This window comes from Phyllostomus discolor, chromosome 1, assembly GCF_004126475.2.
Source record: "Phyllostomus discolor isolate MPI-MPIP mPhyDis1 chromosome 1, mPhyDis1.pri.v3, whole genome shotgun sequence".
In the NCBI taxonomy this organism is placed as follows: domain Eukaryota; kingdom Metazoa; phylum Chordata; class Mammalia; order Chiroptera; family Phyllostomidae; genus Phyllostomus; species Phyllostomus discolor.
In genome coordinates, this window is record NC_040903.2 from 43,782,478 (window position 1) to 43,923,998 (window position 141,521).

At 38.8% G+C, this 141,521-nt stretch overlaps 3 protein-coding genes across 19 annotated transcripts; 2 read left to right on the top strand and 1 right to left on the bottom strand.

Annotated features, from left to right (window-relative positions):
- Nucleotides 1-3,471: 3,471 nt before the first annotated feature.
- Nucleotides 3,472-5,265, top strand: UTP3 (UTP3 small subunit processome component). The gene has a single exon (XM_028507584.2). It carries the CDS (start codon nucleotides 3,782-3,784, stop codon nucleotides 5,195-5,197), a length of 1,416 nt encoding a protein of 471 aa, XP_028363385.1. The 5' UTR covers nucleotides 3,472-3,781; the 3' UTR covers nucleotides 5,198-5,265.
- Nucleotides 5,266-13,004: 7,739 nt separating this feature from the next.
- On the top strand, nucleotides 13,005-84,944 carry RUFY3 (RUN and FYVE domain containing 3). 15 transcript variants are annotated; one of them, XR_004902205.1, is made up of 20 exons: nucleotides 13,005-13,594; nucleotides 40,267-40,320; nucleotides 55,391-55,564; nucleotides 56,398-56,515; nucleotides 57,355-57,456; nucleotides 60,124-60,247; nucleotides 61,428-61,489; nucleotides 62,671-62,736; nucleotides 64,115-64,184; nucleotides 67,350-67,442; nucleotides 69,222-69,305; nucleotides 71,053-71,220; nucleotides 71,731-71,828; nucleotides 75,913-76,032; nucleotides 77,064-77,163; nucleotides 78,772-78,836; nucleotides 81,088-81,115; nucleotides 82,093-82,161; nucleotides 83,526-83,775; nucleotides 83,852-84,944. XR_004902205.1 is itself a non-coding variant. In XM_036021728.1 (19 exons), the coding sequence occupies exons 1-19, from the start codon at nucleotides 13,246-13,248 to the stop codon at nucleotides 83,667-83,669; spliced, it is 2,088 nt and encodes a 695-aa protein (XP_035877621.1). In that variant the 5' UTR covers nucleotides 13,005-13,245; the 3' UTR covers nucleotides 83,670-84,944. The 15 variants fall into 15 exon arrangements, 10 of the variants coding, with proteins under 10 accessions (XP_035877621.1, XP_035877631.1, XP_028361514.1 ...); XM_036021728.1 differs by having other exon boundaries at nucleotides 83,526-84,944; XR_004902216.1 differs by lacking the exon at nucleotides 78,772-78,836 and having other exon boundaries at nucleotides 13,008-13,594.
- Nucleotides 84,945-92,377: 7,433 nt separating this feature from the next.
- On the bottom strand, nucleotides 92,378-105,883 carry GRSF1 (G-rich RNA sequence binding factor 1). 3 transcript variants are annotated; one of them, XM_036021776.1, is made up of 10 exons: nucleotides 105,438-105,883; nucleotides 102,697-102,853; nucleotides 101,478-101,633; nucleotides 100,942-101,085; nucleotides 99,969-100,104; nucleotides 97,723-97,904; nucleotides 96,835-96,956; nucleotides 95,326-95,461; nucleotides 94,917-94,992; nucleotides 92,378-93,728 (listed from the first exon to the last, which is right to left on the bottom strand). In XM_036021776.1, exons 1-9 carry the CDS (start codon nucleotides 105,789-105,791, stop codon nucleotides 94,943-94,945), a joined length of 1,437 nt encoding a protein of 478 aa, XP_035877669.1. In that variant the 5' UTR covers nucleotides 105,792-105,883; the 3' UTR covers nucleotides 92,378-93,728; nucleotides 94,917-94,942. The 3 variants fall into 3 exon arrangements, with proteins under 3 accessions (XP_035877669.1, XP_028361962.1, XP_028361964.1); XM_028506161.2 differs by having other exon boundaries at nucleotides 94,904-94,992; XM_028506163.1 differs by lacking the exon at nucleotides 105,438-105,883 and adding an exon at nucleotides 105,170-105,299.
- Nucleotides 105,884-141,521: the final 35,638 nt, after the last annotated feature.

Here is a 141,521-nt window from a genome sequence, read left to right on the forward strand (position 1 = left end):
AGGGACTAGAAATGAGATGATGTATTGAGCTAATATTTGAAAGTAAGTATAATACAACAGTTGGCTACAGTGCAGTATGGATTCTGAAGCCCTGTCTGGATTCAAATCTAGTTCTACCAGTTACTAGCCTTATTATCTCCTTTAAAACCCAAATGCCTCAGTTTCCTAGGTTAGAGATTATTATAGTACCTTCCTCATAGAGTTGGATGTCAAGAGCTTATAACAGTACCTAGTACAAACTGCTTTCATTGTTAGCTTTTATTACTATTATTGCTGCATGGTACAGGAAGAATTTGAGATCATTTTAGCTAATCTGGTGGTAGAGTACCTTCAACACCCAGAACTCATGCCCAGAAGAAAGGATGCTAATATAACCTAATGTGTAGGTGGCAAACACTAGGCCCATGGACTGAATCCAGCCCTCTACCTTGTTTCATCCAGCCTGGCACCTTGTTTCTACCCGGCAGCAGCGCTGAGCTGTCACTTAACTGTTAAGGAGTAGTTACATTTATATACTCCTAAAATTACATTTGGACCTTTGAAGGCAACTGTGAGGCTGATGTGGCCCCTGGTGAAAATGAGTTTGACACCCAGGGGTCTAGTGTGTCATTCACAAACCCCCAACTTCTCCTAAAGAGCTTAAAGGAAGGCAAAAGGGTTTTTGTTAAAAAAAAAAAAAAAGAAGAAGAAGAAGAAGAAGAAAAAAAAAAGTTGGCCCTTATTATGTGTAGCTTGCTAACTCCTAAGGCAGTATAATAATACAATAAAGATTGAAGTTCATAAATTATAGTTGCCACAAATATAATAGTTAAGTGCCAAATGTTATTTAATACCTGTTCATTTTCTCTGTGGACTTGGTGTTTTCTTTTTGATTGGCATAGGTGTACGATAAAGCTATTAATGTCTCTCCAGTAATACAAATTTTTAAGGAAAAAAAATTTCACCTAAGTGGCATTAAGATTAATTTGTAAAAGATTAGTTTGTGGAAGCCACTGGAATTAAACAACTGACTTTAACTGTTCTTTATCAAAAAGATCTGAGAATATTAGAACATAACAGTCTCTGAATATAATATTGGTTATTGCAACTCTATTCTAAATAGAAAATGTAATGTATAGTATAAAGTAAATATTAGAGCAATGTGATTATTTTCATTAAAAATATCCCAAATAACTTTCTAGCTTCTCTTTAATAACATACACATATGGTCCTGAAATATGACTAAATTTTCAAATAATCTGCAATAAAAATCAAAAGAAAAATTGGAATTTGTTTTATGTACCTAAATAAAACTTAATGTTTAGACATAATGAAAATTCAATACTACATTAAAGCAAGGATATAATTACGGTTCCAGTTTAGATGCAACATTGTGTAAGCAATATTTCTAGAGTAACAATCCAGAGATGATCTCCCACAGCATTGGGCTTACATCACACACTGCCTTGTATTTTCATAATCTGCATGTATGTCTTTCCACCTGATTAAAAGCTCCTAGAGAAAAAAAGACTGTGGCCAATTCTCCTTTGGATCTACTATGGCATATAGCATTCTGCTAAAGTTAGTAAACAGTGGATAGTTGTTGAATGACAAAAATCTATTATTTACATTCAAAAGTGAATTCTGTGCTTGCCATCAAAACATAGGATTTTTATTCATAAAATTACATATTTAAAAATCTTGTAAAGATTTTCAAGTTTATAAGTTACTTCAAAATATCACTTTTCTAAAAATATGTTATTTTTCTTAAGCTAAGAACACATACTTTCTGCAAAGAAACTGTATGTCACTATTACTTTTAGCAACATATCAAAAGTTCAGCTTCCAACACCTATGTTCGAAAGTATCAAAATACTGAGCCTATCATATGTAAAGTCTGAAAATTTAAACCTTGAATTTTTCTAAGATTATAGGGCTGTCCTTTCATACTTCTAGCCCTAGCAATATTTCTAAAGACAAGGTTAACTACTTTTTTCCTTATCACCACCCTCTTCCTCACAAACTTTAATCTGTGCTCTTGGTTTCTTTCATCCATCCAGCAAAATATACCCTCTGGGAAAGATCTGAAACCAATTCACACCTAAGACCCAAAGGACTGGTAACAGCTGAGTGTGAAAGCCTGGTGTGGGAGCCCTGTCTCTGGTTTCTGTGCCAGATTTTCTAATATAATCTCCATAAGTCTGTTTCCACATGTTGAAAGTAATAATGTGATGCTGGTATTGATGATCCCTAAAATCCATTCCAGTTCAGGTTACCTTCTTTAGGGAAGTTTGTAGCCTAATGCATCATTCATTCACTCTGTTTTATGTAGCACCTGAGACAGGTAATCAAATACTGTAATTTCAATACTTACTCATTAAATAAACCTTTTTTTGGATGCTTACTCTGTGTCAGACACTGTACTGGGTGCTTGCAGTATCAGTGTTTGTAGAGATCTACTAGGTAATGTAGAAGAACTGAGGAAAACACAATTAAGGGAGTTGAGACCAAAGAGGTGATGCTTACACTTTCTCTTCAATACAGCAGAAATTTCCCAATGTTTGGTGAAGTACTAAACCCTGTTTAAATGAGGATGGCGTCTATAAAAAAAGCGATGTAAAAGGCATGTTGAGCGTTTTCAGTAGCCTGGGTAACACAGGACTAGGGTTCACAGCAGTTAACTCCTTTTATAATTTGGCATATGCGGCATGATTACTTGATTAAAGCCTGTCCGCCGCTAGACCATAAGTTGCACGAGTACGGGGACAACGCCTGCTTTTGCCCACCATTGTTTTCCCATGGCCTAAAACGCTGCCTCGTGCTTAATGTTTAAGAATCAGTAAGTTAAGGGTACGTGATTGAATTAAAATGTGTCATTTCCAAAGCACGTGGAAGAGTGAAACTTCTCCACTAAAAGGAAGAGAAATCACGGTGTCTTCTACAGCTAAACTGAGATGCTAGGCAAGTCATATCCTACAGCAGGGCTCTGTCTCCCCGTAGTTACCCCTCCGAGACTCAAATCCCCGAGGAGTCAACGAGCTCTGAGCGCGGGCAGTCGGAGGTCTTCTAACCACGGTCCCGAAGCCCGGCCTCCGCTCACGCCCCGAGCCGAAGACAGGATCCTCCAGTCCTGCAGCGCCAGTGGCGCCCCCAGGCAATGGTGCTCGGAAATGTATTTGCACGTGGCGGAGAGAAAAGCAACCCGATTAACTTCCAGACCGGTGAACGGAAAAGATAATATAATTTCGGTAAACCAGGAAATCTTTTACACCTGAACTTAGCTCGTATTCGGAGATGCCCGGTACATGCGCAGTACAGCTGCGCCGGGTACCACCCTAGGCGTAGCCCCGGGTACCACCCTAGGCGTAGAGGCAGAGCGCCCTCTACTGGTCCCGACGACCTCCCCTCCCGGTTCCGTCACTGCGTCTGGCCCCCGCCCATTCAGGCTCGCGAGATCAGAGGTGTTCCTACGGGGCTCTACGGAACTAAACTTCCTATACATGCTGTTCCTACACGGAAAGATTTTAATTCACCCGACTAGATTGTTATCAAAGGGCAAGCGAAAAGGGAGGTGCTCGTAACTTGACCAGGCTGCGGGACCGAGCGGAAGTTCCGGTTCACCCGCTACACGGAGAGCATTCTGGGAGCCGGAAGGCGGATCTCCTACGGTCTACCGCCGCGCCGGCAGACTCGCGTGGTACGAGAGCGCGTGGTTGGCGTGTTGCTGGAGCGCGGGACGCGTGCACGGAGATTAGGAGTGGCCGAAAGCCTGTCCTCGGTGTAGAATCTGAGACCGCGAGCTATGGTGGGGAGATCCCGGCGGCGCGGAGCGGCCAAGTGGGCAGCTGTGCGGGCCAAGGCAGATCGCGGCCCAACGGACGAAAAGGAGGACGATTTAGAATTGCCGCCCTCACCAGGGGACTCCAGCTACTACCAAGATAAGGTAGATGATTTCCATGAGGCCCGTTCTCGAGCCGCCTTGGCTAAGGGCTGGAGCGAAGTAGAGAGTGGGGACGAGGAGGAGGATGGCGATGAGGAGGAGGAGGTGCTAGCCCTAGATATTGCTGATGAGGACGATGAGGATGGAGAGAGTGGCGGGGCTGAGGAGGATGATGATGGTGGGAGCTCCGTGCAGAGTGAGGCTGAGGCCTCTGTGGACCCCAGTTTGTCGTGGGGTCAAAGGAAAAAACTTTATTATGACACGGACTATGGGTCCAAGTCCCGAGGCCGGCAGAGTCAACAAGAAGTAGAGGAGGTGGAAAGAGAGGAGGAGGAGGAGGCACAGCTCATTCAGCGGCGGCTAGCCCAAGCCCTGCAAGAGGATGACTTTGGGGTTACCTGGGTGGAGGCCTTTGCAAAACCTCAGGCGCCTCAGGTAGATGAGTCTGAGACACGGGTTGTGAAGGACTTGGCAAAGGTTTCGGTGAAAGAGAAGCTAAAGATGCTGAGGAAGGAATCACCAGAGCTCTTGGAGCTGATTGAAGACTTGAAAGTTAAGTTGACAGAGGTGAAAGATGAACTGGAGCCATTGTTGCAATTGGTGGAGCAAGGGATCATTCCACCTGGAAAAGGAAGTCGATACCTGATGACCAAATACAACCTCTATTTGAACTACTGCTCCAACATCAGTTTTTATTTGATCCTGAAAGCTAGGAGAGTCCCTGCACACGGACATCCTGTTATAGAAAGGCTTGTTACCTACCGAACTTTGATCAACAAGCTGTCAGTTGTGGATCAGAAACTGTCCTCTGAAATTCGTCATCTACTCACATTTAAGGATGATACTGGAAAGACAAAACTAACTCCAAAAGCAAAATCCACCAAGGCCAAACCAATATCTGTTTCAGAGGCTGCCGCTGCCGTTACAGATCTTTCTGATGATTCCAATTTTGATGAAGCTGCACTGAAATACTCTAAAGAAACAGAAGACAGGCAAAAGTTGAAGAGAAAGAAAGAAGAAAATAGTACTGAAGAACAGGCCCTTGAAGATAAAAATGCAAAGAGAGCCATTACCTATCAGATTGCTAAAAATAGGGGACTTACACCTAGGAGAAAGAAGATTGATCGCAATCCCAGAGTGAAACACCGGGAAAAGTTCAGAAGAGCCAAAATTCGCAGAAGAGGCCAGGTTCGTGAAGTTCGCAGAGAGGAGCAACGTTATAGTGGTGAAATATCTGGAATTCGTGCAGGAGTTAAAAAGAGCATTAAGCTTAAGTAAACTTTTTGCTTTAAGTTTTGTGTTTTTTGCAAGTTCTGGATCAATAAATTTTCATTTTAAGTAGTGAAGTTATTGTATTAATATACCACCTAATCTTAAATTTTAAGTAATCTGCTCAGTAGGGAAATTAATTTGGGTTATTGATCAATTTATTTGTCCTTTAATTTTTATTAAGGTCATACTAAGAACTGTGGGAGGAATATGCAGGTGCTTGGGAAAAGAGATGGTGTTGAAAAAAGTTTTCCAGAATCTTGTCAAGTAGTAGCCTAGGAAAATTTCACAGCTAGTTGTGGAACAACAGTCAGAATACTTGTACAGTTTTTCTCAGAAACTGAAGTGAACGCACCTTTGGCAATCATTCGTAAAATAGCCTATAAAATATTTCTGACATATTATTTCATTTACCTAAGTATAACTCTTGAGCAGAACACTTGTTAATAAATAGGTTTAATGTTAAGAATTTTGCACATTGAAAAAAAGAATTTTGTACATTGTGTGTGGTAAAGAGTGAAGAGGAACTATGAGTAAGGAAAGATATTCCTTAATTACATTAATTATGATATTTTCTAATAGTCCTTAATGTGGTAAATAGGTAAAAATTCCATTTCCCCTTCTGTACTGGTGACATGTCATGGGTGCCATTTCTACACTCCATTTGCTGAAAATTTGGTATGATTACTCCTTAGGTAAGTGCCAACTTCAAATGGTAACAGACATTTTTCTAAGTTGCTCTGGTATTTACAGTAGGAGAGAGATACTGAGATGGTGAACTTAAAAATATTTAGGATGATGCCAGGGAAGAAATTGAGAGGACTGGTAAAGGAAAGCACAAAAGGTGGCTTAACTATGTCACTGTTTTTCATTAATTATTGTGCTAGCTGTTGAAGATGGAGAGATGATTAGTGGTTAATATTTACTAAATACTTTCCATGTACCAGATATATATCACCTCATTTAATCTTTGCAGTAACCTTGTGAGCTTGTACTGTTATATCAAGATGTTAGGGTGCTGAAATTTGTGAAGGTGAAGTTTTTAAAGGACATCTTGAGATTTGGGTCCAAGCCAGCTTAATTTGAGCCTTTACTCTCTTAACCTCTGGCTTGTATCTGCCTCCTCAGAGTAGCACACATGTCAAATAAGTTTATCTTTTGTTTTCTTATAAATAAAAGAGGTAGATTGGAAGTAAAATTAACATTTAATGAATGCTAAAGTACACTTTGTACTTATTTCCTTTTCACAACAGTTCTTATGTGGTAAATTCTATTACATAGTTATGGAGATGAGGAAAATGACAAAGAAGTTAAGTAACTTCTCAAGGTTATTTAGCTATTCATCCCAGCCAGCCTGGCTTCAGAGCCCTGTCCTTGTTGGTATCACATAAAAAGTGTAGATTTTAAAGTTAACTTACTAGGGTGGTTTTGAATTAATTACTGGATCTCTGACTCATTTTCTTCATCTGTATAGTACAATTATTATACTTACCTTGAAGAGGTAAAACAGTGGTTAAGAGCTGTGGGATCATAGAAAATACGTGTGTGTGTGTGTGTGTGTGTGTGTGTGTGTCTGCCTGCCTCTTCTCCCCATTCCTCACACAAGGATCCTAAAACCCTTATCAATTCCTAAGTGATTAGAACACTTGGGAGCATCTTCTGTTCCAATGAGGTTACTTTGGATGGGCTTCTGAATGGCTCCAGGATGGGGCCTGGTCACCAGAAAGACCAAGCTATGGTTAGAAACTTGGAATTTTCAGTCTCATTCTCCAGAAAGGGAAGAGGGGATGGAAATGGAGTTAATGATTGATTATACGTTCGTTAGAAGTCTCCATAAAAATCCCAATAGTGTGGGGTTCAGGGAGCTTCCATGTTGGTGAACATATCCAGTACTGGGAAGGTGATGTACCCCAGTTCCACGGGGACAGAAGCTCATGTGCTCGGGACCCTCCCAGACTTCATCCTATGCTTCATCCCACTGTTCATCTGTAACCCTTATGTCCTTTTACTAAACTGGTAAATGCGATTCCGTAAGTTCTGTAAGCAAATCAAGTGTTAAGATATGTTTTACACTTTACCTACTGTATTTTCTCATGTCAAAGTTTTTAACGTTACTTTAGCTATGTATTCCAGATATGTTATCTTTTTTAGAGACATTGATTTGTTCTTCCACTTATTTATGCATTCACTGGTTGCTTCTGTGTGCCCTGATCCAGGGTGGAACTTGCAATCTTGGCATATCAGGACCCATTCTAACAAACAGCTACCCAGCTAAGCTCCAGATATGCTTTCTTGACTCAGCTATTCATTTTTGAAAAAAAGAAAACAATGATTTTCTTTTACATTTGCCTTCAAAGTGAAGCTTTAAATACAGTAAACTTGAAGAATCAACATTTTTAAACTACAAAACAAAAAAAAAAAGGAAGAAACTAATAAACAATGTCTGCTTTAAGAGAAACCAGAGAGGGTAGCAATTAGGAATTTGATCGCTCAAGCCAGGCTGAGTTTAAATCCCAGTTTCATCACTTAATGGTGTGTCTTGGATCTACTTAACCTTTCTGTGTCCAAATTTCCTCACATTGAATAATACCAGATTGTTATAGCCATTTAAAAGTTAAACCATGTAACATAAATTTAGAACAGCACCTGGCAGGTAGTTAAGTAGTATTAGTTGCTATTAGTCCATTAGAGAAAAAAACTAATTTACTCCACTTAAAAGCATTAATTTTCTCCTTGGTTTTATCATAATGGTTCTTAGACCAGAATGTTAAGGATCAGTTGGTAAGTTTAGAATGTAGATTCTGTTTTAACTGGGCCAATGTCTACTAAGAGATCTGTATTTTTAACAGGTAACTCAGATGATGCTGACCCAGGTGGTCTATAGAACACATTTTGGGAAACACTGCTGTGGGCACACTGATTTTTAGGTTTCTCTTTAGTGACAGAGACTATGAATGAAATTACAAGAATGAAAAATGATGCGATACCATGGGACTACAAAAACCTTGAGGGTAGCCCCAGAAGAATCTGTTGAAAGCAATGGATCTTCACCCCCACCCCCACCAGAAGAATAACATAAGCCTAATCACAACATTCTACATACCACATCAGTGGGTTCCTAGACTCTGAAGCCAGGAGTCCTTGGACCTCCATAGGAAAACTTATACTAGGGGACTGTTCTTTTCATACTCTTAAGCATTGCTTTATATGGCCTGTGTTAACATATACTAGGAGATCTTACCATGGGTGGGAGAGGGGATTATTCAAAGTAAGTTGATAACGGAATTTGATCAGCATCTAGAATTTTTTAGTATTTATTAAGTGAGCTCTACTAGACATACATTTCTAATCACACCATGTTTGAACATAAACAAAAAGGCATGTTAAGGCCACATAAGTTTATTAAAATTCATATTCAGTTAAATTTTTTTGAGTCACTTCTATTTTGGGTTCCTGATGGACACAGAATCAAAGAATTTTGATAGGACTTTAGAATGGGATTTTTAATAAAAACGTGGAAAGGGGAGTTGCCAAATTACTAGAGGAATAAATTGGTTGTACGTTGTAAAAAGGGTAAGCTCAAAAGATGCCAGCTCTGGAAGGATACACATTGGTATAAGAGATAAACACAGTACAGTCAGAGCCATTTACTGCATACCAGCTCCAAGTCCTTTGGAATAACACAGGCAAGAAAAGATGAAGATTTCAATTAGAGCAGAGAGCACAAATTAAAAAGAGTTTTGAGAGAAATTTAGAAGAGAATTGGAAAAGTGCATGAGACGGAAACAGTTACAGGTCAGCAAAAGCAAACAACCAAAGAGGTCTAGCAACACTATTAGGTTAAAACTAAATAGACACAAAATATGATAAGCTCCCTTAGGGTAGGAATTCTATTCCACAGTATACACAACATAACTTTGCTGTTAGCATGCCTTCATAAGAAAGATAAACAGTCCCTCGATATGTTTATTTCCTACTAAAACTGAACATTCATGATAAACTACTTGCAAGTACAGAAGAGTAGAAAAATACAACCATATTTCTACCACCCAAAGAAAACTGTCATTGTTTGATCTAGACTAAATACATTGCTTAAGATAAAAGATACTTATTGAGAGTGCATTGTTGCATTAAGAGTGGTGTTTATATTTCTTAGTATTACAGCCCCTGGCTAGGTGGTTCAGTTGGTTGGAGTGTGGTCCCGTACATCACAAGGTTGCAGGTTCAATCCCCAGTCAGGGCACATACCTACATTGTGGGTTCCATCCTTGGTCTGGATGCATGTGGGAGGCAATTGTCCATCTCTGGCTCAAATCAATAAGCATATCCTCAGGTGAGGATTTTTTAAAGTGATTATTATAGATACAGTAAACAGAGAGGAGGTACTTTTGTAATAAATGTTTTGGGAAAATAAATAACAATCATCAAAACTAGTAACAGCAATCAAAACCTAGTAATGCAAAAGGAAAGAATGATAGAATCTGGGAAAAAAGCTTTTCAGCAGGCTCTCCCTCAGGAAGCACACATGCCTTTCCCTTTTCTTCTTTCCCCACAAGGTGCATCTCCTAAACTCTAAGGGTCCTCAGGAGACTTGCAACCAGGGGAGTGATGAACAGCGGCAGCTCATCGCAGGCTAGCCCCCTGAACCTGTCTCCCGGACCCCTTTTCTCTGACTTCTCAGTGAGCTAAAGCAGCCCCACCTAGGCTCATTTCTTTCCTATAACATTATTTTAGAGAACTGAAGCAGCCCGGGCTAGGCTCTTTGCTGTTGCTTCTATCCTAAGTCCTTCCTTGTTTCATTGTCCCCAGCTTTAATATTTTAAAAAGAGAGACACACGGAGAGCTTTTTTACACCTCAGCTTTATATTAACTAATTAGTACAAATAAATTGCTGCATTTATTAGAGTGAGAAGTTTAACATGAAGAATTACATTGTTTTCAAATAAGACTTTTCCCAAGTACCACACAATGAAAAACAAATGGCTCACGAAAGCCATTTTAGAATCACAATAAACCTATGTACTATACTGAGAAAGAATATCAACATTTCCAAGTGCTATCTTTTCTTTGACTGCAGTTCTAAGAAGCTTATGCTAAATGTACACCCATGACATTGATCTCTAAGTTTTGTAATATATTCTCAACGTCCATCCTTAAAATCACCAAAGGGTTTCAAAAAACCAAACTTGGACAAATAAAAATAAAATGTGGATAAAGCAGAAAAACAGCCCTTTATATAACAAGATAGAGCTTGATTCTTACAATGGCTTGGATTTTTGTTGCTCTGCATTTTCAAGAAACCAACATGTTTAGGCTTATTTTTATAATCTTGGCTTCTCTAAATATGTGTAGCTACCAAACCAAGCCTTTACGTCACTAGGGGTTATGCAGAGCTGGGATTATATTATTGATCCAAAAGCTGAAAGCATAAGAAACTAGGGACTTGGAGTACCACCCACCTTTAAAGAAAATGCTCATAAATAGCATTCCCTGTAAAATTTAAAGGACTCATATTTCAGCTGATTTTCTATATTCGTTACACTGCCACTTAATTAATGACACAAAGCATAGAGTTTTTAAGTAGAGAGGCATAAAAAACCCTAGTACCCTGCAAAATTCCACAGCCTGTCAATGTTTCAAATACCTACAAGTATCTCAGTAACTAGAAAGGAGAAAGCAATTCAGGCTAGATAGCATTTCATACTTTGTTAACTTGATGACTCCCTTGGCTGCTTATTGGCCTTTCTCAAGAGTGATTTGTGAGGGCTCTGCTCTTTTCTTCTACCTACAATGGCATTAAGTGTACATTGTCAAATTATTTACTGAAACATTGCAAAAGATCTCTGTGAAGGAACTTGACAAGAATATAATGATACTTTGAAATTTCTACATGTAAAAACAGGGTAAAAGATCCAGTTAAGGATGGGTGATAAAACCATATAATGCAGGGTTGGGTGGCTGGGTGAAAAACGTGAAAGGATTAAGAAGTACAAATTGGCAGTTACAAAATAGTCAAGGGGGTGTAAATTAAGACATACTGAATATAGTTAGTAATATTGTAATTATGTAGTGTGTCAGGTGGGTCTAGACTTATGGGTGATCATCACCTTGTAAGTTATATAAATGTCTAATTGTGTTGTACACCTTAATAATATTGAATGTCAACTGTAAAGAAATCTTTTTTAATTATAAAGAAAATTGATGCAGACAACAAGCTTTTAGAACAAGTTGTGGATTTGTGTCAGGTTGTAATAACTAAAACCTGTCTTCACCTATCGTTATGTCTGGAGGCTAAAATAAGGTTGAACATTTCTGTGCAAAAAAGAAAAATAACATCTAGAATCTCTTCATTTTTCTCTTCAAGTTATGATAAAATTTGCAACTCCTTAAAGGCTAATACATTTTTTATATCTAGACTCTCACCATCACCAAGACATATAGAAAGCCCCACAAAACTTTCAAAATTTTAAGGAACTGATGAAAAGGGTTTTCTTTTCTCAACTGAGTTTGTTCTTAAGTAATATGCTGCTTTGCCAAAATAATAAAATATAGCTAACAATTATTTTACCCTATGCCAGACTCTGTTTTAAAGGCTTTACTTATATTTCTTACTTAACCCTAACAATATTCCTATGAATAAGTAATATAAACATTTTTACAGAAGAGGAATCTAGGCTCAGATGACAACTTACTCAAGTGGGCAGTAACTCTGGGATCTACAAGTTAGAATATCACAGTGAAAAGCTACTAAGAAATTTTCTGACTGCTTCAAGTTAGCTTCTTGTAAACATCTTTTAAATTTCGTCTTGTTTAAAAGATTTGGTGAATGATAGTGTGGTAATTCCAAGAGTGATTTTCAGAGAATAACAATTAAGTTTACTTTTTTTTTCTTTTGAAAGAGAAGTAACTTCTACAGGAGGAAAGACAAACCAGAGTAAGAGGGAAAAGCAGGTGGGCAAAATGTTACACAACAGTGATTTTTAATTATGCGTCAACATGGATTTCATGCCAGCATTTTACAACCTGAACACAAAGCCAGTGGGCTGGGAAATACGAGAGCACATTCATGGAATCCAGCATAAAGATTAATGATAGTAACTAGAAATGGTCTTTATTAGAGAAAGAATGTTTACTTATGGGAATTACTGGATTGGCGATTATTGATTCAAATAGTCAAAATAAAGCAACAACGGCCAATTACTAGCGAGGCGGTATGAAAGTGAAAACTGTCGACCTGTAATAGATGCTTGTCATATAAATTCTAAGCTGTTCGGTTTAAAATGCACTCATGCGCACCCGGAACACCGGAAACCAGGGAGTGAAAGTCAAAGCAAATTCAAGGTTTCCATACAGTGCACATGTCAGGGAACAAAAGAGGTGGTGAAACGGAGACACCGCCTCTGGTTTCTCACACAAAAAGCTCCTGAATCAAAACAATGAATCCACGTTTAAAATTCTAGTATGTGAAAGGCAAACGGTACAGTTTAATGCCAGGGGGTGGGAAGAGATTCCTTTTTAAAATTAGCTTTCGCCCCATCTTCAAACCCTGATCTTAGTTCCTCCGCGCTACCGATGAAGTTAGGCAGTTACACACAAAAAACGCCTCTAGGTATTTCGTTAAGGCTCCCACCATTCAAGCCCCGGGGAGCAAACAGCTGACCGCTCGGAAGGGCCGTGCAGGGGGCAGCTGAGGACGAGGCACAGCCCGGCCGTCTCTTCTCCCGGGTCGCCAGGGACAGACGCGTTGCGGGTGGGGAGCGGGAAGTGGGAAGAGACACCGCCCCCTAGGGGAGCCGTGCCGCAGGCTGGGGGCCGGGGCGGGAGGGGCATCGGGAGGAGGCGGCCGGTAAGGAGGCCGCGCCGTCGGGCGGGGCTGTCGCTTCAGCTGGGTCGGACCCCGGCGAAGCGGGCTGTGGACGGAGTGGAGGAGTCCAGACAGTGGCCAAGGAGAAAGGTGGCGGCGGGACGAACGGGACGGAGCAGCGACTCCCCATCGTGACTCTGCTGCCCTGCCCAGGCCCGGGAGCGAGTCGAAGGCGACGTAGGAAAGAGCGAGCATGGCTGAGACCTCACTGCCGCCCACCGCCGGCGCGGAAAGTTACAGCGAGGAGCCGGCGAGGGGCGGGGAGCAGCCGCTGGAGCAGCCGCGCCACGCTGCGACCGGGGACTCGGACCCAGAGGGCGGGGCGGGGCCGCTGCTGGCCTCCCCCGGTGGACAGTCGGAGCCGGACTCGCCGGTGGCCGCCCCCTTCTTTCTGCTCTACCCGGGAGATGGAGGTGCCGGCTTCGCAGCGCGTCCACCGCCGCAGCAGCAACAGCGTGCCTGGAGGACCCCGCCGTCGCCAGGCTCCCCGCTGCCGTTCCTGCTGCTGAGCTATCCGGGCGGCGGCGGCGGCGGCAAGCACCGTGAGTGGCGGCGGGGAAGGGCCGGCCCGGGTCCGCGGAGCCCCGCCCTCCACTGGGTCTCCGGAGCGGGGCGCCGGGCGGGCGGGGAGGCTGGGGCTCTGGAGACGCTCCTGTCCCGGAGCGTTGGGGGCGGCCGTGGTCCGGGCGTTAGATTATTACCTCCGAGTCTCTCCAGGCCTCGGACTCCCGCCAGACGCGCCCTCCCCTTCTTTCCTAAGCCGGGCGCTCATTCTCGGCTGACACTCACGTGCTCGCCGGGTAGCAGACCCTGTCCTGACCTGTGATCCTCCCCCGAAGAACTGGAGGAGGGGGCGGCGCCCGAACCCCCGACAGCCCCGCCGGCCCGCCTTCTGCGGGCTCCAGGCGCCTTGGCAGCCAAGTAGGTGTGGCTCCTTGCTCCGCTGCCCGGGCGGCCTCAGCAGTGCCAGTAAATTTTTTACTAGCGTTCGCTCCACACCGTTAAAGAGTACAGATTCGTCCACCGGAATGGGAAAAGAAATCAAGAACGGTGCTCGAGATGTCGAGAACCGATTGGGGGACAGGGGAGCTTTGGAAGGGAACCTCCCAGGATTATATCGTTGGGCTGGAAGAGGCCTCTACCTTTTTAAAACCACAGCCACAGGAGCCCTCTGAATTCAGCTGGTCCCACTTCGTGTGTGCTTTTTTAGTCAACAAATGTTTACTGCTACTTGTAATGAGCGGGGCCCTAGAGTAGGCATTTGTGTATAGAAGACTCTGGAAGGAGTGTTAAATCTGATTTAAAAGACCAGATCTTACACTGTGAAAATGTGACTGAAAATACAAGGCATGATATATATCAAATGCGAAATACTTTGCTATTTGAGTTCTGAAAAGGAAGAGAAATTTGCTCAGGGTGATGAGGGTCAGTCTCTCACTCTCTCACAGAACTAGGGTTTTTTGTGTTTTTGTTGTTGTTGTTGTTTTTAATAGCACCAAGGCAAACCTTTTCATTGCTCTGCACTGCCAAGAAACCCTGGCAGCCTTTTCTGCCCCCTGATCTAACGTCTAGGAGATTAACCTTAGCTGAATATTTCCTACGTGCATCGACTGTGATTGTCAGAGTTTATATTCACGTCTCTGTGAGCCAAATGTGATGCACTTTTTTCAGATGAGGAATCTGAGGATCAGTATTAAGTGATTTGTGCTAAGTACCGAGGAAGAGAAAGAATGCAATTGACCCAGATTTCTTGCCTACCAATCTCTTGCTCTTTAAGCAAACACTGCCTGTCCCAAACTGGTGGGATGGTTCCTCCTAGGTTATGGTCCAGTTAAAAGTAGTCCAGTGTCACCTTTCTTACTTTCCTTTATTACTTTCTCTTTATTTCTTTATTACTTACCTAGAAAGAGAGCTGATACTAACCATTAACGTAAGAGTCTTAGTAAAGCCATAAATTGTGAGCTGTATTGGTTGGCACTAATCTCCAAATGGGAGTATCTAATCAGGGCAGAAGTGAGTGCTTTTCATTTTGTAAGGAATCTGCTTTCTACTTTGTTCTTTAGGCACAGTCTCTTTTTTCTCCTTAAAATTTTTTGTTTCTGTGTTACCTGTTTATTAACCACATCACTGTAGAATGAAGAAGACACTCCTATCAGGTGTTTATAACTAACAGTTGTGGTACAGGGTTTGAAATAGAAGAACTTTTCAATCATTGGCTAGTGTAACTAGTAGGGATTAATCTCAATTTCAGTTCATTTTATTTGATTACTTCCTCTTATTAAGGGTTGATGCTATTTTTTAAGTATTGTTCAAAAATTGAAGCCTAAGTATGATCAAGATCATAAATGGAAGATTTAAGCTAAAGTTTCATAAATCCCTACAATAATAGCAGATGTATAGCACACTTTGTTAGCACATAAAGTTCCAATAGTTCTTCATGATCTTTATTTCTGAAATAGTTTATTGATGTGTAAGTGCTCAGAAAAATTATTGGGAAAATGTCATGTCCCACTTCCACTGTGGTTAAAGACCAGTCACTGAGGACATTTCAAATTAGTAGAAGTTCACTGATACATACGTTATTGACATACAAAATTGACTTAAAATATTTCTTGTTTTAGGCTGAGTTTTTATTTTTAACTTGTTATTTTTATATATACCTTAGAACACATGCATACTTGGAAATAGGAATACTCTGCTTATTAATAGGAATAGTTAATTGTCACTGCCCTGCAGAATCAATGCAATATTTCTTTCTATAATATACCTGGACATCAGAACCCTGGCTCTCCTGACTCCATTTGAGCAACTGAGACCTAACAGTATTTTAAAAGACTTTGCATTTCAATTACCAGGACAATACATGCACTCAGCCTAAACAATCTATAGATATTTGCCTCCTCAACACCCAATTTTTAACTCTGGCTAATGTATTTACCAAGAATGTATAATGTATAACTTTGCGAGACTATTCAGGCTGGGGCAAAAGTAGTTTACAGTTGTTCGTATAGAAAACAATACAGTAAATAATAATAATACAAGAATAAACTGTTTTGTGTACTCACAAGTGCAAACCTACAGGTCCCCCACTCTGTATATTAGGGCATTATCTTTTTATTTAAGAAATCCTAACTTCGCTCAGAGATTTCAAAGTTAACCTTTACATTTGAGTTAAAAGACACTGATGAAGATAGCAAAACTGTGTGCAGAAGAGATAGCCTGAAGTTTTCAGGCTTCATGTGTCAGTATAAAATCTTTCAGGATATAATGTCCATAAAGTATTCAGCATGCCTAAATGCAGTGTAAAAGAAGGCTTCTGATGGGCCTTGTTATGTCCCTCATTAGTCTTTGAGGGTTGGTACTCTGCTAAATTTTTGTGCATCTACCTTTTCTATCTCATAAAAGTTTTTACCATGTCATTTTTAATTGATTTATAAAAATTTCAAGTAATGCATGGATCTGTTTTCATTTTTAGATGTTTTGTAATAATAATGCATTGAGTACAAAGTGAACTTTCCTCTCTGTGGGTCCCCAATCCCCCATCACCACTATCATTTATCATCTGAGACACCACCTTTGAGTTTGGTGAGTTTTCTTTTAGAATTTTTGCATACATTCACAGACATATGCATTCATATTTAATGGGGCCATTTTCCCTTTGGTATATGACCTTCCATACCATTTTCTCATCAACTATGTAAGAAGGAACTATTGGGTTAGCCAAAAAGTTCATTTGGTTTTTTCCATAAGATGGCCCTACTAGTCCTTAGTTGTCTTTAACTTCATTTGAAACAATTTTGCTAGATTATATTGTGACAGCTGTCATATCAGCCTGCCTTTTTTAAAAAAGCTTATCAAAATTGGTGAATTTTTGTGTAGCCATTTTATATTGAAGATGGAAGAAAATACGCAACATTTTCAGCACATTATGCTTATTATTTTCAAGAAGGGTAAAAACGCAACTGAAACACAAAAAAAGATTTGTGCACTGTATGGAGAAGGTCCTGTGACTGATTGAATGTGTCAAAAGTGGTTTGCAAAGTTTTGTGCTAGAGATTACTTGCTGCACGATGCTCCACAGTCAGGTAGACCATCGAAGTTGATAGCGATCACATCAAGACATTAATTGAGAACAATCAGTGTCATACCACGTGGGAGATAGCTGACATACTCAAAATATCCAAATCAATAAAGTTATTTGAGAAAATGAAAAATATGTCTTTTATCTTACGGATAAAACCATATGAACTTTTTGGCCAACATAAAACTTGCATGCCATGGTCCAATACTTTTAGTGCCTTCCTTTGCCATCCTAACTTTAGAAGTCATTTTGTGGATGGACAGAATGGGTAAGAGATGGCTTCTCCTTGGATTACCTACAAGGTAAGAGGCACTCCTACCATCTGACAGTTCTCAGAGCTGCAGCAAACATTTATATTTAAGGCAATGCCATGTAAGTAGCCCACATCTCTGCCCTGATCTTTTCTCTCCCAATTACAGCAGTATACCAAAAAAAAAAAAAAAAAAAATAGTCCCACTCACAAAGAAGCAGCCTTCTTTCTGTATTCGTATGTGCTGTTTTGAGATGGGAGGAGGGCTAGGAGAGGAATAAAAAGAAGGGAAAAAAATCCTTAGAAAGGACTGGCAGCTTTACTATGACTACCCACTTCAAAGTCGAATATACCTAACTATGAGTGCCTTACGCAAGCCATGGAAAGTGCTGACAGTAAGGCTTCTAGAAGCATTTGACTGTTTTTCACAGAAGCACTTGAAGAATCTCTGATTTGGGGAAAGAGCTTTCTTATATATGAACCCAGGGATGAATATTTAAGGTGATAAAATTACTCTTATGTTCACAGTTTCATATACACACACAATATAAAGATATGTATATATTATGTATATATATTATTTATGTATGTATATGTATATATTCATTGATTTTAGGTTATCCTTCATAGACATTTTTATTTCTCTCTCTCATCTTCTTTCACTATTTAGTAGTACTCTAGAAAATATATTCTACCTGGAAAGCAGTTGAATACACATCGGTCAGTTCACCTGCTGATACTTTTCAAATTTTGAATTGACAAATGTACTTTATTCTGTTTCGTAAATATTGAGGCAGCTGCTTAAAACCAGGAGATGGGGGAAGAGTGTCTAACCATCAGAACCCAAAAGTTCTGAGCATTCACCTTCATGCTAGTAGTTTTTAGAGCAGTTGGATTTGTGACCTTTTTAAAGACAGCATTTTGATATTAACATAGAGAAGTGCTGCATTTACAATATTATGATTAACAAACTGTTAGCCTTCAGCTCTTTTCCAATGGTTAAGAACACAAAGAACCACTTTCTGATCCTTAAATGCTGTCAAATGGCAGCTATAAGCAAGTGCCCATGCAGAGGGACGGTGGGGGCGGGGGCGGGGGGACCCTTAGAAATTCAACTTCTTCAGACAATGTGTAATTGTGAATTAGTGACTTCTGTAGAACTGGAGGTTAGCCCTTAAGAGTACGGAAATGCAGGTGGGTATTTTCCACATACAGCTGAAATAACCAGGGACATCCTGAGCTTCTGAGGTACAGGGAACTGGGTCATGCCCCATTTCCTGCATCATGGCTAAGCAGCTTTTCTACTGCTAGCCTTCCTGATTCGGCTTTTATCACCACTGGTGTCTATCAGTTTCTCTTCTCAGCCAATCTCTCCTTTCCTTTCTGCCACTGTTCTTTTACCTACTCTTCTGGCTTGGCATTGCCAAAAAGTCAGATAACACTTATGACTGATACCTTTATCAGTCACAAGCTTCAGAATATTAAGTGTAATCTCTGAGACTTTGACTTCGTTTTGGCTGCTCCCCTCCTAATAACCATATGTTCATTCTTTATAGATAAATGTTCTTTTTTCTTATTACTGATCTTCATTCTAGATGCCATTCTAAAAGGCACTTCGTTAAATAACAAAAGTTTTATTGTAGTTAGGTAACCCAAACAATTACGAATAAAAAATGTGACTACTAAGACAATAACAGTAGTTAGTGGCTACCACTTATAGAGTATTTTTATCTGCCAGGCAGATAGCTAAAAACTTCACATGTGTTAATTTTTGTTTGATAAACAAATATTTATATAGCTCTATATGGCATTTCTTTAATTTTCTCATAGATAGCCCTGGCTGGTGTAGCTCAGTGGATTGAGCACAGGCTGCGAACCAAAGGGTTGCTGGTTGGATTCTCAGTCAGGGCACATTGTGGGCCAGGTCCCCAGTGGGGTCCACGTGAGAGGCAACCACACATTAATGTTTCTCTCCCTTTCTTTCTCTCTCCCATCCCCTCTCTTTAAATAAATACATAAAATCTTTTTTAAAAATTTCTAATAGTTAGAAGAACCAAAACATAAAACTACTGAGTTAACAATTAGTGCCGAGAAGAAAAAATGGGGAGGAGGAGGAGTCCACATAGACTTCATATAAGTGGATGGATGCAACATGGGTTTTTCATAAGAATATTTGATTCGGTGTCTCTAGCATGACTTATCTAAATTATTGTAAAACACAAGACTTATGATGGAGCAACATTGAATTTAGAAGATGATATTATGGAGATACAGACTCTGTGGTTTTAGGAAAGGTCTTCTGTCAAATTGCAGCACACAGAAGAATCACCTGGAGACCTTGTTAACACATTTCTGGCCCTATCCCCAGACGTGTGTTGTTGCTGTTGTTGTTGTTATTGCTTTGTTGTTTTTTATTGAGGAATAATTGATATATAATATATTAGTTTCAGGTATATAACATAATGATTCAATATTTGTATATATGGCAAATTTTCTTTAACTGAAACAGAATTAATTTCTATTCCTGAATAGTCTGACTCCAAAGACCATGTTCTTAATCACTGAATTCTCCCTCACCAAGGCCTCAAATAAACCAATTTGGGTAGAGGTGGCTGGGTGGGAGAGAGAGAGAGATCAGAGGAAAGATGGCAAAAGAAAGCAGTTCTGGAGATAAAAGATTAGTTATTGGCCTCGAAACATACTCACCTGACTTTCTTCCTGTCTTGCATCTTTCCCTGTATGTTTGACTTTTAACAGAAAACTATGTTAAAGAGGTACAATTTAATAAGAGAATATTCTTATAATGTAGGTTATAGGTAATAAAAAGCCTAGGCAGATAAAGACGAGAGCGTGGCAGAATAAACTAGATGAAATAATATTTCCTTGTAAACTAGTATTTTTGAAAATTCCTTAATTACAAGATTTGCTTAAAAGATAGACTTCCTCTTTATTATGGCACTATAGGTCATCTATAATCATAAATAAAAGTAGAATTGTGCTTTAATGAATTTTACAAGACATCACAACTGTTATATTTCTACCTAAACCTTATTAACATTGAAACTCCTTCCAATAGTGCAAAGTGGCTCAAGTATGAACCTTAAAATTTACTTTGGGAAGACAACAGTGCACCATAGGCATTAAAGAATTGGTTTGAAATTATGTGAAAGGAAGTGCTTTTAGAGTAGCAAAGCAGTGTATTTGAGAGGTTAAGTATTGACATGGCCATGCCCTGTACTATAGCTATATTTGAATAATTATGAAAAGTTCATAGTCTTCCTAAAACATATCAGGAGTTGGGGGCTGCTGACCAACATGGTATTCTTAGCAGAGCCCTTCTTAGTGATTGTCTGGTTCTGTACTTGTTCCACACCAAATGAACATGACACTCAGCCTGGGCCAGTGAGTGGTGTGAAGAAGGGTGGGGCCAAGGTGGAAAAGTGTGAAACCTAATCACAGGAAAGGAGAGATTGGCAGGCTGTGACAGCAGAAGGCATGTAGAAAGCAGAAGAAAGTGTCTCAGCATACTAGCTTTCAGAATACAGTTCTTACTCTAGAATCTATGTAGGAACTTCCCACAAATATTCATCTGCTTCCCTTGCCCTTTTATGAACTTAAGAAATCTGGTCACCTGATATGAATGCTGGTAAATTCTGACCCATCTCTTCTTCCTTCCTCAAAGGCCAAAAGATGCCCTAGCATACCCTTTGACCAGATCTCCTTTTTGCTGTCCTCTGTCTCAGTCTCATGAACATTCATCCTTACTGATTTTCATTTCATGTGATGATAGAGTTTCTGCTTAGTTTTTTCCAGAAGCCTGAAGGCAGAGAACTAAGGCAGAGAACTAATAATGATGATAATGCTGACATTTACTGACTGTTTACTTTGTGCTAAGCACCCTGCTAAGCATTTTACTTGCATTGTTTCATTTAACTCTGAGGTTGTTATTATCCCCATTTCATCAGAGAAGAAACAAGCTCCAAAACAAGTAATTTGCCAAGGTTACTCAGCTTCTCAGTGGTGGATCTAGGATCACTGTGGGCATTCTGATTCCAGCATCCACATGCTCTTTCAGCCTGCCTCGCTGCCTCCCACACCTGGAACCCTGTCCCAAATTAGAGGTTCCTTTCCAGGCAGCAACCCTCTAGTTCCTTTTCTATTCAGTAAAGTCCTATTTGTTAAAAAAAAATGAATGAATGAATATGAAACACACAGGTCACCAGTTTGATAGAGAAAATAGTTGTATGTAAACAACACTGAATAGCTGTGTGACAAGGACTTAGGAATTTCTAAAACACCTATAATTGCCCTTTTTTTTGGCTGTTGCCGTGTTCTTCATATGTCTAGTGGCTAGCACGTAGTAGGTGCCATATACATATTACGTGAATGATTCTGTTAGGTACAAAAGAATGCAAACTGTGTTAGAGTGACCTGTCAGTTGGAGCATAAATATAGCTTAATTTGATAGGACTTGGTGGTTTTCATGGTTAAAGTGAAACAGGAGGGTAGAAATATTCCATTTCAGGAATAAGAAGTACTTTAGAGGTACATATCTATACCAGTAAGTATTAAGACTCTAGTGATAGGTACTGTTTTAAGCAATGTGTAATGGTGTGCAAAGCAAGCAAAGCTCTTCTTCTCCTGGAGCCTACTATCTCTGTGAAGTGAGTTATCTAGTTTCATATTATAGCTGAGTAAATTAAGAGAAGATAAATTTTTCAAGATTGTTTACTAAGCTGTTGGTAGAGTGATGTATTTAAATCATTATCTACTGCCATTTAGCCTTGAAATAATCTTTATTTATTAAATAGGAATTATTTCTAGTATCCTGGTTAATTTTAACAACTAATATGATTATGCATTATAATACTCCTGGTGGTATTTGTTTTAACAAAATAATAACTCAGCTTCTCAGTTGTAATCATTTTCAAGTACTTATTACCATCCTTGGTTAATATCTACAAAGTAGTACTACTAGTCTGCCAAGTGTATAACCCTCAATTGTAGAAATATTAGTAGCATCAGAGGTTAACATAATAGATTTTTGTCTAAAAGAAGGAAGGGAGAGGGAGGGAGGACTGAAGCAAGTGAACAAACCATCATTCCATTGAATAATCTTACAATTTAACAAAACATCTGGGCTTTCCACCAGTGTCATTTGTCATTATCACGATAACTTATCAAGGAAGTCCGTTTTTGCTAATAGCAACTAGTGAAATCAGAGAAAAGGAGATGAGGTTTTTCTTAAATTTTAAAACTGTGATTCAGAAAGCTTTGGGAAACATAACTTGTGAGATTTACAAACTGATTTAATTGTATGAGGCAACAAATTTTAAGCAGCACCGTTATGTGTGGAATAGGAACTAGGTAATAGGAAATAGCTACTATAAAAGAAATTAGCGAAATGGTCTCTTCAAACCTGTTAGGAAGAATTGGCATACCTGCAAGAAATTTATTTCTGCCCTGGTGGGTGTGGCTCAGTGTGTTGAGCACTGGCCCACAAACCAAAAGGTCACAAATTCAATTCCTGATTAGGGCACATGCCTGGGTTGCAGGCCAGGCCCCCAGTTGGTGGCTCGTGAGAGGCCAGCAATTGATGTTTCTTTCCCCTCTTTCTGCCTTTCTTCCTCTCTCTAAAAATATATACATGAAATCTTAAAAAAAAAGAAAGAAAGAAATCTATTTCTGAAAAGTATCTAAATAATATAAAATGAAAAAATTAGAAATAACCCAAATGCTCACCAGCATGGAAAAGAATCAGAAAATTGTTTATACATACAATGAAATATTACCTTATAATAACCTTATAATACAGTAACAAAAGGATAAACCACAGTGGCCGCACTACAGTGCATGAGTCTTAGAAAACTCGATATTGAGTGAAAGGCTTTAGAAGGTCAGAAAGAACATGAACCCCTTTTTATGAAGTTAAAAAACTGAAGCTAGACCTGTTGTTGAGGCATCTGTGTATTCATAATAATATTTTAAGAATAAGACTATGATTTATACCACATTCAGAAATGATTGCACATAGCAAGAAAGATCTGTGCTGAGTTCTCAGTTTCTCAGAAAATGCCTACTTGCTAAAAACCTGAGCTAAATGTATAAAGGTGACTAAGTAGAATATGTGGTTTGTGAAACATTAAGCTAGAAAGTGTGAAAGCTGATAGTTGCAAAGTATAGAAGAAAACATGGACTTTGGGGCATCTACACAGAAGCCGCTTGGAGTCCCAGAACTGCTGCTCACTAACTGTGTGATCCTGGCCAGTCGCTTGGCTTAACTCTGGTTTCCTTGTATGTAAAGAGGAGATATCAGTGTCTATTTTGCCGGATTCTTGTGAGGATTTGATAGGGTATATATAAAACATTTTGTAGAAAATAGAGATTCAATAAATGATAGTTACCTTAAGTAACAGTTTTTCCACACTGTCCCTGTATAACAAGGGACATTGGTCAGAACAAATCAGTCTTTGTCTTATAAAAGTAACTGAGTAAATGTACTTTAAAAGGAATGTAACTTCTAAGTTTGAAGTGTGAATGTTGTTTGCTTTGAATCAATCATATTGTGGAAAATTTGAGCTGTGTAAGCAGCTAGAACATAGTATTATTCAGATCATCTTGGGTTTGAACTTCACATAGGCCTATTTATTTTAGTGCCACAGACTGCATACCTGCCCCTCACAACTGTTTTACAATTTTGTGTCTTTATTAACAAGGGGGATTAAATGAGAAAATAGTTCAATACATCTTATAAATAGTATATTTATGAGAAAAAAGTTCAAGGTTTGTATGTCTTACCGATGACTTAATATTACCTTTATATTCTAAGCTAATGCGTGTACTTGATAAAGACCCCCATGTAAAAACAGTACTAAGCAATATTTAGAATTATTTTATTAGTCTTCTACAAATAGTGCTTGTTTTTTTGTAGTAAATTCGTTGCTTATGGACAATGAGTAACTGTTCATCCTGAAAACTCAAGGGTGTTTACCTGCAAACAGGTATAACTAGATAGTAGAAATACAGGTTTTCCTGTCCACCCACAGTTCTTATTTCTGAAATGGCTGCTAACACCTCCTCAAACTGATAGCTCTGGCAAACTCAAGGAGAACCAGTGTGGGCAGGTTTTTCTCTCCTTGGCAAAAGGTTTAGTTGCTTTGGACTTTCCTCCATATATTTTCTAACTGAAGAAAAGGGCCTTTGGAAGGAAAGTTAACCAAGTTTCTCTGCTTATTAACCTAGATGTTCTTGTCCTGGTGTGTTGTAATCAACCTGAATCTCCTATTCAGGAGTTAGTAAATGCTTATTGGTTGGTTGGTAGAAAGATTGTTTGTCATGGTTTGTGACAGGCTGAATTGGGGTATGGGTAGACTACAGGCCATCCCAAAGGATTCAGCTTTGTTTATGTGTTTAGTGTTCTGTATTTTAAGAATGTATCAGTCATGTGTACAGAGGGCCAAGCCTGTTTGGCATTGTGGTTCCAGGAACTATATTCAGTGGCAGTTTGACTTTAAGGTTTTAGTGAGTACTTACTATGTTTTGAAGTATTGCATGGCTTAAAGTGCAACTATAAACTATCTCCTTTCAGCTTTAATGTATAACATGGAAATATGTCTAGCTAGAAAGGAATCAAACTGTAATTCAGTGTGCATGTATTAAATGAAGACTTGTGTTCAGTATTTGAATATACAAACTCTGTCTCCTCCAGAAAGTGATCTTGTCTTACTGCTTCATGCCCAATGCCTGGGTCGCTGCCTGGCAGCATGGAGTACTCTCAGTGAATATTGAATGAGTGAATGAATGAATAGTTCTGGATCTGGATGTAGGATAATTTTGGAAGAGATTGATAGAAATGAATAAACCTGTAACATTTTCTTTTCCTTAGTAACCTAATGATTTTCTTCCTGATTTTATTTTATTTTTCTTAATACATTTTATTGATTATGCTAATATAGTTGTCCCATTTCCCCCCTTCATTCCCCTCCACCCTGCACACCCTCTCCCACCCACATTCCCCCCTTTAGTTCATGTCCATGTGTCATAAGTTCTTTAGCTTCTTTAGTTTGCTGTCATTTTACTATACATGTTTTTTTAATCTTCTTTTCTTAGATAAGTCCCTTTAACAGTTCATAAAATAAGGGCTTGGTGATGATGAACTTTAACTTGACCTTATCTGAGAAGCACTTTATCTGCCCTTCCATTCTAAATGAAAGCTTTGCTGAATAGAGCATTCTTGGATGGAGGTCCTTGCCTTTCATGATTTGGAATACTTCTTTCTAGCCCCTTCTTGCTTGTAAGGTCTCTTTTGAGAAATCAGCTGACAGTCTGATGGGAACCCCTATAATTTAGATGTTGGAATGGTTAAAGATGTCCCGGAGGTTCCTAAGCCTCTCCTCATTTTTTTGATTTCTTATTTCTCCATTCTTTTCTGTGTGGTTGTTTCTTTCTTCCTTCTGGTCTACTCCATCAATTTGAGTCCCAGTTTTCTTCCCATCACTATTGGTTCCCTGTGCATTTTCCTTCATTTCACTTACCATAGCTTGTATTTCTTCATCTAATTTGCAACCAAATTCAACCAATTCTGTGAGCATCCTGATCACCAGTGCTTTGAACTGTGCATCTGATAGGTTGGCTATCTCTTGGTCGCTTAGTTGTATTTGCTGTGGAGTTTTGATCTGTTCTTCTGTTTGGGCCATTTTTTTTGGAGGGGGGGGGGGTCTTGTTGCGCCTGTTACATATGAGGGGAGGAGCCTTAGGTGTTCACCAGGGCGGGGCAACCCAGTTCCTGGGTTGTTACCTGTGTGTGGGGGCGGGGTCTGAGAGGGAACAATGGAGCTTGCTCTGCTCTCCGTTGGATTTCAGTCCCTTCCACCCCTTCCCCAAGCTAACTGGGCCTTTCTGGTGCAAATTCCCATGTGGATGGGCTTGTGTGCGTTCTAGGACCCTGTGGGTCTCTCCAACAAACTGGCCTGTGAGGCAAGGAGTCTCTCCCTGCGCCTCAACCCTCATAGGTGCTTTCAATCAGTGTCCCGAGGTTCTATTTCCCTGCACTGTGACCCTGGGTTGCCAGGTCTGTCTCACTGCCAATTTCGCAGTGGTTTATCTGTGCGTGAATGTGGGACTGCCCAGTCAGCCAGCTGCCTTGCACACAGTGCCTCGTTTCACAATCGCTACTTCGTTGGGTCTGCCAGCCGCCTGCGCACCCAGGGTTCGCCCACTGTGGTCTTGCGCCTGAGATGCCTTACGCACCTGGTGCCACCGCTTTTTGTGCTGGGACCCCTCTCTGCTCAGCTGCCCTACTCCTCCCTGCCTCCCTGTCTGGATGAATGTGTATATTTTAACTCCTTGGTTATCCGACTTCCATACAGTTCAATATTCTGTCAGATCTGGTTGTTATCTTGTTTCTAAATTGTTGCTGACCTTATTTTAGTTGTGCGGGGAGGCACAGTATGTCTACGTACACCTCCATCTTAGCCGGAAGTCTTCTTCCTGATTTTAAATATGCATATAATTATACATATGCATTCTTACATTGTACCAGCTTGCCTTCCTCTAAGTATGAAAATTCCTGTTTACCTCCAGAATCTGTGTCTTAGCATTTTTTCATTGAGATTAATCTCACATCAGGGTGAAGCATTTATGAAATGTTAATAATATTTGAGAAGAATTTTTTCTTTTAGTTTTCAGAAATTAACAAGTCAAGCTATCCCTCTAATAAGAAATCTCTAGAATGAAATAAATCACCCTGGGATATATTTCTTGAAGCTGTATGTTCTCTTTTATAACCAGACCCTTAATTAGGAAAAACAAAAACAAAAACTTGTTTTCAATAGTCCAAAATATATATTTTTTAATCTTTATCAGCCCTTATCTTTTTGTTATTTATGTAGCTCAGAAAGCAAGGTATAAATATCTCCTTGAATAATATAGATATGTGGGGGGGGGGTGAGTTGGTGGGCTGGTTTAATAGGAAAGTGTGCCTTTAGAGTGTTATGGAATGTGAGTATTTTTAAAATGTTATATAGTTTTATCTTCTGATTAGAAACAGAAAACATGCTTAATATAGAAACTTGGTAAATACAACAACATCAGTGGGGTGAAGTTGGCATTTAATCAGGAAGGATTTTACTTTTTTAACTTCAAGAGATTTTTTTTCTTGCATTTCTGTCAAGTCTACAATGTCAGGCTTTTGTATTTTGGAGAAGGAAATTACAAATGCCTGAGAGTATAATACTTAAATTGAAAATCTGCTTTAGCTTTTCTTAAAACACCACCTTTAGCAGAGTAAATAATTTTAGTAGCTAGATGTCATATATAAGGATATGAAAAGATAGAGGTAAATTACGTGCTTGTTAAATTAATCTAACTGCCTCTTTTACCATCTTTGCTGTGGAGTATTGCCCAGTGTTGTCCTCCTGATATCCAGCTCCTTTCTCCCAAAGTGAGGGGAATTGATGAGGATATGTGCATTGTGTTATGTCTGATCACAGTTTGACTAGCACAGTCTGGAAGTGGGTTGTGCGGGATGAGAGAGAGAGCAGCCTAATTGTTCTCCCTGCATCAGCAACATCTATAAAGCATCCTGGGAAATTGCTCGCCCTGCGCTCAGAGCGGCGGTCACATGAGCCTGGATTTTCAGTTCAGTTCATTAGTCAGCCATTTTGGTCACCACCCTGCTTACTGCGCACAACCAATCCTGTCAGAACTCAGCATCCCCGCTCATGAGCTGGTTCTGGAAGTGCTTTCTGCAGTTGAGGATTTCTTTTTAAGCTAAATTGAAAATATTGGGTTTTTTTTTTTTGTTCATTGTTTTTCTTTTGTATTTTCTTTTCTGCACAAAGAAGGATTTTTCACTTATACATGCAGAGGCCAGTTTTTTTGAAGCCAGCTAAGGCGGCTTCGGCTGTGCAGGATTTGAAGCCTATAGCTCAGCTGAATAAGAAGGGGGTAGGGAAGGGGAGATAAAAGGCGAGAAGCTGGGAGAAGACGAGCATCATTTTATTTTACTATGTGGTAGGAACTGTCTATGAGAAAAGATAGTAGAGAATTGCTTATCTTGAATAGTTGGTTCTTAAACCATAAGATATTTTTCCTTGTGTGTGTGTGTTTTTTAACCTCCCAACCCCTTTTCTTAAGAGCTTTGTTCCAGAGCTTTGGATTTGGGGGTTGTTGGTGAGGCGGTTTTATTTATTTTTGTTGGGTGTGTGTGTTTGTGTGTGTGTTGGGGTCCCAGCTGAGTCATCATGTCTGCTTTGACGCCTCCGACCGATATGCCAACCCCCACCACTGACAAGATCACACAGGCTGCCATGGAGACCATCTACCTTTGCAAATTCCGAGTGTCTATGGATGGAGAATGGCTCTGCCTGCGAGAGCTGGATGACATCTCACTTACGCCTGACCCAGAGCCTACCCACGAAGGTACGGTCAGACCCTGTCCTCTAGCGTCTCTCCAGCAACCTCATTGTTGTGGCAGGCTGGGGGGGTCGGGGCAGGTAGGAAGAACCCATGCATGTAAACTGTTAACAACCCTGGAAGCCTTTCCTCCTTGCCTAGCATCCAGTTCCCCTCCTCCACTTTACTGGGAGCTGAATATTTTTCCCTGCCCTCCTGAGGTACCCTTTCAAAACATGCTGCTGCTTGTCTAGAGTTCTTTGTCTTTAAGCCTCTAAAGACAACATTTGAGGTCACTTACTATATCTGATCCTAATTGATAATGAAAACTATTAATTTTGATTATATACTAAACTATTACAGAAATTACAGTGAATCTTATTAGAATGAGTTACGACAGAATGATTATAATAGTGCATGATACAGTTGAAACATTCGAGGGGTATCATATCAGGATATAATAATGTTAAACGGGCTATGATATCTAGAAAAATATTTGGTCAAACATTATTGTTTCTTTAATAATATGGATTAGTAGGTTAGATGAGAAAGCAGTTTTACATGTGGAGTCTTAAAAAAGCATGATGTCTGAAAAGGTTAAACGTGATTAATAAGGTAATCCCTACCCATGGAATCTTTTGGCCATTGCTTTTTTATAAGTTATTTATGGTAACTATGATGACCTATTTGAAATTTCTACTGTCAGTATCTTTGAGACCTTTGTGGTCTCTTGACTTGTCACTTTCTCCTAGAACCTCTCTAAATTGTGAGAGGTGTTCACAATTTAATTAATTAAGGTGTACCCCTTAATTTTAATAATAACATAAGGAAGAGAATTAATTTGACTCATAGCTCCTAATTATTTTGTTTTTATGTAGTAGTAGCCTCTTAGCTAGTGTTTGTTCTGTATCATTAAAATAATGAAGACAGAAATGCTTATACATGAGATAAATTTTTCATAAACATCTTCCTGATGTTTAGGCATATAATCTGCAAAACAGGACAGAAGGTAAATTGCACATAGCAGATTTCATTAGGAAAAAGTGATTCCTTGCCCTTGACCTTGCCTTGCAATCTTATCGTGACTCAGATTTCACCAGTGTGTCTGATAAGAATTTTACTTTCCCAATTAGACTTAGCCTTGACTAAGTATTAGAGAGGGTCAACATCACAGAATGCAAAGCAGTCTGATTTGGAGTATGTCTTTAAGGGCAACACTTAAGTAGTTTTAATTTAATAAGACTTTCTGCATATTTGAACAACTGGTTTATCAATTGGACACTTCTGGCTCCAAGTTTTAGAATGTGCACAAGAATCAGAAGACATCAGCTTCAATTCCATACAGTGGCAGTACTGTTTAAAACAAACTTTAGGGATGAGAAATACATTTTTAGCGGCTACCAAGAAGTCTTTTAGCAAATGCCTCAATTTGCATATCCCTGTCCATTTTGAAAGTCATGAAATATGAAATACTACCTTAATTGTAAAATCCAGGGTAGCAGTGTCTCAAAAATAGTTTTGAAAAATTTTAGTACTTTGAGTATATATTTGTTTTTTGAGCAAGTTTCCTATGAGTGAGCAAAAGTGAGCTATTTGGTTTATGTAAGCATTTGTAATGAAGAAACTTGTGACAAAATTTATGAAGGCTTGCAACCTAAACTCTTAAGTGACGCATCCTTTGATTAAGGAAAACAGACAAATGAGAAGTTTTAACCCCTTAGAACCAACAATAGAGGATGTGAGGAAAAGAGAAAAATGCTGATAATGAATTTTGGAATTCTGCCTTAAATTTGGCAAGAGAAGCAAGAATTTCAAATGGATAGCAATGGAAATAATAGAAGGAAGCCCAGGCCCAGGAAAGCCTCTGTAGCTTTAGTGATCTAGGAAACCAAGTGATCCTTTACAAGCCTATATTTCCTTGCTCTGCTGGCTAACTCTGGATGTGTAACCAGTCACTTGGACTCAGGAAATGTCTGTTTTAATATTAATATCAGTGACCATTGCTAGGTTTAATTCAGCTATCAGCATTTAAGTGGTGGTCACCAGGCCAGTGATAATGTGAATCTCACCTTGTTGACAACAGAGAGCACCTGGTGTCTGGACACATGGGACTATTCGTAGAATACTTCCTAGCCCATCCACAGAGGGAAAGACATCTGCACACACAAGTCCTGCAGTGGGGCCTCCTGACTTCCACAAGAGAAAGTGGGCAAAAAAGCATAGTGTACCTACTCTCTTAAAATGATAATACAGATGTAGCCTCAGAAGTAGAAGCTTTATTGTTTCCAACTTTTGTTTTCTGAAAACAGAGTTCCTGCCCAGCTTAACCCTTAAGTATATGGGAACAAAAACATTCACTTCATTATTTTAATGGTTATTGTTGGTCAAGGAGGTTATCTCTGTCTTCTTTTATATATATATATATATATATATACACACACACACACACACACACACACACAATTTCTTAAAAACCAGGAGCAAACCTTTGTAAGTAGATTTCCCCCAAAGACAAAAGCCTAGGATTGATTACACAGGAAGGCAGAAAGGCTTCATCCAGCAAAAGAGACTTGGGCTGGACCTTGTGTGATAACTAGGTGATTGCCAAGCAGATGTAGAGAGTGCATTTCAAACACTGCAAGGTCAGCTGGCGGAGCTGATAGTAAGTTAAGAGGATTAAATGAGATAATTAACGTAAAGCATCCTATAAACATTAGTTATTTGTGTAATCATTATTCATGGAGCAGTAGTTTGAAGTGCAACAGTTTAAGCCAGATTCCTAAATATATTACCATTTTAATAGATATTTCTTTTTTATATCTAACCTTCTGAAACAGTCTTAAGGTAAACATTAATAGCTTAAATTCATATTTTAGCATTGTCCTTCTTGGACTTCTATAAGTAAGAAAATAATTGGTAAAAGTAAAACTCAGTTATTAAGAAATACTTGTTTTCCTATTAACCTTCTTTTAAAGATGGGGAATCCGATAATTGAGAGGTGATGCAAGAAGATCAATTTAACAGAATAAAATATACCATTTCGTTACAAAGACAACTATAAGCTTTGAAATTACTTTTTTTGACTTAGGAAACTTCCTTCTCAAATACAGATAATAAGAGACCATGAAGAAATAAAATATTGAATAGACACATTGAGAAGAGAACCTTTGCTTACGTCTTTTCGTCTTTGACTTGAGGGTTAGAGAACTGTACGTGGTGGCTGATTTACACATGTTGTTATCGTATAGCTCTGCAGTTTTCCCCTGCCAGGTGCATTTTGTTCTAGTGTTCATTTAAGATATCTGGCACTTATATTGCAATGTATAAAGAGAGAGCTTACATGAAACATCTGTGAGTACAGTAGTACTACTGCAGTACATACAAGGAATGTGTTTTGGTCTGTCAGTTGATCAGAAATATTCATTGGGCATTCCTTGATGCAAAGTCCAGTTCTAGGGACTGAGAAAGACAGCCCTTGCCCCTGAGCTCACCATCAAGGTAAAGAGATGAAACAAAGATGTCAGAGACTGCTATGCAACGTGTGAACTACTTAGTTGCCAAAGGACAACCCTGTTTCTCAGGAACCGGGACATGGGTTCACTTTTCCCAAAGGGCAGTGTATGTGCAGATTTGGCATCAGGTTTTTTCCATTCAGCAGGGAATACATACTGATAGCATCTAAGCAAGGCAAAATCCCCTGCAGGTGAAACGAAAGGTGTTTGTTATTCAATGACTACGGGAAGTGTCTGGTGCTGAGGTAACTCCAGGGACATTTACTAATGGTACTTGCACTCATTAATATCACTGCATGCAGTATAACCCCATGCTGCCTGGGAACTGCGCATGTTTTAATGAAAAAAAGTGAACATCTCAGTGGGCATTTTGGTAGGTAGAGCCGAATGGCTGTTTACTGAGAAACCTCATAGCATGAATTCACTACAGTCTAGTGCAAGGCTTTTTTTCCTGGGATCCATGATCCTAAAAATTATATGTAAAATCTTATATCTGTGCATTTTTTTCTGGGGGAAGATCGTTAGTGTTCTTTAGAACCCCCAGAGAAAAAAAAAGTACTGCAGATTTTATCACAAAATCAGAGTATCATCCCTTCATTCAGCATATATTTTAGTAGCCACTCATGCCTTCTACGCTAGGTCCTATGGTACAGCCTAGTGAGCCAGCTGGGTCCTCTGTGTGCGCCATTCATAGTTTAGGTTGTGGCCGTTAGACACTTCCTGCCACAGATTTCTCTGTGCATTCAAACAGCACCATCACAAATGCTTGCATGAACCAAACTGCTCACTGTTCCTCACTCATAGGAATCTTGTTCAAAAAGCAAATATGTACTCAAAGTACTGAATCATTCAGAACTACTTCTGACGATGACACACTAGATTTTATAATTAAGAGAGTATTTCACATTGCATGACTTTTAAATGAATGGGAATACTTTTTAAAACAAAATATGCAAATTGAGGCATTTGCTAAATGACTTCTTGGTAGCCCTCAGAAAATATATTTTTCATCCCTCGAGGCTATTTTAAACAGTACTGTTGTATGGAATTCTAGTGATGTCTTTCAACACTTGTGCACATTTTGAAACTTACAGCCAAAGAAAGCATCCAGGTGACCAACCAGCTGTTCAAAGATGCAGAGGGTCTTAACTGATGAGTGGGGGTGAAGTTACCACTTCAAACATTTACAGTGGTGACCAAAAATCATATCTGAGGGAGCTCCAGGGAAGATTTCCAGTTGCAGCCATGTTTGAGCAAGAGCTGTCTGGGTGCTGACTGAGGGCGAGGGTCAAGGAGGTAGGAAGACAGCATTTGCAGAGAGACCCAGGTGCCCGCCACAGCCCAAAGGTCTGTAGTATGTATTTTCAGCCCCTTCCGAATTTCCTTTCCATTAAATTTTCACCTCTTTGATCACATGCTCTACTAGGGACAAAATGTTAGGGATATTCAATTTTTTTCTCTCTTCTGGGTGTGCACAATGCTAATTTTTTAAGATTAAAATCTGAAGTGTTTTAACAGGGAGTAAGTTCACTATATGTGTGCACTTATTTCTGTACTTTAATAAAATATGGATCTATTAAGTCATATAAGACTTAATAAGAATCAGTTCTCCCAATTACGAGAAAAAATAACTATTAGTCTTAATATTAAATATCAGTAACATAAATTTGTGATTGGACTTCCTGTTTTAACTTCTTTATGTGTGAACCATACCTTATCTGTTCGGTAATGAGCGTGTATTTCTTCTACTAAGACAACAATAAGTATGTAATGCTCAAATTGACATTTGAGGGTCTACAGTAAGTGGCAGAGCCAGGATTTAACCCTAGGCAGCCATGGTTCAACCCATGACATAGCACTCCTGTACCAGAATTCACTGAATACGAGTCCAACAATAGACTTTTATGTAATAAGAAGGTCTTCTTCCCAGTCTCTGGTGACATATTTCCAGCAGGTTTATACACAGTTGAACACAGAATTGGCCAGTGAGGCCCAAAAGCATGCCATTTGGGGGACCTGCGTGGCGCTTGCCATCAGTCCTTGGAGACTTTTGCTTTTAATGCACTTATTTCACTTTTCTTCTTTCCACTGATGAAGTGTGTGAAAATATTTACACAGTGGTGCAGACACTGCCAAACAGCAAAAATGGCACACTGTAGAAACTGACAGTACCTTGCGTGCTATATTCAAAATGTTCCTCAAGCAGACACAAAAAGTGATGTGAAAAACTGTTCATGGTAGCAGTAATGTTTGTGATTATGGACTGTTCGAGGTAGTAACTAAATTGAATTCTTACTCTTTAGCCAAGCATTCCTGTGCCCTTTTGGGTGATCTTGCTTCTCCAAAGTTTTTCAAACTCCTTTTCAGTATTTACCTATGCCAGCCAGCTGTTGATTCTGTACTTCACCCACACCCTGATTATTCTTGTTACTCTACTCCCTCTTGAGAGTCTTCATGCTGACGTTAAATCAGGAAGAGGAAAGAACCCTTGACACCCTTCATCCACAAGGCCTTCTTTAACAGTCCAACTCCCTCATCTCCTGAATCCTTGGGAACTCTCTGCGTCACGTGACTCAGTGCACTTGGAATCTTCTCCAGTGACATGTCTTTTAATCTATGTTGCTCCTTTTCAGAAGGCCTCACAGTGCCATGTACTATTTATGGTAGATATCCAGCACACTTTAGGTGAACTCTGTAGTGCCCCATAACCCCAGTAAATAATTCATTTTAAAAGAAAAGATTATTAGAAAACCTCCCCCTACTGCACACAACTTATGGTTTCTAGATTTTAAATGTTTCCTTTCTTTTTAATCACTTATCTCGTATTCTAGATACACTGTATCTTGTTAAGAAAACAGCAGTTTAATATAATATAATTTGTTGTTTAAAATATGCATGAATAATATTGAGTGCTGATGAAAGTATGAGAAGACTCAGATCAGGGCTCAGCTAGTAGAACATATGTTGGTATAGCCTTTTTGGAAATCGTTTTATCAGTGTGAGTCAAGAACCTTAAAAAATGACCCTAACTGGTGTGGCTCGGTGGGTTGGGTATCATCCTGCACACCAGAAGGTCACCAGTTTGATTCCCACTTAGGGCACAGTCCTGGGTTGTGGGCCAGTCTCCGAGTTTGGGGCACGTGAAAGGTAACGAATCAATGTTTCTGTCTCCCTCTTTCTCTTTTCCTTCTCCTCTCTCTAAAAATAAATAAATAAAATCCTAATTTTAAAAAACTCTTAAAAAATTTATTCCCAGTGATTGTACCAGACATCTATCCTAAGGAAATGATCAGAGAAATGGGGGAAGTTTGTGTAAATATATTTATCACATAATATTGCCATTACAATATTATGTTGTATTGTAGCAGAATCTTAAAAGCAACTTATATAGCCTACCAGGGAAATTGTTCCCATCAATTGTTCCCATAGAACATCAATACAACAAGCACTAAAAATGGTGCTGAGGAAGAGTATTTAGTGGCACAGGATAATTTTTAGAATACAGTAAGTTTTAAAAGCTGTCTCCCAAGCCACACGCACACTGTGACTATAATTTGTTATCAGCGCAGGCACACATACATACAAGTGAAGTGGAATGTACCAAAATGTAAGAAGTGATTATTCCTGGACAGGGACTGCAGGTGATTTTTATGATATTCTTTATACTTCTTTATGTCTTCCAAATATTCTACAAGAGCATACTTGTACATTAGCATAATCAGGAAAAATGCAAGTTTTTAAAAGAAAAAAGCTCTATGGAAACTGTAGGTGGACAGCCATCCGTCCCTCTGCCTCATTGACTCAGTACCTTCTGTGGCAGCGTTCCACACCCTCACGAGCAGGAGCGGTCACTTAGAGGCGGTGCCGCTACTTTACATTCGATTTCTAACATAATTTTTTAACATTTCTGGCAGACATTTGTTTTGCAGGTCATGGGCCTGTGTTTCCTGACAGCCTCACTTTGTTTTCAAAGTTTTCCAAATGCTGCATGCAGTGTACGCGGTGACCCGCAGTGTCCACACGTGGATGTAGTTGGTACGGCGCTTGATTTATTCCTTTCCCAAGAGTTCAGAAAACAAAGCCTGAGTCATCAGGAGTCCTTTTTTTTTTTTTTTTTTTTAATACAGTATCAGGTTATCCTCCGCTGTCAATCTGGCACGTCTCCTTTGTCATCTGCCCTTGGTGAGATTACTGGAACTTTTGTTGCCACCAGCCCAGTTAGCCTCCAACTTACACTGTCGAGTTCTCCGAGTTGTGATTCTGTGTGTACGAGGCAGTCTTTGTGAACTTCTTAGAGCAAGGTTGTAGCTTTTAATTCCATCTCAGACTCCCCCTGGGCAAAGTTCTTTGGACAAGGTTCATTCCTCCTTGTTCTGCTCTGGGAGTAGCCTAGCTAGACACCCTGTCAAGGTAAGTTTTACCCACCTGCCTCTGGAATTTTATAAAATCCTAAAACAGGGAAAGAAACACTAGTAGAGTGGCATTTGCACCCTAGTTCATATTTAAAACCACATAAGAGCTGCCTGGTGCCTCTGAGCAGACCTCATGTAACATGCTCTCTTTAAGATCAGCTATCTCCTCCCCACTCGAGGTCTACTTTCAGTTTTCCTACCTCCTTCAGGCTCCTGCATTGGTGTCCATTTTCATGCACTGCCATTAATCACAGTGCCTTACTGTCTTTCTATTGGTGAGCCCTTTCTGGACCTTCTTGGAATGGAGCTTTTACTTTCATCTTTAATTTGTGCCTTTCTTAACGGAGTTCACTTTAACTCTTCTTGGTTTATCAGCTTCCAACACCAGAAGGTCATCTGTCCTAAACTAATCACAGACATATTTATCCTTTTCAAAGGTGAATGCTGTACAAGATTAGATAACTACTACTCAGTGATGGAGCTCAGATTGGAATTCCAGTTGTCAGATTCCCAAGCTTGGGTGCCTGTGAGACGCAGCTGGAAAGAGAGCAAATGCTGTCATTTGAGTTACCCACAGTATCTTCTGCTCTTCAGCTGTGATTCTGAATAGTTTTGGAATTGTGATAGTGCCTCTTTTTTAGGGGAAAGTGGAGTGCAATGGGGCACGATTTTCCATTCTGCTTCTTCCAACCTCCTACTACTACACCGTGACTGCTGCAAAGTTGCTTTTGAGTACAGGGGAGTGAATATAAAATCTCTTCCCTTGCAATTTTTGCTCTTTAAACTTTTCCAGAGAACACATAAATGGATTTGATGAGCTTGAAGCAAAAGTATTGAGAAAGAGGGAAGCAAACTTGTTGCCAAAGGGCCCCTAAGTAATTATTTGTTTCTCATCATAATTAAAGATTCCCAAAATGAAGTGTTTGCGTCAGTGTGTTGACAATAATTGGGTTCTTTTGGAAATATATTTAATATTGTTATGTATGTATTTTAATGAAAACAATTTTATTTTTATAGTTATAGGAAAAATTGTAAGTGTTACAGAATACAAAAAAGTACAAGATACAAAATAGCCCTGACTGGTGTGGCTCTCTGTTAGGTGTTGTCTCACAAAGCAAAAGACACCAGTTCAATTCCCACTCAGGGCACATGCCTGGGTTGCAGGTTTAGTCCCCGGTTGGGGCATGTACAAAAGGCAAACCAATTGGTGTTTCTCTCCCTCTCTTTCTTCCTCGCTTCTCCTCTCTCTTAAATAAATAAAGTTTTTTAAGTACAAAATACAAAATAGTACAAAAATTCTAGCACCTATCTATAACCGTGATAAGATTTAGTAATCAGATTATTTTTTAATGTATGTATACACACAGAGCTTACTTACAAGCTTATATAATTTTATACATGTAAAATCATACCATACCTGTGTTGTGTGACCTGCCTTTCTTCCTGGGCATTATCTTTCCACATCAGTGAAAATAAATCTGTATCACCTCTGTGTCACCTTGCTTAATGTCTTCAGTTATTTGGATGTGACATAATGTCTTTGACTCCTTTATCACAGATGTTTAGGTGGTTTCTAAATTTGGCTACCACAGGAAGTTTTGGCACATCATTATGCTTATAGCTTGGACACTTTACCAGTTTTCATTTGTGGAAGTGAAATTTCTGGGTCAAATAGTAATGTATTTTAATCTTTATTTACATTTCCAAGCTGCCATGAACACTTTTTTTTTATTTTATTTTAAGAGCATGGTATCATGATGAACTTTCACATAGGCCACTTCTTTGCAACTCATTATTGTCTTTCACTGCTGCACTTGGTTGTGGTTTCTCACACTGTATGAAAATCTGAACTTTCCAAAGGAAACAGTTGTGGTTTCTAGGATGGTTGATTGAGCAGCTGCAAACTGATGATACTATTACATCTGTTCTTTTTTTTTTTTAACCTAGTGACAATGTCCAAAGCAGAAAAGAATGAGTTTTGCTGTTAATGTACAATGAGAAATTGTTAATGTACAATGCTAAAATTTGCTTTCTAGGCTGAAAAGACTGCTGAGATTTCTTTTCTCTTTCCTCTAGAGCTATAAAACTTAGGGTGTGTGTGTTAGAAGTACTGCATTTCATGTGAGAGTCCTATAAGGCCCTGACCTGTGGGCTGCAGCTCCCCACCCACTTTGAGGTGAATCAGCAGCATTGTCCCTTCCAGTGCAGCCACTGTGGCAAGAGGGCAAAGGGTCTACCAATGAGAGGTCCTCTTTCCTTATCCCCTCACTTCCCCTCTGTCCGTCCTCCTTAGCCTTCCAGTGTCTCTAGCCCCTGATCACTTGCCTTAAGAATCTATTTTATCTTCTCTCATCTCTCCAATACCAATCCCATTTGAATTTGTGTCATAGTTGCCTAGTTCTCCTCGGAACAGTGACTGTGAACATTTTATCTTTGTAACTTCTGTGCAAACTAACTGTATTAACAGCACTCTCATTTAGTAAACAAGTGAGACAGTAGGACAATGACAAATTCTTTTCCTAGATGATGATTCCAAAGTACCACTTCAGACCCTACGCTCGCTGCTGTGATAAATTTTTCAAAAAGGAAGGCCTACCATGAACAGCATAGCCTTTGTCCATTTTCTTGTTTTTATTATGCTTTGTCCTGAGAGTTCCTCTTTATTTTCTAAGTATTTACACATTGTGAAAGTCACACAATTTAGTGAGTTTAAGTATGAATATTGCAGTTGTGAGTAATAATAGTTTCAAAGTTATCTATCGAAGGATGAAGCTAATCCACTTTATTAAAATTTTCTATAGGTTCAGAATAGATCGTGATCTTATAGCTTTGAGATGGAAATATCTATTATATTTGTAATTTTCACGTTCTCTCCTGTCCTTTTGCCTCATATGGAATATTCCATACACAAAAACACTGAATTTATAGAGTACTATGCTTTCAATAGAATAAACATCTGTATTTATTAAATTATAAGTGATAATTTTGTCAGTCTTCAAAGCAGCATCTTTTGCTATACTTTTTTTTGAGAAGGGTGAGAAGGGAAAACTGGAGGGTAGAGGGAACTGGCAAAGGTACTTGGATTTTTCTTTGGTTATTTTAAGAAGAGTCACTAGTTTGCATCATGATACTTGTCCTGAATCTAAAAAAATATTCCACATGTATTTCAGCTTCACTGAAGTGATCAAAATAAATGTTGAATGAGATCAACATTGTATACACTTAGAATGCAAAGAGCCTAATCTTGATTTTCAGTGGGGGGGGGGAAATCTGCATTACTTTTTTATGGGATGTGAATCTTTGTTTCCTTTTATTAAGAACTTTGAAATTATTAATCTTAGCTTTGCAATATATTTAATAGAGGTGATACCTCTGCTCAGTGTCGTGTCCCTCCTTGGGTGTACTCCCTGCCCTTTTCACTGTTAATCTCTGGGTGAAATGGAAGGAATTCTGGGAATCTCCCTTTCAGTTATCCCTTTTGAAACCTTGTTTTTAATAGCACTTTTCTTTCTTGGCCTGCATGACACTTTATCTTTCTTTTCCTTTCTTTTTGCCGTTTGCAAAGACTCTTGGGAGGATTTGACAGATTTGGTGGAGCAAATGCGCGATGATACAGAAGGTGCGTGCCACACCAACATCTTTCAGCTTTTTTTCTTGCTTTCTTTTTAAAAAAATTTCCTAACCACCTTTTTATTGTTTCTCATAAGAGGGAATGTCAGCTTTAGGTTTTACTTCCCAGGGCAATAACTGGAGCAGTAAGCATATTTGCCAGATTTTTCATATAGCTACTTTATACAGGATTAGGGTTCTCAGAGTCCTGCATTTAAAATCTTCATCCGTGTGGGTTCAAGTACAGTGGCATTAATTTATATTTATATTGCTCCCTTAGAATATTTGTTAAATGACATGTTCAAAAGGAACTTTATTTCAAGATTAATATATAGTTTTTCTGTGGCTGTTTTTCATTTATATGTTGTGAAGATATAAGTTTTTATCATTCATGAAAATGTATGTACATATTTATTTTATATATACATATTTATTTTTATATGTATGTGTGTGTGTGTATTTCTGTGAATCCCACAGTGGTAATCTAAAGTATTGGTCTGGAATGCTGCACTGCTTTGTAGGTTTCCCTGACATTAGGTACCTGAAGCTTCGAATTAACTTTGAAAACTTGCACATATGTTCTGATATATGAAGGTTTCCCAAACCAATAATTGTTTCTTCTCTGACTGGCACTTAATGTTGAGGAGCTCAAGATGATTTACACATTTTAAAGTAAAAATAGAAAAGTTGAAGTTTGGCTCCACTTTGCTATATCATTTTACATTCTTGCACTTTGCCTGGGCAATTAAAGGTCGCCAGCTTCAGTGCACACCCACCCACCACTCTGCCCATTTGTCCTTTTCACCGACTGCATGAGTGCCCACGGCGGTCTCCTGCCGAGTTCCTGTGACATCCCACCCGGAGCATTTGCTCACCTTCCCCCACCCCCCTCTCCCCCGAGCCACCCTCCAGTCTAGAAGAGAGCTCCAGGAGGTGCTCCTTGACCACTGTGGCCCACATTCATTTTTCATTCACTCACGTCCCACAGAACTTGGAGCTGAAGGGTTTTTACTTGTTCTCTAATTCTTGTATGTTCATCATCCTAGTTAAAGGATAAAATCCATGAGAGCTGAGATTGTCTTAAATTTCTTGGTGTTCAAATCAGACCTGGGGTGCTCACGCCAGACAAAGCTAAAGCAGTTTTCTGTCTCCAGTGCTACCCAGTAGTTTCTTCAGCACTTTACTTTAAATGAGTAAATTATCATGAGTCTTATCTCATTTCCTATAGTGAAACTATCTTTATTACATCTTTGATTTTGCTTTTAATCTAACTAGTTATGTCTAATTCAGTGAAAAAACAAATCAGTGTTCCTTGTTGACTGACAGTTCACAAACAAGGAAAAGGAAGGAGGACATCGATTCGCTCAGTGAGTAGTGTTATTATCATGTCAGCTGCTATTATTATTTACCAGGCACCAGACAGATTTAAGGTTTCGATTTCTTTAATAGACTAGGTACTAAAGACAAATGCTACATAAAAGCCAACAAAGATATGCTCTTTTTAAGGAATTCTTCCCTATGACTCAACCCTGGTAAAATTCTATTTCTCTTTAATACAAAGTACTACTGCAAGAATCAAGCCTACTGTGAGAGTCGGCCTTTTTTTTTATTCTGTTTTTGCTGGCATTTTTGTAAATGATTATCATAGGTAAAGTAAAAAAGACAAGATGAGCTGTAACAGTGGAGCACATACAAAATCCAGAAGGTGTGAATTGTATCAATACTTTGATGATCTTAGATTACCAGTCAGGTGGTACACAGTAATGTTGGCCAGGAACCTGTTTATAGAAAAGGCTTTCTGGAATGTAGTTTTTTTAAAAAATCAGAATGGAGGAAGAGAAATGGTTTATTTGTTAACTTTGGAGTCATTTCATCCTTGTCTTTTTTTGAAACATTTTCTGCTTTTGTCTCATTTCAGTTATGTGATATGCCAGAAGTTTTCTGTATTACATAACTTTGAGTTTTTGTAAATGAGTACTTGTAGCAAGAATAAATAGGAACTATGGAGAATTACACATAACACACACGAGCAGCTCAGGGTCTAGGGAAGATACTGGTTTCAAACACTGGGAAGGCCGACAGGGCGTGTAGGCTCAGAGTGTTTCAGGGGCCCTTCACTGCCGAGCTGTTTCAGCTATTTCTTATCTGTTCTATGGATGTCATAAGAGTTGGCGTTTTAATAGATGAAGTGTTAACACTAGCTCCCAGACTCCTGAAAAAAATGCTTTTTAAAATAACAAACTCTAGGAAGTTGCAGATTTGAACTGTTAGATTTTGTTGGTTCGTTTTTTAGTTTTGGCAAGATTGAGGTTTTCCTGGTGAGCTGATTTCTTAACAGTGATGGTTGGTTTTACATTTGGTGTCTATAGCCCATGTCCATAGAACATGAGTGTCTTCGTAGGGTGATCAATTATCCTGCATCTCATCTCATTATATGCTATTAATTTGTGTGTGTGAGTTTTGAAACTCACTAGAAAATTATGAATATTAAATGAAATAACAAAAGTGTATAATTTATATTTTTAGTTTTGTTATAAATATTGAATTCCTTTCTATACATATTATAAACCTGATAAACAGATTCTGTGAATTTGCAGTTGCCCAGATTACTACCCACCTCTCTGACCACTGAAATGACTGGGACATTACTTGAATCAGGAAAATAATATAGCTGTGTGGAATATTACCTGTTCAAGATTACTTACTGGTTCGATGCACTGTTTTCTTTTGGGTCAAGATTTGATGTCCACCATCTAGAAAAATGGAAGGAACAACATATCTAAGAGATTGTCTTATTTCTAGCACTATGTCATATAGTCATTCAATAAAGGTTTATTTTAAATTAACTAAATTGGAATACTTATATTTATGGAGGACCATAATAATTTTAATAGCTAACATTTTTGTGTGTTTAGTATGCCCCAAACACACACAAAGTATTTAGATACTTAACATATTTAAACTTGTTTAATCTTTAAAACCCTATTTTATAGATGAGAAAACTAAGGCCTCCAGAGTAAGAAACTTTCCCAGTGCAATACTACTCAGCTACAAAAAAGAATGGACTATTGACACATGCAACAACCTGAATGAACCTCTAATGAATTATGCTGAGTGGAAAAAAAGCTAATTTAAGAAGTTAGATACTATATGATTCTATTTATATAGCATTTTTGAAATGACAAAACCATAGAAATGGAGAACAGATTAGTTGTTGCCAAGGGTTAGGAGAGGTTAGGGGCTGGAAGTAAGAGGGTTTAACTATAAAATGTTGATATGTGAGATCCTTGTATTGATACACACATTCTATGTCTTGACTGTAGTTTAATGTCAGTATCCTGGTCATGATGATGTACTCTAGTTTTGTAAGATATCACCCTCAAGAGAACTAGATTAAAGGGTGTATGATAGCTCTGTATTATTTCTTACAACTGCATGCGAATCTACAATTACCTGAAAATAACAAGCACAAAAGAAAGGTCGGGTAGAGAGGGAGGGAGGGAGGGAGGGAGGGAGGGAGAGAGAGAGAGAGAGAGAGAGAGAGAGAGAGAGAGAGAGAGAGACATTCACAGAGTCACACAGTTTGAGAAAACTTCAAGTTGAGTTCAAACTCCAGCAGGCTCATGCCAGAGCTTAATGCTCTTACCCACTGTACCAAAGTTTTTCAAACTTTTTTGACTGTAAAACCTATTTTTATCAAAACTCAGTACACACATAGTTAGTGTACATACATTAACAAAATGTTTCAGGAAATAATGCATGACTTTACTATGTGGAACATATGAAATCCATTTTATGCTGCACTAAGGGGTATGACCTTTTGTTCAGGACACTCCGGTGTCCTGTGCTGCCTGTCTTCAATGTATCCATTTCAGCTCTAGCTACTAACATATAAGTCATTCCTGAAATAACTGGGTTCCGTTCCCAGCCTGTAACTGTTGGAATGCTTTCCAGGCTGGGCCACTAACCCTGGGTCCACCTGTTTCCCTTTAAACCATCTCCTTTGGTGAAAGCATCTTGTCTAATGATTGCTGCTATTATCCTTATGCTAGTGATTATCCAGTCCCAAACTTTAATTTGTAATTACAACGATGTGATGAAAATTATGCTGAGTGTGCTTCCACATAAATATTCCTATCTGTATACAAAGCCAAGCTGATCTTACCCCTTATCTCCAAAGCGGTTACTCAGTTTTTTCATTTCTGTTTCCAGTCTCACAGGACAAAAACCTTGTAGTCTTGACTCCTGTTTCCATGGCAGGCCATTTTGACCTTCTTCCTCCAGATTCACTTTGCATAATCCTCTTGGACTAATCATCCTCATACAAAGTTTTAATCATACTACTTTCCTGCCCAAAACCTAATGGTTTCCATTGCCCATTTCATGAATGTACAATTCTCTCGTTTTAGAGACCTCTGTTGTCTGCCTGTAACCTCCCCATGTTTCCCAGTTCTCCCCACAAAGAACTCTTCCTTCCATTCCTACTCCCTTCACCTTGCTTTACACACCCATCCCCACCTTTTGGAGTTTTTCTTCAGTATTTCCTGTGTTTTCACATTTAGGCTCTGCCTCAAGTTCTACAACTGAAATTTATCATGTTTTTATTTATGTTACTATTGGTGTTTCATTTGGAACACACGTCTGTGATATTCCAGGAATTTAAGGGTAGAGATTATTCCTGGGTTTTGTCAGGTCTACTCTTTACCCTACTTACAAGCTAAAAAATGTTAGCCTGTTACTGTTTTCGTGTATACTGGCAAAGACACCAGACTCCTGGGTGAGAGACACAGAACTGTATTACTCATGACACGGCAAGCAGCCCGAGCCTCAGCACATTTGTGTTAGTTCCATTTGCACCAGAGTCCCACCTGGGAGACCCTGTATGGCTCCACAAGATGCTCCGCCTGCGGTAGGTAGCTGTGTTCCATCTGAGGAACACTGAGTTTGGGGAACCCACTGCTTTTGTAAGCAGCCGTAGGGAGGCCTCGTCTCTCAGGATTATCAGCTGCATAAACAACCCTGAGAAATGGCCTGAGTAAAAGAGTGGTCAGGGCCTTGTAGTGTTCATACAGCCCAGTAAACAAACACATGTAGTAGCACAAGAGGTCCATGGAAGACTGTCTCTCCCAACATTTTACAGGTGAGCTACAAAGAAAGGAGAAATGTCCCTACTATCACTCAGGGAATATGAGAGCGACAGAGAGATCTAACTATTCTAAATCAGAGTGCCAGGTCACAGTGTTGCCCCTAACATTTACATTATTTCTGTGAAATAAATTGAGCAACACAAGGAACTCTTGGATTTGTTCTTATCACCTAAATATGCTGCATTGCATCAAAACAAAGAAGATTGGCTATTGTCCTAATTTCTAAGTGTTCCCAGACACCTAGGTATTCTTCTGTAGCGTGCAATTCTTCAGGTGAAGGTAATTGAAGAAGTTTAGGAAACTTTCCCAAACTAAAATTGATATTATGATATAATGGCCAATGAAGAAAAAATCAGTGGGGTTTCATAAAGAACTCTCGGACAAGCTTGGATTATAAATGGACATCTTTTAAAGATTAATGGATACCTAAAAGAAAAATACTGTTTTTCCTCTACTACTCGCAATACTTCTGACAGTAAATGTGTGGTGTTTTTCTCTCACCAGCCAATTCTTGAACACCATTCAATTCTGGCACTATCTACCTGGGATTAGTTCAGACTCCACAGGGTATAGGCTCAATGCTATGAGACATCCCTTACTTCAGGTGCCATTCTCAAGGCCAGGTTGTCACCTGTGCTTCTGACCGACCATCTGTAAATTGGGTTTCAATGACTTACTTTGATAATGTCCTGGAACAGCTCACAGAACTAAAAGAGCATTTACTTAACAGACTACCAGCGTATTATAAAAGAATACAACTCAGGAACAACCACGTGAAACAGATACATAAGGCAAAATATGTGGGAAGAAGGGGCACTGAGCTTCGTATCACCTCCACATATTCACAAACCCAGAAGCTCTCTGAACCATTTTGGTTAGGATTTTTATGGATACTTCATTGCAGAGGCATGGTTGGTTAAACCATTGGTCACTGATGATTGAATTCAATCTCTAGCTTCTCCACCATCCCTGGAGTCGGAGGGTGGAAGCGAGGATGAAAATTCCAACCCTCTAAAGCACAAGTCTGGTTCCCTGGGCTACCCCCCCACCCCCCCCCCGTCCTTCGGGGTCTTCCAAAAATGACCTCATTAATACAAATTCAGCTTTGTCGGAAAAGAGTTTGTCATGAATAACAAAAGATGCTCCTTTTCTTTTAATTCTGGAGCAATTACAGAAACGGGACAGAAAGCAAATATAACAAGAGATGCCACTTGTCCCCCAACTCCCTCTCCCCACCCCACCCCCCATACCTCTTATCACTTAAGAAATTACTAGGGTTTAAAGAGCTCTGTTAGGAACTGGGGCAATGTATAGAGATGTACTTATGTTATTATTTCACAATACCTGACCAAGAACGAGTAAGAATATATACAGGAATGTTTGTGCAACGTTAAGTCACCAAATAAGGTTCTTCATTTCAATGCTAAGGCCAATCAGAAGAACTTTTTTTAATTATGTACAGAAATAGAAGAAAACAGCACGAGATTCTTATGGAACTCTAGCAGTTAAACCTTGACCTAAAGCAAGAGAAAGCAGAACCTCTCATATTTTTAGTTATAGAATTTTTCTCAAGCATGTGAAGTAGAGAAAAATAGCATAATGAATCCTAACACTTCCATCACCCAGCTTCAGTAATTATCAGTATTTGTCAGTATGGTTTCACCTATTACCACCCCATCTTTGTTTCTGGAATATTTTAAAGCAAGCTCCAAACATTGTCTAATTGTATTAGGTATGGTAAATAATTCAATACCACACCTAATAAAATTAATAACTTCTTAATAGTATCTAATATTCAACTCATTTTCAAAGTCTGCTTACCTCAAATACATTTGTTCATTTGTTTTATTTGAATCAGGATCCAAATAAATGTACACTTTGTGTGTGTTAAATCGGTTGTATTTTTAAGTAACAGCTTTATTGAGCTCTAATTCACATACCATAAGGGTCCTCACTTTAAGCTGTATAGTTCAGTGGTTGTTAGTGTAAGCACAGTGTTGTGCATCCATTATCGCTTTCTTATCCCAGAATATTTTCATCACTACCAAGAAACTACACGCATTAGGATTCACTCCCTGTCCCCTCTTTCAGTTCCAGCAACTACTAACCTACTTTCTGTTTCTATAGATTTGCCTATTCTGAATATTCTGTGTAAACAAAATCATTAAATATGGAGCCTTTTGTGCCTGACTTCTGTTGCTCAGCATGTTTTCGAGGTTCATCCATGTTGTGGCATGTAACTGGGGGAGGAACACACACTTTACTCAGGGTTCTTCTGGCTGGTCTAATAAATAGACATGAGACAGATTAGCAAGAGAAAATAACCAAATTTAATACATACTTAGGTATGGGAACCCCGCCTACATGAGAGAGTCAGAGGCCCCACATGCAAGAAAGGTTCAGAATAGAAACGGGGATACAGGTATGCAAGACATTCTGAGCTGGGGATGAGGTTATTCACCTTGAGGGCTTCAAAGGGTCAGTGGAGGAAGGTAAGAAGAGCAGATGTTTAGTAAATAAAAGTGCCTGGCCAGGGTGGTGGGTCTAAAATGTTGTCACTGATTATCTCAAATTTGTTTAGGTAGTTAAAGGGAGGGGCAGAGTTTCTCTTGAGTCTGCAGCTGAAGTTGGCTTTAGCTCAGAACAATCTGCATACCATAGAGGCACACTGTGGGTGACTCACTGTGGACTCCATGTATCAGTGCTTTATTCCTTGTTACTGCTAAATAATAATCCACTACACGTACCTCATTTTATAGATCATTTGGGTTGTTTTCATTTTGGCTGTTACGAATAAAGTTGCTATGAACATTCATGTATGAGTTTGATGTGAAAGTATGTTTTCATTTCTCTTGGGTATATATATACCCAAAATTGGAATTTTTGGATCATATGGTAACCATGGTTTAACCTTTTAAGGTCATGTGATTTAACCTTTTGGGAAACTGATAGACTATTTTTTCAAAAACAATTGCACCATTTTATACTTCTATCAGCAATGCACCAGGGCTCCACTTTCTCCACATTTTCATCAACACTTGTTATTTTCTGTTTTAACTTTTAATATTATTATCTCATCATAGTGGTTTTGATTTGCTTTTCCCTAATGAGCATCTTTGCATGTGCTTATTAGCCATTTGTACAGTACATCTTCTGGAGAAGTGTCTATTCAAATCCTTTGCCTGTTCTTTTTAACTGGGTTGCCTTTAATTGTTGAATTGTAAGAGTAACTTTATATATGTACTCTGGATACTGGATCTGATCATTTAAGAGTCCTAAGATTCTATCGATTACTTTTAAATGAGGATTGAGTAAAAGTTCATGATTCTCTTGTACAAATAAATGTCATCAGACTAGTTAAATGGTGTTTTATTACATGATCTTTTTAGTACTTTTAGTAATTTCCTTCACTATGAGGGACAGCTCATTTTGTGTTCAGTTTAATACTCTAAGAAATATTACAGCAAAGGTTCAAAATAGGAATTCCTGAACGTTATTTAGGAATTACTGATCTTCAGTCATTCTGAACATAGAATAAGCTTGTCTTTCTGTACCTCTCTGTTAGTTTGTCATTTTAAACCTCTTATTAATGCTGTTAGGTATTATTGGAAAAATCTCTGTATGACAACTGTTTTCTTTCTCAAATAAGTTTTGTTCTGTCAACCAGAAAATTCTGAAGACTACTGTTTTGCTACATATGAATTCTCCCCATTTTGCTAAGAATTGGGGGCAGTGTAACATACTTAATATTAACATATTAAATATAACCTACTTTTCCTTCAATTATGCATAAAAATCACGATTTCTCTGTACAAACATTAGTCATTGCACTTTGAAGAGGTAACATGGGGTCTTGGTAAGGTATTTGGTTTGCAGAACAGTGTGACTCACTCTTCCTCTTAGCTGTGACTTTGGATTCACTTCTGTCATCACTATTTAAATGAGCCACATGACTGTAAAGTTTATTAAAATTTTTTCATGTGGAAATGAGCAGTCTTGAAGAGATACAATGAAGACCCACACATTCTTGAAAGAAATTTGAATGGAAAACCAATTAATACGGTTCATTAATGTGGCTACAGTCATTTCTACAAGGTTTTTTTAGTCCACTGCCCCTGCAGTGTTCCCCACCAAGGTGATTGTCACCACTGTTCATTTAGCCACCAGAACTAGAAACATGAGTGTTATCTCCATTCTTTCTCCTTCCCTCACATCCAAGCACTCATCGGGTTTTGAAATCCTGACACTGCGCCTCTGGACCATCACTGAAAGCTAACTCCCTCTTCTCCACACAGCACCTGCCGCTCTATCTGGTCCCACTCCTTGGTATTTCTCCTCAACTGCTGCAGTAGGCCCTTACTCTCCCCTCAACACTTCGAGTTCTTGCATCCTTCTAATATGTCTTCCACAAGGCTGCTAGAAAGGCTTTTCCAAATTTCAAATCTGTGACACCTCACATCAAAATCTTTACTGACCTAAAGGTAAAATCTGCACTCCTTAAACTAGGTTCTTAGCAATTTCTGAACCTACTTCCCTAACCTCAGCCCACAGCACTAATGTGCATCACAAAACTCTGGCATTTTTTATCTTATTTTTCTTACTGTGCCATGTTTTTTCCCACTTCCGTGTCTACCTAAGCAATTCCTTCCCTCCAACTCCCTTCACAGCTCTGCTCCTGCCCCTTCCTTGCCCGATGAATTTCTGTCCTAAAGTTGAACTGAAAAGTCTCACCCTCTGTTAGTAAAATATATGGCACTTAGTGATTCCTACATATGAATTTTGTCCTCTGCTACCTCTGTGAATTACTGTATTTTTCTAGAGATTTTAGTTTACTTTGTTCGATTTTCTGGGTGTAAAATCAGATTGTGTGCAATAATAGTTGATCTACTTTTTTATAGTTTATGTGTTTCCATTTTCCTTTTTTTTTTTTTTAAAGATTTTATCTATCCATTTCTAGAGAGGGAAGGGAGGGAGAGAGAGAGAGAGGGAGAGAGAGGGAGAGAGAGAGGGAGAGAGAGAGAGAGACATCAATGTGCGGTTGCTGGGGGTTATGGCCTGCAACCCAGGAATGTACCCTGGCTGGGAATCGAACCTGGGACACTTTGGTTCCCAGCCCGCGCTCAATCCACTGAGCTACGCCAGCCAGAGCATGTGTTTCCATTTTCTTTGTCTTTGATTGCATTGTTCTGCCACCCTCAGTACAATGTTAATAGCCATGTTAATGGATAGGTTTTAATTTCCTTAAAATTCTGTAGTGTATATAAACATAAGTTTTTAAAAATCCTCATACTGAGAACTTATATATATGAGTACATACCCGCCCCTTAAATATGAATGAAAAAATAGGGGGTCGAGTCAGGTAGCTTTTTTCTATACATATTCCCATGGTGTCCTATTCATATTTTTGTTAGTGTTACTGCCATATGTTTGCAGTGCTTCTCAAACTTTTCCATGGAAACACGTCAGTGGCAGAGGCAATTGTATTGGACTTGCAGCCTGCCTGAAATGCTATGTTAATACCATGTTTCCTGGCTTAGCCTTAAAAATATATATAAAATTTACATTTGATTTCATACAGTAGGCATTAAATTTGATTTAACATAATATCATTTTAATTTACTTGTCCTGGAATAAGATTGATGTTTGTCAAAAGTGATATTTTATCCTGAAATTTCAAGTGTTCTCTGAAAGCTTCCCTGTTTTATTCTCCAGACTTCTCTATTACCCAAGTTTGATAAATAGTAAGTACTTCAGTGTCAGGGACTAGGTCTTCTATCTCTGAATTCAACATTAAATACAGTATCTAATACCCAGTATATATTCAATATTAATTGAAGAAAATGAATGAATGAATGAATGAACAAAAGTTTAGTTTTGAAATTAAGTCTTAAATGGTAACATTGTGAACATTAACATTTTAATGATTTTTTTCTTGTAGAAAAAAGTATGACTAATGATATTGTGAAATTCATGCATTTTTTAAAAAATAGTTTTCTGACTTATACAACATAAAACTTTATTTAACTTTTTATAGTTCAAAGTATAAAATTTACAGAAAAGATCACATAGGTAGCCAGTTCAATGAATTTTCACACACTCAACAATTTCACATAACTAATATGCATATCAAAAAATAGAACCCTACCAGTTTCTCAGAGGTCCCTTCATGCTCTCGTCTGGTTATTGCAGCCCTTTTTAACAGCATATAATTAGTTCCACAAAATCATTTTATTCCTTAGTACAAGTCAAGACACCAAATTAATTGAATCGAGAATTTCTTATTTTGTGACAAATTAAGTTAATGACAGTATTCATAGTTAGTAGCCAATATTACAAAATTTAAAAAATAATAATTAAAGTACTAATTATTTTCAGTAGTTTCATTTAGTACCTAACCAGGAAACATAATTAAAATTTTTGTGAAGAAGAAAAAAAATTATTTGTAATGACCATTATTCTTGTATACTATGCAACGCAAAAATGTTGGTAATATGCATTAAATTATGTTTAACTTATACTTTAATTAAATAATATTGAGCAGTAATTCTTTTGAGGTCTTATGTGTGTCAAATTACCCTGATTTTTGTTTGACTTTTTAAATATTTGTTTAGAGCAGCAGTTGTCAACAGGGAGAGAACCTGATTTTGTCTCCCTGGAGACACTACAGTATCTGGAGATCTGAAGACAATTGCGGTTGTCGTTATTGGAGCGTGCTACTGCCATCTAGTGGGTAGAGGTCCAAGTTGCTGCTAAACTTGATTCACAGAACAGCACCCTCCTCCCCAACCCTGCCTGCCCCAAAAGAAAAATTATGACCCAAAATGTTGGTAGTTCCAAGGTTAAGAGAAGTAATTTCTAAAGAATGGGTAGGTTGTTTGTGTTGGATTCAGCTTAGTTCAGATAGGGTCTAGCACCATACCAATGGAGTCCAAGGTATTAGAAATTTAATTTCCTAGGTACTAGTTCCATCTTTCTGTAGATTATGTGCCCGAGACCCCAACCAGACATCTTGAACATTTCTGCTACTGATTATGAGACAAATGAGATGAGGCAATATAGAAAAGCTAGTAGAAATCTATCGCTCCTTCTGGAAAAAATCCTAAGGCATCGTATGTTGCACATAATTCAAATGCAGCTCTCCCCAGGTGACTGGTTCTCACAAAGTTGGAGTCAGGTTATATGCTTTCACTAGCAGCGTTGGTTAATGATTTACAGGCTTGAGGTAGAGAGAATGGTTCCTCATGAGCAACCAGTTATCCAACTTCAACCGTATTGTCTTGCAGTCTGTTAGGAAGTGTTAAGTGGACAACCCAGTAGCTGCGCACAAACATTCATGCATACCCGCACACCCCTGCCCTGTTTCTTTCTCCCAGTGAGTGTGGGAGGTCAGAAACACTACCATAAATGCTGGTAACAAAGCTGGGAAGTAATATCTGATGAATTTGTACTTCACAGCTGTTATTCAGGGATAGCTTTTTGTTGTTGTTTAAATATTTCTGTGTCCCCTGTGAGCTTATTCTACTCTTGACAACTTGACCTACCCTGAGCAAAGAGAGCCACATTTGAGGCATGCCCTGAAACATTGTTGGTGTGCAAGAAAAGAATAATGGCAACATAGACCAATTCTGACTTTCATAATAAAGTATTCTCTAAAAATGTTACCATATAAAACACTACAATAAACCAAGGTTTGTATAGTTGGAGCTATAAATCTACAGTAAGCCCTTCAACATAATGGAGAAAATGAGTGTAGAATTTTGATTCTGCTCTTTTAACTGTGAAAATAGATCTAAATGAAAATACTGTGTGAAGTAAATTGCTTGGAACAATTTAAATAACCTGAGTTTTGTGTTGTGGCATGTTTATATTATGTGCGCATAGAATTATCAGTATTTTTTGTGTTCCCAAGAAAAGTAAAAATACTTCATAGATCTTCAGGCCTTTTTCAGTTCTTGTAGAAATCTGACATGTTTGATGTTTGGGAGGACGCATATCATAGTGCAGAGAGCATTAACTTTCACATCAAACCCAGGTCCACAGGCTGCTGTCTGTGAACTTTTTGGCCTTGGACCACTTAACTGTTAAGGGCCTGCTTTAGCACATGAAAAGAAGGGATACTAGTTAAATGCTAGAATCACAAGGATCAAACAAGATAACCCTGTGAACGAATGGTCAGCAGGAGGGAAGAGGAAACATTTTTTAGAGTCTTCGACTCACTTGTATGTGGACTACAGGGGTTATGAACACAGGGTTTGGAGTTGGAGAAACAGGGTCTAGACTCTGGCGTTCCCATCTGTTCCCAGCTGTGTGCAATGGCCAGCTTGCCCCTCAAGGCTCATTTTCCTTCCTTGCAAATTGGTGCCGTTGGTAACTGTCTTCTAGCACATTGTAAGGAGGATTGAGATCATAATTGTAAGAAGCAGCCCACTGTACCTGGCACATGACACACACCAGTAAATGAAGTTAATGAGTGACCAGATTGTCCTGAATTCTGTCAATAAAACATGGGTCTTAGTCCCTTTCTTTGAATAGCTTGTCTGCTTGATGAGAGGCACACATTCTATGCTAAGTCTTAAAAAATTTATGAATTAAGTTCTAATACTGCATTATACCAATAATGTTAATTATTTTGTTTAATAATGCTTTAGTTTAAATAATAATGATATTAGCATTAATACTAATACTAATAATGCAAATAGTGTATTGGAAGAAATTTTCGTCTTTTTTTCTCATTGGTTTTATTTTTTTTTTAATTTTATTTTAATAGTTGTTCAACTACAATTTTCTGTCCTTTACTCCCATCCCAGCCCACCCACTCATTCCTCCCCACCTCCCTCCCATTTCCATCCTGCCCCCTAGTTTTTGTCCATGTGTCCTTTATATTTGTTCCTGTAAAGCCTTCCCATTGTCCCCTGAAATTCCCTCCCCTCTCCCCTCTGGTCACTGTCAGGCTGTTCTCTATTTCAGTGCCTTAAGCTATATTTTATTTGTTTGTTTGTCTTGTTGTTTAGGTTCCTGTTAAAGGTGAGATCATATGGTATTTGTCTTTCACTACCTGGCTTATTTTGCTTAGCATGATGCTTGCCAGCTCCATCCATGCTGTCACAAAGGGTAGGAGCTCCTTCTTTCTTTCTGCTGTATAGAATTCCAGTAAAAATAGCCTCTTCAACAAATGGTGTTGGGAGAACTGGACAGCTACATGCAAAAAAATGAAACTTACACCATACACAAAAATAAATTCAAGGTGGATAAAAGACTTAAATATAAACCATGACACCATTAAAGTCCTAGATGAGAACATATGCAGGAAAATCTCAGATATTTCACGCAGCATCATTTTTACTGATATGTCCCCTAGAACAAGGGATATAAAGGAAACTATAAACAAATGGGATCTCATCAGAATAAAAAGCTTCTGCATGGCTAAAGAACACAATATTAAAATAAAGAGATCCAACTGTATGGGAAAACATATTTGCCAATTATAACTCATTGGTTTTATTTTTTAAAGCACTTTACAAATTGCGTAGAGAATAAGGGGGCAATGCAAGAGTGGAAGCAGACCAATGTGAAGGGTGAGGAATAGTGAGCTCTGGTGGGCGCCTGGGTTAGGGTGGTAGCAGAGGCAATGGTGAAAATATTAAATGACTATACTCAAAGCTCAGAATTTGATAAAATAATTTTTACTGTTTCTATCAAGGATAGTCCTAAGAGAAATTGACATCATTTTTATAAAACAAGTACATGGCAGAAAAGGATACACAGCTAATAGCATAATTTGGAACCCTGTCTTAATTCTTGCCAAGACAACAAGAGTTTTGCCCACCATTGCTTTTGCACCATCAAATGCAAAGGTGAACACAGAAAAATTATACTGAATTTTAAAATGCGTTCTTTTCAGTAACCAGACATGATCTTCTCCTTTGGCTGCAGATCCTAATTATCTCATGGCTAACGAACGCATGAACCTGATGAACATGGCCAAGCTGAGTATCAAGGGTTTGATCGAATCAGCCCTGAACCTGGGGAGAACTCTGGACTCAGACTACGCCCCTCTGCAGCAGTTCTTCGTAGTGATGGAGCACTGCCTGAAACATGGCCTGAAAGGTAGGCCATGGCCTCCATGTGCCGATTGTATTCAGCTGTTTCCTAACAATACAATATGTGCTCAAGAAGAAAAGCATTTTTTGTGGAGCCAAAGAATAAGAGGCTTGAATTAATATTAATTCAGTGGAGTACAACCTATATGGGTACAGGAATATGGTTGATTTAAAGGACTTTATATGGCTTAAAAAACACGGATCATTAAATGCTAGAGCCGGAAGGGCCATTACAAGTTTCTAGTCTGATCTGTGTTTTGTGTTGGATAGGTGGGAAATAGGCCTAGAATGGGCTGTGGCTTTCCCACAGTCACACAGTGAGTGGGGCAGAGAAGTGCTGGAACTCCGTTCTCCTGACTGACTCTCGCTTCCTTGCTCTTTCCACTTACCTATGAGCTTTTGAACACAGGCAGGACCTGGTCTTTTCGCCTTTGCTTCTTTTTCTTCTTCCTCCCTAATATTTGATAGCCTGTTTCTGAATTACATATTCTTTTATGTATTCTTTCCCGTTGGACTGTTACCTTCACTGACACCACACAGCTTTAAGTACTTATATTGTTAAAATGTTTTGTTACATTATAGAACTAGTCCAGAAATTCTCCTTGAGAGAGGAAGGACTGAGTCTTGGGAAGTAAGGGGTTTTTGATTTTCATAAAATGTTACATATTCTAAAAGCATGAATAATTTTAGAAATACCTGGTAATCTAGGAATGGTTCCCGGAAAAGAGCACCGAATAGATGGGAGAGGGCTGTGTGTGTGTGTGTGTGTGTGTGTGTGTGTTGAGGGCATATGTATGTTGTAAAGACTATTAAAATACTGCTTTGCTTTTATCTCCTTAGCTAAGAAAACTTTCCTTGGACAAAATAAATCCTTCTGGGGGCCTCTAGAACTGGTAGAGAAACTTGTTCCAGAAGCTGCAGAGATAACAGCAAGTGTTAAAGATCTTCCAGGACTTAAGTAAGCTTGAGATTGAATTCTGTTCTGTTTGTTAGGGAAAACATTCTTATTAACTATCCACTTGAAGAGTGAGAATAAGGCGATGGGGACCATAATAATTTATTCCATGACAATCTAAAATGCATCCTTTTGTTATGAATAGGCACTGTTTTGAGAGAACTGAAAATGTAGACTATAAAGAGAGGTATGCCTATGAGGGATAATTTTTATTATTAATCTGAGAGAAGTTGTCTTCATGTTAAAATACCAAACATTTTCTTATATTTTTAAAGTACTTATGGGAATCATTTAGTGAATTTCAAGAAATCAGATGAAGGGAGTTGGCACACTGGACTTGACTTAGGAAAAAGAACGCATTTGATGGAGTTTGAAAACCAAGATTAAAACAATTGTCACTGACACCTGGACCCTATCACAGAACTTGAGAAAGAGAACTGATCACCTTCCCAATTGGCTTCATTTTAATCAGATAGAGGTCTAAGCGGCCTGTGTCCACATTATTGTTTTTGGGGTACTTAATATGATCCACACTAAATTTATGAGGATTTACTAATACTAATTTGATGGAACATTTTCCGTTGAGCCTCCTACAGATCTTACCTTTAAATTGTTGTCTCATTCAGCAATTAATTTCTCACCAGAGCATTTGTTCCGCATACACCCTCTGGGTCTCTCTAGCCCACAGAGAATTCTTCATATAGGGCATGGTAGGAGAGGTTCTGAGGGGCACCTCAGTAAGCATGTTCTGCCAGGGGACCACTAGCAAGAATAAGTGCATCTGTCCCACTGTGATCCCTATTTCTGCTACTTTTAGTTATTTGGTTTCTGTGTTTTTGTAGGACACCAGTAGGCAGAGGAAGAGCTTGGCTTCGGTTGGCATTAATGCAAAAGAAACTTTCAGAATATATGAAAGCATTGATTAATAAAAAGGAACTTCTCAGGTATGAACATCATCTTGTTGAACTTTGTTTTTTTTCTTGCTACATTCTTTGTTATATGAGGTCAGATGATAGAAATATATCATTTTTGTAGATCAGAAACAGTTGATTCATAAAAATTTCACATAGTTCAACTGATAGCTTCTCCCAAACCTCACACACACTCAAGAAGATACGTTTTTATATTGTGTGTGCTCTCTGTTGCTATGTCATATATATGGTTCTTTGTAGGGAAGTCTAAAACTCAACACCTCCAGAAAACAGGAAAGGTTTTTGATACCTTAGCATGCACCCAGGTTCAGTAAGACAGGAAACTGGCATGTAACATTAAATTTAAATACAGCACATACAAAATTGTTTTTCTAGATGGATCATAGATACAAATGAGGAAGAGAAAACAATAAAACTTTTAGAAGAAAACACAGGAGAAAAAAATTCCTTAAACAGGATTTAAAAGTTCTACCTGAAAAGGGAAAAAAAATGGATAAATTGTCCTACATTAAAATGAAGAACTTCTGTTCACAAGTACATGTATGAGGGGAAAGCATGAATACTCCTTTCAATGAAAATACCATTTTGGAGACTTCCAGCCTAGATGGAGGCGTAGATAGACACACTGTGCCTCCTCGCACAGCCAAAAGAAGGACAACAATGATTTAAAAACAGAAAACAACCAGAACTGCCAAAAAATCAAATTGTATGAAAGTCTGACAACCAAGGAGTTAAAGAAGACACATTCATCCAGACCAGTAGGAAGGGCGGAGTCGAGCAGCCAGGGTGGAGAGGACTCACAGCAAAGCAGCGACTGGCAGACCAGGTGGTCCCCCATTCACGTGAAGATAAACCAGGCAAAACTGGGTAGCAGTAAAGACTGAGTAACCCAGGGTCCCAGAGCAGGGAAATAAAGCCTCAAACCACTGATTGAAAATACCTGTGGGGGTTGAGGTGCAGGGAGAAACTCCCAGCCTCACATGGTCCTAGAACATACACAAACCACCCACACGGGAATCAGCACCAGAAGGGCCCAATTTGCTTGTGGGAAGCAGGAGAAGTGACTGAGAGCCAGAAGAGAGCAGAGCAAGCACCATTGTTCCCTCTTTGGACCTATGCCCCACATACAATGTCACAACCCAGCAACATGGGTTGGCCCGCCCCCGGGAATACCTAAGGCTCCTCCCCTCACTATGTAACAGGAGCAACAAAACAAAACAAAAATGGCCCAAATGAAAGAACAGATCAAAGCTCCAGAAGAAATACAACTAAGCGATGAAGAGGTACCAACCTATCAGATGCATAGTTCAAAGCACTGGTGATCGGGATGCTCACAGAATTGGTTGACTTTGGTGGCAAATTATATGAAAAAATGCAGGCTACGATAAGTGAAATGAAGGAAAATGCACAGGCAACCAATAGTGATGGGAAGGAAACTGGGACTCAAATCAATGGTGTGGACCAGAAGGAAAAAAACACCAAACGAGAAAAAAAATGAAGAAACAATTCCAAAAAATCAGGAGAGGCTTAGGAACATCCAGGACATCTTTAAACATTCTGATATACAAATTATAGGGGTACCAGAAGAGGAAGGGGAAGAGCAACAAGTGGAAAAGTTATTTGAACAAATAATGAAGGAGAACTTCCCCAATCTGGCAAAGGAAATAGACTTCCAGGAAGTCCAGGAAGCTCAGAGAGCCTAAAGAAGTTGGACCTAAGAAGGAACACACCAAGGCACATCATAATTACATTAGCCAAGGTAAAAATGAAGGAGCGAATCCTAGAAGCAGCAAGAGATAAGGGGCAGTAACCTACAAAGGAGTTCCCATCAGACTGTCAGCTGATTTCTCAAAAGAGACCTTACAGGCAAGAAGGGGCTGGAAAGAAGTATTCCAAGTCATGAAAGGCAAGGACCTCCATACAAGATTGCTCTGTCCAGCAAAGCTTTCATTTAGAATGGAAGGGCAGATGAAGTGCTTCTCAGATAAGGTCAAGTTAAAGGAGTCCATCATCACCAAGCCCTTATTATATGAATTGTTAAAGGGATTTATCTAAGAAAAGATAAAAAATAGGTTTAGTAAAATGACAGCAAACTCACAATTATTAACAACCGCAGCTAAAACAAAAAGAAAAACAAACTAAGCAAACAATTAGAACAGGAACAGAACCCCAGAAATGGAGATCACATGGAGGGTTAGCAACAGGGGAATGGGAGGAGGAGAGATGGGGAAAAGGCACAGAAAATAATGGCATAGATGGTAGATAGAAAATAGACAGGGATAGGGTAAGAATAGTATGGGAAATACAGAAGCCAAAGAACTTATATGTATGACAAATGGACATGAACTAAAGGGGGGGAATGTGGGTGGGAGAGGGTGTGCAGGGTGGAGGGGAGTGAAGGGGGAAATGGGACAACTGTAATAGCATTATCAATAAAATATATTTTTAAAAAATACTATTTTGATCACTTTACTTTTATCTGGACTATTGATTATCTAGAGTATATTTATGCATCCACCATCTAAATAAAGTACCAAGCCATCCTTTTTTTAAAACTTTTGCTATTATAGATGACCATATTCAACCACGAGGCAAGCATTTTTCTTTTTGTTTTGTGATTTATATCATTAGTTCTTGAGGTTTTATTACAATAGAGCATTCCACGGATCTCTCTTACAGTGAATTCTATGAACCAAATGCCCTCATGATGGAAGAAGAAGGAGCCATAATTGCTGGTTTGTTGGTGGGACTGAATGTCATTGACGCTAATTTCTGTATGAAAGGAGAAGATTTGGACTCTCAGGTATGAGAAGGATACTCGGTTACCAAATGTGTCACTCTGAATTCTGTTATCAGAGAATTTGGATTGATTAGATTGGATCAGCCAAATTAGGGGAAATTCTTCAAGTCATAAATAGGATTTTCTTTTATTTTGATGGGAATATAAAAAATTAGTTTGTTTACCTTCCCACTTGGCTCACTTATGCATTCTGAATATTTTTCAAATTCTTATCTTGACTGTGACCCCTGTTAAAAATATTTTGTGCAGACTATAATATACATATACAGGCTAAATTATACACACAGGCTAAATAGTAATAGTCAGTATAATATGGTAGTTAAGAGTGAAGGCTCAGAAGCCAGACTGTTTAGGCTGAGATTCTGGCTTCTCTGTTTTCTACTTAGTTTCTTAATGGCTCAGATCACTTACCTGTAACCCGGGGATAAGAAATACTGTATGTGTCTCACAGTGGTATTGTGAGGAATGAAGAAGCTACTTCATGTGATGTACTTAGAACAGGGCCTGGCACGTATTCATTGCCCAATAAATAAACGTACTGCTTTCACTATGACTGTGTCTCACCCCTTCTGTATGAAATACTACAATATGTTACATTTTACTCAGGGAAAATGGAAAAGGAAATAGGATGTTTTGATGTTGATTTTTAAAAAAGAAATAATCTGAATGATGAAATAGCAATCTTAAAAAATCTAGACATGCATCAGTGAAAATTTGGAAGAATAAATACCAAAATATCACAGTGGTCATCTTCAGGGTGTTGGGATTATGGGTGTTTTATATTACTTCCTTTTGTTTACCTATATTTTCTAAAACTTCTCTAAGGGCATGTACATGGTTACTATAATTACAGTTTTAAAAGTTATTTCTAAAAGTGGATATTGGGGATCAATAGCAGAATAACTGCAATAAGCAAAAGAGAAAGAAACTTTAAATTTATATTCAGTTTTCTGTTGACCTTGTTAGTCTATCTTGTCTTCTAGTTCCATTCACTTAATCTTGATTCTTTACTTACAGTCCTTGTCAATTCTTGATTATAATAAAAGTAAAACATTAGAATGTCATTAAAATTTTTTAGTAATTATCATGAGTGTATAACTATTTTGAGAGTCTAGAATGAGCCATGTTATGCATTGGGAAAAGAATCTAATTTTATATTACATTTTGAAAATTCTCTCTGTAGGTTGGTGTTATAGACTTTTCTATGTATCTCAAGGATGGGAACAGCAGTAAAGGTAGTGAAGGGTATGTACAAAGAAAATCAGGTTTCTTTTTTATTTAATGTTCTTTTATAGTATTTACAGTTTACAACGATTCTGCTAACAGACTTGCTGAAAGAATTTCTAATGGCACAGCTGTGATAGTGTTGTGCCAACACTGTCCATTGTGTCTACTAACCCCTAAAAGGGGCTTACTGAAAGTGATTTTCCTCTTATGTGGTTCAGGGGAAAGCAGAATTAACATTTTTATAAGAGGCATTCAGTGCTTCATCTCTTCAAATAGTGTTTGAAAGCATGGTCTTTCTTGACAAGAAGGATTGCATTCTCAGCTTAATGTACAATATTAAATGTGCATCTTGGGGTTATATGAAATGTTACTACTAAGGGGGAGTATAAGGGAACGGCATTACTTTTACAACTCTTGTAAATCTACAGGTATTTCAAAATAAAAGTTTTTAAAAAAATTCTTATACTACCTAAAAATTGAAGGTCAAAGCACACCTTATGCCCTTTATAAATTCAGCAGTTGAAAGCATAATTAGTCTCAAGTTGTCAACCTTGGACATTGAACTAAGATTGTATCATTTATTCTTAAGTAGTTGTAGAGGGATGTGGCCTTGATTTTATCTTCCGTTGAAAAGTCTGGCTGTTTAATGTTTGCCTACTATGCTAGTTGGTTCCAGAAGTGAACTCTTCTTTTCACACTTGATCTTTTCATTTAACAATAAACACCAATCCTTATGAAAGCCTTTTATACCATTCACTTTGAAATACAAATGACATTTAAAGGCACGTATATCCCTTGAGAAACAACCATTATCACACCAGAGTCAGCTTATTGCAGTTCCTACAACAAATGGAAAAATTATTATAATACTAGTTAAACTAAAAAAATCTATCAGTTGGGAGAAGAAAATGTTAATTCTTTAAATGCCTCTGATAGATTTTAACATTATATCTGTAACCTAAGTAACTGATGTGTATAGGCTGTAACAGAGGCTTTCTTAATATGGGGTTTTGTGTGTCTTTTTTTAAACCTTCAAGTCCTTCTTACTGACATTGAGGGGTTATACATCAGGTCTGTCTTCTGGTTCATTGTATTTATGCCACAATTTCCATTCTGTTTTATGAAAAAATGGGGTAGGGGATCTTGATATTTCTAATATTATTTTATTTCTATTTTCTTTCCCTTTCTCCCCCCTCCAGAGATGGCCAGATTACTGCAATTCTGGACCAGAAGAACTATGTAGAAGAACTCAACAGACATCTGAAGTAAAGCATGAATCAACATTATTACTTTACTAGGGGTTTTGTTGTGGGGGAAGGGAAGGGTAAACTGATGAGTGAGGATAAATTGAGACAATACTCGACAAATATATATAGAATTCCTGCCTGCCAGGCACTGAGGTAGGCACTGGAGAAAATGGCATTTAACTCTTTTGTGGACCCTTAGTGAAAGGCAGTAAAGTTTCTTAAATATGTGACATACAGTTAAGTCCTCATTTAACATTGTCAATAGGGTCTGCAACTTTAAGCAAAACAACATATAACAAAATCAATTTTACCATAGGCTAATTGATATAAACAGGAGTTAAGTTCCTACAGCATCTCATAAACATTATAACAAGACAATGTTGAAAGAAATTATGTTATTCAAGGACCTACTATTTACCATTGAAATTGGTGGCCCCCTGGGTTCAGTAGATCTAGACACATTTTTCAGGACTAATCTTGGGTAAACCCCTCATTGTCTTAGTACCTTTAGATTAATCATATATCATTGGTCCCTTGTAGTTCTCATTTACACATTGAATTGATAGTATTAATTTACTCTTTCTTCACTACCATTAATTTACCAAATACTCATCAGGTATTTTTCAGAACTGTCCAGAACATGACATAATCTCTCTCCTGAGGAGAACTATCCAAAATTTTTTGGTATTCTCAAGCACATTGATGTTCTAAAAAGACTCAAATAATTAAGAAGAATTTAGTGTATCTATTATTATCTTGTTTATAGTTTTCCTATGAAAGATAATTATTTTAATTTAACTAAAGACCATAACATGATTACATCAAAATTTAAGTTGCCATCTTGGTTCCTGCTAGAAAACTCAAGACCAATTTAAGTACATTCTGTGGGGACCAAGAACTAATAATGGCTACATTGAACTATGGAGATATTAATCAAGCAAAGATATGGTTACAATTGACAAATGAAATATAAGCATGACACTACTCTTTTCATGCCTGAGTTTCTTTTAATTGGGGATATCTAATGCCTAGGGTTGTTGAAAGGAATAAGTGAAATAATGCAATAAAATCATTTAGAATAGTGTTTGTTTTCTGGCAAGCACTTAATCCATGTAGCCTGTTATTATATCTATAACTTATATAAGTAAGCCTTAAAGTTTACTGTATGGTGCATTTGCTCTTTTATTTTCTTCAACACATTCTTATTAAATGCAGACATCAGTGCCAGTAATGTGCTACTAAGACAGACATCCCCTTGTGAGCTACTTTAGAGTTTGCAAGTCTATCAAAAGTCATGCACATTACAATGAATTAAAGTATGATGGGTGTTTAAAAGGAAATTACAGGCAATTGTTCTGTTTCTCAAGAGACTGTTACGTTTTTCTTCTCTTGATAGTGCTACTGTAAACAACCTTCAGGCAAAAGTGGATGCACTAGAAAAATCCAACACCAAACTGACAGAGGAAGTAAGTGTTTGGAAACTCTTTGACTGACTTACAGAATTTAGTAATGTACACTAGTGGAAAGTAATTTCTCTGGAGCCTTGGAAAAAAAAGACTTGACTTTTCAGATAATATCTGCTATAGGTCATAACTCCTTGTTCTGTCTAGGAATGGCTAGTAATTTCTTAAGGGTCTCAGTTATCCAGTTGGACTATGTAGGCCTAGAACGTAGGCTGATCAAATATGTTGCTTCTTACATTTCTTTTCTGAGCTAACCTAGAGTTAATGTTTAGCATATAGCCTGATATGCATCATTTATTCATTCAACAAACATTTTAGGTACTACTGACATGCTAGAGCTAGACAAAGATTTATGTGTGCCAGATTGGAGTTAAGGCCTTTGCAGGAAATAAGGCCTGTGAAGGCCTTATTTTCTATTTGAGGTGGTGGGTAGATAAGACAAAGAGCACTGGTCAGAAGACCAGTAGTTCCTGCTTACATGACATGCCAGATGTCATGTGCTGCTGAGCAAGTATGTCACTTGACTTCCAAAGGCCCAGTTCCCTTGCTGACAGATGAGAGTATTTATACTTCCTCTTTCAGCCTCACAATTACTCTGAAAATCTGATAAGAACATATATGTGAATACTCTTAGGAAATTCCCTGAAATAAGAAGAGAAAAATAACTTCATGTTCTACTTCTGATTAACATATTTTTTCCTAACTACCAAAGTGTGAGCTACATATTCTTTTTTTTTCAATAGCATTTGATGTTTTTATTAAAAACCTTAAATAAATTTTTCCAGGTGGCAGAGATTGTCTTCCCTATCTCTAACTATTCTGTTACATACAGTGGGATAAATAAAACCAAGTTAAAATACTAGCTAGGAGCCCTGGCTGGCGTAGCTCAGTGGATTGAGCACGGGCTGGGAACCAAAGTGTCCTAGGTTTGATTCCCAGCCAGGCTACATACATGGATTGCAGGACATGGCCCCCAGCAATCGCACATTGATGTTTCTCTCTGTCTCTCTTTCTCCCTCCCTTCCCTCTCTAAAAATAAATAAAGTCTTAAAAAAAAATACTAGCTAGGAAACACTGTTTAATCTTTTTTTTTTTTTTTTCAGAACAAACATTAACATTGTTGTAACTTCAAAACACCTTCCTAATTCATGATGCAGTGTGCAGATGATGTTTTGCTGAGTAATACACTTGAAAGCTGTACGATTTTGTGAACCAATGGCACCCCACTTAATTCAATTAAAAAACACCCTCTTCCCTGGCTGGCGTAGCTCAGTGGATTGAGCGCGGGCTGGGAACCAAAGTGTCCCAGGTTCGATTCTCAGCCAGGGTACATTCCTGGGTTGCAGGCCATAACCCCCTGCAACCGCACATTGATGTTTCTCTCTCTCTCTATCTCCCTCCCTTCCCTCTCTAAAAATAAATAAATAAAATATAAAAAAAAATAATAATAAATTAAAAAAATAAATAAAAAAATAAAAAACACCCTCTTTAATACTCAGCTCTGTGGGCTTCATTTCTGAGCATAGATTCTTATATTAAAACTTTAATTTATGGATATGACCCTTAGAACTAGATCCCACAAAGCTTTCAAACTATTCTGCCCAGAAATTTTATACTGTGATCCTACTGCTATTAGAGTTATTGAGGCAGTGTGGCACAGCAGTTAAGCATGTTCTCTAGAGCAGGACTGCCTGGGTTCACGTCCCACCTCTTGCTTTCTAATCCTGGGCCAACTACTTACTTACACCTCTGTTCCTTGTTTTACTTACCTGTAAAATGGGGATAAGAACAATAAAATTTTTGTGTGAATTAAATGATTTAACACATAAAGGCCTAGACCAGTGCCTGACACCTCGCAAGCACTCAGTTACATGTATAGTTGTTCATTTTATTCCCTCAGTCACAAGATTATGCTCCAGACCTAGTTTTTTTTTTACTAAAAAATGTTAACTTATTCATTCATTGACATTTCTTTTACCAAGAAGATTCGTTTCCTTTAAACTTTGAACTCTTAGAGATAGGTAAGCATTATGTGTAAGCTTTTTAAAGAGCAGATAAAGTTAACAAGGCCTGCATTTCTCTTTTGGATTTAAGAGAATGAGTTTTAAAAATTAAAAAACAGACGTTTTTCCCCCTCCTGAGTTCTGAACCAATATAACAGAAAGAGCATTAAACAGATGAAGATATAAACATCCACTCTGTCGTTGTACAGAGCACAGAGGATTTAGAAAGCCCATTTGGATCTGCAGTCACCATTTCTGCAGAGTAATGCTCACTCTGATGCTGAGATCTTGGAAGACGCTGCCTGAGAGTGCACTTGGATGTGTCCGAGTTACTTCATACACCATCAGGTCCATGGAGCAGACAGAGAAATGGGCTTCCACACTTGCTCTAGAAAGCTTGCCTGAGCCCTAGCTCCTCTGTGCTTACACGTGAGCACAGGAACCAAGCAGAACCTGCACCCACTGCTAGTGAAGAGGCAATGGAAAGGGAGCCTTGCCTGGCGGGTAGGCGTCTGTCTGCTCAGTTCCACTCCCAGCCCCATTTAGGCGCCTTCACCTTCTCTGTGGGGAATAGAGGTCAGTGGGAAGAAAGAGGTGTTTCCACTTTACTTTTCCCTCCTGTGCAATGGGGATATCAGCATTTCCCCTTCGCGGTCTCCTGCTAATAACATTACCTTCTGTGTTTTAGGTTTTGAAATGAAAACTCTCTTCGGTGCTCAATGGCACCTTTTAGAGTGAGAATATAGGAGTTCATTTCTTCACTCTTTTAAAAATCATCTGTAAAAAGTCTTATGGAGGGTTCATGAGATGAGTCCCAACACATGAAGTAACCTCTTAAACATTTTAGAAATAGGTCTTGTAACTAAATATAATTACAGGTTATCCATGAAGATACCCTTAAAGTAAGCAATCTGAAATTAATATTTTGGTACTAAAAAAATTTACACGAAAAGCAGCAAAAGGAGATATTTTAAATTTGTATCTAACCTACTTTCAAACTATTTCTCCTAAGTTCCCTATAAGGACATTTTTATGGGATTATAAATAGCATTCTTTGCTTCTAAGAATATCTAAGCCTGAAAACGGTGTCCTAGCAGATCATGAATTATCCTATCCTGTGTACTAAAAGAAAGATAAAAGGTTGTTTTTCTAATTTTATCAACAGCTTGCAGTTGCAAACAACAGGATCATTACCTTGCAAGAAGAAATGGAACGAGTTAAGGAGGAAAGCTCCTACATATTGGAATCCAATCGAAAGGTTAATCTTACTGGATTTATAAAATAATCCTAGAGAAGGTGTCTGTGCATTGGCAGCTGGGGGAGCCTCTGGGGGACTGTTAGGAAGCAGTGAGCATTCACATATATCAAGCAAACTGTTTTTACTCAGACTTCACTCGAAACCTAGTGAACAGTGAAGGCTGTGGGAGGGTGGGTGGTGTCCCTTCTCCTCCAGATGCTCCTTGCATTCACCACCATCTCCATCTGTCTAGAGACTTCAAGAAGTAGTGTAATTCAGTTTCTTGTTTTTATGTACTAATGAACAGTACTGTATTTAAGTGTTGTATTTGTTATATTAAATGTGTCATTATTTTAGACAATTTTACTATTTCATAAGAAGTGTTTATCTGATACCACTGGGAATGAGTTACTATAAACTAATTTTCTAGATAACTTAATCCCTTAAAGTACAAAAGTTTTTATATATATCTAAACATATTTTACATACCTTTTATATATTGTACATTTCTAAGCCTTCTTAAGTGGAGGATATAATGTAATGCTTTAGCTCTTTATGATGACTAAAGATCATAATTATCAACACTGGCAATTCTATATTAAATTATAATGGTGCTACTTTAAGAAGCTATTGAAATTCATAGAGCTTCTAGCACCTGTACTTAAATATTCCCAGATGGCTGTGGGTGTTATTTTCTGCCTTTTATGTCTTTGCTGGCATCTCTTCTTACTGCTGTTAGTATTGCTTTCTTTAAAAAGTTCTTCCTGTTCCCTTTTATCCTCGTGCTTCTAACCTACTGTGAGTTAGGAATCCAGACATCCAGTTGTTAAAACAGTCCCTACCCTTGGCCTGTGAAGCTCAGTTGGTTGGAGTGCCCTTGGGTAGTGGTTTCAATTCCCGATCAGGGCACACACCTGGGTTGTGGGTTTGGTCCCTCGTTGGGGTGAGTATGAGAAGCGGTCATTGTTTCCCTTTTGCATCAGTGTTTCTCTCCCTCTGCCCCTCCCTTCCCCCCTCTCTAAAATCAATGAGTATGTCGTCAGGTGAGAATAAAAAATATAAACAAATAAATAAAATGGCCCCTAAAGAGTAAGTAACTAGGATGAGTGGGGACCAAAGTGGTTTTCTATAAATAACTTTTGACTTTAATGTGTGGACTTTGTGAAAACAATTGTGACCACTCAGAAGAATTTTCTGATGACCTCCTTATTTTCAGCTGTGATCTCTCTTGATGGTTGGAGAGACCAGAGGTCAGATCTCTAGAGAAGGAATAATATTACCATTTGAATTTTTGGCCCAATTCATAGTTGACAGTGAATGTTATTTTGTTTTTAGAGACTGATTTTTAAAACATATACTACTTGGTTTGGTACACTAACCAAGGACTTGAAACAAAATATCAAAAAATCCCCAATTCAGCTTAAGAATTTTTAATTTACTAAACCTCTTCAGTTTCTTTGTTGTCTTCACTCATTGTCATACCTGCTTAGGTATAATCATTTTTCTTTAACAAATAGCAATGCCAGTGTTAGCTAACTGTATAGATTTTTTTAAAGATTCTATTTATTTATTTTTAGACAGAGGGGAAGGGAAGAAGAGAGAGAAACATCAGTGTGTGGTTGCTTCTCATGCACCCCCTACTGGGGACCTGGCCTGCAACCCAGGCATGTGCCCTGACTAGAAATCAAACTGGCAACCTTTCAGTTCACAGGCTGGTACTCAGTCCACTGAGCCACACCAGTCAGGGTTGTATAGATTCTTTAAATCCTTAAAATGTCCTGTTTTATTTCTTTTTTCAAGGGTCCTAAGCAAGACAGATCTTCAGAAGGGCAAGCTCTAAGTGAAGCAAGAAAGCATTTAAAGGAAGAAACACAATTACGACTGGTAAACTTTGCTTACATCCTGACAGACCAGGGGCATGTTGACGTGTAACAGCCTACTTAGGGGTTTTACCTTACAGTCAGGAATATCAACAGTGTCCTGACACATTTTTATGGCTCCTATAAAACTGCTTTTTACTCTTATTAACCCAGTTCCCTAAAATGCTTTCATAGTCCATTTTCTGAGTATTCTCAACAGCCAATAGGATTTTGCCAATTTTTTTTTTGCTTTTATAGTTTGTATTGCAAAAGCATATGTGTATGGAACCTACTTCTTAAACTATGGAATGCCCCCTCCCCACCTCAGTCCTCACTCCTGCAAAGATTCTGACATGTCTCCTTAGAGGGGCATCTCTTCTCATTACAAAAAATCATTAATGTAGAATTGTACTCTTATTTTAGCTGTTATTTCTGAATTTAATCGTGTTCTTATATATAAGTAGAAAAATGTGTCATCAGTATTAGACTTAAAATATTTTTAAAGTGAAAAATTTATAAGAATGTATAGTAAGGAATAGCATCCTTGCATTAGGCTTTATCTAAGCATTAGTACATTAACAGACCCATGGTATTAGTATGGGAACCCTTCCAGGAATTTAGGTGGTGTGACACACCAACGGGCCCCCCAGCGGTGTCTCTCACAACAGGGAGAAGGCTGAAAATGAAGGATGGCCCAATTTGTACTAAAAATTATCACAAGCTAATAGTGTATGGAACGGAATTTTCCATTTTCTGAGGGAAAAAATATTTGTTTTTACATCCTTGAAATAATTTTTGTTTTCCTTCTATGTGTTTTTGAATTAGATCTCAAAATACCTTCCATAAGGGAGCTTCTACAAATAATATATGTTGGCTTTATAAGAAGCAGTCTGATTCATTTTCTGTCATGCTAACCATGTTCAAAGGAGTGCCCCAGTTAAACAGCATGTGATAAAAACTTCACACACAAAGTCCCACATCCTTGTATCACAAAAAAATAATTGGAAAGAAACCAAGCAAGTAGGCAAGGTCCTAGGTGTGCCCAGGGCATCATAGCCTGAATGCAGAACAACCTCAGGTGTTCGTATCTTTCATCATCCAAATAATGTTACAGTGGTAATGGTTGAAACAAAAAGGGGGTTCATGTTAAGTGAAGATAAAAATTCAGTCAGCTGTATTGACTAATTCTCAGTAATTGAAATGTTACCCTAGGGACCCAAAGTATCTTTGGGGTTTCTTGAGCTCTCGTGTATGTCAACAGCAACCAAATTAAAGACAGGTGGAACTGCCTCATTTAGCAATTAACAAGTTATATTTTGTTAGCTTGCTAACAATTGACAATTAACATTTTGCCTATAACAGTTATATATATTTCTGTAATAAGACTTGATATCAGGGGAGGGAAAGGGGAAAAATGGAGACAACCATACTTGAACAACAAGTAAATAAATACGTAAGTAAGTAAATAAATAACTTGATTTCAGTTTTCTGTCTTAGTATCTGATGAAGTACCCCAGGTATGTGCATGGTTTACACATTAAATAGCACTACATTTGGCGTACTGAGCTCTTCAGATTGTATATTATTGAGTAAATGTTATTGTAATTATCCCAATTATTATTGTTGTTAATGTCTCTGCATTGAATGATAGCTTATAGCTATTTTACGAGAACATTCAGATCTGAGAATTTGGTCTACGTCTGCCTGTGGAATTTTATGGTTTGTGCTTAGATGGGGAGAGAGAATAAGCAATTTATTTGCTTTGGGGGCAGGATGTTGAAAAAGAACTGGAGGTCCAGATCAGCATGAGACAGGAGATGGAATTGGCTATGAAGATGCTGGAGAAGGATGTCTGTGAGAAGCAAGATGCCCTGGTGTGTCTGCGGCAGCAGCTGGACGATCTCAGGGCTCTCAAGCACGAACTTGCCTTCAAGCTTCAGGTAGGGGAAGTAGGAGGAATAGGCTCACTGGCTCTGTACAGTCTCAGGGCTTGCCTCTGTCCCTCGTGATGTCTACAGTCACACTTTAAGTACAAGAAGAAAGAGTTGCATCTCGTTTTGAGGCTAGCTGCCTATAAATCACTTTAGGAATCTGACCATTGCTATGGCTACTTTTCAGATTTTAGTGGGGAAAGGGATTCTTTTGTATCCTACAAGATAATTTCTATGCTCCATTCTAACCTGCCACCTGAGTTATGTATTCCATTGCTTTTGTACCGGAATATGCTAAATTGATGAACCTTCTGATGTTGATTTTTGTGACAAAGCTGCATATAACTACTAATTTTAAATGTCGTTTTTTTGTTTTTTCTCTACTTGGTAATTGACTCCCAAATATATGAGAATTTCTATTTCTCTATTTCCCCACTTACCACTAGGTTCAAAAGGCATGTGTGATTTATTTCAGGATTTTATGCTATATATACATCACTCATAATTTTTTTATAACAGAGTTCAGACTTAGGGATGAAGCAGAAAAGTGAACTAAACAGTCGCTTGGAAGAGAAGACCAATCAGATGGCTGCTACCATTAAACAACTGGAACAAAGGTAAAGTGCTGTTTCTTTAGTGAAGCATTTGGGCCTTCAGTGCTGGAAGGAAGAGAATGTACTACATATTCAGCAAACAGAAAATATGTAAAATTCTTCCAGCCTAACACCAGGCATGCTGGTAGAAAGAAAGCTGACAAAATTTTTTGTTTCCTAACATGTTGCTGAAAACATTTTAAAGAAACATCAGCCTTTCACAACTATTCTAAACAGCAGAACTCTACCCTATCAATCACATTTCAGTGTCATGTGTTAGGAGATGGATACTTAACAAGGATGACAGGACTTTCAAATATGTTTGTGAATTCTGTTACTGTTCATCACTAAAGTCTTTGAATACTTCGGTGCAAGGTGATGTAGGGCTACTGAGGGCCCTTCTAATACCTTTAACCCCCTTTCCCCCTTCCTCCTGAATAGTTCTATTGCTTCCACTGCCACCTCCCACCCATGAGTCTGAGATATGTCTGTCTCCAGCCCAGTCCTCCATCTGGAGACCAGTCTTGCATTTTCATCCTCTGACAAGCTATCTCCCACCAGTACCTACCATTCACAAAGTACAGCCTCTCTCTGTGCTACTCTTCTGTTTCACTTTTGGTCTAAAACCACTGTGGTCTTCCTGGTGCCAAGAGAAATGGCTGTGACTTCCAGCTCGAATGAGTCACGACACCTGTGGTCATTCAGTGTTGCCAGGCTCTGTTGCCACCTTTACACCCACTGATCACCCTTCTTGCACTTCCACTAAACTACTTACTGGTCCCCAGACATGCTTCCCATTTTTCCCATCCATTTTTTCCTAGTAGTTCCACCAATTGGAAATGCCCTTTCTCTCCCCACTTTCTTGCTCTTCAGATACATTTTTTTGCATTCAGGATCAAATGCCCCCTACCCAAAGTCCTCTGATACCTCTTCCCAACTACAAATAATCTGCCAAACTGTCCTTGTTGGAATTCTCATGGCCTTATATCCATACCTACCCATACTGCTTATAGCACCTCTCATTTCTGCCTTACCTTGTACCCTTGATACATGTATCAGATCTTCTGATGATAGTGTGAACTTTTTAAGGTTAGTTAACTAATTTCTTAGGTTCCCTCATTGGATCAGTGCCTTGAATTTACAAGACATTCATTTAATGGATGCATGAATGAATGGATGAATGGATGACTTCTTTTACTCAGATGATTCTTGACCAGGGAGCATTTTGAATGGCACTGAATATTGATGTTAACTCAAAATTTATGTGCAAATTAATAAATAGGCTCAAAACCTCTGGTTTGGCTGATTTTAAATAAAAAGGTATCGGTCTATTCAGGAAGTTATCTCAGTGTTGCTTATAAGCAATTATATGTTTGTGACTCAACAAATTAATTTTAGTGTCCATAATTATATATTTGAAGTACATCAAATTATTTTTCAGTGGTTTTTTGACTTGGCACTTAAAGCAGACAGAATTAAAATAATGACATCTCTTCAAGTATTAAGCTGACTTATTCTCTTGCTATTTTTGTCTTTCCTGTTTATCCATTTTCTCATTCCCCTTTCACTCCACTTTTATTTTTATTTTATTAATTTAGTGAAAAGGATTTGGTGAAACAGGCAAAGACCTTAAATAGTGCAGCAAATAAATTAATCCCAAAACAACATCATTAGGCATTTTGCAGTGGGTCACCTCGCAAGTCTGATGTCACTTGATTATAAAAGGAAGAAATCTGAAATCTGTTATATTTAGGCTCTGATTTATATAAAACATCACCAAAAAATGACTTTGAATTTGTTGGACTTAAAAAAAAACAGCCTGATATATAGGCTGTGTTTTTTCTTCTTTATTTTCTCCTCAGAATTAGAAGATTTAGTATAAGTTCTTAATTAAATGCCAAATAAACTTTGAGAAATTACTTCTGAGTTGACCAATAAATAACTATTCCATTTAAAAAAGAAGCCTAGGGAATTGAAGCTTTGTATATATGTTACTGATGCCTTTACAACCCAGTCCCTGACTATCAGATTCCAGCTGCATTGTCTGTGTCAGTGAGCCTGTCCTGCCCTTGCGATGTAGTGAACTAGAGGTGACGACCATATGGACTTGGACTCTTCCAAAGTAGTTCTGTGTCTCTTAGGCCATGACCTGACCCTTTTTCACTTTTGTTATATAGGTTTAATCCCCAAACCAGAATAAGTACTTAGTATTTCACTACAGTCCTATTCTCAGTAACCAAGATTGCTTGTAACTTTTTTGCCTTAGTAGTGACTTTGGGGGTGGGAAAACAGCATCCTTACATTTCTTTAAAGTACATAGAAATAAAGTTAGTGGTTAGGTAGCTTATGATAACATAATGATGTGGAAGCTTGGGAAAACCCTCCTAATATTTGTCACCTTCTACCTCTGCCATTCTTCTGCTCCACTTCCTGTTTAGGTAGTTCAGAGAGAACAGTTTTCATAAAAACACTTCTCTCCTATTAAAAAAAATACACATTTTTTAAATCTATCCTGCTTTTCCTTTCGGAGTAAAGTAGATGAGGTATTGACATAAGTGATGGTTTCCTACCTGTCATTCCGTGCTATTAACCTTTTCTTAAGAGTTTCTGTTACTTTTTGTTTAAATGGGGGTTTGCTAAAGTTTCTAGGAAACTAACAATCTAATTATTAGGAAACTATCCCAGAGTAGGATATAGAGAAATGGTAAATATTCTTTATTATTATTTAGTCTAAGAATAAAGATTCACAATAGATACCTGCAAACAATAAGTAACAGGGCTTCTCTCTCTTAAGTGAACACAGGTTTAACCCTTTCTAGACTTTACATTGTAACTAATCCTATAAATAACATGATTTTTAAAAAATGACTTTTGAGTTGGGGGGACAGGCTTTACATAATAAGCCTTTATTTCCTGAAAAAGTCATGGCAATTTCTTTTCCTCCTTTTTCATTCTGGTATTATTTCCAGCATTTCAGCTGCTTAGGTTGGGACAAAGGTAACCCCTTTGCTTCCTGCTCCTGAAATTCTGTACCTTCTTAGAAAAACCAGAATTAAGAAAATAAGATAGATTTCATGTATGCTTTGATAGGTCCTTGCAGACTTGAACCAAAGTCAAGTCGAAGAGCAAGCACATGACCAATCTCATGGAAGATCTTCTGCTCTTCAACTTATTTTATTTATACTTTTGCACCTATTTCTATCTTCATCAATGTGCTGTGGTGACTTGCCTTTTCTATGAGCATTTAGAAGGAATGCTCAAACACACAAACAAAAAAAAAATTTTAAAGAGTACACATAGCATGCTTCCATATTCTACTTTATAGAGCCCTGGATGTTTCACCTCTTACACATGCTTCTTTAAATAGGTGCAAAATGATAGGAAATAAGGAAGAAAACGTTCATCAGAGTCTCCCAGAGATTATGGTCAGGAACTTTACACAGACCTATGCCGAATTGTTTGTCCACTACTCACACACCACTGGGTAGGAAAAGAAAATGAAAGATATGGCCAAAGTCTAACGAAGGCTTCTGCTAATATAATAACCCAAAGCCTGGGTAAGGATTGGTGTATAATGTCCAGTTATTTAATACAATTGGTGTTTTAGGGGAAGGACCAGAAAAATATTCTGATTCCATATATATAAGAAGGTAGTTGCCCATTTACAAGTTCCAGTTATTTGTATAAAACAGAAATATAAAGAACCAACTGGTTTTTCAAACCAATTAGAAAATAAAAACAACAAAAAAAGTGGATTTGACTTTAATTACTGTGTGCTTAAGGTTGGCTTTGGATATGGATTTTCTAAAAAGTGATGTTTTGTTGTTAATCATCTAATGGCTGTAAACTGTAGTACTAGAATAAAAAAAAATGGAAAATCACTTTTCCTCTGCCTGGTTCACCTTCATCTTGCTTTTCTTTAGAATTTGTTTCTTTTCCATCTTTTTCCCCATAATTTCTTCCCCTGTGTCCTGCAATGTTTGTTTTTTTTTCCTCTCTGTGTCTCTCCGTGCCTTCTTTCTTGGGTTTTATTTTGTGTTGTGAACTTGGTCTTCCTCCCCACCATGGCTTTTGTTTTTTATCACAAGTTCATATGGCTCACATCCAGATTACGCCAGGCTGAGCGAGGCCGCCAGTCTGCTGAACTGGACAACCGGCTCTTCAAGCAGGACTTCGGGGACAAGATCAACAGCATGCAGCTGGAAGTGGAGGAGCTCATCAGGCAGCGGTGAAGCGGGCGGCTGGAGCGGCAGGCAGGGTGGGCGTGGGCAGTTCTCCGGCTGACAGCAGAGGAGGGCTCTCCTGGTCTGGCCCCCTCCTGTGTTTGCGGTGTCCTTTGTCTGAAATTAGAATTCAGAAAGCTTCGTATACATTAGCATTCCTAGAAGTTTGTCAGTATCCTTTGCAGTCAAAGAAATAGGAAGTTAGAACCCAATGCCCCAGATGTATATACATAGGAAAGAGTAAGGAATTAATAACCAATACAACACTAATAATAACACTATTTCCTTAATCCTTACTGTGTGCAAAATATTTTACTAAGCACTTCACATGCACTCTCCTGATATCTCCCCATCAACCCTACTAGTTAGGTGATCTTATTTCCTGCAGGGGATTAAATTGTCCAGGTTCACACAATTAAGCTAATACATTCTAATTTAAAAACCTGTCTCTCGCTGACTCCGAGCCCTAAACCCATACATATTATCTCTCAAACAAGACTATTCTGTGGTAAAGCCACTGACTTCAAACACGTAGAACTTGGTCATTTGCTATAAAAGCACATAGTACTGAGGACACTAGTGGTCAAAAGTGTGACTGGGGATTGAATACTGTAACTATACAGAGACAGTTAAAATGAAATGGGACTCCAGTATCAGTGCTTTCATACTGTAGCTTGCTGAAAATTTATAAATACTGTCTTTCAGTTACAGTAAATCCTACTACTAATTGTCATTCAGTTCACTGCAATTCTTCATTAAGAGTCCATGTTAAATACTGACATTGAGTGGTGACCCTCAGGCACTGGGAGATCCTAAAGCACATTCTTAGACTAAGAAAGACTAAAGACTAAACATGTTATATGTGTTTTGGTGTTACTGGCTTTATTATATTGTATTTTACTACTTTAAGACTTAGTTTTCCCTATATATGGTAACTTTGTATTAATGAAGAATTTAATCATTAAACTTGAGGAAAAGGGTTCTTTATAGGATGAGGATCTAGCTGTTCATCCTTTTCCTCTCCCACCTACCCCAGGAACCAGCTTGAGTTAGAGCTAAAACAGGAAAGAGAAAGAAGGTCACAGAACAACAGGAGCATCCCAGGAAGGGATTTCCAGAAGCCAGAACCCAAAACGGTAATAACTGCTACTGCCTTGTTCATTTATGTACTACTTAGAGGTGACCTTGATGGTCAGAAAATTCCCTTTCACAGAACCCATGCTCCAGGCTGGAGCTGGAGTCCGCACCTGGGAGCTGGACTCCCAGTCTCCCTCCCAGGTGCTCTAACTTGACTTCATGTGGAATCCGGGGGATTAATAACCATGCTTCCCAGTGACCCTATTCTGTTTTTTAATTTTTTAAGTAAGATTATTTTGGTATCTTAACAACTGTATGTTTCTTGGACTTCTGCTGCTAGCTAATGTTTTTAATAATATGGTATAGTAATCCTTCCCCAAACCTGAATTCTCCTTTAACAGAATTATCTTAAATGTGTGTTTACATCTGTACACCTTTTTCAGAATCATGATGATTTTAGTTTTAGCATACTCAAGGTACTTCTTTTGGGTAAACTAGAGAAAGGCGGAACTAGGCTTGGCGAAGGGACAGTTGTCATGTAAAGTGGTTTAAGGAGCAGAAGTAGAAGTTTCTACAGAGCAGTCTGAGGACAGGGACCTTCGGCGCCTGAAGTGGTGCGGGAGCTGCCACTGGGCAAGATCGTCTCTGGGACCCAGAAAACAAGAGCCAGCCCCTTCAAATAATAAAATATACAAATGAAAAATATTTTTTCTGTGAAAGGCACAGGGAAAAATTACATTTCTTGTACATTTATATGCAACAAAGCAGAACAAATTTATAGCTGCTTATTTAAAATGTGTAGAGTGTGCTGCTGCTGCTGCTGCTACAAATTTACTGGAGAGTAGACAAGAATGATGATGGGAATTTATTATATAGTACTCATTACAACTGATTTAAAGCATTGAAAGGACCACTATGTGGCATGCTGTCTTTATTATTTCAGTTTAGCAAACATAAAATATAAGGGCTTACCGAGATTTACTAAAATCTTGGCCTATCTCACCCTGTCTTTCCAGTGAGGACTCAGGTTTCTGTCTGGACTTGCCCCACAGTAGGGCTTCCCACAGGGTAAACACCAGATTGACCGCCTCTCCTTGATACTTAAGTGGTCTAAGAACACACGTTCTACTTTTGGAGGCTGATAGGCAGCAATTCAAGGCAGGAAGCAGAGTGTGTGCCACAGAAAGAATTTGTCTCTAAGAACTGGCAGGGCCTCAGAGCACAGGAAGCAGTGCAGTTTGGAACTCTGTATTGGTCCTTCAGAGAAGAAAGCTCCTTGAGCTGTATAGGCTGTAGAAGCCAGCCCGCTGGCTGTGGCCCTGCTTGGTGTCACCGGTTTCCCAGAGCCCAGCCGGCAGGTCTAAGAAATAACTGAGACCTTCTGCCCACTTTGCAAGTAAATAGTATACATTCTGAATTTCATTTGAATCTCAAAAAATAAAGAGACTATCTACTCTAAAAATAATTTGTTGCAAACTCTATAGAATAATCTGTTAAAAAAACTACTTGTAGCAAAGAATGAGGAAAAACATCTTAAAAGTTAAATTCCTTTCCTTAAAAAAAAGCTGCTTAGCTTTATACCCAAGCTAAGAAAAAAAAATATCTGCAGCATCATCACTGTGTAGCATTCTGAATAATCAGTAAACCGGGCTGTTTTCTTTTGGCAGGATGGGAAGCACAAAATTCAAGAGGAAAATGTTAAACTAAAAAAGCCCCTGGAAGAAAGCCACAGGTGTTTGTTAATAAAGTATTAACTAAGATACAAAGTCATTTTGGGGTGGTGGGCAAAAAGAGGGAGCTTTTGATATACAATGGCAATGACACAAGACTGGACACCAACCTGTAATATTGATATTCTAGGAGACATTTTGAAGAGGAAGTAAATAAATAATAAAGCAAATAAATATTATAACACATTAAACCAAACCCACTTAGTCCATTGCAGAAATGAGAAGGGCAACCATGCTGTCCTCTGACTCTTCCCTAGTTAATCTCCAAATTCAAATTATCACTGAAAAGATTATTTCCAATCTCTGCTTGGTGTCACAAGAAAATGAAGCACAAGTCACAGCATTTCTCAGGGACTTAAATGCACCTGAGTATGACTCGTTCCTACCTATGTGCTAAGTTAAAGGCAGCTCTGTTTCAAAGAAATCCTCTAATTGCCCTTATTTCTGTTCTTGTAAGGGTCTCAAACAGTTGCACTTTGTTCCCTTTTCTTCATTTTTCATCTGATTTGTTCACTATGATGAAGAGCATAGAACTGTTTCAAGGAAATTGACCATCATTCTAGCCGGTAGAAATATAACAAAATATGACATAGAGCCACTGCATTAAAAAGGAAAAAGGAGGTCCAACTATTTGACATCCTGGAAAAGGCAAAGCTGTGGAGATGGTGGTTGCCAGGGGCTAGGGGATATGAATGGGTGGATGAACAGGCAGAGCCCAGAAGCTTTTTTAGGACAGTAATAATAGTATGGTACCATGGTGATAGATATTTGTCATTATGCACTTGTCTAAACCCATAGCATGTAAAACTAAGAGCGAACCCTAAGGTATACTGTGGATTTTTAGTGACATGTCCATGTAGGTTTATTGATTATAACATCATGCACCATTCTGGTGCAGAACCTAAAACTGCTCTAAAAATTAAAGTCTATTATGACAACAACAACAAAATGTTAGAAACACAGAAAGGCACCATAGAAGGGTTCTAAGAACCATGCAGTGTATATTTTTGGCATCTGCCCCCATCCAGGCTTTGATGCCTTAAGAATGAGGTTGTGTGTTATCTAGAGCAAAAACAGCTGTTGGAGAAGAAAAATCACACAGAGCAGCAGTAGGCTGATCAGACAGGTACTCAGCCTAAACTGCTCTTCCTCACCACCAAGGCCAGAGTGATTCCAAAGGCAGGAATAACCGTAAACACATCCTGCTGACACATCGGCACAGCCTGCACCGTGGAAGTGAACAGGCCTTAAAATTAACCAGGACTTTAGAAGTGCCTTTTAGGCTAACAACAAGGCATTACAATCAGGAGTGCTACACACCAGGCTCTGGTTTAGGCCCTGGGAAACTAAGGCAATACTACCTTATATCTGCATAGTGCTCTGCAGCTTGAAAAGTGCATTTCACGTTCATTATTTCCTTACAAAGTTAATTTTTACAAAAGTTTAATCTGTTCCTACTTTACCAATGAGAAAGCTTAAGAAGCACAGAGGCCCTGTGGCATACCCAAGTTGCTTCTACTTATCTTGCTCCCTTTGTCTCTGTACTACATAACAGCTGCTTCCATGGCCTGTCCTGGCCAGAACTGCAGTCCTAAAACATACCCAGGCTTCCTAGGGTTGTGACATGAGGAAGAGCTGAAAACCAGGTCACATTGGTGGTCACACTGCCACTCAACCGAAGAGAATGTAACCACTGTAGATCTGTGGTACATTTTCTCTAGAATGGAAAGTAGACCTTTCTTTCCTCTTAAGTTCTATATCAAGTTGGGAAAATCCGAGTTAGCTCGGCAGGTCTCATGAAGCACCTCTGAATGGGTACTTGCCTGTGGCAGTCCCATTCATTTCTTTCCCTGGCCAATTTGCTAAAGTTCACATTTTAACATTATTAGGGAGAGGGGACTAATACATGACATAATGCATAGATTCCTGTAATATCAGATAGGAAAACTTGGCATTGGCCATTTGGAGTTTTACAAGTTTGGAGAAATAAATGCTATTTGCTTGGTCGTAAAAAGGAAACAATATAACTCCAAATCTATTTTTAAATAGGAACCATACTGTAGGTCAAGGATTAGATTCTAGTAATAGGTTTAACAACCAAAATTTCCTCTCCTTGGAGGTCAAGATTAGTGACTATATTGTTTCCAACAACATAAAAAAGAACCATGGTATTGCACTTTTTGTGCGTTTGAAATGATACAAATGAAAATATACTAAGTTGTTGTTTTTACTGGTTTTAATTTTCGATTCTAGGCTGCAGTCTCACCCTGTGGATGAACAGGTAACTGCGTCTCCTGAAAAATGTCTTGTATCAGTTCTGTGGTTGGCCTGGCTGTGCTGTGCCTGGCTGTAAACAAGGCAGCAGGGGAGATGGGCGATGCACTGTGTCCTGGCCTCGCAACAATGTCTTGACCGAGCACGCATTAGCGCAGCACTCACTGGGAGCGGCACAGCTTTGAGCAGTGGGCTGAGTGAACAACACTTCTCACTTCTTATTTGAAATTTTCTTTGATACTTAAGAAATTGGACCTAAGAGAGCACCCTGTGTCTTCCCTTTCCCTTTCCCTTAGTTTTCCTTGTATAAACTGGAGGGAACCCTGGCTGGTGTGGCTCAGTGGCTTGGGCACTGGCTTGTGAACCAAAAGGTCACTGGTTTGGTTCCCAGTCGGGGCACATGCCTGGATGCCACCCATGTTCCCCCCACCACCGCCGCCTGGTTGGGGCATGAGAGAGGTGACCAAATGATGTTTTTCTCCTTTCCCCCTCTCTAAAAGTAAATAATATTTAAAAATAAAAGGGAGAGAAAAATACTTTTCAATCACTTGGGAATAAGCAGACATAAATGATTGTAAAATACTTTGCAAATAGTGTATGACAACCCAATGAGAAAGATGATAAATGCCTCTGAGTGACCCCTATCATTAACTTATTACTATAGAAAATGAAGCCCACTCCTTTCCATTCTTGATGGTGGAGTAAAGCAGGGGGGTGGGGCTTTTTTTTTCTCTTTACACTTATATACTTTTTTCTTTTTATAAGTAAAGTCACATGTTAACTTGATTAGGAAAATTAAGGGAGCACCAAGGCTAATGGTAGAATTATCAGACTTTATTAATATGGTGGTGGGACTATATGGCATTTATGAGTTTCCAGATAGTCTGCAGTGTGTTTATATTAATTTTGTAACTAAAAAATGTGTATTCTGAAATTAACATTTCTGAGGCTAAGAGAAACTAACCGGCTCGCTGTGTGGTTTAGGATCAGCTGCTGCTCTCTGAAACGCCACAGGTGTGTCAGCTATGCCAGGAAGGTGGCAGCACAACAAAGGTAATAGTGGTGAGAAATGAACAGGTTCTTCACAGGGGTGTCCTTTATGCCACTGTCCCCGTCCAGTAATAGGGACTTTGCTGTGGAGAGTGCAGAGAATGGGGAAAAGTAAAAGGAACGAGCATTTGTGTACCTGTTTTTATCAGTCTACATGTTAAGTCATGTCGGTAAATCCCCATTAAAATAAACAAAATAATTTAACATGAACATAAATGTGTAAATATTTCTTGTGCTAGAAAGAGAGTGATGGACAAAGTATAGACCCAGTCCTTGTCCTTGTGAAGCTTGTGTCCTTCGTGCCATCCCTTTATAGATGAGAAAGTGTGGACCCATCCCTTTATAGATGAGAAAGTGTGGACCCAGAGACGTCAGGTGCATTTCCCAAAGTTACTCAGCCAGTAAGTGGCGAAGCCCAGATGCATCCTGACTTTGGCTCCAATGTCTACACTCCTTCCAGTAGTCCATCCAGCTTGGATGAGATAGGTTTGGGGAGGGTTCTTTGAATTATTTGGGAAAACAGCCTCAGAGGGTCATGAGCTCTCTCCAAAAACAAAAGCACTTGTTTCCCCCTCAGATCCTCAAGGGTGTCTGCCCGAGCCCCTTCCCAGTTTGCTGTCCTACAGCAGGCAGAGTGAAACAGCCAGACCAGTGCCTTGTTTGCGCCCCCTGTCCCCCAAGTCTCATCTGGTGTTCGGTTCCTCGTAGAGTCTCAAGAAATGTCATGGACGGTGACTGTAAGAAACAAGTGCTTGGAAGAGATGAGGAGGCTTGCCCAAATTCAGGCTTATAAACTGCCTGCCACTATTTGTGATTTGCTGAAATTTAACAAAGAAAATTATAATACAGCCTACTCTTAAATTCGCAGAACTAGATAAAGACGAGCTGCCTTTAGAGGACTGAAAGCTGTGATTATAGAAATATAGAAGAAACTGCTATTCTACTTCTGGCCTGTCTGTTCTAACCCATGTGAAGTAACAATGTCAGGAAAATTCCTCCCAGGCTTTGCTGCGAGGAATTGCTGTGTCACTGCCTGCCTTACTTGCAGAGTGCTTACATACTTGCAGACTGCTTTTAGAATTAGCCCACCTAACAGTGATATAGTGAATGAAAGTATGCATTCTAAGATAAAGAATTTGTGCATTTGTTCTTTTTTAATTCTGTAGCACTGCCTCACTTAAATCTAAGAAGTAGACTGTAAGCTTCTTTGTAGGCAGAAATTATACTTGGTCAGATAACTTTCTGGTGCATAACAAACATTCAGGCAATACTTGATTAGACATTGAGCGTTTACAGTGTTTGGTCTTTTATATTCCGTGCATCCTTATCCCTTCTGTTCCCCACCTAACCTCCTCTTGTCCTTGCAGAATGTTTGTAAGAACTGCAGAGGAAACTTCTGTAATGCCTGTTCAACAAATGAACTGCCTCTTCCTTCAAGTATCAAGCCTGAGCGAGTTTGCAATCCCTGCCACAAGCATCTGATGAAGCAGTACTCCACCAGCCCATCCTAAGGCTGGAGGCCAAGACCTGGACCAGGATGTCTCTACCTGTGTTAGATACCAGGATTCCCTAGAGTCCAGACCTTAGAATCAGCCTAAAGTTGATAGAAATGCTTTAAATAAACTGGGTTCAGGGAGAAAAAGGCAGTGATTGGGGGTGTTGGAAATTTTGCCCATTTTCCCTAATGACTATGAATAAAAGTTACTCAGTTGAACCTCTCTCTTCTAAATCTAAACTACCCCACTTTGAAAGGTCATTTCATAGCATGTCTGCAGAAGGGCTATTCATTTTTGTGAATAGTGGTAATACTGCATAGATAGAAGAGAGTTCTTAGAAAATAAAAAGGAAAATGATCATCTTCCTCTATTACATTTGTAGATTCAAGGGGGAAAGATAAATGTTAATTAAGATCAAAACGACAGACATTACATATTTTCCCAAGTGCTGCTAGATATAAACATCGTTTCCTCTTCAACCCCACTTACTACCTCTTTGAAAGTATCTCTACCAAACTGTGAACCCAAACTCAGGGAAAAGAAAGTAAAGAGTAATATAAATTCTGAATGCACTTAAAACAATGTTGTAATATATTGTAGGCTCAGGACTAGAATGTTCTGGCCCTGGCCTGCAGGCGTTTTCATTATCAGAACAAGGTGGAGGAGCATTTGCTTGGTTTCCCCTTAATGACTTGAAAAGTAAGTACCTGCCTTCTTCAGAGCCTCCTACTACAAAACCAGCCGACTCTCCTCCCCACCCCTCCCTCCTCTCCAAGTCATCACGCAAATTGTTAGTTTTAAAGATGGGATTTGACTTTGCAGATAGGGAGTATTGAAAGCAAAACTAAAGCAGGTTTTACGTAAAACAATTTAATGTCCATGGCAGAGAACAATGAGCTTAGAATATTTGTTAAATTCTCTCTTGACTAAGGGATCCTTTGCTCTGAGCCAAGAATCAGAACTGGTAGACAAGCCTCTTGGAGACTGCCCTACTCAGACCTCTTTCAGCAACAAGTGCTGCCGGAGCAAGAGGGAAGAGCACTTAGCAAGGGCAGGAAAGAAATGGTGTATGCTGTTTCTACTGTTACGCGTGTCTAGATTGTTTGATTGCACATAGAACCTCAGAAGATAAGATTCTGTAACCAGGTTAGAATTCTGGGGCGGAAACGTCTGGAACCACGGTATAAGGGCTACAGCCTGGGGGAGAGTTGTTATTTCGGAAGTCTGGCATGTTACTTGGTGAAGCTGAGTTTTAAGAGTACTAAGGAAAAATAAAATCTAATAATTCTAGCCTAGTTTGTTGTCTTTTTTCCCCTTTAAATAATATTTATTTTTGTGATTCTCATCCTCCTTATGTTTGGCTTCAATATGCCAGCTGTGTTCTAGGTGCTGCAGATAATTTGGGGAATTATCCTAAATTAGCATAAGTTATTTTATAATTTCAAATTAAATTGCAAACAGGCAGCTCTGTAACATAGACTGTAAGATGGAATAAGTAATTAGACACGAGATTTTATTCTGAACTGAAAATAAGCTGTTCAGCCTTTTTTAAAGCTTTAAAGATCTGTTACTAGTGCAGCAGCCCACAGAAACAAGGGGCTGGGTCTCAAATACCTTGACTCAGTGTTTAAGCCTATCTTCCTTAAAAGTTGTGCTTTCCACCATTTTCAACAGCATCAGCATGAATTAACCAAAGGCAGACAACTATTACACTGAAAAGTACAAAACATCGCTGAAAAAAAAATTAAAGATACAATAAATGAAAAGATACCACACATTCATGAATTGAAAGACTTGATATCGTTAACATGTCAGTACTACCCAGAGCCACCTACAGATTCGTTGTAATCTCTACCAAAATCCCAATATAGTAGCAATGGTAGAAATAGAAGCAACCATGCTAAAATCCATATGGACTCTTAAGGCGTGCCCACATAGCCAAAACAATCTTTAAAAAGAACAAACTTGGACTCACATTTCCTGATTTGAAAACTTTAGTACAAAGCTTCAGTGATCAAAACTGGGGTACTGTCGTAAAGAGACATAGGGACCAAAGGACTAGAAGGGGGAGCCAAGCCCTGGCTGACTGAGCACAGGCCTGCGAACCAAAGGTCAGGGCACATGTTGCAGACCAGGCCCCCCGTTTTGCGGGGGAGGGGGCACACGAGAGGCAACCACACATTGATGTTTCCCTCCTTCCCTTTCCCACTCTAAAAATAAAATCTTTTAAAAAAAGAAGCTGGAGCTTAACTCCCCACTTGTTGAATGTGGATCATGCTTAATAACTTGCTTCAAAAAAAAGTAGAATATGAAAAGAGAAAAAGAGGAACTGTATTTTGCAATTACAGTTTACATTAAACATTTTGTATTAATTTGAGGTGTACAGTAAAGTGGTTAGACAATCGTATACTTTAGAAAGTATAAGTACGGCCACCTGGCACCGTACTTAGTTATTACAATATTTTTTACCACATTCCCTATGCTTTACATTCCTGTGACTATCTCGTACCTACCAATTAGTATTTCTTCATCCCTTCACCTAAAGTTCCTAAAGAAGGAACTTTATAGTAACCTAGCAAATGCTGTCTGGGCCAGGTGATCAAAATTCAGTGTCACTGGTGAGTCATGTTGGTCACATGAGTCCTTAATAAGATGTGAGGATGACAGCTTTGTGTCCTTCCTCCCCCAAACTACAACCCAGTCTAACCAGGAGAGAAACCTCAGAAAAACTGACTCAAGCACATTTTATGAAATATCTGACAGTTGCCCTTCACATTGTCAAGGTCATCCAAAAAAAAATCTGAGGTTAAGGAAACTGAGTGACACCCAACATTAATTGTGACAAATGTACTGCAGCAATGTGTCAACGTAGGGAAATTAGGTGAGGCATATACAGGAATTCTATTTTTGCAACATTTTTGTATATCTGTTTATTTAAATAAATTAGTGCTTTCATACTCAAAACCACTACAGATCTAACCTAATAGAGGTTGATTAAACTCCCTAAATCCAAATACAATCTGAGGATCTCCCTAGTCTGAATATTTGAAGTCACACTTACAGTTCAGCCTAAGGTCCATTATTTATCGTGAAGTTATAAAAATGTATGATGAAACAAAAGAATTTAACTATTTTGTGAAAGAACTCGAGGTATGGCCTAGTGATTTTTTTATTTTAAAGATTTTATTTTTTTAGAAGGGGAGAGAGGGAAACATCAATGTGGGAGACATTGATCGGTTGCCTCTTGCACACCCCCAACTGGGGACCTGGCCTGCAGTCCACACACGTGTCTTGACTGGGAATCCAAGGGCACTCAATCCACTGAGCCACACCAGCCAGGGCTGGCCTAGAGATTTTGAAGTAGCTCTCAGGGCCACTACCACGGCCTCACTTCAGCTTTGCTCAACAGAGACTGCCAGCCCTTTTTAAACAATTGTATTTCAGAAATAAGTGGCTGTGTTTTTATAGCAAAACGCCTTTCGAATAACCTAATATACCCCCCTCCCCAAATGTTCTCCCAGGACAAATCTTAATGATTCTTAGATATCTGTTGGCTGGGGGGTTGTCGATTATTGAGGTCTTCCGTCAGTCTCAACATTCTGGACAGCTGATTTTGTTAACACATTAATTACTTTGGTATGAGATTTTTGTAAACATCTACCGTCAGTCTACCAAGTCAGAAATCAAGTATCTGACTAGCACAATTTCTATACTAAGAATATGACAAACTTTATTCAAAGACAACCTGTTATCTTGAGAAATAAAACTGATAGCAAGAGCCAGGCACCAGTTGTAAGCATGACGGAGGATGCCACGTTCCTAGCAGGTAAGCAAGCTTGGAAGCCAGCACTCAGGGTTCCCGCCGGCAGGTAGCAGGGACGCTGGGCCCGTCTCCAGGTGACAGGGCTGCCTTACCATTTTGGGGTGCTGCTTTTTGGCACAATAGCTATCACTCATACTCACTTATCACAAATAACTTACTTTTACATTAGAACAGGTTAAAAACTAGCCCGATATTATCACTTGTATTTTATTTGCTTTCTTGAGGGGACAATAAGTGAATGGAACTACACCGATCTGTCGGAAATCGTGAATAACTGTTTCTCTTTTGCTTTTGATCTTTATTCCCAAACGTCATTATCAAGTGGCAGAAAAGGGGGTAAGCCTCTTTATTTCAATTAAAACCAGGTACGTTTTGGGACAAGTCTTTGAATATATTTGTGCAGTCATCTATGGGATTCAGATTAGTCTGGATCACTTGAAAAGCTTATTCTTAAATGTATCTTAGTGACCCTCATGAGCTTCACTGAATCCATCCATATTCTACAGTCTCCCTTGGCTATATGCTTTCCTTCCTGCCTTATCACCAGGTGCTTCTGAAATCATTTTGCTGGGCTGTCCTAATTCTGACACAAAACCTAGAAGCCATAAAAGGGGAGACTGAAGAATTTCACCACATAAAAATAGTTTCTACCATAATAAACATAGTGACAAACTAGGGGTAGAGATGGATAATTTAAAGGTAGTTCATTGCAATAAAGGGCTCCCGCTAACTAGTTAGGAAAAAGACCAAACAACAGAAAAGTGGTCAATAATCACAGAAAGGCAATCAGCAAAATTCAGGTTGTGCAAACCTCTACAGGTTAACCTTATTTCTTCAGAAATACAGGGTCCAGCAGGCCTGCTTGAGTGTGGTTGGTAGGGTAATAATATAGCTGTAATAATTTATAGTTTGAATTTGAACATTTCACCTAAAATGTCTTATGGTGTGCTTGAGTATGATGTTGTTGAATTACTTGCTTATGATTTTGTAAGCACCCAGGATTTTGTAATAAAAAAGGGGTGTTATCTGTACCGGACCCTGCAGAAGAGGAAACATGTAGATTAAAAGAAATAGGAAATAGGTGCTCTATCACTAAATTTGAGTGGCTCAAATGCTTATGAAAAAATGCTCAACATCACGGATTGTCAAGGAAACCAAATGAAAACAAAGGGATCCCACCACACACAGAACAGTTAAAATGGCAGGATGACACCACTGAACGGTGAGGCTACAGACCTACTGGAACTTTCATGCTGTCTGTGGCATCTAAACTAGGATGACCGCTTTGGAAAGACGTATGTCAATTTCTAGTACAACTGAAAATATACCAACCTTACAACTCAGGATATTCTGCCAAATACTTGCTCAAAAGAAACCATCAAAGCACAGGTCCACAAGAAGCCTTGCACAAGAGGTTAGGTTCATAGCAACTTTATTTGTAATAGCCAGAAACGATAAGCAGCCACTGCCCACCAGCTGTTCACCTGCCACGTGGGAAGTTATATAGTGGCATACTCATACAATGGACTACTACTCCGCGTGGCAATGAAAGGGAACAAAGCTCGAACACGTGAATCTTAAAAACGTGCCAAAAAGAAATTTACACAAGAATACATACTGTATGATTCCATTTCTATGAAGTTCTAGAATGGCCAAACTCATCTGTGGTGAAAACCAAGTCCCAACAGGGAGAAGGGATGAGAGAGGTGCAGGGAGGAACTGGGTAAAGAAACTTTCCGACGTGATGGAAACATTCCATATCTTGCTAGGGGTTTGGGTTACAAGTTGTACATCCAAACTCATCACATGGTGCACTTAACACTTGTTCATTTCACTGTAAATTTTACAAGAAAGTCATCAACATGTATGCCCAAAAGCTTGAGTCAAATACAGACATTTACACCTTTGACACCCATGAAGAAAATGGATGAATGGATACACAGATATCAAGAAAATATGGTGAAATATTATTTGTAGTCTTGAGATGATAGGTATAGGTATGCTTATAATTAAACTTCTCTACATGGTTGAAATTATATATTAAAAGTCACGGGCAAGGGAAAGAAGCACATTACCCAATTGTCATGTGTGGATGGTTTAGACCTTGACTGAAACTTTTTTTAAAAAAGGACATTTCAGATAGATATTTGGTAAAAAATTAGGATTTTTAGGAGTGATGTTATTTTTAAAGTCATTTTTAAAGAGATGTATACTGAAATACAGATAATAAAACCAAAATACATATGTTTGGTTTTGCTTTAAAATTAATGAGAATGAAAAAAATTTTCATGAGGGTAAGTAGATGGGGATTATAAGCAAAAACCAGGAGAGGATATGATGGGGCTTATAAGAAAAATGGGAGAGGGGATGAAAAGAATTCACAGAACAGGTAACCAAGAACCCCTAAACGTGAAGTGCTGCCTCACGACAGGCCACCACTGCGTGTGGGCGTGTGTTCAACCTCTCAGACTGGCAAAGAACAGTGGTTAATACACTGTGTCAGTGAGGCTGTGGGGACATGAGCACTTACACTGCTGGTGCAAACTAAGAAAAAATATATCAGTTTGATTTGATATAAATTACAAGTGCACATACCCTGACCACTGATCCTACAGAGAAATTCATGTATGCACAAAATGACAAATTTATACAGGGCAATTCAGCACTGTAACAGCAAAGACTGGACACAATCTGTGTGTCCATTAGTAAGGGTCAGGTTCAACTGCACACATCCCCACTACACAATCATCTTAGAAAATAAGGAAGGGTTTTGTATACTGGTATCAAGTGATCTTTAGAATGTACGGAACAATGGTACAGAATAGTAGTACAGTACACTATATATTTTAAAAAGAAATGGAAGTGTCCATCACATTTGCTTACCTATACAGTATCACTGGAAGTTTACATTAGAAACTGCTGAGCATTGTCTAAGGGAAGTGGCTGAAGTACAGGATGGAAGGGAGACTGTAGACCCCTCTGTATCTCTACAATTTTACTTCCTTCAAAACAAATATAAACAATTTAAAAAATCATCCCACTGTTTGTTTTCATATCATCAAGGCTTACGAAGCAAATAAAACTGCTTATCGATAACCCTTCCTGTAATTAAGAAAACCACCCAACTAAAACACTGGGCAAAAGATCCAGACATCTCGCCAAAGACAGTCTGCAGATTCAAATAGATTTAAAGACCCTCCACATCAATTAGAAAGTAAAACGAGACACCACTACACACTTACTAGAATAGCAGAAACTTAAAACACTGAGAACACCAAATGCTGACAAGGATGAGTTGCTACATGAACTCTCACTCCCTGCTGGTGAGGATGCAAAATGGTACAGCCACCTTGGAAGATAATTTAGTGGTTTCTTGAAAACTAAACATAGTCTTACCATATGATCCAGCACCCCCGCTCCTTGGGACTTACCCAAATGAGCTGAAATGTTATGTACACACAAAAGCCTACATATGAATGTTTATAGCAGCTTCCTACAAACTTCAGAGATTATTTTCTAATCCGCTGCATCGGGGAAAACTCCATTCCTACATTAGAGCAATTCTTTAGAAAGCCCCTGGAACTTAGGCCTGCCTCTACTGCTGAAATAGCACTCCACTCATCACACAGGTCCTACCAGCTGAACGTAAATCCGTCCCCATAATTTAAGGGAAACTCTGAAAACAATGGAATGTTTTAAATTGCAAAATGAATAGGATGTAACCCAGAGAAAAGTTCCCTAAAGGGAATCTGCTGAGGGACTGTTTAGGGCGGAGGATGCCAATAGGGCATGTTGACTAATAATAAGCAGGGTCCTTGCCTCAAAATGCCATGTAGGCAGAAGTGGCTTTCTCCTGATTTTTCCTCCCCACGCTGCAGAGGTAGCGAGGATTTTGATTCCCACCCCATGGCGGACTCAGTCTCCCCTCCCACCTGGCAGGAGCATCCTTCACCCAGCAGAGAGGGACAAATACTCTGGTTCAGCTTCATTGTCCAGTGTCAGTGAGGGTATTAGATCCCAAGCTTCGGCAATTCCCTCCTTGGTATATTTCCGTGTATCAGAGCCCCCCTTGCCACTGCCTGAGAAGTAGCTGGCCAACGAGCAGGAGATGGGTAACATGGTCACGTCCAGTCCTGCTATTTTTATAGCTTTACCTCAAAGGATGTTATAAAGACACAAATAGAAAAGAAAATCACTGCCATTACTTATTTCAGTAGCAAATGATATACAACCCAGTTTTGTCAAACTTTGGGAGAAATGTCTTTTGTTAGGATAGAAATAAAAGATCACTTTGATTCTATTACGTGCTTTTTACACTTCCCTTGTCAGCAATCATTCATTCGGTAGCCTTAATTATAAGCAATAACTTACCCATAGGGAGGACAGAAAAGTATATGATTCATAAGATGATGTCCCAAGAACCTTTTTTACTGAGAACTCAGCCACTAGTGTGGCAAGAAGATACAGCCTTCCAAGCTGACTCACCACACAACATTTTAAGGTTTTTGCTCTTACTGTTTTCTGATATGCAAATGAAAATCATTAGCTTTAACACAAAGTAACTGCAAATGATTCCTCACCAACCCCAATCCTGAAAGAACCTACATATTTTTTCCACAGGAAATGGACAATAACAAAATTAGATACCTACTGCTAAAGGGAAAGAAAAAAGATCCCATTCCAATAACCACACAGCTGGACACCAGTCTCACAGCTCAGAACACACATATGAAAACACACTTCCATCTAAGTAGTAACACTGAAGCTCTTAAGCTGCTTAAGTCATGTTCTTATAGGATGGCAAATGCAAATTAATCATGTCTCCTTATAACATGCCAGGACTTGATGTAAAAAAAATATATTTGGTTTATCCACACATTCCAAAATAAATACTCTTAGGTAATCTGCAGCCTGAACCAAGCCTTCATTTATTGACTATTTACAGTACAGTGGTTTTGTATCTTAGCTGGTCATCAAAGATGGTTATGTATTGAGAGAAGACACAATCTCTCCTCCAGGTTATCTTCTCTCAGAAATGTGGACAAATTTCATGTGGAGAACTAGAATTGCAACTCCTGGTAACTATGTAGCAGTCGTCACCCTGAGAACAGGAACAAGGCAAAGAAAGTATACAGGACTTTGATTCTCCTACACAGGTGCACATAAAATTAGTTTATTAAAGACTACATTTTGAAGCCAGCCATTTTGATCCAATATTTAAATAACAAGCTGTTTAATATTAAAGCAGAAGATACTGCCACTATGTGACAGAAGTACAGCTTTATCCATAAACCCTCCACACAATTATACATTAAAAGCTATTTTTATTTAAGCAAGGCACCCCTACTTGTTCTACAATATGGGATGTGCGACCCCACTGAAAAGCGAAGGAGGGGACTTGGATGGTTTCCTATCTAGCGCTGGTTTAAATTCAAGTGAAGCCATCAATGTCCTTACCAGTAGGGACTGTTTTGACACATCACTTCACAGCTTTGAGACTAACACCCCTGATGTTTACCCAAAACCAAAGAAATGGGTGGGGGCGTGGGGGTATGTGTTCAGACAACTTCTAGGTTGAGACTAGAACTCCCTCCTGAAGTACACAGGCACTAATGTCAAATGCCAGCAGCACAGGCTAGAAAGGCAAAACACTGCAAAAGATGTGGAACGGCCAAACCGTTGTCAGGACACACACTGATCTGTGGTATTTATTTTTTTTTGTTTTGAATAGTTTTTTTTTTAATTCCTACCCCTAAGTCATCAAAGACACCTAAAATTATAGCTACTCTGCCAAACCATAAAGGTTCAAAGGTCTGAAACCTTTCCTTGCTTTGGTGAGTATTTAGTTAAAATAAATCAGTATTTTATTCCATAGGAAGTTTTATATCACAGCCCTCAAACAAATCATTTTTAAAATAGGGGAAAGATTTCAAAGGACAATGCTGAATAAAAATATGCAGTCTTCACATAGGGATACTCTATGAAAACAAAGTATTTAATAATGAAATAAAGACCAGATTTTTAAATCAGATCCTATCCTGGACAGTTTAAACAATATGTAAATTTGTGGTTTATTTAATCCCAAACTGAATCTTCCCTTTTTCTTTCTAAACAGTCCACTATGGCATTTTTCTCGTAAGCAATTAACCCCAAACCCTAAAATCCCTTCTCAAGCAGTTGCTGCTAAAAAACTGGAACTCTATATCCCACATCCAAGAGAGACGTGCAGATGAAATGCTTCTTGCTTCATCCTGAAAATAAAAGAGAGTATTGAAAATTTACTAAACATGAAAAAGCGTTGAACACATTCCTATACCATTTAAAATAAATTCAATATTTTTTTTCTATCTAATTCCATGAAATTTATCTGATAAATCCATTAAGTTGAGGTAAAGAAAATTAGTTAGGCATTAATATTTGCAGCCTGGTATGAAGATAGGGGATTTTTTAAGTTGAGCACAGAATATATTTTACAAAGATTTTAGCTACATGTAAATATTTAGTATCATGAGATTGTGGGGCTTTAGGTCCAGAAACAGCCCACGACAACCATTACAAAGAAATTCCCCTCGTGTTTTCAAGAAATCATTATAGTTGAGTGTCTCAAAGGAAGGCAAAGAACCATGTAGAAACTATATGGAGGAAAATGGTTACAATGAAATACATTAAAAGGTTTTATAGGGTAAAAAAAGGCACCACATAACATTTGGTCAAAAGGAAAAGACATCAAGACACTGTATTTCATAGATTTGTCACAGCCACGTTAACTCTATGAAATCACATACTGCTTCCCAGTACAACCATTTTTTTTTTAAGATTTGTATTTATTTATTTATTTTTAGAGAGGGAAGGGAAGGAGAAAGAGAGAGAGGGAAACATCAATGTGCGGTTGCAGGGGGCCGTGGCCTGCAACCCAGGCATGTGCCCTGACTGGGAATCGAACCTGCGACACTTTGGTTCGCAGCCTGCGCTCAATCCACTGAGCTACACCAGCCAGGGCATTTTTATAACACCATTTCAGGAACAGAAACAGTGATACACCAAATGTATATATCACTGACAGGCTCTGGTTTTGAGTGTATCATTTTACACATCTTAAAAATATCTTAGAACTGAGGAAATTAAAATTGTATAGAAAGAAAAACGAATGCAAAGCATATCCAGTGTATTATAATTTATAGTTACTGAAGGTAAAAAATTATTTTCAGGCACACAGAATGACAAATTTTGAGAAAGATGCAAAAAGACTGTACATGGGGCCACTATACTATCATAATGAATTATTTCCCAGGAGAATATCATTCCCTATATTGATGCTTCAATTATCATGACTACTTTCATCTTTATTAAAGAGAATGGTCTCAACATTACAAATTTGTGAGTTAATAATTAATTTATCAATAGAAAATAATTTCTGCAATTGTACATCTTAAATTTACCTTCTTATCTGGAGTCCCTGGAAGTCTTATTTTCCCTTTGGACATGAATTCAGGAACAATTCAATATACCTATGTTCTGAGAATGACAAAGAAAAAGTTTCATTTCAAAAAACTGAAAAGGCAGAAATAATACTATCACCATTTTTCTTGTAGTTCAGACAGAAACTCAAATCCTTTCCCCATTTCTTTCTAAAGTAAAGTCAAAAACAAAATTAAAAAATCCCAACTAACTCTATAGACAGAAATATTCAGGATAATCAATAGACAAATGCTTTTCATCATAATATAATGTTTCATCCTTTTTACATTTAATTTAGTAGAATCAATAGGCAAAACCCCAAAACAGAACAAGGCATTTGAGTGAAGACATCCATCAGAAATGACGACAAAAACGATGGGCAGCACTCACGAACGTGGGACCGATCCTTGAGCATTGCTGCGACGGCATCTTCGTGGGTGTCGAAGTGCACATCAGCTTCTCCAGTGGCCTTCCCACTGGAACTGTATTCCATGGTGATTCTAACAGGCTTCAGTGGAGCAAAAAACTAAACAAAGGAAGCCAAAAAGAACACAATGGTACTAGGCCCAATTTCTGTAAGCCTAATGGTTCTGCACTTTTCTTTCAGACTTTGATTCATACACTTTGATTAATTTGTTTTTAGGAAATCTCTTTCCTTAAGCAACAAAGTAGACATCTACCACCTCTCCCACTTTACTGATTTTCTTAGAACTCAACATTGATTTCAAACATCCATTCCCAGAGAACTTAAACTATAAACGTAATACTACACAACAAATAGTTCTCAACAGTTTTTATACCAGCGAAGACCGCTTTTATTATTCCTCCCACACCCATCCTTTCCTGTTTCTAAAGACTCTCTTCTCTGTCCATCAAATATATTTATTTCTTAATAATTCATTTTTACCATTTTTTCAGCAGACATATACCTGATAACCTGTTCCTTATCAGCACTACATAAACAGAGCTACCACTTGAGTGGTTATCGTTCCAAACCAAAGCAACAAAATGCAATGCTTTAACCAGACTGCACAACCTTCATTTAGGTAAAGATTGGGTACCTGTTAGGCTTTTTGAAATAATGAAGACAACTGAGGCCCCACTGCTAACTGAAGACTCTAGGTTTGGATCTACCTTAAGTTTGTCCTCAAGTTCAAGTCAATAAGAGCTTTGTTGCTTTATCTTTTCATTGCATACAGTATCTATTATAAAATAAAATTATTTTTAAAAATCTTTTTCTCAAATGTTACGGAATAATGCAAGATGGCCACATGATCTAATGAGAACTCCCAGCATTTAAGAGTCCTGAATTCTGTCTAGTGTTTAACCACTCATGGCAAATTCCCCTGGGGCTCAGTTTCCTAAGCTCAAAGCTGACCGTGTCGAACCGTTTTATAGAAAAAACAAACTTTCTTTGAATAAAAACCCGTATCATACTATTTTGCATCTATAAAATCTTATCCACTATACATTTCGCCTTAAAACCTAATAACATCCAGTCCTGGCTGGTGTGACTCAGTGAACTGAGCACAGGCCTGCAAACCAAACGGTGGCCAGCTGGATTCCCAGTCAGGGCACATGCCTGGGTTGCAGTACAGGTCCCTGGTTGGGGGGCATGTGAAATGCAACCACACAGTGATGTTTCTCTCTTTCTCCTTCCCTTCCCCTCTCTCTAAAAATAAATAAATAAAAATCTTTTTTAAAAAAAGCCTAGTAACATCCATACTTCTTAGGTAAAGAAAATGAAAGAAGCCTCGGCAGCCGTGGAGAAGCCACCTTACTGTCCATATATACTCCAGAAATACTGCACTTTCTTCTCTACCTCCCTGAAACTAACCAAAGTTTGATTTTAGAACTTTCATTCAAACCTATTGAGACTGGAATCTTACGGCCACACACGTTTATAATGTCTTGGGCGTTGGCTTGGAAAGGCAATCCTCTCATGTGCACACAGTGTAGCGAGGACGTGGTTCCAAAATCAACAGCCTCTGGGAGCTTTTCTGACATCTCCTTAGGCAGCTCTGGGAGGCGGAACAAGCAGCACGGTCAAGAGCATAAAAGCTTCAAGAGTTATTAAGAGATTACAATTAGGTATGACCTTTCTGTCAAAATCCTCAATTCCTCTTGAACCAGTAAGAAGGACTTTAATTTTAAAAGCCAAAATGATAGAGATTCCTAACATTTTACGACTATCACCTGAACACCAGTAAGAATTTGGTGCCTCAACCCATTACCAGATTATAAAAGAACATCTTTCTGTGACAACAGGGAGGGGAAAAAATGGTTATTAGTGAAAAAAATAAAGGAAAGAGTAACTTTCTGGGTTATAGGTGAAAGAAAGGAGGAAGAAAGGAAGGAGAAGTTAACAGGATAATCCCAGGGCACTGATTTAAAAAGGATTTACCAAACTTCAAAGATTCTAAATGCTGCTTTGGGGTTAGGAGTCAAAGGAATGACTTAAATAAAGAGGTAAACAAAACTCCTTAATGACTTCAGTCATTACTGCTCTCTATCCAGTGTTTTCCCTCCTTAGTCTATTGATATTTTACTTCCTTTTGTTATATTTGTGCCATCTAGCTGATATAGAATCTACAAAGATTATTACATTTAAAAATCTTATGAAATAATTAAGCCCTTCTACATGTATTCAAAGTGCATACTACACTCAATTCAATTTCCATGTCTGATAGTCTTACAATTTCACACAACATGGTAAAAACTTTTTTAACAAATATCAAAACATACAACACAGACCCAATTAAGTCTCAACAAATGGCAGGTCCTTACCTATTTCCTTCTCATTTTCAAAAGCTGTCATAGGTCGAACATCCTCACTTACTTCGTGTTCTTCAAAGACCACTTCTGGCTCAGTTATATACTTAGCAGAAGGAGATGCCATTTTCTTTCCCTTATGAGAACCGACATATGTTCGAACTTCATTCCTTCTGCTTGGAAATATCTCTATGTATCTATGTCAAAGCAAAAGAGAACAGGCACAAATGGTACAAAATAACCTTACATTGGACTCATTTGCAATAAAACATGCATATATAGTATTTTCAACAGCTTAATGAAACACAAGAGTCCCAAGATAATAGGTATGTGGGGGGGGGGGGGGGGGGGGTTGGGGGAGCGGCAGGGAGTACTCAACCACTGATTTAATCGCCCAGAAGATCAGTTTTCTTCATATACATTTTAACATTTTCTACCTTATTTGCTTCATGAGAAAAACTACACTAAGGGTAATTGTGTGTATGCAAAGAATTAATCTGGTAAGGGTTTTGTACTGAAGCCCTAAAATTCAATTCTGTGATTATTAATTGTATCTGCATAAGATATTAAAAGTCACAGTGTATGAGGAGCTAACTTCCTCCAGAACTTCGCTAAAAGTCCTGTGAGAATTCATGAACTAAATGTCAATTCTGACCTGCCTGGCAGGGAGTCTGTCTATTAAATCCAAGCTTCTGGATCCAGTTTTCCTTTCTCAACACTGCTTTTCCAAATCAGGTTATTAAGCTTAAATTGTAAAAAGCATTTCTATTTACAGACCTATAAAGATTAGATGGGCAGCATTTTTAATTTATTAAAGAGATTTCTACACTGCCTTAACACTCTCACATAAAATAACTCTGATGTGTTTTTCCAAGATACATATAATATGAAGAATGGTGAAAGAAAATGGGGGGTGGGAGGGAATGCTCTGCATACACTTTTTCACTTAAAATTGAATAAAGACCTCTGAACCAATTCTATAAGTAATTCTGACAATGGCTGTGGAATGGCTTTTTTTTTTTATTTCAAAGGAGTCAAGTGAAATGCCAGAAAGCAACAAAAAAGTGATTTAAAATCTGACTTTTGAGAACTCCTCCAAAATTAAAGCCAAAACACAAAAGAAACCACCCATCACTATTTGCATCCTAAGATGATACAATATACAGCACACTGAATCATCTCACAGGGGTGTCCAAACTTTTGACGTTTCTGGTTTCTATGCCACACTGGAAGAAGAGTTGAGTTCTCTTGGGCCATACATTAAATACAAACACTAATGAAAACTGATGAGCGAAAAAAGTAAAAAAGGTTTTAAGTAAATTTATGATTTCATGTTGGGCCATATTCACAGCCATCCTGGTCTACATGTGGCCCATGGGTTGGACACCCCTGACAGAATGTCCACATTAAAATGTTAACTTCAACCAATTCAAGACTTTAGCCCTAACTTCCAGTTGTTAGGGAGTAATACAGGATACAAAGGAACATGTTAAATGACACCATGAGGAAGCAATAAGACAAAAATTGTACGTGAGATGGCGTATAGGACAATGGACCCAATTTCTTCAAAAAATCAACAACATTTAAAATCGGGGAGGGGCCCTGGCTGGTGTGGCTCAGTGGACTGAGCACCAGCCTGCTAACCAAAGGGTCACCAATTCAATTCCCAGTCAGGGCACGTGCCTGGGTTGCAGGCCAGGTCCCCAGTAGGGAGTACATGAGGGGCAACCACACACTGATGTTTCTCTCTCTTTCTTTCTCCCTCCCTTCCCCTCTCTCTGAAAATAAATAAATAATATCTTTCAAAAAATGCATGTGCACCTGTTTATAAAAAAAATTTTTTTAATGGGGAGGGAATACAAAAATAAAGGAGATCTCTAATTTAAAAGAACTGCAAACATAACAATCAAATACAGTGTGGACTATGTCTAGATTCTGGTGCAAAAAAAAACCCGAACTGTAATGACATATTAGTTATAATTTTAAAAATGTGACTATGGACTAGCATTAGATAATAAATTGTTGCTAATTTTGTTAGATGTGACAATACTGACCTCATGTAAGAAAAAGTATTTTAAAGATGCATACTGAAATAACAGATACAGCAAATTAACACATCAACAATTTGTTAATAGGCTTTTGAAAACTCAGCATACTATTCTACTTTTCTGTGTCTGGATCATTTAACATCATGTCATAGTGCAGTCATCAAAATGACCCAGTGATGACAGTCCTGCATCAGTAGTATCTGCTTTACTCACCGGTTACCAATCTCTTCCCTGTGTTTCAATAAGGCTTGGTTGGCCATTTCCGGTTCTTCAAACTGCACATAGGCTTCTCCTGTTTTTCTTCTCCCTCTGTAGTCCATCACAAAAGTAATGTCTACTATATTCAGTCCTAGGACACCCAAAAATTATCACAAATGAGTGCTGCTAACAGGATCTTTTTTTACCATTAAAATAGCCGTTCACATACTAATTTGTTTACTTTCTTAGTAAAATTTGGGAGCTGCTCTACCAATCCCAAAGTCAGATACATGCCTAACTGGAAGAAAACTGGCCCAAAACCAGTAACACCTACACATCTATATTTGCAGAATGGTCAGGGTCCCAGCATTTCATATACAACACAATTCTCCGTCTCTCTCTTTTTGCCATTATATAGTAGGGGAAATAAAGATTTTGACTAACATCACTATTAACAATGCATGCTTTACAGCTAAGAATTAAATAATAATGCTATTAAATCATGTAAATTGCTACTGTCTTAATATGAACACTGTTATGAGAGGATATTTTCCTTCCAACAGTAAAATAAACCCACATGAACTATCTTGCAATCTGACATCTTTTTTTTAAAGATTTTATTTATTTATTTTTAGAGAGGGAAGAGGAGAAAGAGAGAGAAAGAGAAACATCAATGTGCGGTTGCTGGGGGTCATGGCCTGCAACCCAGGCATGTACCCTGACTGAGAATCGAACATGTGACACTTTGGTTCGAAGCCCAAGCTCAATCCACTGCTACGCCAGCCAGAGCGTGATCTGACATCTTGATCACTGTGCTAGGTCAAAACAGTCATATAATCGATGAAGACAGAAAATTCGAATGAAGCGTTCTCCCCAAAAGAACCTAATATAACTGCATGCAGTTGTCTAGGAAAAGGTTTATGTGAGATAAAGGAGACAATGGGGAGGAAAAGGTATGAGGCCCTGGAAATGTAAAACTGGAAAGTACCTGCAAAGAAGTCTACAATGTCTTTCTCATTGCAACTGTAAGGCAGTCCTCTCAAACGAACCACACCATCATTTACCACAGGCGAAGATTTGACCTGCAGGCTCTTCATTAAGGCATCCACATCTTCATTGTTGATCTCATATACTACAAATCGAAAGCACAAAAGGTATGTCGAATTTACATAACAAAGCCTTAAAAAAGTCATACTTGATGGGATATCCAAGAATTGAAAAACTAGCATTTTTCCATCTTTATGTACTTCTTTGGAGAAAATAACAAATGACATTTATTGACTATTTACTATGTGCCAAGAGTCCCTCATTTAAACAGCACAAATTGTGAGGTAAACTCAGCCAACATCTTCATTTTATAGATAAAACACAGAGACAATCTCTGTGCTCCTTTTTGCACCCTGTAAAAGGGTGTATTCCTAATATCTAACTACTTCACGATTGCCAAGGATGGAATGAAAGTGCCTTGGAAAGTATTGAGTCTAATGAAATGATCCTGAAAACCCACGAGGTGACATCACGTACCTTCCACATACCGCTGCCCCATGTACAGGCGGTGCTTTTCTAAGGCCTTCTGCACATCCTGCTCTGACTCCATCTCAATTAAGGCATCACCCCTTCGCTTCCCATCTCTATTTAAGAGGAAGTGTATTCCATTCTCACCATTGCGAATTCTGCAGTCTAAAAGTATGTGAGTAAAAATCAATTAAAACCAGAAATCAAACTTTTAACTCAATTATACAAGTCACTGGAATGCAATCCTCCAATTACAATACAAAACAAGAACCAAAACGCCTGCCATATTCCTTCTACAAACCCCCTCACTGAACCCATCCAAATGCCAATGTGGTGGTCATCTCTAAAACATTCCACGTGAAAAGAATAAGCAAACTTTACTGCCCGTAAGCTTGTGATCTCCTGATCATTAAATGGTAATTTAAGCTAGGCTCAACAAAAGAAATGTATTATGTCCCAATGCTGTTATGGTTACATTTTATGCCTAAGTGTCTTCTTTTGTTACAATCATAATCAGAAAAACTCTCAAAAGCTCCTAGAAGAATAATTTTGCTACCATAATTTAACCTTTCCCCCTTTTTACTACTAAGAAAACACATCTTCATACTTCATACGTCTTTTATTATAAAGGGAGCAGGTAGAAGATGTAAATGGCTTTATGAAACGCTTGACCACACAATGCGATGCACGTTAAAGTACTTAAGTACACATCACACGTTTTTTAACGTTTAAGATAGGATCTTCTAAAACTCCCTTAAAAGGAAAATTAAAAATCAGTTAGATACAGAAACAAAAAACCAACCACAGATTTGTAAACCTTCCAAACATGTCACTAAGGGAACTATGTCACTTAACACAAAGTGATCTTGTATGCTAAATGTATGTATTACAGAAAGATCTCTTAACCCATGTTCCCACTAACATATATCCACTAACAGGTTTGTCTTTTGATCTTTACATAATAAAACTTCAGAGAAAACTGGTTTTATTAAATTTTAGTCTTAGCATTAAATTTTTTGTTGTCTTATCACTAAACTTTTTGTTGCATTCAGTCTTGAAACTAGTGTGTATCACCAATGGTACACCCAGTGTCACTCGGTACACACCAGCCAGATGAGACAATTCTAAACCATCAAATAAGATGTTTACGGCACAGTTTAACTTGGATTTTGTGGGACTATCTTCCACTCAGACAAAATTACATATTTAAAACATACATGCAATATACCTGAAAAAAAGCTAAGCACATCTTCTACAGTGCACGACCATGGCAATCCTTGAGCTCGAATGAGATACACATCATCCACCTCTTCTCCTAACTTGGATGGGGCCACCTCATACTCCGGGAGAGGTGGAAGGTCTTCCAGGTAGGTAGTTTTAGATTCCTTCCAAAAGAAATAAAGAAACATAAAAATATTTCTTTGACAACCTATTTAGAAAATGTTTACTTCTGCAAACTAATGCTCTGAATGTTATTCTCAGGAGACAGTTACCATCTCAGAGGCAAGAAATACACTTCACAAATCTAACTCATCCTGTTTTGGCTTAAAGTGTGCATCCTAAAGCAACAAGCAGGTATATCCTAATGGTTGAGCAAGATGTAAATTTTATTCAGGACTTGTTTTGAAATTTTTCAGTTCCCAATTACACTTAAGAATGATGCTTTTGCTAAGACAGAACAAGAGGGGTCCCTTCAATTTGACAAATATGCGAGTGCCTCCTGCTTAATGTGTGCTGTATTAGGCCCTCACCTCAAAAAGTTGACCATCTAGACCAGGGTGTCAAGCTCATCTTTACCAGGGGCCACATCAGCCTTGAGGTTGCCTTCAAAGGGCCGAATGTAATTTTAGGACTGTATAAATGTAACTACTCCTTAACTGTTAAGTGAGAGCTTAGTGTTGCCACCACATAGAACAAGGTGGAGGGCCAGATTAGGCCCGTGGGCCTTGTGTTTGCCACCTGTGATCTTGACTAAGACAAGCATACAAGATGAGATGCTTGAAGTGCTGGATGATACAAGATATTGTATGAATTCAAAACAGAGCACTAAGAGAAGAATCAAGACATGGTATCAGATAGACTTTGAAGGAAGGACAGACTTCCAACAGTGACAAATAAAGGAAAGGGCATTCCAGTTTGAGAGGGGAGGAGAGGAAGCAATATGAACAAAAGCCCATTTGCAATACAGCAATAATCCCTTTTGGCTAAACTGTAGGGTCCAATTAGGAGCCAAGGAAGATGACCTGGCAAAAGGAATTGATACCATTTAGCAGAGGGTCTTGAGTGTTAAGCTCAGTGTGTCTCCTTAACCTGGTAGGCAAAGGGGAGTTAATGAAAGACATTTAGAAGTGGATAAATCAGCAAGACAGCAGGGTGCTTGGAAAGGTTAACCTGTCAACTAGTATGTGAGACCAACTGAATAGGAAAAAAATCATAAAAGGCAAGAGCAGTTATGTGAGGTAACAGGAGCTTCAGACATATCTAAAGAACTCTATTTTACAAAACCAAGCAAAAATTGGAATTTAATCAGATTCCAACAAGTACCATAACATGACTGGGAAGACAACTCGAGTCTTAGGATTTGTACTCTACTGAGCTAAGGAAAGAGATTCCTTTGTACTCTCCCTGTTCACATAAAGATTCATGCCTAATTCTATGGAAACAATGATAAACATAAACCTCTAGCAGAAGTCTAATACATTTTTAATAAGAATGCAACCAGCACTACAATTAACATGGGAAGACAACTCAGGCTTTAAGACAAATGACTTGCACTCTACTGGGCTAAAGAGAGATACTTCACTCCTTTGTATGTTCCCATAATTTTCATGAAGATTTTAAGACGTCAATAACAAATGTCAGCACAGTGCATAACACTAGTAGAGACTCAACAGATATTATAGTCAATTTCACAAAAGAAAAAAAAAAGTAAAGGGAGTAGCCTGCTCACAAGGGCTTAATAGAGGCAACATTCCCCAATTTCCCAGAATTCCATAAACATCATAAGCTTTTACTGAAAAGGGCAGCAGAAAGTATTGGGCCAGGATTCAAATCAATTAGCTCAGCCACTGGCAGACAGCAGCCATGCTGATTAGCCTCCCAGTTTGCCTAAGTTCAAGGAGAAACACAAAGTGAATTTAGATAAATATGAACCCAAGGCATCAGGCGCGTAATAGTCGAAAAGTGTAGTGACATTTCCCAGATGTCATGTAACAAGCAGAAAGGTTCCTGTAAGGCACAAAATAGTTGCAATCTGAGTTCTTAAAGCACACACGGACTTTAAAAGACAACGCTGTAAACCCACTCCTAGATCCCCAAATCGTGTCCTAGACGCCCCCTCTCCTCGCCTCCCCTCCCCCAGTCAGTGTCCGCAATCCTTTCGGCGGCGACCCTTGGTCGTAAAGGACCTTCTTTCTGTCAAGGAAAGTGGAGGTGCAGAGGTGACCTTCAGTAATCTGGGGCAGCCCGCCTTCCCTAGCGACAGTAGACAGAGCAGCGTTGGGGACGAGCCTCCTTCCTCACGAATCCAGCCCACGCAACTGTGCGCGTGAACCTTCACATAAGCGGGCTGCCCAAGCCTAATGCTGTGGCTGCACTAAAACTCCCATAGCTTCGCGGACTCAGCCTCCCAACTTCACAACCTGCGGACTGAGGGCGACAGGGATGCAGGGTGAGGGTGTCAACAGCCTCATAAAACCTACCGTGGGCCGCAGGAAACAAGGCCTCAACATTCACCCCAGCCACACTTAGAATCCACAACCGACCAGACTCACAGGAGAACAAAACAAGGAGAAAAGCCGAAGCCCGGGAAGCCCGGGATAGCGTCCCTTGTCCTGAGGCCCAATAGGAAGACTGGGCAAGCCGGGGGCGGGTGTCCGGCGCGAGCCGCAGATCCCCGGTCGCGCTCGCGAAGCGCACGAGGAGGAGCGCGGAGACGAGAGCGCGGCGCCCTTCGCGGCGCCCACGTACCTGGCTGTAACCCCGCGCTGGGCCCGCGGCCGCAGCTAAGGACTGCGGCAGCAGAGGGGCGCGCAAGGCCGGGTAAGAGGCGGCAGCCGTGGCGGCGGCGGAGGCGACCGCAGGGGGAAGCCCCGCCAGTCTCCCGGTGGGCACAGGCCCGGTGTGGAGGCCCCGCGTCCGTGAGGCGGCGGCCGCGGCGGCCCCGAGCAACAGCAGCAGCCGGCGACGGCCGGAGACTTCGGAAGGGAAAGAGCCGGCGGCCGAGTAAAAGGGCAGGCAGGCGGCGCCGGTGCGCCGGCAGCTACTGCAGTTGCAACCGCAGCCCCGGAGCAGCGCCCCGAGCACCCAGCGCGTCCCGGCCATGGACTCCGGAGGCGGCGCGGGGCCTGTAGGCGGCTGCGGCTGCAGCGCGAGCGGAGGGGAAGTGGAATCCAGGGCCGGGGAGGGGCGCCAGGCACATGCGCCGCCGGCATCCGGGGCAGCTCAGAGTTGGGAGGAGGTGGGGGAGAGAGCGCAGCTCCGCCCGGTCTCCGCCTTCGAGGCGGAGCTGCCTGCCGCCGCCGATGGGGGGCGGCGGGGCCCCAGGCAACATGGCCCTTCTACTAGTTGAAAATGAGGTCCCGAATTGGCAAGGTGAAAGTCTTCCTGTTTAGGAGACAGCCCAGACATGGAACGCCGTTCTAGGGACGCCGGTGTTGTACCCCCCGCGAAACGCATGACGTGAGAGGCAAAAAGGGCAGCTTCTGGAAGGAACTGTGATACTCTGCTTGTAAAGAAAGGTTGGGGTAAATGAAGTTTAGGAGCCCCTAAACTTGAGCTATATGTGGAAGGCCAACTTTCTTTTAAAATTACAGGTATTTATATAATGATTATACATGCATATAACAAAGATAAAACCTTATTTAATAAGTTAGTGTATTCACAGGTGGACAGGCTGAGGCTTGAAAGAGAGCTGATTGTGCATTTTTCTTTCTGTGGCCAGGAGCCGTCTCACATTAATAGGTAAAAGGGAGTTCTGAGAGTAAAAGGTAGAAAAAGCTAAAATTTTGAACTTTTTATTTTGGAAAATCTCAGAGAAAAGCATGATGAAGTTATAAAATTTCAGAAAATACCGACACTTTAAAAATTTTGTTTTATCTATCCCCCCACCACCGCCCAAACATTTTTTCTTTGCTGAGCTCTCTTAAAGCAAACCCCCCAAATCACAGCAATCACCCTTTCAATATTCGCCTTAAACTGGTAAGGACTAAAAAAGAAACAAACAAAAACACATAATCAAATTAGTTGTTTTGAAGTATTCAAGATTATTGTGTTTAAGTTGTTTACTCTGGCCTACTTTTTAGGGAACAGAAAGCTAGGAATTTCCCCCAAAACTCCCCACCAAAAAAAAAAAAAAAAAAGCAAAGAACAGGAAAAAATTGGATTGGCTTGACTCTGTGGACCTGGACTATCAGAGAGAAGGGGACTTATCTGCAAAATTTGAAATCCTAGAGATTTTTTTCTTAAATCTCTGTTTTTAAGAAGGAAAATGGGTTATCCCTTCCTAACATTATCACTATAAATCACGATTTGTGGACATGTTAGGGATTCTGCCCGTATTTACTCTTGCCTTCATTTTTTTAATAGCTGAAGTCATAGTCCATAATATGTAACTCCATCTTGGCAATCTAAATACATACAATGAAAATTTACACAGTATATTCAGAAGTAACACCTAAGTATTTAAATTGAAAACTTTTTAAATTAATGTGTAGTTGACAATTTTATATTAGTTTCAGGCGATTGAACATTTATATACCTACAATGTGATCACCATGATAGAATCTAGTAACTGTCTGTCACCATACAAAGTTAAAAAAGGGAGAACTTTAGCCCTGGCTGGTGTGGCTCAGGGGATTGCGCGACTGTGGAATCAAAGGGTCACTGGTTCAATTTCCAGTCAGGACTGGTGCCTGGATTGCCAGCCAGGGCAGATCCCCAGTAGGGGGCCCTCGAGAGGCAACCACACATTGATGTTTCTGCCTCTTCCTTCCCCTCTGTCTAAAGTAAATTAAATCTTTAAAAAATAAAAAGTTCAAAAAAGGAAAAAGTGGACAACTTTGATTTTTACTTACAGAAAATTGGGAAAATTTAAGGGAGAAAAGAAACTAGCTTTGGCACTGACTGGTGTGGCTCAGTGGGTTGCGTAACCTGCATTAAACCAAGGGGTTGCTGGTTGGATTCCCTGTCAGGGCGCATGCCTGCGTTGCAGGCCAGGTCCCAAAACCCAACCTGTAGATTGGGGGTAGCTGAAAGGCAGTCAGTTGATGTTTCCTTCCCTTTCTCCCTCCCTTCTCCTTGCTCTAAAAATAAATAAAATCTTTTTTATTTAAAAGGTTGGTTTCTTTAATTTTTTTAAACATTTTTTGAGTTTTTCAAGCACAGTTTTCTGCTCCTCCCCCCACCAACACCCCAGCTCTCCCCACCTCCCGCCCCTGTTTCCACCCCGCCCCCTTGTTGTCCGTGTGTCCTTTATAATTGTTCCTGCAAACCCTTCACCCTTTGCCCCTATAATCCCCTTCCTTCTCCCTTCTGGTCACTGTCAGCCTGTTCTCAATTTCAGTGTCTGGTTATATTTTGCTTGCTGGTTCGTTTTGTTGATTAGGCTCATGTTAAAGGTGAGATCATATGGTATTTGTCTTTCACCACCTGGCTTATAAAAATAAATAAAATCTTCTAAAAATTAACTTCAAATCATTATTCATTCATCTAATAAATATATCAGGTGCTTTTTGTGTTTCAGACACTGTGTTGTGCCCTGTGCATTCAAGAATGTAAACTAATAGGCTTACAGACCAAATAGCAAAGTGGTGTTCACATTTGTTTATGTCTAGATTATATGCAGAGAGACTAGAAAGTTTGTAAATCAAAATGAATGACTGGTGGAACACCAGGTTTTAAAGTTTGTGTTAGTAAATACTATTTTAAACCCAAATAACTAACTGGCAGTACTCTTTAGAACTAAATTTTTATTATGGAAATAGAAGAGCTATCTTGGACAAAAAAATTACATTGAGAAACTTTTTGAATAGGGTGGTAACAATGGAGAAAAAGATGATATATATATATATATATATGAATTAGAATCAATAGAATTTGAGGCTAGGTTAGAGAGAGGGGTGGTGTTTTCTGCTATTGTTACTTGGAGTTGGGAGGGGTGGATAGAGATGACTTTTCATCCCTAGGAAAGTTTAGAAATTATATATATATGTAAAATTTAGATTATGTATAGATTATTATTAGATTTATATATATATAGAGAGAGAGAGAGAAAGAGAAAGAGAGGATGCAAATCAACCCCACTTAGTGTTAAGGTGGAGAAATACTGATTTGGGTGTTGTCAGTATAAATGAAGCTGCTGGTTTGGACGTGATTGCTTGGACCAAGTTTAGAGTGAGAAGGAGAAAAGACATAGAAAGAAGTCTTGAGGTACCACAACAATCAATGCCCCGTAGAGTAAAATGAACTTGCAAAGAAAGAAAGGAGCAGCAGCGGGAGAGTCAAGAGCAAGTTAAGGAAAGGCAACAGTGTTTCTGGAAGGAAATAGGGAGCACTTAACAATGTCAAGTTCTTACTAAGATCAGTAGTTTCTCAGTAAGTGAGATGAGAACAGGAAAAAACGTCTTGGTAAATTTAGCGATATGGGAAGGCTTCAATAATCTTATCCACAATTGGGGAAGTAATAGCAGAGGCTGGAATAAAGCAGAGGTGAGGAACTTGAAGTAGAAGTGCAAAGTAAATTTGTATAGGTGGGAAAAAAAGAGATAAGGCAATAGAGGAAGTATAGGTCAAAAATGGATTGTGTTTTGCCTTATTTGGATTAAACTGGCTGATATTAGAACATGTTGAAATGATGTTGAGAAAAGATGTTGTTAAGGATTTAATTGAGTAACCAGGAGAAAATAGGCATAATTGATGTTTGGGTTTCTAGAAAGGTGAACAAATGTAGGCATCAAAGCTCAGGTGCAAAAATTAGCTTTAAATAGAAGAGTTTCTCCACCTTTCCTATAATAAATCATAAAGCGTATTGTTCTTCGGATATGGTTACTTAGCACTCATTGCAGTACTATACACAGACTAGCACTTGTCAGCCTACTTCTCTGACAAGAATTTCTGAGGTAGAGCTAGTCAAAATCGGTGGAAAGAAACATTAGATTTGGGGGAGGAGAAAGATAAGGAGAAAAACAATCACCTCCCTTCACTAGGAAAGAATATTCAAATGAAGCCCTCTTAGTTCTAAAAAACATTCTTATAAACTAGGAGAGGAGCTGGAAGGGGATGATTGTTCTGATATCTAATAAATAAATTAAGGAACTCACTTTATTGTCTGTGCCCCTCAATTCTTAGAGGTGAACATACTTTTCTTCTGATATGCAATGAGGCTGAGTTCTTCTCAAAGGGTCGCATCCCACAGCTTTCTTTGCATTTGAAAGAAACAAAAAATCATGAGCCATGGATGTCAATAAGCCTAGGGTGGCAAAAGGGAAAGGAATTGAAGTCAAGTACCATAAAGAAATGGTGCCCGTTTGTGTAACTTGTGATTAAGGTGCTACTCATCACTCAAGATGAAAGGACAAAATTTATTACATTGAGTAGATAGATTCAAGACAACTTCAACAATTGGAGCTACCAGTTACTTCCAAGGGAAGACAAAAAGGTGCATTTTATCACCACTATCACTACTTCATTCTTTTATCTGACGAGAAAAACTGATCCACTGGACCCACAAGCTCTAAGGTTTGGGTTTGCTGCAATGATGTGTTTCTTAGGTTAGTTTTATCAGTTGGCCTGTATTCACTATTAATAAGTCCATGCTAACCATTTTTTGTCTCTTCCATAGGTTGTGTTTGGAAAGCCCTTCTGTGAAGGAATAAAATGTACCTGTTTACAATCAACATATGGCAGACCACCAAACCTAAACACTGCAGTATCGTCACTTCTTAAAATGAAAATAGGTCTCTGGGAAAGAGAGTAGCTGATTAGTTATTTAAATGAAATGTACTGTCAAGAATAGTAATTTAAATAAAAATAAAAGGATTATCTTAAATTAATAGCCCATTTCCCACTCCCTGACCCCGCCATTAGTTTTATAGGTCCACTGACCTATATTCCTGAGGAAGTTCTCAGAATACAATGTCAACACGATTTTTACAGGAAACTGATTTACTCCAGATAGATGTGGCAGTCACAAAATTGAGTTCTCCGTGGATGTTGAGTCAGTACTTACTACTGCATAAAGCTCACAATGAGAATATTTAGAAAGTGGAATGATGGGCCATGGCATCCTCTGGTCCTATTTACAAAACTAAGGGGATGGCGTGTTTTACTACTCAGATTCTGGGACATTCTCCCATTAACTAGCTTTTCCTAGGAAAGCCAAAGCTAAGGTGCAACCAGAGATGAAGGCTCTGAGCATCATCTGACGCGTACAAGCTACAAAATACCAAGAAGTCTTGTTAATAGGCATCATTATTAATAATCATCTCTTTAAAAATACATGAACCTAATTTTTAAAGTCATGCAAGATTATATATGCACATGTGCAAAAACACGGAGTAGGGTTTGCCTCTAACAACTGTTCTCTAGTCAAACATTTCTCAAAGATTGCCAGTTACCAGTTTCTTGTGTATCCTTTAAAAGATGATCTGTGCAGTGTTTTGTCAATTTTAAATTTAGTAATTCCACTGTTCTTGGGACTTTGACAAGTTGTCCACCTGCTATCAAAGGATGGAGCCACTGTGTTCATAAATTGAGAGCAAGAGGAAATGGACTCATGGTAGACAAATGAGATCCTATGAAACAAAGGATACTGAGGAAAAAGGTATGAAAGAAAAGGTAAGTCTTCTATGGTATTTGGAAGAATAACTTTTCCTTATTTAACAACATAGTGCCCTGGCTGGTGTAGCTCAATGGATTGAGCGCCCCCACTGCAAACCAAAGGGTTGCTGGTTGGATTCCCAGATCAGGACACATGCCTGGGTTATAGACCAGATCCCCAGTAGGGGGCATGTGAGAGGCAACCACACATTAATGTTTCTCTCCTCTCTTCCTCCCTTCCCCACTGTCTAAAAATAAATAAAATCTTTTTTAAAAATTAAAAAATATAGCTTAATTAGGAAAAATAATACTTCAGAGTTAGACACTAATAATTGGTTATGTCATTGTCTGTGTGGCTTTGGTCATTACTTAATTGCTCTGAGCTTTATTTCCTAAATTTTAAAAACAGAGATAATGTTAACTACCACATAGAGTTGTGAGGTATCTGACATATATTTTGAAAGAATCTTGTAAATAGTGACTATTATTTTCTAAAATGTTGTTTAAAGGGAATGTTTATTGTATTTTAATTCTGTTTCTTCCCTTGACTCTGATTCCACCCCAGTATTTATTTTTAATGGAAATATAATTGACATATAATCACTATTATACTTACTTTTGTTAATAATGTATTGAAGGATTTAAGGCAGCATCCTCCCTAGAAAAATAAATTTTCCTTGAAAACATATTCTATAGAAGTAGAAAATACCACACTGATGTTTAAGTTCTAAGAGGCCTGTTCAAATATATCCTATAGCGTAGGACAGATATAAACCCTGCTGGACATCGGAGGAATGAGAATCACCACTGTAAAAAATCTTGAAAGTACCTATTAAATACTACATTTAGACTAAAATGTAGTATTTACATTTAAAAGATGTATACATAATAGGTATACATTTAAAAGAATGCTCTATATCATAATAAAATATTTATATCTATATGATATGCATGTATATATGAATATATATGTATATATGAATATATATGTATATCATATATACACAAGCCTGGGCAAAACTAGGTTTACGGTTCATATGGAAAGTAATACAATGATTAATAAATGATAATATAAGCATAAATGCTGTGTTTTGTGTACTCAAAACTATAAACCTACTTTTGCCCACCCCTGTATATATGTCACACATGTAGATACAGACCTGCACAATTTTTTGCTCACAATCAATATTTAATAAATGTTTACTGAATTTAAATCACTAGACTTATTTTATTTTTTAATCCTCACCCAAGGATATGTTTCTTTTTTTTTTTTTTAAATTGGGAGTCTTTTTTTTTAATATTTTATTTATATATTTTTTAAAGAGGGAAGGGAGGGAGATAGAGAGAGAGAGAGAGAGAAACATCAATGTGCGGTTGCTGGGGGTTATGGCCTGCAACCCAGGAATGTACCCTGGCTGGGAATCGAACCTGGGACACTTTGGTTCCCAGCCCGGGCTCAATCCACTGAGCTACGCCAGCCAGGGCAGGATATGTTTCTTTATTTTAGAGAGAGAGACAGAGATAAATATTGATGTGAGAGAGAAACATCAATCAGTTATCTCCTGCACACTCCCCAACCAGGGATTGAAACCGCAGCCTTTTGGTGTACAGGACAGTGCTCCAACCAACAGAGCCACCTGGCTAGGGCCAGTAGAATATTTTATGTATATATGTGTGGGCTTATGGATATCATGCTAGTTTTATAAATAATACTTCCATTTGTCCAAGAAGTAACAAAAATGAAAATTCTAATGGTAAACTGAACATTGGATGGGACATTTTCCCAGTAAATATAGAAACCTATATTTTCTAATAATCATTATATGTGTTTTTAATTTGACTGCATTTGTAGGCTCTATTTATAACAAATACTTACTAGTGGCTGCTAAAAGTACACATTGGTACCTAATTTATATTGAAGTCCCTTAAGAAAATACAATATCATTTGTAGGTTGGCATGGGAAATGGTTCATTTAGTATGTAATTCCATTATGATCACTTGTATTTTGTTTACACAAAATTAATTGTTCCACTTAGTACTATAATCACAAATTAATCCTCAAGAATACAAAGGGGAAAACATTAACAGTACTTCTTGGGGCCTGCTTTCTAAGTTTTTTCTTCAAGTAAGAACATGGCATAGTTGGAGTCTAAGCTATCACAAGAACTGTCCCTTTTTAGAAAACTTCAAGAAAGTACTTGTATTTCCACATCCCCTCCAATTCTACTCCCATTCCATGCCTCTTCTGACAACTTTGCAGATGTCTCTGTGAGCTTCTAGGTCTCCCTTCCAACAAGAATTTGTATGCTGACTATTTCTCAATAGCGTCCCCTTCTCCACTGTGGTCTGGCCCTTTGTGATATTCCACCACATCCCCCCCACCCTCCACACACACACACTCATTACAATTTCTGTTTCTAACAACTTTCTAGAAGGTTGACCATGAATCTGACCTCATGCTTTTAGTAAGATCATAGAGTTAGGAATCATCTATTGAGAGTCATTACTTTCAGAAATATTTATCAATGAATTCTTTGTACTAAACACTGAAAAATAGTTAATGCAGGTAGTCCCCACCCCAAGGTTCTCACAGTCTAGTAAAGAAAATGGCTAAGAAAATCAATTGCAATACTTTGCAATTACTGCTATAAGGAAGTATATCAGGACACCATTGGACTTCAAAAGACGGACACTTTCACACTCTTATGGATCAAAGATGATTTCAAGAGAGTAGACACCAAAGTTGGATCTTCAAGGAATTAATAAAGATTAGCAAGATAAAGACAGGAATATTGTCCAAGTTAGAGGGAACAGTTTTTAGAAACCCCCAGAGACATGAGAGGACCTAGAGAATTCAAGAAATTGCAAGTGGTTTATGGCAGGAATACTAACATAATGGGAATTTTTTAAAAGACTAATAGAAGTCAGATCATTGAAAAGCCTTATACATGCATTATAAGGAACTTCAACTTCATCTGGGAGATAATTGCAATAGGAAAGTGATATAAGCCGATTTACATTTGGAAATCGGACTCTGGCAATAGTTTGGAGGAGGACAAGAGACCTGTTATCCACCTGGCTGGCTTAGCTCAGTGGATTGAGCGCAGGCTGCGAACCAAAGTATCACAGGTTTGATTCCCAGTCAGGGTACATGCCTGGGTTGCAGGCCATGACCCCCAGCAACCACACATTGATGTTTCTCTCTCTCTCTCTTTCTCCCTCCCTTCCCTCTCTAAAAATGAATAAATAAAATCTTTTTAAAAAAAAAACTCTTATCGTTAAAAAAAAAGAGAGAGACCTATTATTCAGAGGTAGTAAGGGGGCTAATGCAGTACTTAGAGGAGTGCCTAGATCATGAGAGCAATTTTAAGAGCTATTTGGACTGCCTATGGAAATCTTACTATCATGGAAGAATCCTCTCTGCAAGTCTTATGACAGCCCTAGCCAGGAGCTGCCAAGTAAAGGTCAAATTGAAGGAGCTAACAGACATACATCAAAAGTAATCTGGGCCCTGGCTGGCGTACCTCAGTGGATTGAGCACGGGCTTCAAACCAAAGTGTCGCAGGTTCGATTCCCAGTCAGGGCACATGCCTGGGTTGCAGGCCATAACTACCAGCAACCGCACATTGATGTTTCTCTCTCTGTCTCCCTCCCTTCCCTCTCTAAAAGTGAATAAATAAAAAATCTTTAAAAAAAAGTAATCTTTTTTTATAATTGAACAATAAAATAATTTTAAAAATAAACCACCTTGTACATACAAAAAAAAGTAATCTTATTTTTTGATTTAGCTTTTTTGATCTTGTCATAAACTGGAGAATAATCAGATGCCCCCCCCAGTTTATTTTTTCTATGTCAATTGATCATAAAGTCTTCGAGATAGAAAAGAACTTAAAAGTTATTGAAGGATTCTAATCTAGTGTTTAAATTCCTTTAATACTGTCCCTGCTAAGTGCGGATTTAGCTCATGTTAAATAACTCAAGTGAGAACAATCCACTATTTTCTACGAAAGATCTCAAAGATTTCCTCCAAATTAAAAATGGGGGGGGGGGGATCCAACCAAACAAAAAAAACCAGAAAGCTGTGTAGAGACTTGCAAGTCAAGATTCCAGATGTTACCAGATTTTCATTGACTTCACTCACACTCTCTTCTTGAAATTCATCTCTGTATTATGATGCATAATTTATATATAGTGCTGACTTTATGGGAAAGTAATAAAAGGAACTATTCCCTAAGTAATGTCATTTTGAGGGCCAATAAGCCAAGTTTCTCCTCCCTCAACAACCCCCAACCCAAGCTATCATAGAGACTCAAATACCACCATTAGCATTTCTGAAGAAATGGCACATTAAACTAAGTCACACTAGGGTGTTAATGACCTATCAGATAGATTTCATCCTGACATTGCAACCCTGGGAAGTATAGAACCACTAGCAAAGGAAAGAGCACTAAAAGTGGAGAAGAAAAAAGCAACACTAAGGCAAGATGAGCCAGTGGTGCCCAGTGGTCCAAGACAGAAATGTTTGTTTGATTGTATAAAGAGGATCTAGAATTTTTTCAAAATACTGTTTTTGGAACTCCTTGTATTATGTTTGTCTCAATATATCTGAGGTAGATTCCTGGGCAGTTCTGACATACAGCTAAATTTAGGAACTGTTAGGTATGAAGGCACATTCATACGTGTGTGTGTGTGTGTGTGTGTGTGTGTGTTTAAACACGGATATGTGTAAAAGATACAGCTATCACTTGCCTCTCACACGCCCCCAACTGGTGACCTGGCCTGCAACCCAGGCATGTGTGCTGACTAGGAATGTAACTCGTGACCTTTTAGTTCGCAGGCCCATGTTCAATTCCCTGAGCCACACCAGCCAGGGCCAAAGCCACATTTAAAAAAAGGAAAAACAGCATGACCCCCATCTCACAAGAACACATAAAGTCAATGTCCCCATTCTCCGTAGGGCTGTGTTGGTTTGTTCATACAAAGCTGTTGCTCTAAATTCTCTAGGGGGAAGGTTATGGGGGGACTCAATGGTACATTAGGTGTCTGGTGAAATGTGTCACTGACTTTTTAAAGATTTTATTTATTTATTATTAGAGGGGAAGGGAGGGAGAACTAGAGGGGAAGAAACATTGACATGTGAAAGAAACATAGATCAGTGGCCTCTCACACATTCCCCAACCAAATGGGGACTGGGCTGCAACCCAGGCATGTGCCCTGACAGGGAATTGAACTGGCAACCTTTTACTTCACAGGATGACACCAAACCCACTGGCCCACACTGCTCAGGGCTATGTCACTGACTTACTAAAACTTTCTAAAACTACTTCAACAGTAGGCCTTCGATGAGCAGAGCTGTGTTGATGAGTACAGAATGATATATAACAACATTTGCCTTTAAAACTTCTTTTGGCAGTTCCAATATTTGTGTCTCTTAGGATGAGAATTGAATGAATTTGTAACATTCAGACTTTGGTCTTCATAATAGGTTTGTGAAGTAAGTGGCAAGTTTTGGCTCTGGTTTTTCTTTAGAAAATGGACAAGGAGGTAAAAATGCCTTATATTAGTGCAGTGGCAAAAATGTTCTCACATTATAGTTGAAACACTCAGATCAAAGATACGAAAACAGTAATTAACATTTATTTTTTGTAAAGGTTTTATTTTTAGAAAGGGGGGAAGGGAAGGAGAAAGAGAGAAGGAGAGAAACATCAGTGTGTGGTCGACTCTTGCATGCCCCTACTGCAGACGTGGCCTGCAACCCAGGCACGTGCCCCCACTGGGAATCAATCTGCAAGCCTTTGGTTCTCAGGCCCCCACTCAATCCACTGAGGCACACCAGCCCAAGCCAATAATTAGCATTTCTTTAGCACTTTACAGTTTACAACACTTATTTGCATATTTGATTCTTCTAACAGCTCTGGACTCAAGGTAGGATAGGTACTAGGACACCAATATTATGGATGAACACAAGGCTCAAAGTGTGAGGAATTTTCCCAAGGTTTATAAGAGTGGTCTAAGTTTATTTTTTTTTAAATCCAGCTGTGAAGTAGAACTTTTTACACTGTTTTCTGTTTTCTAAGTAATTCTACTAAGCTCAGCATATTCAGAAATTCCAATAATTTTTGCAAAGACTTGTCTAGTTACTCCTGGGCACATGTAGTAAAAGTTTCCTAGTGGATCATTAGGAATAATAATGAAAGCCACTTCCATTTTCATTCCCTTAATTCCCAGCCCCATGATCCTGGCTATAGGAGAAAGAGAATACATTCTATTATGGGTTAGCGTGTGTACTGCATCCTGGAGGACATTGTTTCAGCTGCACAAAATATGTAATACGCCTCTGACCTGGTGCCATAAATGAATCTTCAAACAGCCATTCCACCATTCTGTCAGTCCAGTGGCTTTAGGAAGAGGAGGGACAAGGTAAGACTGACAATTTGATGAGCTTTGTCCCATTGCCTTACTTCATTTCTATACAAAGACTTCCTTTGGGAGAAGTGATGTTATGTGGATTACCATGACAGTGCATGAGCCATTCTGTAAATCCACAGATGGGGGTTTTGGTATAAACTTTATGTGCAGAGAAAGAAAACCTATGGACAAAGTGTCTATTTCGGCGAGAACAAAGTGCTGCTCCCCCCATGAAGGAACTGGCTCACCATAACGAAAGTCCCCATGGTAGGTCCGCCTCAGGGAATGAATGACTCTGTACAGGAGGCTCCATTCTGGTTTGCCCTAGCAACAGAATCACAGTTGGAGCAGTGGCTACAATTGGAATCACTTATCTGATTAAATTTATAATAATCTGCTGTCTTTCTCCAAGATCTGTCTGTCTTCTACAGGCCAAATTAGGCGTCTGAACAGGGATGTGGCAGGTATCACCACCCCTGCCTCTTTCAAGTCCTGGATGGTGGCACAAATTGCTGCACTCTCTCCAGGAATACAATTCACTATATACATAGATAAAGGTAGTTCTAGGGGCAGCCAGTTGGCCTTTTCTACTATAATAGTGAATCCCAGAAAAGTATTATGAATCATATTATTGTCATCTCATTTCCACCAGATCCAAAATAGCCAATGAGTCCAAAGCATCACTCAAATTCTGTTAGGTTAGTCAGTCTAGCTTTTCAACGTAAACTATACATTTCTTTAGCTACAGTTCTCTGAATCTGAATTAAAATGTTTACTCTATTTTCTTATTGGTATTAAAACAAATTGTACATTCATTATTAAGATTATAAAGTATTATCTTAATCCAGCAATCAATTTTAGTATCACTATTAGTGGGACGATGAGATATAACATATTTGCTAATGTGATACAAGATGAAGTATACAACATAATTGCTATTCTAGCAAAAAGTGTTTAACTGGAATGTTACCCTTTTTATTGAACTTCCAGTTAACAGGGAATAGAATGGTACAGCAATAAGCTAAATGACTTCATGAGAAAGCCATCAAACAGATTCAGAATCTGGAGCATTCTATGGGACAATTGATCACTTTAGCAAGTCAGGGCCAAGGAAAACAAAAAAGGGTGTGGTGGTCCCAGATCCGAAGAGTGTGTCAAACACTACTTCTGCTCTCTTTCAAAATGGCCCTTGGCCACCTGTTCTGGCCCAGAACAACTGTAAAGAGATGTAGAAAGCAGCTCTCCATGAGCACCAGCTTCAGAACCACCTCACATAGGCAACACCCTATGCCACTTGGCCTTTGCTGGCATTTCTCAATTCTTGCCTCCTGCCCAGAGTTTTCCTCTGATGATGAGGCATGACATGCTTCGGCCTGCTGAGTGCCCATGCATTTGTAACCCAGAAATAAGGGGAGATAGTGTCCTGTTGTAATTGTGCAACCTGGTGCTCAGCCACTTGGCATGTTGGTTTTACATGACTTAGCAATTAGTGTTGAAGGAAACAGTTTTTTATTAACAGGGTTCCAACATTGGGGGGACTGAGAGCACTCTTGCTTAGAGCCCTTTTCTTCCAAGAGCCCCAGAACTTCTCTTGTTTTTCAAAAGGCTACAAGCCTAAAAAAAACAGGCCCAGAACTTCTCCATATTCTCATTTGTCCATTAACCAGTCACACAGACTTCCATTCTTTCTGGAATGTGCACTCGTGGGTTTCAGAGTTGCTGTTCTTTCACAGCAGCTCTCTTCTTCAGGATTTGGGGGGTGCTCTTCTTAGCCTCCATGTAGCATTTCTGAAATGGGAAAAGCTGGCATTAGTGCTACCTGTCACTCCAAGGCCCAATAAGCAGAGACGGGGATTAAGTCTTCATGGGTGCTTTATGCAGATGGTTGGTGATCTGAGAAGATGGCAGGCTTGTACCCCAAAATACCATCTTAAATCCCATTTTAAACCAACTCTTTTTACAAAGAGAAAAAAGTGTAGGTAAGGGGTTTGGAATTCAGGGGAAAAGTTAATCAGATAAAAGCTGCAGCATTCTTCCATCTGTGCAGGTAAGAGGTTTGGGATTCAGGGAAAATGATAATCAGATAAAAGGTAAAATCATTCTTTCTTCTGTGCATGTAAGGGGTTTGGGATTCATAGAAAAAGTTAATCGGAGAAAAGCTAAAGCATTCTTTCATCTGTGCCTTGGGCTGCGGGTATCTCACTCTGGAACACAATGACTCATACAATCTTGATTGTTTCCAGTCCTCCTGAGGCACAAAGGTAGAACTGCTTATGGTCTCCTGGTGAGTCATACCTTCAGTTCCTAAAACAAGAGCTTTTTATATACCTTGATTACTAAGCTTATTAGCTATTATCTGAAACTAAAGTTTTTCTAACATTTGAGTCCTCCATGATTTCAGGAAATCATGAGCCATGTTAACACTGTCCTAGAGGGTGGAGCCCAGGGAGGCACAGGTCCCTGCATGGGACCCTGCCCCCAGGAGTGGGCTCCTATCCTTCAAGGGGCCTAAGCCCCCTGTGGACCCTGCATCTCCTGGTCCATTCAGGGAGCAGAGCCAGAGGCCCAGAACATCCAACATGCCCAAAACCCAGAAGAGAGAACTTGTACCAAGCTCTAAAGTCCTGTAAGAAGAGGCCCCATACTAAGAGAGTGATTGCTCCATACATCTTTCAGAGAGGCAAAAGTCTGCAACTCAGCATTCCCAGTCACAGTTCAGCTCTAAGCACCTCTCACGAGTCTGGCTAGCCTGGCCTGGCAGGTCCCCATGGCTTCGTCCACTCTGTTGCTGTTTTCTCCAGACACACCTCCTCCTCTCCTCATGGCTCCCTCTCTGCAGAACTTGTGTCAGACTCACAGGTAGACCCACAGACAGAGCTACAGGCAGACCTTCTGACCTCTCCTGGCCTTGGCCTTGTGTCTTCCCTACTGACCTTTGGCCTGCCCTATTTAAATGCTTGGCTCAGAACTTCCTATGTGACCTCATATTCTACTCTTCCTATGGTGCATTAGTGTCTGCCATTTTTGTCAACTCCCCAATGTCTTTGACTGTCTTTTGGCTGCCATCTTTAGTCAGGGCAAGAGTTCCCAGTGACACACAGGCATCAAGGAAGGTTTCCACCCACCCTGGCTATGTTATAAGTCACTGCATGTTTTCACAGTCACGTAGACAATTAGCCCAGGGCAGCAGCTGTCTTCTCTTCAGGAAAACAGGACTGTTAATTTGCCTTTGTTATACAATGTGTCTTCAGTGCTGTACTTCCCTGTTCTGTGGGCACCCTGCCCCCAATCCTGCCTGAAGACAGGATTGTGGGAGTTCCCGTATTATCAGGGGACCCATGCTCTGCACCCCATTACACCATGGGGCAAAATCTTTGGGCAATAGGACACAATAACTAGCAGATAAATCTTCCTTATTCCCCTTTAGACTTTCCTGAAACACATTTGTTTGTCCAACCTCCCAGAAGATGGTCCCACAGATATAAGCAATCAGACATTCTTTTTTTTTGTAATCATTTAAAAAAAATTTAATTTATTGATTTTTTAGAGAGAGAGAGAGGAAGGGGGGAAGAGAGAGAAAGAGAAACATCAATTTGTTGTCCCACTTATTTATGCATCCATTGGTTGATTGTTGTATGTGCCCTGACCAGGAATGGAATCTGCAACCTTGGCATAGCAGGCGATGCTCTAGCCAACTGAGCTATCTGACCAGAGCACCAATCATTCTTGATAAAATTGATAGCCATTTGGTAAGGCATCCTCAAATTTGTCTGCCCAGTTTCCCTGCCTCACTTCTCTTTTCCCTCACTCATACTGCTCTAGGATTGCACTCTTTCATGAAGTAGCAGCATATAAGCTTTTGCTTCAGGTTCTGCTTTCTCACTTGGACAAAGAGACATAAGGAACATAACACCAGATGCAATATGTGGCCCTGGTTTACACATACCAGTTTTAAGAACGTTTTGGGAGATAATTGGAAAAATTTTTATGTAGATTGGATTTTAGATGATACTAAGGAATTATGAATTTTTTAGATGTGATCATATTATTTTGACAAATATTTTTTAGAGCTGTATACTGAAATACTTAGCAGTAGAATGATATACTGTAGTTCATTTTTAAATACTTCAGCATTGAAAAAGAGAGAATTAAGAGGAAAAAGAATTATAAGATCTTTCTGTATGGCTTTGTGAAACTAAGCCAGTGATGTTAATCAGGGTCAAATTTTAATTTTAAAAGGAGAAGGCCTGCCCTGGCAGGTGTGGCTCAGTTGATTGGAGTGTTGTCCCATATACCGAAAGGGTCGCAGGTTCAATTCTGGTCAGGACACATGCCTAGGTTGTGGGTTCAGTCCCAGGTTGAGGTGCATGTGAGAGGCAATCAATCTATGTTTCTCAAATTAACATTTTTCTCTCCCCCTTTCCCCCTCTCTAAAGTTAATGAGCATGTCTTTGGGTGAGGATTAAAATGAAAAAAAAAACAAGGAGGTCCAATAACTGGTTACAAATAAGTAAGATAAATTTGTGCTAATTTTTACATATTTTACAGCTTTTCAGTGATGGATTATAAATCACAAATTTAATAAAATTTAAAAAATACAAGAAAGCTTTATGATTTCCATATATACATATATGTATATATATCTATATCTGTACTTGTATAAATATAACATCTGGAGCACAGATAATTAAAGTTACACCCAAGGTTACATAACAAATCAATGGGGAGGTAAGTAATCAAGTAAGAATTATTTAGAGTTTCATAGGACCACAATTCCTTCTCTCCAACATTATCAATATCAAAACCGCAAACAAATCCTAGAAAGAGAATGCAACTAATCTAAACATGCCACTCATCTTCTCAGTTTTCATTATTACACAGTTTTACTGCCAGTTAAGTTTATAATTTTATCAACATAAAATTATTTTGTACCTTACAGATATTTCAACAGAAAGTGAATTTAGACATTACAAAATGAGGAGGACTTCATTTTTGTTTCCTTTTGGAAAAACTAATGTAAGCCAGTAGGCTGGGATAAAGTTTCATTATTATCCAAATTATGCCTGATTAGTGGCCTTGATTAGCCACTAATCATCTATATTTTTATGAGAATGAAGGTGATAACCAGTTCAGAGTTCACAGGAAAAAAGACTTCAGCAGTCTGCCTGGAGCTTATAGAGCAATGGGCATTTTTTTCTTATTATAATGTATTTTTCACTTCCTCATTTTTCCCAAAAATGTTTATACAGAGACATGAAAATACAACCATGAATACTCTCTCTTGGATTCAGTAATAATAAGACTATGTTTCTCTAAGACTTCAGTGGCATGCCTTGGAAGTGAAGTTAGGTTGCTCTCTCTGGCCAATAGATAGTGCTTCAGAGATGGAACTGTTTCTTTTTTCTTTCTTCTTAATGTTACTATAGGCATCTTTTTAGACTTGGAAACTTAGAATTCTACCAAAACTGGAAGAAAAATTGTAAAGTATTTTTTTAAAGCACTACCTTGAACCTCACTATAAAGAAAAAAATAAGTACTTCTATGTATTATAATGGCAACTACTATTTATTGTGTACTTATCCTCACAAAACCCCTACGAATTAAATATATTTTTTAAAGATTGTATTTATTTTTAGAGACAGGGGAAGGGAGAGAGTAAGAGGGAGAGAGACATCCATTGGTTGCCTCTTGAATTTCCCCAACCAGGGACCTGCCCTGCAACCCAGGCATGTGCTCTGACCGGGCAATCTAACCAGTGACCTTTTGGTCCACAGGCTGGTGCTCAATCCATACCAGCCAGGGGTACACGTAAATATGAATCTTATTTTTTAAACTGGAAAGTGAGATGCAGTGAAATTAAGTGACATGACCCAAGTCCCACAACAGGCAGAGCAAATACTAAGGCAGAGTTCTCCCTCCAAAGCTTAATCTCTTCACACTACACCACATCTTAACACATGGGATTATGGTTTTTATTCTCTTCCCATAAATGACCTAGGTATTGCATGACATAATTTTATTTTTAAAAAGGATTTAAGGAAGAGGATAATACAAATAATAAAAATTAAAATATTTTCCAAGCAGTTTTAAACTTTCTGTTTTTACAAGCATTTTGAATTTCATAAACACTTTAGTAGTGTTTACCACATCCATATTTTTCATTCTTCAAGGTAAATTGAAGAGAAGAATAATCACAATTATTGTGAAACTTAATCAATTCTAATGAGAATAATACATATGAAAATGGTCTGAAAATCTGCAGCTCCCTGCATGGAGATTAGCAATTATCATTTATTAACTTTTAAAACTTTGTAATATATAAAAATTAAAACATGCAAAAGCTTCAACAGTTACAACTCACAATCAATCTTGTTTCACTTTTTACATACACCCACTTCTTCCCAAATTCCTAGAAAATTTTGTTATTTGTAAGAGTGAATATCTTTTCCAAATTAAAGAATTAGTAAGAATATCCTGATGCACATCATTGATCAAATAACACATTTTATGAGGTAGAGTCACCCAAGGTTTTACCTTCAAGGTGGTCAAAGTCCTTTCCTGAAGTGTATTTTCTCAAAGTCTGGAGGCTTAATTTCTAAGGGATGTCTTTCCTAGAGCTACAACAAGATAACTCTGATCAACTGCTCTGACCATACCTAAATTTTTGGAATAGAAAGAAATGATGGTTCTTTAATAAGAATACCCTGCAGTTTTTACTAGGCCACCAGCTAGACTGTCACAGCTAATTGTAACCATTTGTCTAACTGCTGGCCAACAGAGTATGAATGGAAGTGATTTCTGCCATTACCAGGTCTTTTCCTTAAAGAAATGACATGCTTTCAACTTGTCCTTCTGGAAAAGTCATAGTGTGAGCAAGAGCAGCCAGCTCAGACCCAGAAGCAAAAAACACATGTTAAAGGTGGTAGAGCCTCTTTACCAGCCCAGCAACACCTTTCTCTGGACTACTAGGAGAAAGAGATAAATGATTTTTTTCTTTAGCTACTGTATTTTAGCTCTCTTTGTTATAGCAAGTTTAGATTACCCTCAATTACTATATCTATAAAATACTAAGACTGAAACCAAATACTTAGGGGGCTTTTTTGTTTGCTTTTTATTAGCACCTTCTGTTTACATAAGAAGAATCATAATCTCTAAGTTCTTTGAGAACAGAGATTGTGCCTTATCATTTTATATCCCTAGAGATATAAAAAATAGCTTAATAAAAAGTACAAGGAGCTTCAGACCTTCCTCAAATTTGTCTACCAACAACATCTTGTTCAGTAATAATGTGGACAAACCCCGTGTGTAGAGCCAGAGATAGCCGCACCAGCTTCCCTGAGACCGTGTGGGAAAAACAGGACTGAACCAGGAAAGATGCCTGCTCCAGGGCTGCTGCTGTTGCTTTACCTCTGTTCCAAAGACAATGAGAAAATCACCATCATCTGACAAACAAAAAATATGCATGTCTACTCAGTTCCAATGCCTGACCTTGCCTGGGTCTTTGTCAACTCACTGCTATGAGTTGGCCTATTTAGAAAGTGAAATTTTCTATTTGAAGTTTAGTTTCATTTGCCTAGACTCGAATAAAAGGCAGTTTGAGCTGCAGTAATGTTGCTGTAATCTATCAATACAATATGTGATTTTTGTGAAAGCAGTCTTGATATTAACTAATAGTAATGTCATTCTGTTTTATAAAAAGCAAAGAGGTATTTCTTTCATACAGCTAAATAGGAACTTAAAAGACAGTTTTATATTTAATATTAATTGTGGGCCTGATTTTTCATTGACTTACTGGGATGTTTTAGGAAAGTAAAATTGATATGAAGTTTTAGGAGGGTTATTTCTAAGTAGATAGAACTTAGTTAATTATTGCTTGACAATCACTGGTCAATTTTTTGAAGTGTAACTCAGATAGTGAGTAAATATTATTATAAATTATCATCTTCAGTAAGAGAATAGACTTAATATATTTAAAAGTAAATAATCTGTTTTCTACTTTTGGTGTACCATTTGATAAGAAGGCTTGTTTACTTTTGTCAGAAAACAAATTCAGTTTTTGTTTTTCTTGTATTGTATTATCTACATTCAAAAAAGTGTATAGGTAATTCTTTTTAATCCTCACCTGAGGATATGTTTGTTTGTTTGTTTGTTTGTTTATTGGTTTGACAGAGAGAGAGAGAGAGAGAGAGAGAGAATCAGTTATCTCCCATACATCCCCCAACTGAGAATCAAACCCCCAAACTTTTGGTGTATGGGACGATGCTCCAACCAACTGAACCACCCATCCAGCCCAGCAACACCTCCAGCCCAGGGCTGGATAACTTTTTTTAAAGCTAGAAACTATAAACCATATATTTTGTTTAGAGCAATTATACTAACTCATGTTTTCTGGGTTAGATCATGACAGTAAACTACTTTTAGCAGAACTAAACCACTTCTAAGATATAATATCTTTTCTAGATAATCAAGGAAATAATTACCAAGGCATCTTTGATTAATTTCCTTTAGTTCCTCAAAATTTGAAATAGCTGTTGTGCCACTGAAATGATCTTTAAAGATATGATGCCACAACAAAAGAAGCCCTTTACCATTATTTCATAATAACCTGAGTATACAGCCACGGCTTCTAATGCAATCCTAAAAAAAAATGGGTTAATATAGTGTGTTCCAAGATTTTCTTTTAAATTAATCAAAAAACCTAATAAACACTGTGAAACAGTGTAAATAAGGAGTTTCCCTCCGTGGTCCATATGCCAGGGGGCAGGGTTGGGGCAGAGCTCCCCACCCAGTAGGTTCCTCCTCCAACAGCTTCTGCTGATCCCTACAGCAGTGTTTCTGGAAGTCTCTTCTGCAGATTCCCATCTGTCAGAGCCAAACCTACTGGATCAGCACTGCTGTTTTCCCCGGCCAAAGGTTAGGAAGATACTATATATATCATATGATAGAGTATTGGGGCTAATGAACAATAGCATTTTGCTGAAAATTTTCCTACCCCACTTCCATCGTCTGTTGAGAAAATTTAGTTCACTTGAAATACTGTTTGAATGCCAACCAGACATCCTTTGTTACCTGTACTTGTTTTAGGCAAAAAAATCAACAATCCAGCCATTTATCCATAAAAGATCAAAGAAAATACTTTATTTTATAGCATAGGAAAGTGGATTTAAAATGAATATTAGCCTTGATGGTGTGAAGAAATGGCTAAATTAACAACAGAGATAACTAAATTATACTTGGTGAATATAAATTGTCCTTGGTGAATAGAAATGGTGAATGTACTTGGTGAATTACAAAATAGTAGTAAAGTTTATCTTATTTTAATAAAATCTATCATTATAGCTTTTTATATTATAAAACTGATGGGTAATCATCTGCTTAAAAATCCCCCATGTTTCCCCATTGCTAATCAGGTGAAGTTTGGATTATCCAGGCTACAAAATTGATTTTTGTTGGGTTCCAAACAGATCTAAATAGGTTCAGTCCCTACCGATCTATTCTAAGAACTTATCCTCCAACTACACAGAGCTTTAAACTCTTTTCTGAACACAGCACATCAGTAAATGCTGAAAAGAAAAAAATTGAGATCATTTTCATAATCTCACCACAGTTAACCAAGTGGTGTTATGCTATGAAAACAGAGAAATGGAGCCACAGGCCCAAGAACATAGGCAGCCTCTAGCAGCTGGAAAATGCCAGGAAGTGGATTTTCCCCTCGAGGCTCCAGAAGGGGCGCAGCCGAGATGACACCCTGACTTCAATTCAGTGAGCCCATTTTGGACTTCTTACCTTCAGACTGTAAAGCAAGAAAAGTGTGGTATGTTTCTTTAAGCTACCAGGTTTGTTTTTACAGCAGCAATAAGAAACTAATATTATACCTTATGAAATTTAAGGCACAGCAGAAAAGAATAATATATGCCTATTTTAAATTTTATGTCAGCACCAAAATCTAATGATTATATTTGGCCCCATAATTTTTTTGTGGAGGTATATTTGGGAAGTCTCACATTGCTCTAAAAACTTTTTAGGCAGTATTTTGTAATAATCTTGGATTGTAAATTAAAAATTAAAGCCAATTATATAATGAGGCTGCACACCAAGAGGCATGATCTCAGCGAGGAGAGGAACCATACTGATTTTGTTCAGTACTGTATATCTAGTACCTATGAAGTGCTGGACACTCGGTAAGTGCTCAGTAAATATGCTTGAAACAACTGAAATCAGAAGTCCAAAACGGGCTCACTGAACTAAAGTCAGGGTGTCATCTCGGCTGCGCCCCTTCTGGAGCCTCGAGGGGAAAATCCACTTCCTGGCATTTTCCAGCTGCTAGAGGCTGCCTATGTTCTTGGGCCTGTGGCTCCATTTCTCTGTTTTCATAGCATAACACCACTTGGTTAACAGTGGTGAGATTATGAACATGATCTCAATTTTTTTCTTTTCAGCATTTACTGATACGTTGTGTTCAGAAAAGAGTTTAAAGCTCTGTGTAGCTGGAGCATAAGTTCTTAAACATTCTTCTGAAAGAAAATACTTGAATACCCACACACAGGTAATTATTGCATTCTTTGGATTAGAACACATGATAAAAGTGGACTTTTCTCTACTGCCAAAGATATAGGTAAATTCAAGCTCTCTGGCTCTTTTTATGATACACACATATACAAGAATAAATGAAATAAAAAAGAAGTTGTAATAAGAAAAAAAAAAGTATGTTAATGAAAGACTATATACCCTTCCAAAGGGCAACTATGAATAAGTGTTCAAGAGCACAGCAGCTTTTCTGAGGCTGTGAGCTCTATTCCTTTGGCAAGGTATACCCATTTATCATTTCAGCCACTTAGCACCCTCGAAGTAGTTTGTTGTGCAGACACGCCGTGGAAGGTGTGCTGAGCCGGCCAATGCGTCTCTCCTTCAGGAGGATGAGCGCCAGCGCTGAGAAACAGAGTGTGGCTTTCAGATTATTGCTGCTCCAATACCTCATTAACTACCTAGGGAACCTTGGTTTTCAGGTTGATTGTATGAATGAACTCAGATAAAGCTATTGTAGAAGAGACACTTTTCTGGACTCCTATTAGAATGTGATGGAAACTCAAGAAGTAAAGGGAAAAATTTTTTTCTACAAAAGATGTTATTGAGTCCATGGATATTCATTCATGGACTCTTCTTAATTTTAGAAATAATACCAATAAGTTAATTTACTTGATATCCAACATAGATAAGAATTTTTGAAGTAGCAGCAAGATGGCACCGCACACGAACAAGAAAATAACACAAAAAAACCCTATGAAGCCATAAGGCATGGCCATTAGGACCCCCCAGGAGGTTACAATAAAGCTACCAGTGTAGCATAATAATTGCCCTTTCTGAACGGATTAGTCCTTCAGTGAGATACTAAATTCAATTTTAATAAATCTGGTTCAAATATCACCTTTGCCACTTACTCTCTGGTGATCTCAGTTTCCCTACTGACACAAGGGAGAGAACAATGGTACTTACCACATGGTGGGAGGATTGTGTTAGATACGCAAGTAAATAAAAGTAAAGTAACAGCACTCAGACATGATAAGTGTTGTTTTTTTCTTTTATTAATTTTATTATTGTTATTACCATTTATAAGTCATGTAATCTTAGAAAAGTTACTTTCTCTGAAACTCATCACCCTAGCTTACCACTTATTATAAGTCAACTAAGGAAATATATGTAGAAGCTGTTTTGAAGCTGCCAGATATTAATTATATTTTTACAGGAACAGATTGTCCTATTCCCTTTTGCAACCCCAAAGAGCTGGAGTGAACTGGACAAAAAAAAGTGATGATGGTTATAATAATCCTGAATTATTAAAAATGCATTTAACTAATTTTATTAATTTAGTCAACTAATATTTATAAGGGAAGTCCGACCCTCTCTAGGACTTCTCAGTCTTATACAGAATAGTTCAAATACTTCAAACATAAATACTATAATAGACCACAGAAGTAAGGTAGAAAGTACTTTGAGGGAATGAATCAGAGAAATTATAGTTGAATTAAGTGGATATTAAGAGGTCAGAGGTATAGAGAGGTCATTGCCTCTCTATATGGGGAAGAAAGATTCTACATGTGCATGGAGGGGTAAATAGACATGTCATGTCTGGGAAACTATGAAAACTGTAAGTGTGTACTGGGGATTAAGTGAACAAGGGAGAAGCCTAAAAAAAAAGAGGACAAAAAAGATGGGACCCTGTGTAACTTGCTAAGGGTTTGACTGATATATGAAATCAGGATTTTTTGTTGCAAGAAATAAGAAAAAAACATAGTATTCCCAGTTTGTAGGACTCACAAAATCAGCAGGAGGCTGAACATAAGGTCTGGAAAACAGGAGAAAAACAAGGAACTCCTGCAGGTGTAAAAACACAAAGCACAAAAGCTGTTTTTTAATTAGAACAGACTAGCTGGGAGGCCACCTCTGCCCCTATGGGGTGCTTCTGCAGGTTCCCCACAGATAGATTGAAGTGTCCACAGCCTTAGTGTAACCACCTTCGGAGTCAGTGCCCTGGGCAGGAGGGTCCAATTTCTCCCCCATTCAGTTTCCAAAGTAAAAGGTAGGGCACTGAGTCCTACCAAAACCAAATGCAATAGCAGGCTCTCCTAAGATAGAAAGGGACTTGGAAAATAGAAGAAAAAAAGGAACAAATAAAACACACCACAAGAACAGTTGTAGAGACAGACTCATAGAGAGCAGGCTGACAGCTCTGGGGGTGGGGATGGAGGGATGGAACAAAAAAAGAAAACTCATGGACACAGACAACAGTGTGGTGACTGCAGTGGGTGGGGGGAGGTGGAAGAGAGTATAAGAGGGGTACATGGTAATGGAAAAAATACAATAAAAGCTATTAGAAAATAGTGTATTAGATGTCACAAATATACTAATGCATATATCATGAAAAAATCTCAAAAGCATCATGTTGATCAAAAGACACAACAAGAGTATATGTTGCATGATTCCATTTATATGATATACTAGAATAAGATCATCTAATCTATCATGATTTAAATCAGAAGAGTACTTGCTTAAGGGAGTGGTGAGTGGGATTGTCTAGGGAGGAAACAAGGCGACTCTCTAAGTTGATGTCAATATTTTCTACCTTGTTTGCTGTTTGGGATACATAAATATGTTCATTTGTCAACATTCATCGGAGTGTGCATTTATATTTATGATCTGTGCCTGTCATTTTGTAAAAAGCATAAAAAGATGAAAAGAACCGACAATTTTTGTAAAAGCAGCAGCAGCAGCAACAACACAACCAAAAGAACCAACACAGGGTTTTAAATAGGCAGTGACAAGATCAGATTTACATGTTCAATGGAAGATGGCTATAAAATGACTTACATGGCACAAAAGGGGATGCATCAAAAAATAACTCTCCTTCCTTCTTCTGTTCCCCAGGTTGCTATTTCCCTACCCAATGACATTTTTGCTTTTTTTTTCATCATCAAGAACATATATATTTCTATGTATTTTATCATTTTGATTACAAGATGGATGGGATATTGCTTTTCATATATTAATTGTATGCTCAACCACTGTAACAAATTCTTTTATTGCTTATACATTTTTCCGTTTTCTCTTCGGCTGATCAACTTGCCTGGTATGGTAGGTAAAGTAATGCTTTTCACATGTCCCTATCTAATCCATGGAAACTGTGACTATTGTTAAAGAACTTCTCCTTGACCAAACTATAGTCAGACTTCTCTGAGCCATCTTCTCAACTAGGCCTTGACCTTTGGGCTTCTATGTTTGTCTTTGCATTGCTCCATTTCGGCAAGAATCCTGCTAAATCAGTGTAGCCAGAACCCCACCCTCGATATCTAGTCACTGTTAATATATGATCAAATTCCTCAGCCCCCACTGTTCCCCAGGTGATATGGGATCACCCTGTCCTGCATTTAGCAAGAATCCTGTCAAGTTAGCTTAGCTAGAAATTCCCCTTTACAATTGATGTTTCTTTCCTTTTAGTAAATTTCCATGCATTGGCTCCTACCTGCTCCTTGGCTATAAATCCCCACTTGTATTCGGGATTGAGCCCAGCTCTACACTGAGCTCTCCTTTCCTCTACTGCAGTAATCCTGAAGGAAATTTGATTTTACCTCTTAAACACAGCTCTAGTTTTTCTTTGACATTATGTTGTTACTTTATATGGCAAAAAGGATTTTAAAGATGTTATTAAATTAAGGATTTTGAGATGGGGAGATTATCCTGGATTATCTGGGTGGGCCAATGTAATCACAAGGGTCCTTAAAAAATGGATGAATCTCACCTATAGGTGGAACCTCATCAACAAAACAAACAAGGGAGCAAAACAGAACAGGGACATGGGAATAAAGAACAAATTGACAGTGACCAGAGGGGAGGGGGGAGGGGAATAATGGGAAAAAGAAGGGGAAGAGTTGTCAAGGAACATTTATAAAGGACCCATGGACACAGACAATGGAGGAGGGGGGATTGAATGTGGGAGGTGGGGGTGGGTAGAGCAGGAGAGAGTAATTTGGGGAAAATGGGGACAACTATAATTAAATAAGAGTTTAAAAGAAGGTTGATGAAAGAGGTAGAGGAGTCAGAAAATGAGATATGATGAAAGAAGCAAAGGTCAGAGTGATACAAGACATGAGCCAAGGATTGTGAGCAACCTCTGGAAGCTAGAAAGGCCAGGAAATGAATTCTCCCCTACATCCTCAAAAAGGAAGGCAGCCCTGGGGGCAGCTTGGGTTTAGCCCAGTGAAACCCCTTTTGAACTACTGACCTCCAGCTCTGTAATATAATACATTTGTGTTTTTAATTCACTAAATTTGTGGTAACTTTTTATAGTAGCAATAGAAAATTAATAACCTAGTTTTCCCTCCCGCCCTCTTATTTTTTTTTAAACAAATTGTAACAAAAGGCAGGTTCAGCTGCCTGCTGCTATGAAAGCCCATACTCAAGAGGCAGGTGCTGATGTAAAGGACAGTGCTTTATTTGCAGATGCTGGCCATCTGGAAGACTGGGGACTCAAACCTCAAAGCCCATCTCCTGGAAGATGGGGGACTCATGTCACAAAGCCCATTTCCCCCTCTCAGGGGAGGCAGAGGTTTTTTTTTAAGGAGGGAAAAGGGAACAGGACAAAGAGATCAAGGGAAGGGGTTGAAATGTTCTCTACGTGCAGACTAGCACAGTCCATTCCATTCCGATAAGGCAAGTAAGTGATGGCCTGGTGTGCGTCATCCTGGTTTAGTCATGCTGGCTTCACATCATTCCAGCTTCAGCTCATCCTGGCTCCACTGTTGAAGGTCAGCAATCTCCCCAAGCTGGGATGCAGGGTCTGTATCTTTTGAAGTTAGTTCCTAGAACACTTATACAAGCGTGCTGTTCATCTATCTATAATTCTCATATTAGTCAGAGTGAGCACTTACAAAAACAATGTCAAAAGCATGGTGGGGCTAAGTTATAATTTCCTACTGCTACAATTTTTCACTGTTACAAAATGATACACTATATTATTTTTCTGTATCTTCCCTTTTTCTCTAATATATCTGAAAGGTCATTTAAAATCATTTCATACAGATCTGCTTTATTTAACAGCTGTAGAAAATTCTGTTTATGTCATTTTTCTCTTTTAAAAAATTGTGCAGTGGACTTATTAAATTATAAGAACTGTATAAAGTACAAAATAGTAATGTAAAATGTTCTAAACATTTCCTTCAGTTTGTCTATTTTTAAGTTTTGTTATTAATATTTTTATTATTGGCAATATCTTTTTTAAATTATATTTTGTTGATTATGCTATTACCATTGTCCTGATTTTATCCCCTTTGCTTCCCTCCACCCAGAACCCCCCACTCCTTTAGGCAATCGCCCCACCCTTGGTCGTGTTGACAGGTCATGGTGTAAGGTCTTAGCTACTCCCCTTCCTCTATTGTCCTTTACATCCTCATGGCCATTCAGTGACTTCCAATTTGAACCTCTCACCCATTCTCCCACACACCCCCTCCCATCTCTTTATTTTTCACCTTTGACATTTTAATTATGATGTGTCTCGGAGTGGGTTTCTTTGTGTCCATCTTGTTTGGAACTCTCTGTGTTTCCTGGATTAGCATGTCTATTTCCTTCACCAAATTAGGGAAGTTTTCTTTCATTATTTTTTCAAGTAGATTTCCAATTTCTTGCTCTTTCTCTTCTCCTTCTGGCATTCCTGTGAAGTGAATGTTGGGTTGCTTAAAGTTGTCTCACAGGCTGCTTATGCGTTCCTTGTTTTTGTTTTTGTTTTAATTATTTTTTCTTCTTCTTGTTCTGATTGGTAGTTTTTTGCTTCCTTGTGTTCCAAATCATCAGTTTGATTCTCAGTTTCATCCACTCTACTACTGTTGTTTCCCTGTAAGTTATTCTTTATTTCAACTAGTATCCTTCATTTCTGACTGGATCTTTTTTTATGTTGTTAAAGTCCTCACTAAGTTCCTTGAGCATTCTTATAACCAGTGTTTTGAGCTCTACATCTCATAGATTTCTTATTTCCATTTCATTTAGTTCTTTTCCTGGAGTTTTGAGCTGTCCTTTCATTTGGGCCACATTTCTTTGTCTCTTCATTTTGGCAGCCTCCCCTTGTTTGTTTCTATGTATTAGGTAGGGCTGCTTTGACTCATTGTCTTGGTAGTGTGGCCTAATGTAGTAGGTGTCCTGTACAGTCCAGTGGCACAGCCTCCTTATCACCCAAGCTGGGTACATGAGGCACCCTTTGTGTGGGCTGTGTGCATACACCCTCTTCTTGTAGTTGAGACTTGGTTGCTATTGGCAGATCAATGGGAGGGATTTACCTAGGCCAGTCAGCTGAAAGAATTGGCTGTGACCACTTAGCACCAACCTTCACCCTCTGTGGAGGATCAGCTGTGCAGGGGCAGGGTGGTGGTGTTCCGGCATGGTCTGTAGCTGTCCACTGGGTGCACTGGCCCTGGGGTTTCCTGGGTGGTGCAGGCCAAGATCAGCCCAACCTGTGTTATGTCTGTAGCCAACCTGCCTGAGTTACAAAACAACCTGAGATGGCTGTTACTTGTGCTAGGCTTGTAGATATTCAGGTGAAGCCAAGCTGTGAATCTAGGCTGCTAGTTTTGGGCCTGAGACCTACTGAGGCCAGCTGTTGCTGGTTTGCTCATATGAAAAAGCAGCTTAGGTGGGCCCATTAGTTGGGTGGGGCAGTCTTTGGGGATCTCCAAGGTGGGTCAAACAATGTTAGCCAGGTTAATGGAATCTTAACCAGTCTGCCAGCTCTGTGGGGGGAGAGCCCAGAAAAGCAATAATGGTTTCTGCTCACCTTGATGCCAGATACCTCAGCCTCCCCCTGCATACCACTGTACCCCTTAAGCTGCCTCTCTGGTGCCAGGGCCCCAGGAGAAGTGAGTCTGAGTAGGTGAGTCCATGTGTGGATTCTTTACCAGGAAGTACACTGACTCAGTCCTTACTGGTTTTTGCAGCCAGAAGCTGTGGGGACGAATCTTCCTGGCACTGGAACCCTGGGCTGGGGGCCTGGTGTGGGGCTCAGACTCCTCACTCTCCTGAGATATCCCTCCTGAATTTTTATCTACCACACGTGGATGAGGGACCAGCCTGTTCTGTGTCTGTGCCCCTACCACCAGTCTGGATGGATGAGTTTTTTTAAATTCCATTGTCATCAGATTTCCATTCAACTCAATTTCTGTTGGTTCTGAGCAATGGTGGTTCTGTATTTTAGTTGTAACTTTGTTGTGGTTGTGCGAAGAGGTGAGCTGTGTCTGTGTGTGCCACCATCTTGACCATAAGTCTGGTAATATCTTTTATTTATCAAATTTATCAAAATCTGCAGTGGATATCCATGTGGATTTGGATTCTGGAGTTATGTCAAGTTTGGAAAGGCTTTCTCCCTGATGAGATTATAAAAAATTCTTCAATGTTTCTTTTCTAGATTCAGTTTTCATGTTTAGATCTTTGATCCATTCGGCATTTAATTTGGTATAAGAAATTAAGGTAGGAATTCAAGATTGTTCAGACGGCTATTCAGTTATCTCATTATCATCTCCTATATACTGTATTTTTCTTGCATTGATTTTCTTTTTTTATTTTCTCTTTTTTTTAATTGATGTTCAAGTACAGTTGTCTCCATTTTCTTCCCCTCTACTGCCTTCCACCCTACCCATCCCCACCTCCCACCCTCAGTCCTTTGGCATTGTCCATGTGTCCTTTATACATGTTCCTTGACAATTCTCCCCTCTTTCCCCCTCCACTATCTCCTCCTCCCTCCCCTCTGGTTATTGTCAGTTTGTTCTTAATTTCAATGTCTCTGGTTATATTTTGGTTGCTCATTTGTTTTGTTCACTAGATTCCGCTTATAGGTGAAATCATATGGTATTTATCTGTCACCACCTGGGTTATTTCACTTAGCATACTGCTTTCCAGTTCCATCCATGCTGTCACAAAGTGTAGGAGCCCTTCTTTCTTTCTGTTGTGTAGTATTCCATTGGTAAATGAACCATAGTTTTTTGATCCACTCATTTACTGATGGGCACCTAGGTTGCTTCCAGCACTTGGTTATTGTAAATCATGCTGCTATGGATGTTGGGGTGCATAGGTTCTTTTGGATTGGTGTTTCAGGGTTCTTAGGGTATAATCCCAGGAGTGGAATTGCCGGGCCAAAAGGCAGTTCCATTTTTAGTTCTCTGTGGAAATTCCACACTGTTTTCCACCATGGCTGTACCAGTCTGCATTCCCACCAACAGTGCACTAGGGTTCCCTTTTTTCCACAACCTCGCCAGCACTTGTTGTTTGTTGATTTCTATATGATGGTCTTTCTGACTGGTGTGAAGTGGTATCTCATTGTGGTTTTAATTTGCATCTCTCTGATGGCTAGTGATGCTGAGCATCTTTTCATATATGTCTGGGTCCTCTGTATGCCCTCCTCAGAGAAGTGTCTGCTCAGGTCCTTTGACCATTTTTTAATTGGATCATTTGTCTTCCTGGAGTGCAGTCGTGTGAGTTCTTTACATATTTTGTAGATAAAACCCTTGTCCAAGGTATCATTTGCAAATATATTTTCCTATACAGTTGGTTCCCTTTTCATTTTGCTGATGTTTTCTTTAGCCATGCGGAAGCTTTTTATTTTGATGAAGTCCTATTTGTTTACACTTTCCTTTATGTCCCTTGCTCTAGGGAACATATTGGTGAAAATTTTGCTGTGTGGAATATCTAAGATTTTCCTGCCTATGTTCTCCTCTAGGACTTTTATGGTGTTGCAACTTATATTTAACTCTTTTATTCATCTTGAATTAATTTTTGTATATGGTGTAAGTAGATGGTCAAGTTTCATTTTTTTGCATGTAGCTGTCCAGATGTCTCAACACCATTTGTTGAAGAGGCTATTTTTACTCCATCTTATGTTCCTGTCCCCTTTGTTGAGTAACAATTGATCACAGAGACTTGGGTTTATTTCTGGACTCTCTATTCTGTTCCATTGATCTGTATGTCTGTTCTTATGCCAATACCAGACCGTTTTGGTTACTGTGGCTTTGTAATATAGTTTGATACCAGGTATTGTGATTCCTCCTACTTTGTTCCTCTTTGTCAGAATTGCTGCAGCTATTCAGGTTACTTATGGTTCCATATAAGTTTTTGAAATGTTTGTTCTATATCTGTGAAATATGTCATTGGTATTTTTATAGGGATTGTATTGAATCAATAAATTGCTTTGGGAGTATGAATATTTGATGATGTTAATTCTTCCAATCCATGAACATGGCACATGCTTCCATTGGTTTGTGTCTTCCTTAATTTCTTTATATATTTTTGTCTATCTCTGTTGTTTCTGTTGTCTTCCATTGAAATAACTTTCTTTCCAAGCTTTTAAACATTGCAACTTTATAATGTTTTACTATCTACTAGGCTATTCCCCCCTTACTACATTTCAGCTTTCACGAAAAGCCTATCTTTAATTTTTTTTTAATTTTTATTTATTTTTAGAGAGAGGGTAAGGGAGGGTGAAAGAGAGGGAAAGAAATATTGATGTGTAAGAGAAACTACAATGTGTGAGAGAAACTTCTTTCTGTTGCCTCTTTCGCACCCCCATTGGGTATTAGGGATTGGCCTGCAACCAAGGCATGTGCCCCGACCCAGAATCCAACTGGTGACCTTTTGCTTCATGGGATGACATCCAACTCACTGAGCCATGCTGGTCAGGGCTGAAAAGCCTATCTTTTTTTTTTTAAATTTACATCCTATGGGTATTTTTATTAGATAAAGAATTACATTAAATTTTTAGTTTGATTAAGGAGCACTGATGATTTCATACAATAGTGGTATCTTACCATTTATTTAAATTAAGTTCTTGATTAGTGTAATAACACATTGTTCAGTGTGAAATGGCATTCGTTTAAGCTTTGAAAGACATTATTAGTCATGGGGACTAAGAGCATTCTCCCCACAAGCTGGCCAGTGGCATAGGTAAAAGGTTTAGTTCAAAAATTGGTGAGTCATTCAGTGTCCCCATCCTGGCAATTTGAATTACAAATGCAGAAATTATTTGCAGTTGAGGGCAGGACAGAAGAAAGTAGAAACATTTATCATAGTCAGGCCATATCAGTGCAGAGCAGAATAAGGTCCACGAATTCTGCTGCTGAGTACTGCAGAGCTGTCCTGAATCTAGAGTCACTCACTAGGTCTCCTGGAGGCCTATTTGGTCCTATTAAGGCATCAGTTTGGGGGTTTCTTTGAAGTTCACTCCCCATTGTTGTTCTATAAATGTTTCTACAATAAACTGCTATGAATGCTCTAATTGAGTGGATTTATTCCTCTTTAAAAAAAAAAAAAGAGCCTCCCAAGAACAGATATCTTACAATTACATAATTAATTTACAAAGTGCTATCACTAGTATTCCCATGTAATATTCAGCCACCCAGTAAACTAATGAACTTCAGAGATGAGTTTTTCAGGCACCTAATTATTAAAAGCAAAATACTTACAAGGTTGAATAATCTGAGGCTAAACTTCCATTAAAAGTGTTGGATAACTTACAAAGACAAATTTATTTCAGTGTTCTCTGAACATGGCTGGATGTGAATGCCGAGTCCCAAATGGCTGTAGCCAATTCATCACCACATGGAGGATGGAGCCGGCACACAGAGAAGGGCAGAGACAAGGGAACTTAGAGAAATGAAGCTGGGCCTCTGAATTAACACCAGCCTGACACCTTCCCAGTCTCTGAACTTCATTTCTGTGAACCATTACATTTCCTCATTGTTTTAATCTGTGAAGAGTATAGTTTTCTGTTGTCTGTTACTGAAAATGTATGAACTGATAAAGCATCAGTTACATTTTATGTGCATTCAAAAGCAGGGAAAAGGGCCTTGGGGAAAGAGAAGTGCACCCCTGATTGGGGAGGGAGGGGTCTGAGAAGTTTGGGTAAAGGATGTTGCCTGGTTAGTTCATGGGTCTGTGTGCAGAGGAAGGTGTTGGGTGGCTAACTGATCAGAAGAGAAGACAAGAAGAGAAAAAAATAGGTAAAATAAAAATAAAGATAAATTTCATGTAGCTCAGCCCCTTCTAAGTTGTTTGAATAGTGTTAGCTTTGATAGAAAACTTAGAGCATAAGTCATAAACCTGCAAATACAAATAGTCAGACTTTTAGAATTAAATTTCAAATAGTACTCCCTTGGAGTCGTGTTTCCCAAACTTTAGTGTTTCCCCATAAATGTTTAGATGATTTCCCCATAATCTATCTAAGCATGTTTTTTTTTCCTAATATGTTCCTTTAAATCAATGATTCTCAAGTAGGGGTGATTTTCCCCCAGGAGGACACTTGTCAGTGTCTGGAGACATTTATGTTTGCCATGACTGGGCGCTCCTGGTGCCTGGGGGATATAGGGCAGGGGTGCTGGTAAACGTCCTCCAACACACAGCACAGCCCTTGCAACACTAAGCTGTCTGACCAACAGCGTCAGCATTGCCCATGATGAGAAACCCTGATTTAAATCAGCTCATTTTCTTTTAAACTTCATAGTAAGTAACATTTATTGGGCAACAGTATATTATAAATATTGTTCTAAGTGCTTGACATGCAGTTTCTCCCTGAATTCACATGCACCATTAAACCTATTTTACAAGTGAGATAACTGAGGGTTAGCTCACCCAATATCATACGGCTAGTAAGTAGCTGAGTCTGGACAGTACGATGCTAGAGATCTTGAGCTTAACCAATAGGCTCTACTTTATATCACTATTATAAATGAAAACCAGTATTACATTCCTTATGTAGCAGAAGAACATATAAGGTCAGTAAGAGCAGAATGGTATTAAGCTCTAGCTAGATACTGTTGCCTGCTGAAGTCTCTGAGTCCAAAGCCTGTGCTCTCTCTTAAAAAGGGAGACAAAGTGCTTGAGAGGTGTTCAAGACATACTGGATTCAAACTAAGACTTTCTCCTTGATACAATCAGAAGAAATGAAAGTGAATGGAAAAGGAAATAACTTTCCTAATATGTGATTGAATATTGTATAATGCTGTGTTTGTGTACCACTGGAGAGCCCAACTGTTCCATACTACAAAACCATGGGTCGTGTTTGATTCTATGTGAATTAGATCTGAGTTCAAATTTTGGCTCTACCACTGTTACATTAGATGTGATTTAATATTCTCATCAGGACTGGGACAATAACATCTGCCTCAATAGGGTTGTGGTGAGAACTATATGAGATACAGAGAGTCTTGCAAGATTACTGGCAGAAAATTACACAGCAGAAAATAAATATTAGTTGCCCTCATTTCCTGAAGATTCTGTGGTCTCTTTCCAGCACTGGCTTAGATACTCATATGCTTTCATCATAATACAAGCACTGTAAGAGCCACCGCAGGACAGGCAGCCACAGTTGGCTCCGGAGTATCACAGGGAACAAAGAGCTGCTTTCAGTCCTGTCCAGAGAAACCACTGAGGCCTCCTGGGAGGAACAGGCCTTTTGAGCCAAGCTGTGTAGCCACCTCCCCCACCCTCCTTCCCCATGAGGTTTTTTGATGATCCAGGGAAGATTTATGGAATTTACAAGCTAACAGCCCTGTGACAGTGACACTGATGGATGACGCAGGTCTCTGGAGGCTGCCAGAGGGAGGAGAAATGCAGGGGAGAAGAGGAAGGCTTTCTTCCTCGCAACAGAATGTGGGTTCATCTTAGTTCCTTCACACACACACATATACCTGCTCCAGTTTTAGACCTGCCATTTGGCCATGCAGTTATTGTGTGTATGGCTAAAGGCTGTACTTTAAATATTCACAGAACCTTCTATAGGATTGAATTTGTGATTCTGTGGTATCAACGGAAGCAGGATTCAAATGAGCATTGGAACTATTTTCTGTCTGGTGGTCAGAAGACCTTTTTGTCTTTATGCTGGAATTCTAGAATTTCTTCCTTACTTGATTCCTGATACTTCTATTTTTTTAAACATATTCCTTTAACAGCCTTGAGATTTCATGCCGTAATTAGGGATACTTAAAATGAGTATACAACCAGAGAATGAAAACACTGACTTAAACTCAGAATATCTTCTTCCTACTAGAATGTAAACTGCTCGGGGTCAGTGACTTTGTCTGTTTTGAACTTTATTGTACATCCCCAGTGCTTACATAAATAACTAGCATATAGTTAGTACTTAATAAATATTTGTTGAATGAATGAATGAATGAGAATTCATATGAAGGTATAAGTGGTTTTAGCAGTGACCATTTCCTTTGTGTATATATGCATTATTTTTTATGCCTCTGGGCACTCACACCTGCTTCACCAACTTTCCTCAATGCCTTCTCTATGCCTCTTAT

Coding starts and splice junctions, on each gene's coding strand:
- UTP3 (XM_028507584.2), top strand. CDS start 3,782: ATGGTGGGGAGATCCCGGCGGCGCGGAGCGGCCAAGTGGGCAGCTGTG.
- RUFY3 (XM_036021728.1), top strand. CDS start 13,246: ATGGCTGAGACCTCACTGCCGCCCACCGCCGGCGCGGAAAGTTACAGC. Junction 13,595..40,266: donor CGGCGGCGGCGGCAAGCACC/GTGAGTGGCGGC, acceptor CCGTTTGCAAAG/ACTCTTGGGAGGATTTGACA. Junction 76,033..77,063: donor GAGGAGCTCATCAGGCAGCG/GTGAAGCGGGCG, acceptor CACCTACCCCAG/GAACCAGCTTGAGTTAGAGC.
- GRSF1 (XM_036021776.1), bottom strand. CDS start 105,791: ATGGCCGGGACGCGCTGGGTGCTCGGGGCGCTGCTCCGGGGCTGCGGT. Junction 102,854..105,437: donor CAGCGCGGGGTTACAGCCAG/GTACGTGGGCGC, acceptor TTCTTTTGGAAG/GAATCTAAAACTACCTACCT. Junction 101,634..102,696: donor TGTGCTTAGCTTTTTTTCAG/GTATATTGCATG, acceptor ACATACTTTTAG/ACTGCAGAATTCGCAATGGT.